At 40.9% G+C, this 144,179-nt stretch overlaps 1 protein-coding gene across 1 annotated transcript; it reads right to left on the reverse strand.

Moving 5' to 3' along the window:
• Nucleotides 1–775: 775 nt before the first annotated feature.
• LOC137667885 (pleckstrin homology domain-containing family G member 1-like) lies at nt 776–62,919 on the reverse strand. The gene is made up of 18 exons (XM_068409064.1): nt 62,843–62,919; nt 56,946–57,484; nt 34,101–34,201; nt 28,540–28,609; nt 20,195–20,241; nt 19,580–19,730; nt 18,482–18,613; nt 15,948–16,130; nt 15,764–15,859; nt 15,563–15,649; nt 13,271–13,304; nt 11,994–12,089; nt 10,718–10,756; nt 10,230–10,252; nt 9,168–9,386; nt 7,497–7,613; nt 4,992–6,666; nt 776–3,982 (listed from the first exon to the last, which is right to left on the reverse strand). The coding sequence occupies exons 2-18, from the start codon at nt 57,363–57,365 to the stop codon at nt 2,880–2,882; spliced, it is 4,593 nt and encodes a 1,530-aa protein (XP_068265165.1). The 5' UTR covers nt 57,366–57,484; nt 62,843–62,919; the 3' UTR covers nt 776–2,879.
• Between the last annotated feature and the right edge of the window lie 81,260 nt (nt 62,920–144,179).

Consider the following 144,179-nt stretch of genomic DNA (forward strand, 5'->3'; position numbering starts at 1 on the left):
GAAGCCAAAGACCCATTCAGGTCAGTGCAGGGGCAGACAAACTGCCCCAGCTGAGGCTGAAGGAGCGGGGTGGGGGCGGAACGAGGGACGACATACATGACACGTTTTTCAGGCAGACGTCCATGCGCTGCCGCACCTGAACCCCCGCCACATAAATGCCATAACACAAAAAGCCACGGCAAAAAAAAAAACGGCGGCTGCGGAGAGGGGGGACGGGACATTTTACCACGAGGTCGCCTCCCCTCCCCGCTGGGGCATCACACCCCAAAAAACAACCCGACGCACCCGCTAAGGAAACATCCTTCCCCCCGAAATCCCCTTTACTCCCCCTCCCTCCACACCGCCCCCCCCGCCCCGGGGTTGCATCAGCCGGTGCCGCTTCCCCACGTTGCGCCTCTTACCGCGCCGCCGCCGCCGCCGCGCCGCCTCCCCGCACCCCCACAGCGCGCGGCTCGGCGGCACCGCGGCTCGGAGCGCCGGGGCCAGGCAGTGCCGCGGTCCTCATCCCTCATCCCTCCGCCGGGATCCGAGAGCGGCAGCAGCTCCGGGGCCGGGGCGGGGAGCGGGGCGAGGGCGGTGCTCTCCGGGCTACTCTCCGAGCACCGCCCTCCCCCTCGCCCCGCTCCCCGCCCCGGACCCGGCGTCCAGCCCCGTTCGCTTCCGCTTGCCTGCAAGAACCCCCCGCCCACAAATCACCCCCAAACATCATCTACGGAACGACAGAAACCACCATCTCCCCTCCCCTTTCCCCACTCCCATGAACGGAACACGAAGCTTTTGCATACTCAACGTTTATTACAAATAGTATGAAATGGTCCCTGGGAGAAGTTACACGCTACTAGTAGAAGCCCCTTCTTCTGTTTCTGTGGGGTTCCTTTCCCCCCCACCCCCAACTCCACGGATTGCATGAGATGCGAGTTAAACAACATTCCCCTAGCCCTTCAAACACATCTAGAGTAAAGCACAGATTTAACTTCTATTCATATTTACAATACTTTACAAGCTATATTAAATAAATACGGGCTCTGCTACATCTCGCTGTCTTAAATATGTACAACATTATTTCTCGATTGGATTTTACTAGATAGATGCTGGTCCTATCACAGCAGATGTGCTGACTGTAACAAGTCTCCCTGTGGTACGAGCTAGTAAGTACCATGACCAACCAGCCCTCAAAACAACAATTCCTAGCCCATGCAAGATATGTGCAGTAAATAATTTAATCCGTTCTAACAAATTCAAGTCCTTAAATCTTAGTCTACAAGTAATTAGCTGTACACTGATAGCTTCAGGTTTTCCTCATGGTAACCAATGTAGTACAGAGTCGGCTGTTCTGGAAGTACAGTGCTCTGTAGCTGAGGGGAGCGATTAGTAAAAACAGTACTTCAATTAAACTCCTTTAGTGATATGTTTAACTCTGTACTGGCTTTATCCACATAATCTTAAGAATTTGAGCACCAAAAAAGAACAATCGTCACACAAGATGATCGGTGTAGACACATTTAGGCTTTCCTTTAGGTACAATGTTTCCAAGTAACAGAATCCAAAGCTGTGCAACAAAGATGACAAAGGGGAGTAAATGTGCACGGTATTGAAAAGCCTGTTCCTGTTGTAAATGGCAGCATTTATTGTACACGTTATTTGCAAAAGAATGGAATGTATTCTCATTTTTTAAGCTACTTTTATTGTACATAAATTGGATTAGAGTCAGCCCCGGCTGGCTCAGAAAATACATATTTTACCTCTCTGCCAGGAAGGGTCACTTCCTACTACGGAGACACATTCCCGGGGGAAGGCAGCTTGTCACTCAGCTGAAACACCCTCTGGGCCACACACGCCACACGACTGATATTTCACCCAAGCATCCAGCCAAGCCCCATTCTCTCTTGGCATTACTGACGTTGGGCCTTGAACAAATGCCCTGCTGGCCACTGAGCATAAAACACAGCTACTCAACAATTTCACACCCAGTGGCTTTCCGCTGCTGGGCTCTGAGCTACAAGACACTCAAATTTTGCCTGCCTGTCACAAACACCACCATTGCTGGAGGTACCAAACTCAGCCTAGCCATCCTCACAAGCAGCGGAGTTCCCCTGCTACTGCCCAAAACATCCTCCAGGCAAGGACTGTGTCACATCCACAGATTCACATAAAAAGCTGCCACTGCCCATCCTCTACCTACTGTGCAGTTACAGAAAGCAGAAAAGGCTTCAGACACAGAGCTGTCAGCCTGGCACCCCTCACAAGCACTAGGACTAGATGTTGTTTAAAACATAAGAAGCCTGTTCTAAAGTAATGTAGCGTACGCATTGGTCCCACACACTTGGAATAAGTCTGTCGAAAAGAAACGTGCAAAAAGTATGTGCAATTGCACACGTAGCGTGTTGGTGTATTTACCAGAACCCTGCTCAGAAATCTCACAGTCACAGGAGCAGCTGCTCAGCTAAATGCTCCCATATGCAACCAGAGTGATCACGTGGGTATTTTGGATGCAGAACACTGGTCACCAACTTGGAAGTCCAAACACTACAGTTTCCCCACGACAAAATGGTTTAAGAATCAAATGGCATCACACCTGGTTTGATGGTAAGAATCAAAGGGCATCTCACCTAACAAAGGAAGAGATGCAAAGGTTAAGGAGGAGATGGGAAGTCCACCTGCACTACAGAGTGAGACCCCAGACAGGGTGCACATGTGGCCTTTTTCACTTCCAGGATTCTAAACCATTTTAAAAAAGATACATTTTACATCTGTTTACAATATGACTGTGATACAATGCCTGATTGTGTAATATTATGGAAATACATGATGCCGGTACTGATTGTCCTAGTATATACTCTGTCACGATAGGGCAGTACAGCTAGAAATTACCGAAAGCATCAAGCAAAGCTACTCGAGCTGAGACACTGAAATTTTTCCCTTAAAGACTGGACAATATTTTGCTGATTAGGAGACGGTACTCTCCACAGGTAGTCGTTCAGTTTATCCGAGTCACTATATGCAGTCAGATAGGGAGTAAGCACGTGTTTGCTGCCGGCGGACTTTGCAGGAGTACAAGAGACAGTTTTGCCGCAGAGCGTTTCAGAAGGAGCGGCATCTGCGTTGCGCAGTTTGGGATCCGATTTCCTTGGTTGGTTCTGAGAGGTCTCCAAGTCAGATCCTTCATCTTCAGACTTTATTTCAACATAGTCATCATCATCCCCTTCTCCTTCTTCAGTATCTTTGAAATTAGAAAAATAGTTCTGAGTGGCCACCTGTGCTGTCAGAGGGGAGGCCCTGTTCACTCTCAGGACCTTTTGAGAGTCCTGCAGAATCATATCTGAAGAGTTTTCAGGGATCTGCTTTCTCGTATCAGGCCCCGTACATCCCGAAGCAATACCCGGCGTTTGATGGCTGTTGAATCCAAAGTTCCTATTCGAATGGAGCTTTTTCTTGTCCATTTCATTAGGATATATGATTGCTTCTCCAGACCTGTTGACCACAATTGAGGAAGACGACTGTGACCTGCTGTATGCCTGTGGTTTTACAGTGCTTACTCTTCTCCCAAGGGAGTTATAGATGTGATCTTGATGTAAATTTTCTTTGTTCGGTTGGCTTATGATGGCGCTCCACCTCTGCGCCGGGACATGCAAATGATTGGAAATCTGAAGGGAAGACACCGAGCCAGCTGATGGCAACTGCCTCGAATTGCTTTTTATACCAGCTTCTGTACACAAGCTCTTGGACTTTGGGTCTTGGGATTCATGCCACGGAGAGAAGTCGGCCAGCTCACCGTTACTGTACGTAGAATGCAAAAGCCAATCCTCTCCTCTTGAGCACTCACTGGCAGCCTGGGAACGGGGAGGAGATGCAGCCACGGGCGTGGAATACCTCCCGGCTGATGGCTCCTGAGGGGTGGCCCAGGCTTCCTTCTGGACCTTAGGTGAACTTTCTCTAAAGACGATTTGGTCATAAAGCTGGGAATATTCAGCTATTCTGGCACCTAGAAAGGAGAGAGAATTAACTTAGCAGAGGCAAGCAATCCATTAGAAAGAGTTGCGTGAAAATTTTAAAATCCCCAAACACATTGTGTTGGTCAAGAGAAAAGTTTACAGCTGCGTCAATATCTTCAGCCTCAACAAAGTAACATGAAACAACGGAGGCTGGAAGATCTGTGCATTGCATTGCATTTCAGCACATTGCATTGGAAAAAAGCAGCATAAAATGTCTTGCAACAGTGAATAGTCATACAGGATGCAATGTAGCACCGGTTCAAATAATACGATGCTTGTTTCATGTTAAAATGGAAAAGAACATTCTGAAAATGGCCTAGTAAATAAGATATTTAGGGACTTTTATAAATATCACAAGAAGGCAAGAATGACACTCTAGTGTGTGGAGTCCGCTGGCTCCATGTCTCCAATTTGTTTCAATTGACTGCGGACAAAAACAGTTCCAAAGCTGTTGCATATCCACAACTTTGCATATTCATTAGAAAGAGCAAGAAGACCAGCTCTTTCTTATCTGACCCCAATTCCTTATGCTTATAAGTGTGATACAGCAAACCTACATGACTTGTTAGAAGGTGAACATACCTGAAAATACACCTTTTTAGTCCAACTCTGAAGACCACGCTATTAAAGGAAATAACTGCTTTTCTATAAAGAGGCCAATAGCGCTTCAGGCATAAGCTCTATTTCCAGTCTAAGACGAATTGATCTTTCCTGACACTACCCCACTATTTATTCCCAATTTTATCAAGTAACAACAAGAATTTATTGTGATATAAAGGACTATTCATGTTAGAAGCAGTCACAGAAAACCCATTTCAGTGGTAACACAGAAAATGCAATACTGATACTCAACTAGTAAGGTGGGGAAAATTCATAATCTTCCAATTCAGTACACAAATTCATTGAAAGTTACTAAAGAAATATATCTGTATAGAAAGTTACTAATTTCATTGAAAGTTACTAAAGAAATATATCCGTATAGAAGTATTTTTGACATACCAATAGCAGGACCACCTTGTTTCTTCTCCTCCAGAATGGCAGCGAGATCTTTGTGTTTCAGTTTGTGTTGTCTGCTAGCTGGCTGTTCCTGCTCTGGACTTCTAACTTTCAAAAGCTGGTTAGCCTTCTTAATTTTTTGACTGTACTGCCTTGCCATCATAAAAACTCTGTTCTTTGTTTTATCCACAACAGCCAAGTCATTTTCCATGCCCTCTGTATGCGCACTGGACAGAACACTATTGGCAGATTCGTATGGGCTGTCTACAAAAGGCACCTCACTGGAGAAGGAAGATCTGTTCAGACTCATAAAAGAGTTCTCCTTGCACTGTGTAGTGTCTTCAAGCCTGAGATTAGCCTCGCTTAAGGTGGCAGCCCTGGGCTTCACAGTTTTAGGGAAAATAGGAGTTTCTGGCAGAGAGAGAGTAGACAGTGAGTACTCTACATCTTTACTCAGTTCAGGCGTACTCCCAGCATGCAACCTTTCCTGCATATCATCTTTAGAAACAGGAAAGGCTGCAAGGAGGCGGTCTCTTGTCTTCTCCTCATTCTTCTTGATGTAGTTCTCCAGGTCATTCCAAATCTCATCAACTTCCTCTGAGAGTTTATCTGCTGCAGACTTATGGGAGAGTGAATCCGAGTTGGAGGAGCTATCTACTAAGCTCAAATAGTCATTGTCAACAGGAACATGATGGTAAGGACTTTCATCTTCACTGAACTGGAGACTCTCTTCAGAGACAAACTGCTGTAGATTGTCACAACATATGAAGTCTTTTTCCAGGCCCAGAAAACTCCGCCTTTTAGAGCATTTTAAGGGGTCACATTTAAAATTCAATAGTGGTGTTTCTGGAAGCACTATGGTGTCATAGATGTTGTCTTCAACGATCCTGAGCTCATCCAAACTTGAAGTAGGTGCTTCTCTACTGAGTAGTATCTCATCCCTACTAGCACGAATGGAGGCCCTGTTTTGATTTGCTGTCCTCTTTTTGGAGGGTGAATCCAAGCTGCTTTTGTTTTCAGCCTCGTAGAGAGAGTCTCTAGCAGATCTCTGGGGACCACGGTCTGTGTCCTCCCTCCTTGTCAGACCCATCAGTTTTAAGTCTTCATAGCTTATATTATCATAAACGTGTTCAATATCATCGATGGTCAGCTCCTCTGAAGATTCGAGATACGCATTCATACTGCTCACCTCTGCTCTCTTCACTTCCCTGCGAGAACTGCGCTCCCCAATTTTATACCTTGCGCCAGCTGGACACGTCTTACTTTCACCAGCACTACTGGCCCGCCTAACAACTTTGTGACGAGTAGGGCTGGAAGTCTCGTTTTGATGCACTACCCCCAAGTGCCAGCTGCATGGACGCCCAGAAGAACCCCTCCTTTCTCCACCAACAGCTGAACTAGCATTGGACGTAGACATCGATGGTACAAACATCTGATAATCATCTTCATCGTCTTCATTCTCATAAGGTGGATGCCGGCTGGGAAACAATGCCTGCCTGATCTGATGGTCAGTCCAGATGTTTCTGACAGAGGTACTTCCCCCCAGGATATTCATGATAAGCGAGTTGCTCTGGGGTGTGCTGAATTGTCTAGGCAACTGTGGCTGTCTAGCTGCGCAGGAAAATGGAAGATCGGTATTTAGCTGGGCTGACTCTTCATCTGAAGGGTCCTTGGAGCTCTGTGGAGATTTGAAATATGCAGGTAGCATTAGCCTATCCCCTGCAATAATACAGCGATTCCCTCTGTTCACAGAACTGCCATAGCACCAGGGTGTCCTGCAGCACAGAGTCAGGTGGGGATGGGCAGGGTGAGCAGGCCCCTTGCTAGAGAGCCAGGGAGCCAAGGTGGCAGGGCCAGACTACTTTGCCTCCTAATCCTTACCATGGCTCAGAGGTCACTCTTGGCATTTAATAACATCTTACTTCAAATACAAGACACTGGCTCATGCTAATACATGAGTAATTAAAGGCAAATTTGTTTGGCAGGGGTTAGATTAAACCTTTTATGCTAACTCTGCAGTTTCACAATGGGATTAAGCTGATCTGACTCTGGGCTTGTGCCAAAAGTTTTGTTCTCCTCCCTTTCCCCTTTCCTACAACCCTAGCAGAAAGGTAAGTTATGCTCTCTAGCACATGCCACTGAAAATTTCATTGTCTTTTTGGAGTAACTTTTCATCCAGCTCAGCTAGCGGATCTAATTTACAGCAAGACCATATGCCTGCTAACGCTAACATGAAGGATGCTGTAGATGTTCCTGTCCAGAGGCTGGGAAAGAGAGGGGAAGATAATTCCTTTTGGCTTAAGTTAATGGTGATTGGTTTGGTTGGTTGTTTTTTTCTGCCTGCTCTCAAAAAAATATTTTTTCATCATACAGATGAATATTTCAATGATATGAATATTAATACATGACATAAACAGAAGATGACTTATCTGTCTGCCTAGGAAAAACACGATTTCTTTGACACATCTACGATGCATAGCAAAATAGAAGTAAAAAAAAATTATATACCTGTGTTTCACACTTGTTGAGATTAACACTTCTCCGTTTTTCAACGTTTTCAGCAGCTTGACTATTAAGTCTTTTTCTTCCCCCTTTCAATTTCTGCAGTGAGCTTTGCCGCACTCCCTGTAATTTAAAAGAAAAGAGCAAGGGAGGGGTAATAAAATCTACAGTTCTTTGTACAGCCTTGTTCAGAAGAATTACTAGCAGCTAGGACAGGCCAGGTATCCACACTGGGAGGACAAAACGCTCATGAGTAGTCAGAGCACTGCCACAAGAACGATTCAGAGCTCAGAAAACTTTCTTTACAATACCGAATTAAATGAAATCAATCCATACAGCTTGCCAAAAGGGGTTGAAAGCAGCATCTGTGTATAAAAACATAGATGTAAAAGAATACATAAAATTGGATGAGGGAAATGGCTTAAACTCACAGCCAAGTTGTAACAGAAGAAGGTGGTCGCACAAAAATTCAATTTTCAAAGGTTTTTTTTTGTTTTAAAATGGGGAGGCGACAGTCTTGCTGTCACTGGCAGTCTTGAAAAGCAGAAAGAGGTCTAAACAAAAATATGCTGTCATCCAACTTCCCAGAAAAAAAAAAGCAACAAACAAACAGAAGGCCAGAATGTTGTATGTTGAGCAGTATTCAAATTAACTCAGAGTGAAGGGCATGCATGGTGGGAATGGCGGGGGGGAAACTGAGAAGATATTGTTGCCACAACTAGGATTAAACAGTAAGCTCCTATTATACATTTTTATAGTGGTATTCTTTTGCACTTACTCATTCTTTTGTACTTACTCATGTCAGGAAGAGGGAGAATGACAAGACACTGCACTACACTGATATGAGATACTATTTTATCAAAGATTTACAAAGCAAATCCTGTAATTTCAAAAAGGAAACATACAGAAGGCTTCAAAAACAATTTCAATAATAGGTTTTGGATAATTCACCAAATAAATGGGCCACACAGTGATATGACCTCAGCACCAACTAAACCAAAGAAACGGAAAATCTACATTCTTTAATACAGTCACACTTCAAAACTGGGGTTTTAGTCTTTCAAAGTACTACGTAGGTATGGAAACATCACACAGAGTGGGGAAAACTACCACCTATCGAATGACTGTGCAATAGCAAGAGATGAAGATTCTCATCTTCAAAAGTCCTACTCACAACATCTCATATTAAAGCTCCCATGTTCCTATCTACTGCCAGCAGCTCGCAGGTCAAGAAACACCACATCACATGTGGCAGTGCCTGAATCTTAACTTAATACTCAAGTCCCTGCTTCGGGCACCTGAAAGGCACTCACTATCTCTGCACGTGGCCTAAAAAGGTTTTTGTCATGGCATCAGCTGGAGAAGCAAGGAAAGGTCAGTTGTGCACAACTGGTAAAAAACAGCTTTCTGTCAAAATTACGCTTGAGGACTGTAAAGAACTAAGTAAAATCTCTTGCAAGCAGTGGGGATTTAATCTTATGCATAGGGGCTAATTTTACATCATCTCTGTTAAAATGCAAGAGAGTGTTGTATGATGTCTAAATAAAAATATTTCTAAGGACAAAGAGTTACAAACACTCGTAAGACGTTCCTGCCTCCTTGCAGTTTTACAGATAATTTTAATCCCTTTTCCATCCTCCCCGGGAAAAAAGGATTTTTTTTCCCTCTTTTTCCTACCTGTTCAGACTCTTCTTCATCATCAGCATCAATCTGTTCCGTAGCAGAAGTCTGGAGATTTTCATCCTGATCACTGCTGTAGGCTGGCTCAATAGACTCTTGAAATTGGTTCTCCAGCCCACTGGGTTCCAAGGAAACCTTCTTCCTAGAATTCAGCAGGGCTTCATTTGATCCTAGTTTGGTGGCTTGAGATAATAGGGCTCCTTCAATACTGATCCGCTTAAAAAAAAAAAACCACCACAAAACTTTGTTTAGAAGTTTATAGAGATTTTATATTTTAGTAAGACACTGTTTTATATCAGCCTTACAGGCAATGTTTAAGCTACGTTCAGTTAGCTGCACTGAAATGAGATTTATAAAGAAATAAGTAAAACAATCAGTATTTTTCCATAGAATATTTAGAACTGAAAAAATATATGGAAAAACCCCCATCCCATTCACGGGCTTCAGTGACATGGCATCCCAGTGAAGTCATATCTAATGTACTCTGTAAATCTTCCACAGACTCACACTTTAAATTCCATCCCAAATAAAAGCCTAGGACCTGAAATTCAACATGAGACTTTCAAACTGCACTGGGAACTTCATTACAAATTCTTACAGAAAATGCAAAAATTAGAAATGCTCATTTCCATCTGCTTAAGCTGTACTGGCTCTGTTTGGTCATAGATCATGATTTAAATATATGATATATATACCAGAATAAGCTGAAACTTTACAGTCTTATTTAATAAATGCAAAGACATGCTCCAAAGAGTAAACACTATCTTTATACACAGAACTTCCGTGATTATAGTGGTATTTTTAAGTACCCTAGAGTATTATAAAGTACAACCAATATGTGGATCAGTCTTCTTTTCTTTATTAGATATTCCTGAAATAGTTATCTCTATTGCTATTGCTTTCATTCCAATAATCTTATTGGGAGACGCTAAACAACGTTTATGGTTTTCTTTCCGTTCTTAAAATCAACACAACCAGAGAAGATGCAGATTCTACAGTAAATACTGTGCTCCAAGTCATTTGAATGTGCTAAACCAAGAAACAGAAGAAATGGCTTACCTTCTGCATATCTGGACTCATATCTGAAAACAGAAATATATACTTCATCACAAGTGAATAACCAAACTGCTGTCAGCCTATGCCCATTTTACTGCTACACTAATATCTCAATCATGAATTCCCAAAAGGTGATTAAATGCAGCAGCAATTGAGCAAACTGACTATAGGGTCTCTGATAAAACAGAGACGGCACACGAGTGGCACTTGAGGTCCTGATTTTGCAACACTGATATGATATGGGCAACTACCCACAAAGGCCCAGACTCTGCGTGTTCAGTTACCAGTTGCCAGGATGTTTACAGGACCAGAACCCAAAATGCGCAAAAACAGACGTCAGATTTAAACAATAACATTTTGTTTTCTTTGCACACTTCCTCCCCCTCCCCCACAACGTGTTTAGGGAAAGTTATAGGAGGAAAGGATCCATCTTTACTTGTTCTACACAGTACAGAAGTACTGTGTCAATAAAAGTAGATGAAGTAGCTTACCATTTGACTTCAAAACTTTATGGACTCTAGATGAGGGTTCTGAAAAAGACAACAACATGTTTAAGCACTCCAGCATCCAAAAGAAAGTTACAGGCATCTTGGCCAACTTTTTATAACACAGACACCAAAATTTAAGCTTCTGAGCCCATGCAGGGAAGCCAGATTTTCATTTCTTAATCACCCAATTTCCTCGCAGAAAAGTATCTGTTGAAGTGTCAAGCCTACAGCTGTTACCAAAAAACATACATGGTTTCTTAATGCAATAACAGCTGCCCTTCATACAAGCAGCCACATGTAAATTTTCATCCCATGTTAAGATTCCTGCGTTCGAAAGACTTGGTCATCTCTGCTACTGCTCTAAGTTGCTGGAGGTTTCCTATCAGAAATATGTACGAAGTATCAACAGCTTAGTAGGGCTTTAAAAGTATAATTAGCTGAACATTACATAGCAAGCCATTTGATCAGTATTTTGTATTACTCCTTTTACAGGCAAAGCAGCACCAATGCAATCCTTCATCTCAGAAACAAAGGAAGATGCCTGAAAAGCAATTAAAACTTGATTGTTTTTCAGACACAAATGCTGCTGTGCAATAAATCACTACATCAATACTCTCACCGACCTTGTTTAAGTCATTCCCAATGCACAATGCTACACACTCCAAATTGGAAAGGTCTTTCAAGTAGCTGAAGAGGGGAACATGGTGACTGCGATATGAAGTCACCCCAATACACATTTGCAGTGGCTTCAAGAGGAAACTAACAGTAATCATAGATGTATGTTGGAGCTAGGAGAAAAAACCCACCCAAAAGTCACCATAACCACCTCTCAAATCTCTATTATCCATAACGATAAAGTTACACTAAGTAAAGACAGTAATCATGGTTTGAAATAACGAGCCTGTGAGAATCAGGATGGAACCACTTCTGAGACAGTAATTACTTGGGGTGGGGGGAAGAAATGTCAGATTTAAGTATTGTGACTGGCTTTCCTGCATATGCATTCTTTTATCCATTACAAAGTACCAACTGTTCTTTATGCATCCAACGTTAGGAATGTATATCCATGAAATTAAATGCAAACAGTGAATAAAAAAAAATTACACAAACAACAAATGGTTAATAAGATACTCCACCCATACCTGAGAGTTACTGTGCTGTGTTAAATCTGCGTGGAGTACAGGCTAAAGACCAAGTCCAAGTGCCCAGCCTCACCCAACCCTAAACAACCCTGTTTGTTTTCCCTCTTGTCATCTTGGTGTTAAAGGAGTTTATTCACCTGATTTCCTTCTCACTCTGTGAGGAGCACTGCCTTCTTTAGGCTGGTACGATGATTTCATTTCTCCCTCAGGACTATAGTGGAAGCCTGGGTGATCTGTGGAACAAGCAGAGTACAAGGAATAAGAGAGTGACAAGGGTGTCACTTCACATGCCTCCACAGCTCTCTTTGGCGGCAGTGCCATCATCCCTTTATGACTGACAAAAGTGGCACTTCTTCAGAGCCCGAAGCAACACAAGCAAGGTGGTGTGCTGCTGTAGGGTAGCTGTTAACCATCCAGCCATGGAAACTCTTTGCCCATTTAGTTGTGCCTTGCTCCAGATGGCTAACCCAGCAACATTTATGCACCATCATCTTGTTTAACTGTTTGCCAGTTTCACAGCCAGAGCCTTCCTGACCAATACAACTAAGTAAATAACAAGCCTGCTTTACTCCAAGACTTCCTCAGCATTTATATCTTAGGACTATTGTTCCCATTTCCCTACACTGCTAGGGATCGCTGGGAACACGAAGAGCTAACGCAGCTTGCACCAGCAAAGGCAGCCAGCAGAAGATGCAGCAGCAGGGACGGTGCAGATGGGACTGCACTCAGAGCGCAGACAGCAGCATCACACGAATTCTCTAGCCCTGGCTCCTGGGACGCACCCAGGTAAACTCTTGAGACACAAGCACAAGCCTGCTGGGTCCCAGCATCGAGTTTTCGTGGGGCTGCTCTGCGGGTGCAAGTTGCTTTCTACTGTAGCCAGGAGAGCAGCTGCTGTGCTAACAGGACTGCAGGGTGATGGGCTCCCTCGTTTCCCTTCCATGGAGGCTGTGCAAAGTGTGGTGAGCAGCTGGCAGCTTCCCTTGCTGTCCTGCAGCTGCAGGTTTGCCAGCACAAATAAGTCATAATGCTGCTACATATTTCAAGCTGCATTTGCTTATTGCTAGCCCTTCAGTGGGTCCTAGTCAGAAGGAGCTTATGCTACAAAATAGGAAAGATCATACGTTTAGTCAGCATGGAATAAGCAAAAAAGAGTGGCCAGAGTTTACAGAGGTCTAATCTGCCTCTTTCTTGCTCATCATGTGATGTAACTTGTTGGTTGCAGATCAGTCAGCCCAAGGCCTACAGAGCTCCACAGGATCTGCACCCAATTTTGTTTTTTACAGCAAGGTCATAATTCAAGGAACATAAGCCTGGCTTTCTTCCATCTCAGATGAAACCAACTGTTAAAGCCAAACTTCTGAATATGGTTTTATTGATTTTTAAAAATCAAAATGAAAAAGAACCAACTTACGTATGGCATCCATTTCTAGAATTGCCTGTTTGGCCTGAAAGAGAAAAAGTAACAAATGAAAAAGTTAAACTGCAAGTAGAAGGACAAAGTACATTGCATATTACAGATAGCAGTGAGTTTGTATGTAAACAAAAGCAAGTTTAATTTTTTAACTAATAAATATGGTTAGCAGCATTATTTTCTGTCTTTCTCTGTGTGCTGGACATGTTACATATGTGATGAAGAATTTTGCTGGCAGGAGCTTACCAGAGCTTATCTTCAGGGCTTCCCACAAAACCCTGTTGTTCACTGCACCCACAGCTCTGCCTTGCGTGCCCACCCGCCCTTCTGGCAGCGCAAGGGGAGGAGCGCGGACCTATGGCACCACCGGCGTGAGAGATTTCTGGAGGATGCAGCGATGGCACATCTGACCGCAAAAACTACTTTGGCTTCAAAGACAGGGGCTGTGCTGCGCTGAGATCGTGCTGCACATGCTGGGTCTCCTCCATGGGGACACAAACCTCCAGAGATCTCTCTACAAGTTCCAGAATTTAGAGCCATCGATACACCTCTCCATATTGCCGGGATTGGCACAAAACGGGCCCTAGTATCTGGGAATCACAAGTTGTTTTGTGATTCACAGAACATCTCCTCCCTAAAAAACAAACACTTTAACTCCTTAATTATGTTTCAATTCCGAAGTCGTTGGTGCAGAGAACACAATCAACCTTGCTTCCTTTAAGAGTTTCCTTGAGGAACAGCTATTAAAAAAATAAATCACCATTTGGTTTAAGTAAGATCGAACCAGGATAAAAAGCATCCGATGACTGCTTAAAATTTGTCATATTTTTTAAACAGGAAAAATAATCTGGATGTTTTATCAAGCATATCAGCTAATAACTACGACGATAAACTAAAATAAAATCTCCTGTGTAACCTGCTTGCCCTTCCACAGGTGCAGTTCGGTAATTTTCCACCAGGCGTCTCATGTGTACTACTAGTAAATCCTCCAAAATCTGGGCAGAGAGGTCTCATAACTAGCAACTACCGGTTTGTCAAAAAAAAAAAACCAAAAAATAAATGTGCAGACAACCCCAGAGATTTATTTGGTTAGACTTTTTCTTTCTCAAGTCAAATTATTTCTATGAGCAGAAAATGGCATTATATTTTTGGTTACACATTTTTGCCACCGATAAAAAAAAAAATCTAATAAGAAGTAAGAAAAGATCTTGATAAAAAAGCTGAGATCATGCTGTAGTATTTCTTTTTACAACCTAATAAACTGCAATGAGTATTTACATTGTAAGCATGGATACTAGCATAAACATTATACCTTTGATAAACTCTGTCAACAAAAAGATAAGAGGAGAATTAGTAATAGCAACTGCTAGGGTTTTTTTCTCCCATAATTCTCTTCTTGTTGAAAATGAGAGTTAGTACAGCGCTGTGTATGTCAGTTACAGGTAACATTTTTTAGCCTTTACAGCATAAAACTCGGTGAAAAAAAGAGTCAGGGAAACTGATCAGGGAAACTAATACTAAAAAAATAAAGCCGTAAAACTCAGTGGGGAAAAAAATCAGAAAAAAAACCCACTTCCACATGAGTCAGTGGCTGCTGTGTCATGGCAAGAGCAACTAGGGTTAACACCCTTTGCGAGGTGCAGTATGTTACACTGGGAAACATCACTTGGAGCTCTAAGACGGGATTTCATAAATAAAAGGACCAGTTGTCCCTACTCCTAGACATTACAGCTATGAATATCAGTGCCTCATTTTCTCTGGCACAAAGCTTGGTAGCGATCTCACCAAAACGGGCTCAGATGTCCCAGCTAGGGATGCAGGGTTCAGGACGGGTGTGTGTATTTGTAAAGTGAAGCGTGTGCTGCTAATGCTTCACTGCTACGATATCTAACCGAGACAGATTAAAACTAGCTTGGTAAATGTCTACACATGCTGCAGTTTGCGTTCCGCAGTGTTGTGCAGACAGGCAGGATCAAGCCAAGGTATGCTCTTACAGTGGAGCTTACTGACATTGCATCTCTGTTACTCATGTCTTAACGGGCAAATCCTAATGTGGACAGCAACGCTGCTAACGCAGTTAAATTCTTCTGCTCCTGCACCAAGCTCAGTAGCTGCTTTTAGTGGAACTTCCCCATTAATTTTGAGGAACTTTTAAAGACATAAGGACACAACATGTTAATTAATCTCCTGGAGTTTAAACTTACTGTAAATTGCCATGCACCTTGCAGCTAACAAGATTGCTTTAAGTTAAATGTATGTACAAGGAGGTAGTGGGGTTTTTTTGATTTGTACCTTGGCAGGAATTTTAGCAGGATGATTTTCTAGAATTAACCTCTTCAGGTGAAGAATCCAAAGGCGCTTTTCTTGCTGTGACTTTGCCTGATAAAAAAATTATAGCACCATGAGAAAACGCATTACTGCACTACGCAGGCTCAGGAACAGCATATGGTCATTAGTCACATTACCCAGTAGGCAGGAAGGCTTCTGTCATACCTGGACAGTATGCTGCATCTTGGGATTTTTGTAGTGGAAGACGCTAAAGCTAAGTGGTTCCTTTGGTATTACCTCAACGAGCATGAGATTCCCACACTGTAACAAGGAGAGGCAAGGATGTGAGTTACGGAGGAGTTTTGGGGAGACCCAGAGTCAGCACACGACCGCCTGCTCGCCAACATACCAGTATGTGAGCTTTGTATGCAAACATCTCATCTCTCTTTTTTGTAATTAGTAGCAGCTTGTCGAAGAGGAACAACGTGCGCTCATTTTTGGCTCGCTGAATGCGAAATGTTCCTTCTAACACCAGCTCCCCGTAACTCGTGAGGTCTGGCCCTTTCCAGTTAGTGAGCAAACTCTGTATCTCCTACAACAGATCAAAGAACAACCACCAACATTCATTTCAGAGATCTATCTTAAATAAAGACTCAAACAAAAACTGCTGAGGTCATTCCCGTTCTCCTATATGAAGTCCAGCATCCGACAGTGTAAAGTAACCGTACACCGGTACTGAGGTTGCTAGGTTATGTGCAACATTGCAGCCAGGTGCTTGGAGGCCTATTGCTAAGCTCAGACTAAAACATGGCCTCCTGAGTACTGGTTACTTCTGTGTGGACCCAGCAAAAAGCCCTGAGCTCCCCAGGGCAACGTGCGGTGAAAGAGCACAACCCCATCTCCCTGGGCTCGCAGAGATGGAGAACAGTCTGTAATTCAGTCATCAGTCTTTCTTGTGCCTGCTCCTCTCTCCCCTTTATGTCCCTAACCAATCTCTCTTAACATTTCTCTCTCACCCTGTGTATCCTCCTCAAGTTGTGTGGTCCCCCACTGGATGAATTATAACACCATCTCTATGTCCTGTAGGGCCATCATCGAAGACACCTCTGTGAGATGTCCAGATTGAAGAGGCGTTTCTCAGAAGACTAGAGGACCACGAGTGATTTGGTCAACTGATCATTACAAGATGCCAAGATTTAGTTGTATTTTTAATTACTTGTACACATACCATAGATATTTCTCACTTTATTTATTACCTAAGGAAAAAAAAGGCTGGAGAAACATCTAAGAACATCTTCACAAGTCTGTGTTGCTTAGCTATGGCTATTCGTGTTTCCTTCAGTTGCTTGTTTTTTCTGTCAGTGGCAATGACAGCACTTAAGAAGGGTACAGTAAATTGTAAGAGCAAACTAAACCTTAAGTAGGGAAATCTTTAAAAATGTTCATCGGACTTTAAAGCTAGCAGCATTAGCAAAGCAGGGACAGATTTCCTCATCCTAGGCTGGTCTCTCTAGGACATTACACTTTAATACAGCATTCAGCTAGAAAACAGTGCATTTGACGCACCAATGGAGCCTAGAGCATTCACAGGAAGAAAAAACCCAAAAGCAGCACACTGTGGACTATACACAAGACTGATATAAAATAAAAATTTAAACATAACAAATGAAAAAATTGCATTTTATCAGGTCTCTCTAGGAACTTGTAAATAAGTCAGGGTACAGCACAGGGATCACGTCCACCACTGTTGAGGAAGACTTTGCACAGGAACTGCTGCCGCAGTACTTGCTGCATTACAGACCGAATGGCCGTGTGATAGCCCACAGAAGACCTACTCTTATGGTTGCAGAAACAGATTTTACTTTTTAAACGGGTAAGTATGAACATAAACATTTTCCACAACCCCATACATTTGCCAGCTGAGCTCAATCAATTAATAAAAAATAAAATAAAAAAAAACACTTTTGCAAAAGCATTTAACCCTCTTTATTGCCAAATATTACTGGTTATCATTACTCAGATTTATAGCAGGCTGTTGGTAAGTCATCAGCACGCATTTCCAGTGGTGTGTGGCAAAGGTTACACTGCTGCAGGGCAAGACACTGTCAAATGTAACCCTATTCTCCCTACACAAACAACAAAAAACCCCACAAAAATTAGGGCCAGTAAGTACCATTTATGTTAAAAAGAAAAAAGGGACAAAGAATAACATTACATAGATTTCTGGAATGGTATAAGCCTACTACTCCCTTTCATAACCTGAAAAATCCCCCCGATTTTCTTAAAGCAGTATAAATACTGCTGATGAAAACAATGTAAAATCACGATTCACTGGGAAGTTTGAAAGAGAATGACTGTTCTGTAGAACGTCTACAAAATAGCTTGCTCTTGATGCCAAAAGTTACTCAGGGTGTAGCTTTTTTCTCCTCAAAAATTCTTAATTCAAAGGGAAGTTAACATTTTTCTAACTATCATATTTCTAGGTTTATACTTTTCAAAAAGCAACTGATAATGAGTCTTCAAAAGCCCAAGAGGAAAGTACTTAAACAAGAAGCAGCACAAGAAACGTCTCAAAACAAAATTAATCAGCTCAAAGGGGAGAAATCGGAAACCACAGGATTTCTGAACAAAGCCATGCCTTAGGGTTGTACAGCAGTGCTGTACAATTGAGGGAAAGGAAGAAAGAAAAGTTATCTTAAGTTCCATGTTACTGCAAAATAAATGCTTTACAGGATGCTGCTTGTAGGACAGAGATGTCTGAGATTTTCCTGCAGCAGCTATGACCATGGTCTCTAAGATCAAACACCCACAGGCATACTCAACAGGAGTCTAAATTATGACTTACAAAGATTAAAAGAAAAGATAAACTAAAAAAAGATAATGGCATATATATATTGACAAAAACAGCTCACAAACACCCATAAAATCTCTTTGGGAACTCACTTGGAGCCTGATGGCATGTTCATGTTTCCTCTTCATGTCATTTATATGCCACGCCACTCTCTGCATCGTATCTATGGCATCCAGCACCACATCATACCCCTCAGTGTCCTTGTCAAGGTGGTTTTCTATTTCCTGAAACAGGGAAAAAAAAAAAATATTTTCCCAGCCAGATGCAATACTATGTTTTCATCTGTACTATTTTGTCTTCGCACTGCAATCACCCAAATGCAACGTTCCCGCCTCTGTTACTATTGCACATTGTTATCAATTTGATTAACACAAGACGACTAACAAAGCCAAGCCTTTATGGTCAGTTTAGCAGCAACTATACTTGCAGCAGCTGACGTGAGCAGAGAGGCACAGAAAGAAAGCACAGCACGCTGACAGGAGACCTTTTCAGACAGTGCTTAATGGCTTTCTTAAAACACAGAACATATCTACACACTTACAAAACCCTGATGGAATTACACTAGGCGTTACTCTACAGTTGGAGAGCAGAAAAGCACCAGACATTTTAAATAAGGATCAGTGTCTTTACACTTCTCTAGAACATAACTCTCTAATAGGAAACATATGTGGGAAACGTTAACAATAAAGCAGAAATTTCCAAAACTTGCTTAACTCAATTCACTGAATATGGAAAGAGTTCCCGCTTCCTCAGTCATTCCTCTCCACAAAATTCTTACCAACTGGGGTGTTTATATGTATTTAGTCCTTCTTTCAACCACCCCCAGCATCGCAACATGTGGAAAAATGCTGCTTTTCATTGGAACAATAAATTTGTGTACAAAAGTGTTTAATCCTGACAAGAATCTTCCAAATAACTTCAGAATTACAGACCAGTTTAAAAAAAATAGCTAATTATTTGGATGCGCAACTGATTCAATGTGTCTAAAATAATTACCATAAATTTCCCACTCTAAATGTATGCATATGCTGTGAAATGATGAAGACAGAAAGAGTCTCCATATGTAGAAATCAAATACCCCCAAAAGAAAGAGCATCAAAAGAAACCCAGAACCTTTCTAACCATCAAGCTTTGTACCAGAGGCAGGAACTTTGATGACTAAACGAAATAAATTTCTAATGGGTGCTTACGTGTAAAAGCAGGTGGTACTTGAGGATGCGCTGGACAGGTTTCAAGAGATACGAGCCCAGGGGCAGAGAATGCTGCAGCGCTTCTTGCCGCTCTCTGAAGAACTTGGACAGCGTCTTGTTCCTCATGCACTCTGTCAACACAGCCACTGACCTGGAAACATCCATACATAGCTTTAAGACACATTGTCTCCATAAGTCAAGAATTGTTTCTTTCTTCCCTTGTAAAAGGGGGCAGCAGGTTCCTAATCCAATCACTACTGGGTTTTGGGCTTGCTTTTTTTTTTTTTTTTCCCCACGTTGCTAATTCAGTTATATTTTCCTTTGACATCCAACCATTCTCTCTTACTGGGAATCACGTATTTGGAGCAATGCAGAATAAGACCATCATCTTCTAAAGGATGATAATAGCAATGAAAGACAAGAAGAGTCAAAATAAAACTTCACATGAAGGGTTTTTAAAATTTATTTTAATGTCAGAAAAAAAGGCAAACTCTTCGATTCTTCCTCCAATTTGGAGGGGAGAAAGGACACAACTCTTTTTTTTATATAATGCAAGTTACAGTCTATATAAACAAGCGAAGGGACAAATGAAAAAAGGGAATCCAGTATTCCTACCTTGGGTAGTTGGTGCAGTACTGCGTATATATGTGGAAATCTTCACTCTGCATGGGGAGGAAAGGTTTACATATATTCAGATTTTGTCAAACTGGCAGCTAACACATGTGCAAGATAAAGATTATGACATTAAGACAACGCCTCCTCCAGTTCCTGATCAATGAATTCACTGTGATAGTACTAACACTACTATAAACCTATGCAGTGAATTTCCTTTTTTGGAGATTTTTCCTTTACTTGAAGGAAAAAACAAGAAAACCTACACAGAGATAAAGCAAGCAGCTTTGCAACAAAGCCTCCAAGGTTCTTTATGACAACCTATGCATCTTAAAAAAAAAACCACAACCAGCAAACAAAGACAAAAAACACCAACACACACACCCCCTTCAAACTTGCACATACCTAGTTTTGTGTGTGCTAAAGCACACACCTGCTTACTGGGAGAAGTAAGTTTTGCAGGTTATGTTCAGTGTGCGATTTTCAAACCACTACAAATACTTCCACATTTGAGTACAGTCTACGCGTGAAAATTAGAAGCCACAAAAGTTGTAACTAGATTTAGGTGGGTTTCCACACTTGACTGTCACAGTGAAATTACCCACACTTAATGCTGAAAAGCTTCTCTGAGGAAAAGCCTAAGTTTCATTTCTTTCCTTCTTGGGCTAAGATTTTTTCTTAATCATCATTATTTAATTCTATGCAAGAACAGGTTTCCAGAAACATTCCCACGTGCTTTAAATCCACATCTGCCTATCAACTTCTATCCCAAGTAATATGCCATTTCTGCAGCTTGCTGGAGTCCTAAAGACTAAGAAAGCACTGCAGAACTGCAAAGTGCTCCTAAAATAAATCACTTTTTCTTTCCTGAGCCCTAGACCAATAAAAAGCAATCCTCAAGGAGTAAATAAGACCCCAGTTTCCACTCAAAGCATCTTCAGAACATACTCCCACACTGTGCAGCACAATAGCTGTGCTCTGCGAGGGGCAGTCGCTGGTGAATGGCGAGACTGAATATCTGCCTTCACAGAAGGCAACAGTACTCTGAGGAGCAACACCACTTGGGGAGAGGGCTGACAGGCTGTGGCTTTTGTTCCTCGTTGTTGGGGTTTGGGTTTTTTTTTGGCTATTCACCAGAAAGAGCCAGCTCAGGCAGTACCCCTCCCCATTTCCAACAGCACTGCTCCCTTCCCCCTCTCACAGGGGTAAAGCAGATTGTGCCACTCATTTTTCCAGTGAGCAGTGATTCTAAGGACCCTGCATAAAGTAAGGTACCACTCACAGAATCACAGAATGTTAGGGATTGGAAGGGACCTCGAAAGATCATCTAGTCCAATCCCCCTACCGGAGCAGGATTGCCTAGATCATGTCACACAGGAACGCGTCCAGGCGGGTTTTGAATGTCTCCAGAGAAGGAGACTCCACAACCTCTCTGGGCAGCCTGTTCCAGTGTTCAGTCACCCTTACAGTAAAGAAGTTTTTCCTCAAATTTAAGTGGAACCTCCTGTGTTCCAGCTTGCACCCATTGCCCCTTGTCCTGTCAAGGGATGTCACTGAGAAGAGCCTGGCTCCATCCTCATGACACTTGCCCTTTACATATTTATAAACATTAATGAGGTCACCCCTCAGTCTCCTCCAAGCTAGAGACCCAGCTCCCTCAGCCTCTCCTCATAAGGGAGATGTTCCACTCCCTTAATCATCTTCGTGGCTCTGCGCTGGACTCTCTCTAGCAGTTCCCTGTCCTTCTTGAACTGAGGGGCCCAGAACTGGACACAATACTCCAGATGCGGCCTCACCAGGGCAGAGTAGAGGGGGAGGAGAACCTCTCTCGACCTGCTAACCACACCCCTTCTAATACAGCCCAGGATGCCATTGGCCTTCTTGGCCACAAGGGCACACTGCTGGCTCATGGTCATCCTGCTGTCCACTAGGACTCCCAGGTCCCTTTCCCCTACGCTGGTCTCCAACAGGTCTGTCCCCAACTTATACTGGTGCATGGGGTTGTTCTTGCCCAGATGCAGGACTCTACACTTGCCCTTGTTATATTTCATTAAATTTCTCCCCGCCCGACTCTCCAGCCTGTCCAGGTCTCTCTGAATGGCAGCACAGCCTTCCGGTGTGTCAGCCACTCCTCCCAGTTTGGTGTCATCAGCAAACTTGCTGACAGTGCACTCTATTCCATCATCCAAGTCAATGAATACACTGAATAGTACTGGTCCCAGTACTGACCCTTGAGGGACTTCACTAGATACAGGCCTCCAGCTAGACTCTGTCCCTCTGACCACCACTCTCTGGCTTCTTTCCTTCAGCCAGTTCACAATGCACCTCACTACCCGATCATCCAGACCACACTTCCTCAGTTTAGCTGCGAGGATGGTGTGTGAGACCGTGTCAAACGCTTTACTGAAACCAAGACAGACCACATCCACTGCTTTACCATCATCTATCTACCAGGTTATGGCCTCATACTCCACATGAGTACAAGTCACTGCAATTCATTTCAGTATTTCTTACTGGATTTCAATATTAACTGTTCTGAAAAAATAAATACCTCGAGCAAAATTCTAATAAATGTTTCTGTAGAGGACTGCAATCCCCATTTACTCACTAGTGGGCTGTAAGCTTATTCAACTGCTCTTCGCTTCAAAACCAACCAACCAACTAAACATAGTCTCGATACAAATGCCATTAAACGAGTTAGCTTGGTTTTTCACGCTCAGACTAATTTTGCTGTCACAGCTAGTTTTTATGGTTGCGTACACATGCCCCGTGTCCCCACCCAGAGACAGCAAGCTTGTGTCATAGCCTGTCCATGTTCATGCCTGGGACCTCCGGCCACAGCTCCAAACCCTCTCTGCTCAAATCGAAGAACTAACAGACCTCAGAGCATTGCTGACCTTACACTCTGTAATTTTCTACAGCAATCACCACCAAACTAGCTAGCACTCTTAACAAGTCAGGGTGCTTAAGAGAGAGCATAAGGATGAAATTCAGTATGACAAAAAAAGGTCATTTATTTTATATATGCATATATTAATACAAGGTTTTTGCTTAGGGGCTTTTGGTATAAATCATAATATATTCCCATGGTTACAATCACAGAATAATGCAATTTATAGAACTACTTCACAAGCAAAGTGCAGAACATTTTGTGCCAATTCATTTTTTATATATATATAATTCTGCTCATAAATACAGTCACATGATTGTTCTGCTTTTCAAACAAAAAGGAGAAAAATATCTGTTGTGAAATTTTAACAAACGAAAGCATTATCTGTAAAACAAACGAGGCCAAACACGTCAGGGTTTCAGAGTGGACTGAGTGCACATTCCCCACAAAATCAAAAGCAAGTCTGAAATCCCCAGGAGCCATTTCACACTCTCCCTCTGTATTTTGGTTTTTGGGTTTTTTTGTTTTGTTTTTTACACAAGGTCAAAACTACTTTCAATAGCATTGTTGGTTTTAAAAGAATTTTAGTCTAACTATTAAATGGAACAAACTTGTATTAAAAAAAAAGGTAGTTTCTCATGCCCTCCACACCTCTAAAAACTTTAAGAACGGCTTCACAATCATCCCTGCTTTCTAAACATACACAACACCAAATTTCACACTGCACTTACATGTCTACTCGGTTCATTGTGCCATAGCTCATTTCATCACACGAAACCATCAGAGAGCATTTACTTCTACTGAGAGCATTTGCTTTTACTGAGCTATGTGAGCATAATGCCAACAGAAAGTCAATTACATGTATTTTGCCTCCAGAATGAGATTGTTGATATGCATTCAATCTCACCAAGCTGGTGTGAATCAACATCACACACCTTGCCCAGGCACCAGCAGGATTCACGTGAACACACTGGGAGAGCAGCCAAGACAGCCGCTTCCAAAGAGGCTCTTCCTCAGCCTGAGGAAGCCGCACTGCTCAGGACGGTCGTTCCCCCGCTGCCAGCCTGGTTACCCAGCTCCTCTGCATGGTCAAAGAAGGGACTTTCAGTTCACATGCCCAACTGGTCTTCTCTGCTTCACTGCAGACTCCCCAGAGAGAGCACTGTGTCACTGGGAGCATGTCAGGGCACAAGCCGTGCAGGCTAAAGCCAGTGCTGTGAACTATGTTCAGAAGCAACAGAAAAACAAGGACCAAGATGGATTTAATATATCACCATCAATACTTTCACACTGGAAGTGAAACGCCAGCTATGCTCATCAGTATTTCTTTGGACATTCTTAAACTTACTCAGCTTGAAAGTTGTTTTGTTCACCTCAACTGTATCCAAACCAGATTAAAAATGATCTCTGCAGCTAGACTGGAATTGTTCCAGAGATCATTTTTAATCTGGAGGCCCAAAGCTGTTGTGGTAGAGGGTGCAAAAACCGAGACCCAAGCTGAGAGTTCATCCGCACTGCCTACAGGTCACCCTCAAGAGCAAAGCCAAGCACAAGCAGACCCCAGCTATACTTCGCTCATTCTCCACTCCTCAATCCATTCACTGTGCATCTCCTCCACACAAAGTAAGTGCCAAGCACGTGGCTACATCCCCGATCTTCTCTCAACTCTTGGTGCACTGTGCTTTTTTATAGCCATAAAAGGCACTTTAAAAGAAAATGGAGACTGAGAAAATGAGCTGAGTCAGACTGTAAGCTGAAGCCAATTGCCTGGATCTCCTCTTCATTAATGAGATGCTAGATTAGAGTAATTCTCCCTTTCCCCTTGGTTAAGCTGTTGGTGTGTCTTTCAGAAAACATATGTTCTGAATTTCTGGGGTGCTGAGTGAGAAGAGCGACGTGCCAGAATTAAGCTCTCCTTTACAACAACTCACTTAAACGTAAACGTGTAGTATACTGAAGTCAATCTTCTAATTAACATTGGCATCATTACTATGAAAATGAAAGACTGAGTTGGCAAGAAAACTTATAAACAATCTTTTATGTGAATAATTAAGCTACAGCTAAGCTTGCACTGGAACCCTTTTATCAGCCTCTGATTACAGTTACCAGCAAAATGTCTCCAGCATGTTTAACGTACTAGAGTTAATACAGTTCTTCTAGACAAAGAGGCAGGACCAGAGATGGAAGAAACTAAACTAGTACACCACTACCCTCAGTGGCAGATTATTTCTGTGCAGCAGCTGTCCCACACTGTTTAAACAAATACCCATCCACACCATCTGCATCTTGGGGCAGAAAGGTAAAGGCAGCAATTCACGATTGGACAGCAGGTTTTAAAAAAGCATGCTTTTCTGCATCTGTGTGTGTCTGCCGGTGAGTTATTAATGAATTGAAATATGTGGAAGCAGAGGGATTTAATACTATGTTGCAAGTTGTTATTAAATATTTATATTTATAAAAAGTCATAGCTTTACATGGTTATTTTATCTGTTAGTGAGTTTTATGATACTGGCTAGTTTACACTAAAGACATCTTGCTAAGTCCGTTAACAAATGAAAGCTGCCATTTTAGGAGCTATTTACGTTGGGGACTCAGCGCAACGAATGTTAAGATAAAGATTCAAATCCACAACTATGAGTTTTTGTTCAAAGTGCGCTAATGTGATTTAATAATCCTTACTGTATTTCCCTCAAAAGTTGCAAGGCTGTTTACTCCTCAAGCATGAAAGTTACACACAGGAAATACAGTGGTGTATGATTCCATGAGGCGAGTATAATATGCTAGACAATAAATTTTATTGAGCAAAACCAAATAACAAAGTCAAGTTCAAAGAAACAGTCTATCAAATATGGTCCAAAACTGGACCTTCAAAAAATAAGCTCCCTAGATGTTTTCATGAACATCAAACTTTTCAGTTCCAACAAGCTCCAAAGTTACTTTAACCATAACTGTTCTGTTATACATGCAAACCAACTTTGTGTCATTTCACATGAATCGTGACGAAAGAAACGGCTATTACTTTACGCAGCTACTGAGCTGCATGAAATGCAAAAAGTAAAACACAGTACCTACAGTGAAAACTTGGTTATAGTTTAAATTCCCAACAACTACAATATTCACAGCTGAACCAGTAGGGTGAAAAAAATGGCACTAGAGACAGAGCTCATGTAACCTAAGCATAGTTCCACTGGAAGCATTAAAGAAGCTCCAGCGGCGCTACATCCATTAGCTAAGGCTGTGAGCTATGACTTCAGCATGATATTATCCCCACGCTTAACTCGCAGTGAAGATCTAGCACACTCAAAGCAATCAAACAATAAATGGCCAAAGTCCCGAAAGACTTGAAGGACTGCACACTGCCAAAAAAGGCAGTTTTATTTCCACTGCTTAATGCTGGGAAGATACAAGCAACCAAGAATGGACAACTGGAGTCTGTTAAGACAGTCAGCAGTTGCTGTAATGACATCTTCACGGCCAAAACCAGAACTGTGGGGTATTTTGGTATTGTTTGATTTTGCTTTTAAGTGTTTGCACTTGTCTGGATGAAGCTAAAAAATGCTTGTTAGGACTGCAATCTCTAGCCATTTCTGAGCCATCAGGCAGTTGCCTGCCAATAATACAAATGCTAAAAGCATTTGATGGGAACAAAAAGCACAAGCAATGACATACAGATGGATTTTGGAACTAACAGCCTGAGAGTCTACCAGAAAACTCCTTTCAGCTGGCCAATATGAATGAAAGCGCAACTTTTTCCTGGACTTGCTATTATCACTTGCACCACCTCTGTTTCATGTCCCAGACAGGAGTAGTCCCAGCAGTCCCAGCTATAAGCAAGCAATACAGCAGAAAGATCTACCAGCTCCAGACTGTGGTATCTGTAAATATCCTGAAGACCTCACAACTGGCCTTCACTGCATGGGCACTCTGCTGACTTATGCTCAATTTCTTGTCCCCCAGGACCCCAGATCCCTTTTTGCTAATCTGTTTTTCCTACTCAGCTGGCATATGGGTTATGCCATTCCAGAAGCAAGACTTTGCGCTAGCCCTTATCCCATTCTCTCTCCTTCAATTCAATACAGGCTATTTGGAGCAATAACAACATGCCATAAACCCCATTGCAACGGGGCAAAAATACATCCTACCTTTGTAGCCGTGGTGCCAACACTAAGATCTCTCAGTGCTTACAAAAGTTCAATTACTAGGTAAACAACAGCTTTCTCAAACTGAATTCAAACAAGAGATCCGGTGAAACAGCAGCACTAAGCTGGTATCATCACTTCCCTTTATGATAAAATCCCTTGTGTCACAACACTGCCAAACAAATTACTGGACCACCATGAGAGGGTGATCCAGTTAATCCTAAATCCTTATGTTAGACCTATTACATTGAATGCTTGGTGCTGGCAATACTGAGCTCAGGACAGAGTATAAAACATGACAGGGTTTGGCTTTTTGGCTTTGTTGTGGTTTGTTTTTTTTTTTTTTGTGGTGGGTTTGTTTGGTAGGGTTTTTTTTAATGGAAAAAGGCAAACACACCTATAGAGAGATTATCCAAATTTAAACAACTACATGCCCCCTCTTCCACTACTCTTCCCCCAGAAATACCATGGAGATGGCATTATTTCTTAACGCATTTGGGCTCTACAGATTCAAGGCATATATAGGTTCTCTGGTGAAGTCTGCGATGAACTAGAGCCATCCATAGCCCAAATTACTTAATTTCTTGTTGTCCTACCCATTATAGCCATTCCCCTTCTCCTTGACTGGCTCTCCGGGTTTCCTGCAAGGAAGGACACCTACTTTGGTTCCCTGTATTTCTCCTGCACCTAACAACTTCTCCATATCTTTTGGCTTCAGAATTGCCCAACACAATAAACATGTCAGACCAATGTTCAGAAAATTCAAAGTATTTCAGAGAGAAGGAGATTTGAATCTTAAGCCTAGACTTTCAGCCATCCCCTTTAAAAAGAAAATTAAAGGTATGGCTGCTAGATTCAGGAAAAAATGCATCTCAGAAAACAATATGGCCACAAGTATGTCAAGGTTATTGCCTTTTCTAAAAATGCAGCCAAGTTGTATTCTCTGGTTGTTTTTAAGCTGACAAGGCATAACTGGAGTACCACTTGATCACCTATATTAAAAAAGGAGGAAAAAAAAAAGAATCCTCGTAGTACTGCACAAAAAAAAGATCTAAAAGTTAACTCTAGATCAACAGCTCTACCAGTTCAAATACACTTACTGAAGAAAATAACATCTTTTTCTTCATTTTTTAAAAATGCACATATCCCAGTCACTGACTAAGAGACACTCCTTCCCTTTCCATAGATTTGCTAACTTTTTTTGTTTGAAGTCACACAAGCTGCCAGAATTAGATCTCAAAAGCTAATATTTTAATCCTATTCCCCCATATCACTCTGCAACTGGTGGTGTGCTGCAGACTCCTGCAGTAGCCACTTACCTTGGAAACAAAACAGTCTGCTATAGCCACAGGATCATTTTCACAGTTTTCCAAATCTTGCAGAAGTTCACTAAAACAAAGAACAGGAAAAGGAAAGACAATTATTTATGGCACACCAGGGAAGACACACACCTGTATATTTGCAGCCAGACAGTGGTTCATCATTCATGGCAGTGATGCTCAGAGCACTTAACGACACAGGGAGTCCTAAAAAGGGAACAAGAACCCCTTTGATGCCCCTCTTTCCTCTAGATGTATAGCTGCTGGGGTTTTTTCTTTGGAGGCAGAGGAGCACTCTAAGGAAATGGTGTTCCCACATACTTAAAAATTCAAGTCATCACAATAATGATGGATTGCTGATCTCCTAAGCAAAGCTGAGCCCCTTCCTTCAGATTGACTGCTCTTCTACAATACTCATACTGGTGTAGTCAAACAGTTGTGTAGCCTGTATATCAACTAATACAATTTAAAACTAACAAAAGTTAAAAGATACTGAAGCACATGTCCTGTCCTATAAAGACTTCGTATGTTCTAGGAGCTTTACTTGACTGAAGGAGATGTGGAGCTGGTCTGAAAAACACAGATGAGAACCAGGGATGTATTACACATACAAGAAGAATGGTAATAAGCTCACTCAGAAAAATTTGTCTACCTTTAGTAGGTCCTTTCACAGAAGAAAAATGGTTAGCCTAGAAAAAGTTTTCTGGAAAGGAATATATAAATTCTACATGCATAAAAATAAAACCTTAGTGAGAGGATTTTAGAATTTTGACATGCCAAGTAGGAAATGAATTCATTGTAACAGGAGCAAAGCAATAAGGGAGCATGTTCACTGTTGTATGAAACCCAGTCCTCGAAAGCCAATTCAATGGAAGAAAGAGTTCAAGCAGAAGAAGAAAACCTCAAAGGTCTCTCCTTGATCCAAGCAGTCATTGGTCTTACCGAAAGACGTACTCAGAAAAAACAGAAGAAACTGAGTTTTCTGCCAAGTTGTTCTCAGATAGAACTTTTCTTCCCCCCCACCCCCTTCTCATCAGGTGATTTTCCATTTAGGGCTACTTTTCTCCCAGTTCACAGCTGGTTCCCTGAATGAGTTTTGCATAAGAGTTGCTAAGCCTGTATCTAGGGAACTACCCTTTTCCCCTCTAAGCAGACACAATTTCCCTCTGTAAGTAAGAAAAGGAGTAAAACGGAAAAGTTTCCTGACTTGTTCTTTGCTTCTCTAATTACTGGAGGAAGGAAGGGGAGAAATCAGCAATCAGTCACAAGGAACAAAGACAGACAGACCTTAGGTGCAGTGATCACTAAGCCACTCTGTACAGCAACAATTCAACCTCCACACCTCAATTTCTCCCTTCATCAAAATGGGAATGAAAATATGACCCTTGCTTGATCCCCTGCACTCATGAAGCTCCTTTACATCAGCAAAAGAAGCAAGCTGTAGCAATGGTGACCATAACCATTAGTTACAATGACTGTGTTCCACACATGAGTTTTGGAAAGAACATCAAACACACAGAACAGGCTCAGAGGATTCCTACTGTCCAGCAGGCAGACGTTCTCCTGATGGCTTAGAGTATGTAGCACCTCGATTGCCATTTTATTCCTACTGCTCTCCTACAATACTACATTATTTCTCCTACAGGATACAGTAATGCAACACTTAAAGATTTTATATATCCATGCAATGAATCCAAGTTTATGCAGTATACACGCTAGTGGCTTATGTCTTCAGCACAAGCCCATAGTGTAAGGGCTATGCTTTGAAAGATTTTGTTACCTATACTGCACTCTTTTCTGTCTCACCCGGCTGATAAGAATGGGATCGGTAAGAGCAGCCTGCCACTGTAAAAACAACAAATCTGTCATGCCCAGGAATCCTGAAAAACTTTAATAAATCCCTATAATACCAAGCTGACCTGTGAAAAAGCAGGGCTATTATTATAGGCTACATCTAAGTACCTGGCAGGAGGCAGAAGAAACAACAGAGGAAAGCATTAGTTCCCTTCACCTGAATATCCAAAGGTTTTACGTCATTCACAGATGGCACCACAGCTCTCGGCCTCTGCAGCTCGCTTGTGCCAACCACCCGGGCAGGAAGGAGCACGAAGGAGCACCGTTAGAGGAACTCCATGCTCTTGCAGCTGAATCACTAACAGATTGAAGACTCAGACTGAAGCATGCCACAAGTGCCAGTGCCGTTCAAGACCATGTACTGAGTTACACAACTTGGGTTATTATGGGCTGGAAAAATCTGAATCTGTGCAATCATCATCAATCGCTAATGCTAACTCCTTTGGCATGAGAGAAGTAAGCATAAAGAGACTGACAATTTTTCATGCAGTGCATTTGTTATCTTTTCAAGTCAAATGAATAAAAGTCATCACAATGTCTTTTTAGGATGCTTTAATTTTTTGGAGTAGGAATTATTTTCAAGACAATATACTTATCTTCCCACCATGGATGAAGGCGTTCAATAGGACAAAGTGCAGGTTAGTATCAAGCTGTTGACTACAGGAGGTCAAAAGAAGATAAACACATTTATATGTCTGCAAATAATCACCATATTTGCGCACACAATTCAGGTGAGGCACTTTTTAAATTTTATTCATTTTATATCATCACCACACCATTTTAAAACAAGACACAAGTATTTTTCTCCTCCATTGTGATCTGAATTGGAGCAAGAGTGAGATGGTAATGACAGGGACATCACACAGGCAATTTTGGTGGAATGTAAAGAACGGAAATACTCAGGAAGGAAACAGCATGGTTTGTCCTGAACCCATGACAAAAAAAAAAAAACCCAGTTGCACAGTCTAGCCATAAATGCTTAAGTAACAGCATCTCTGAAAAAATTCATTCTCTCAATGCCTGGCAGAGCACAGCACTCAAAACAAAAATGGACATAGCAGGCAAAATCTGGTCTCCGTGGTAGAATACTTCCACCATATAAAGTTCTGGAAAATTAATCTGAAAAGTTCAGACTTTCAGTAAAATGAAAAAAATAATGAAGAGAAATATAGCCTTGATACAACTTCACTGTCACAAAAATCCTGTAGCCAAGACTAATCTCTTTCCACTCAGAAAAAAAAAACCTTTTTCATGAAAGGTGAGCTCTTACAGGTTTTAGGAAGGCTCCGCCTGACAACAAGCCAGCCCTTACCACCATGAAGCTCTGAGTACAGGAACTGCTGAGCACGGCAGTTACAGAAAACAGCCCTGCACTGTATTTGTGTGCTTCAGTAGTCACCGATGGACAAGGGCCATGCAGGATCATCTGTGTCAGCAGCAGAGGTTTCAGCTTGGCCTCTCCTAAGATCATTTGAGTGTTGGTAGAAGTACTAAACTTGAGCACGTTTCTCTGCAGAGTTCCCATTTCAGAATCGAGTCGTGGTATTGGGTGGAGAATTTATACTGAACTGACACTGGAAAGAATCTCAATAGGGGAGGTCAGGGAAGAAAGGCAGCAAATGTTGACTTAGAGAACACTTTCCCCACTTGAACAAAGAAATTAATAGTGGGGGAGCTTCGCCCCAGAGATGGAGCAGGACCAGTGGGTCAGTATATAGTCAGTGATTCTGCTTTAAGAAATAGCTTTCCAAAAAGAGATCATAGTTACAGGACCAGCAGTTACCATCCTGACCGTCATTTCTGCCATTCAACGCAACACCTAAAAATCATATGTAGTTTAGCTGAGAGAAATTCCCATTTACTGAAATTAAATTTCTCAGGTCTATACAAAGTCCAAAAAAGCTCAAGACTAAAACCATTGATCATTGATTAATGGTCAAATTCAAAGTTGAGAAAAACAAGGTAATTCTGAAACTATAAAATCATGCTTACAAAAAGCATCTGAAACTACTAATACAGAATGGCCAAATGGGCCTTATTCAAAGGTAAAAATAAATAAAAAGGCTCTAGAGTATGTTTAGGACCAGAAGCTACATGCCTAGTTCCCTCCTGTGTGAAAATTAAACCTTGAAGTTATATTGGATCTACAATGAATGTTCAGACTTAAAAGCCCACGATTTTCATGTAGAATTTTAAATTAGAAGGCCTGAAATACATTAGTAATTTACTAGAGGCTTTGGACAACTTTCCAGGGGGTTTTAACCATTGTTACATATCTACCTCTAAAATCCCTCAAAACTGCTTTTTTTTTGCTTTTTTTTTTCTTTTTAACTTCTGCAAATCTTTTTTTGCAACTCAATTATTCTGTATAATGCTTGATCATACTTGAAGATATTTTTATTAGGTAATATTTGCAATTATGCTGGTACAAATGTGTCCTAGCTACTAAGTCTGCCATTTCTCTAACTTTTGAAGGATCAGAAAATATAATGGCCAGGACTGTGACTGCTGGGAAGCTGTAAGCTCACAATCATTGTCTCATGGCTCTAAAACACATGATCAGGCTACCACTATGTATTTTCCATCATGTTAGACATTCAAGCAAGTCAGTTGCTGTAGCTGAAGCAGGACACAGCAGCTTTCTAGTTAAGTGTATTTCCATTACACTGCAGTAGATGTTTTAAGTTGCAGAAAAAGATTTCAGGTTTCATCTTTGTCCATAAGTTCTCAATAGATCCATCCCCACTCTTCCCTTTGATACTGAACAGCAATCCCAGCAGCTGAAGCACTTTACAGTAGCTTCCCATGATGATGGAAAAACATTGAAGATGCTCTTTGACACTAGTCCTCCACATCAGAATCCTCTTTTTATTCAATCAAATCATCTGTTCTTCAAAGAACACAGTAGTTTGGTAGATGTTTTGTCAACTATAGCAAAGCTAAGAGAGCTTTTACAGGAGTAACGGGATATAAAAGACGTGAGAACTTTATGTCAACATATTTCTTGCATCGACTGAATATTCAGGTTTTCCTTAAATGCTGAATAAGATAATTATTTTTACAGTAACAGAGGATTCGGACAAAAGTAGCAGTAGCATGCTCCTAAAAGTGCAAATACTGCAGGTCCCACACAGTGTGGCAGTAGCTATACAACCAAGAAATTTTTCTTCAGGCTCCCAGTATACACTAGAATCCCATCAGCAGAGTTTTAGAGAAGGCTGTACAGATACTGAACAGAAGTCTTCAATAAATGGAAAGGTACTTAAACACAGTTTTGAGAAATTAAATCAGGGAGTCCCTAGTAGTATAAAACACTACAAAAGTCAGATCTGGGTGATATATATCGGTACGCAAAAGGACCCAATATATTAGGAATAAAACGACATCTCTTCAGTAAGGCAAGAATTTCATCCATAGTGGTCTTGCATTAGGTTCCGTTAGGGCATAGAGCAGGTTGGGCTTAAATTCATGGAAATACACAGCATGAAAACAAAAAAAGCAAATGGAGACCACATTTGATTCATAAAATAAACAGCTAAAAAAATCTGATCTCAGCAAACCAACCCTGCTGAGAATCAAAGATAGACCATTTCTCAATTTATATATCTTGGCTGTATTAAAGCAATAAAAGAGCATTTGCTTGGCTTGCTCCCTCCCTGTTAACACAGGCTATTGAACTGTTTTCATGTAGTTAAATATGAATTTACCTGTTGAAACGGTAGATATCCCGTATGTTTCCAAACAGGGCTGATCGCTCATCTGTCCCCAGGGGCAGTTTGGTCTGGTCAGTGATACAGTCGAGGTAATCCTACAAGAGAAATGAGAAGGGGCCTTCAGACATTTCCTCCTTTACTAGATCAGTAAAGGGAGCTATATTTTATTGTACAAGATGAGTCTCTTTGTATCAGTTTCACCTTATTATTACAGTAAAGCCTTCAGTAGCCCCTCTGTGAACAGTCTCTCTATTATGAAAGGTAACAGTACTTATCTGTTCATTGAAACCAAGAAAATAACAAAAGACTGAATGCTAAGTTATAGCCCTTAGACAGGACAGCCAACTTTTCTCCTGCTACTGATATACAAATGTATTCAGATTTCATTCACAATGACAGTTTAATGGATCATATAACTGGCTCAAAGACAAGAAAATGCAAAAATAAGAGATGAAGAATGTCAATTAATGTAGTCTTAGTAACAGAACACCTATATAGTGACAAGCAGAAAGCATACAAGCAGGACAGGCTCAGAAAAGCAACCACTGCAAAAAAAATATTTTTTTTTTAATTATAGTTGAGAAGACAATGTAGTTTGCAGAAGACAGATCTCAACATATATATGTGCATGCAATTTAACCACACATACAGTTACATTACAAATTACATTGCTATACACTCTAGCAAAGATTTCCTTTTGCATTTACAAGAGTGATCATGTCTCATCCAGAGAATGTAATTAAATAGGAACAAGACAGCTAGAAAAAGCTCAGATCAGCAGTGTTCTGGGAGAAAAACTTCCCCATCTCTTCCCTCACTCTGGTAAGAGCTCAGCTCCCGAAGTGTCACCTTTCATTCTGTTGCTGCTACAGTATTAAGATTTCTCAGAGAAGGGCAAACAAATCCAGCAGGCTATTTAACTAACTACTCATAAACCAAGAAACCCAATGTGCTGCCATATTAATGAAGAAATTCGTCTGGAGGATGGAAATAAAGTAAAAGTGAAAACAGCTGAAACAATGTGAAATAAAAATAAATAAAATCCTTTAGCCTGGGGCTAGACAGCGTGGTGTGGTAACCTCCCAAAAGCAACACAGCATTCCACAGTGCTGCAAGGAAGAAGCCCTGCAAAACATCAACGAGACCGTGAAAACTTCTAAGATACAACTGTGTTCCAGAGTTGTAAAGAAAAAAGTATTATAGAATACATACATTGGCCAAGATTCATTCTCTGTGTAAATCCTATGAAGACAAAGGGTTTGGATCAACCATGGATCCGACTTTTGGATTTTAGATGCCCTCATAAGGACGGTTAAGAATTGCAGTGCTTGAGCCTCCATCCCCATACCCTTCTCTCCAACTGAAATTGTGTCAGCAGAGTCACAGGTGTAACCGAGATTCAGGTTAGGTACCAGTAGGCTTTCCTGTCCCCTCCTCCTATCCTAATGCTCAATAATCCACACTCTTTCATCACTTCCAGTTAAAGGTACCCCTCATCACCCCCAAACTCAGTATTTTTTGCCAAGGGAAAGCAAGAAAGCTTATTCCAAGGCAACCTCAGTGTCTCTAAGAGCAGCAAAAACAGCAGTGGGCAGCCAAGCAGGCAGGTCCCAGGAGAGCCATCTCATCTCCTCTGTCATGGCACCTGGCCTGTACTCTACCTTCTCTCCTAGCTGACAGCAGCCTCATAGTCCAAGCCGGTCCTTGAAATATAATTGTGCATAGTGCAAGTCATTGAAATTGCATCCCTGGGACTCCCTCAACTTGTCCTTGGCTTTTTATTTATAGTCAGAAGAGTATACTGCAGAAGAGTATACTGCAGAAGAGTAAAAGGTTCAGGACAGTGAGGCAGACAGGACTGTAGCAAGCAATACGCTAGGTCAATGGCAGTAGTAGATGACAGATTCAGGGCTACTTCAGTGATGGCAGTAAATAACCTTTTCTGCCCACTAACACAAAACTGCATATAAAAGCAAAGAACAGAAAAGCTCCAGTGGAATTGTGATCCTCTGAAAACATTTTTATCACTGCAGGAACACTGCAGCACCCCAAGCTGGTATGACAGGGTAGGTTGCAGAGGAATGGAAATCTTACAATAAATAACTCCATACAGCGTATTTATTGAATAAAGAGAAGTTCCTTTCAAATTCCTTCATCTCAGCATAGCTGGAGCCTGGGTTTCTTCAAAATAACAACAGTCCACAGTTATTTCCAGTATTGTAGACAGTGTTCTGAGCATGACCTGGTTTGTGCTCCTTTTGTCCCCTTATCCCAGTTTTCCTCCACATATGCATACTCTTCTCAGTTTTTTACCAACCCTTAGTAAGAAAGAGGGAACCAAGTACTTTCTAATGCTCCTGCCAAGCAGCAGCCTGCAGGTGCTTTGGCAGTTCTCCAGCATTCCCGTAGCACATGCCAGTATCAGGTTATACCATGCACCCACAGCTTCTGCTCTCTTTTGCTAAAAGTTCTTTAAGACTATGCTTCAGCCCCCCTTCTCCTCCCAGCATCAGATCAGAAACAAACCAGAAACTAATGGCTGGGTTTGTGCTTACCTAGAGTAAAGGGAAACTGTTATTTGCTAAAAACGCTTGGGATTCAGAGGGACCTTGTATCTCACCTCATACTGTTAAGAAATCACACAGGATTTGGGGACTGCTTTCATGTTTTAGGCTATTTTTGTTAGTATTGCTGACTTGAGGCTTGTGCAAGTCTGACAGCTACAGACATGTTTACGTTGCTGTTACACATGTAAGTGGATACCTGAGCTAGGCACAAACTGCCTAATGTGGCACTGACAGTAGGGTAGTCACAGCAAAAAGCTTCAGATATTTGTGTTTATGTGAAAGAGGTGGACATTGGATGGTCTTGACACAGTGGTCTGTTGATGCCCAGGCACAGTGCAGCAGCACTGTGCTTGTGCTGACACAGCAAATGGGACCTTTCTGGTTATACTGCTTTATAGAGCATGTGTGCTCTCATAAAGGCTTCGTGAACTCATCCTGGAAATAGATGCAGTATTGACATATAGTGTCCTCTGCAAGGACAATAACACAGGCAGATCAAAGCTACCCAGCCATGGGGTTCTTCCCAATTATTTCTTAGCAAATGGTACTTTAGCCCCATGGTAGTCACTGCAACCTCCTGCAGCGTATCAACAGCTGTTATCATCTGAAGCCATAATGAAAGGTTTGGAGCTACAAGATAACAGGGCAGGCTGCAACCGTAATGCCACGGTGTGGAAATCAGTGAAATTTATCAGAACAGAGTACCGGCTTTATTCACTTTATTTGTCCCTTGTCAGCATCTATGGACCCTCTGTCGGCACCAAATGATTTGTTTATAACCTTTGCCTTCACTAGCCTTTTATTGCTTCTCTGCAGTTATGGCAAAAACATTTCGCTCACTTTACAGGAGAAAAAACTCCCACAAATGCCAGTCTCCTTACATTGATTTATGGAGCAAGGTTTGCACTAATGGTATTGCACAATTTTTCCATCCTAATTCCTGAAATTCTCCCAAAACTAGAAGAGTCTTGCCAGACTACCCTGCCTTCCTTGCTGGGTTTGACATTCTCCCCGTTTGTCTTTCATCACATGGCATCCATCTGAAGGAACGCTGTTAACATCTCCTCCTCCATAATCACACAAGAAAGATCTCTAGAGGAACAAAATGATGACAACACTAACCTCAGATGCTAAAAAAATAATTATATGAATTGGAAATGAGAGAAAACTGTAAAGAAAACGACAAAATGAGAAAAAATATCTTCACATATCGATCAAACTATTTTTTCCATGACTAAACTTAGGAAACTAAATGCAAGTTAGTGGGACATTTTTATCTAGCCACCCAGGTTTTCCTTTGAAAACAGACACACACGTAGCTTTAAAAACAGACTACAGGCTGAACAATAATAAATAATAAGTCAGACAGTAATGTGGCAATGTTAAAACTACACATTAAAATGAGTAATGTTAATGGTAATGTTAACATGGTAATGCTAAAAAAATGGGTAAAAGCCACATTGCCTCATAAAACAAGAATCAATTTTTATCCGGCCCTGCAAGAAACATATATACTATAGAAGTTCTTAGTAATCCCTTTACAGGACAGGACTGTGCATCTACGGGTATCACCAAAGATAAGCAAAACTGTTGAAACAGCAGCGTTGTTGCATAGGTACACCTTAACCAAGAGGCAGGCACACAAGACATTGAAAATTTGATTAAATATCAATACCAAGAAAAAAAGGAAGATTCTACCTACCACGAAATTTTGCTTTCCAATGCCTAAATAGAGGCTGCAGAACACAGCAAAGCTGCTGTATGTCTCTGGACTTCAGCAACACGCTCTTTGGCTCAAGAGCTAAGGACTTACATCAGGAAAACTCAGTCTCTGACCAAAAAAATGCTTAAAACCAGGCACTTATCAAAACTCCAATGACTTCTAGTGTTGCAGCCTGAGGAGGAATATATAATATTAAATCAAGCAGGACCTAATCCAGGCAGTGCCATAACATCACTCAGACCCCAGTTTTCTGTACGCCCTAGATCTGTGCTACTAGTAAGACAGCTTTTACTCCCAGATGCTTTTACTCCCAGATGCTACACCATACAATAGTTGGGCATATTTTTGCCCAACTGCTCCCTACCCAGCACAGAAGCACATGCGCCAAATCAGATGTCTGTGCAGAAGAGGCACCACTGAAATGGTTCAGCAGCCTTGACCACCTAAGCACTGCTCCCACATTACCTCCAGAAAAAGGCTGCAGGCCAGAAGGAAAACATGCCACAAACTGGATCCTGTTTGTAGCCTGCTAGCTAGAGCCATGCTGACCAAACTATCTACATACTTGTAACCAAAGAGAAAGCTGGGCAACAGTTGTACAACAGAATAACTGCTATAACACGTTCCCCACTGCTAATTCTGCCAATTGCATAGTTAATTATATGTACCAATTCCCCTTTTGACTGAATTTTTTTCTGTTCTTTTTTTCTTATTATTTATTTTATTTATGGATTTATCTGGCATGTACAGCAACATACTCTGAATGCCTTGTGGGTCAAAAAATAGCATACTATCCACAACAGGTGGCCAAGGATGCTGCATTCTGGTCAGAGCAGCTCACTGCAGCTCTTTTCAATTATTTAAAGTACAGCTGTACACTGCAAAGCGAAGGTGCAGTTGTAAACCAAACAGACTTTGCTTTCTTGCTCTGGTTCCTTTGGCTATATGAGTCCAAAGACTGATTGAGACTAAATCAAATCCATGTCCTTCCCATATCAAACTCTTTTGTAAGGATTTCTCCTTCAAACAATAAATTATCTTTGTTGTCATCACCTTCTGTGATGGAAGAAGACAAGCCTACTATTTTTGTGCAGGTCTCCTGTAATCTGCATAGTGGTTTACTTGGAGACACCTGTAGCAAAACATTTCATGCAGCCATACTTAAACTTAACTCATTTCTGACTGCCTTTCTCCCCTCATCTTCTGCCTTCTGTATTCTTCATCTTCGGTCTCTGTAACCAGTCAAAACTGGTCACCTATCTATAGGCAGCTTCATTTTGACTGAAACCATCCTTCCCTTCTGAGAGTCAAAATGCTTGCTTACTCTTAAAACCATTTCCCACCTCCCAGCCCATGTCAAAGCCCTTGCCATTTTCAGCCCTCCAGAGACAGCCTGGCGTGTTCCCACGTGGCAGGCAGAAATCCACGCCTGGCAAGATGATTAGCCCCCTTCACCTCCCGCTTCTGAAACCCCTCCGTAGAAGAAGCAGAAGTGGCAGCAGCTCTGCTTCAGTGTCTTACCTGTATTGATTCAACAGAGAGGGGAGGAACTTCACACTCTTTGCTGTGATGGTGAGAATTTGCTACCTAGCAGCAAGTATCTCCAGTTCCCACATGAGTAACACAACCACTAACCCAGGCTGCAGGTAACACAATCACATTGTCATACAGTAGGCTAATACAGCTAAATAGTTGTATTTAACTACTAGGCGTATTTTTAACTGCAGATGCAGTTTGAGTGCCATAAAAAGTCAGAATTTTATTTCTGCTACAGATGTTGCACCTTAAGGATGCCAGTAAATCAAACCTCAAAAAATGCTTTCACTGTCTACCATACAGCTTCTCAACATATAAACCCAGAAACTTAAACAAAGAAGGAAATCTCTGCGAGCATGTCTTTCCACTTTCTACTTGTAGTGGAAAATGGTGGGGGTGGGGAGTGGTATTTGGTGAGGTTTTTTTAAAGAGATCCAAAGCCAGAAAACCCTCACATGGGCCAAAGCACGGACAGGTCTGACAGATCAGCACTTGTCTGGGGCTACGCACAGCACAGCACGGCCCTGCCACCAACTGACAGGTTCAACAAGAACAAGTGCCAGGTCTTACACTTCGGCCACAACAACCCCATGCAGCGCTACAGGCTGGGGGAAGAGTGGTTAGAAAGCGGCCCAGTGGAAAGAGACCTGGGGGTGCTGATCGACAGCCCGCTAAACATGAGCCAGCAGTGTGCCCAGGTGGCCAAGAAGGCCAATGGCATCCTGGTCTCTATTAGGAATAGTGTAGCCAGCCGGTCTAGGGGAGTGATCGTCCCTCTGTACTCGGTCCTGGTGAGGCCGCATCTTGAGTACTGTGTCTAGTTCTGGGCCCCGCACTTCAAGAAAGATGTTGAGGTGTTGGAGCGAGTCCAGAGGAGGGTGACCAAGCTGGTGAAGGGTCTGGAGGGTCTGACCTATGAGGAGCGGCTGAGGGAGCTGGGGTTGTTTAGCCTGGAGAAGAGGAGGCTCAGAGCTGACCTTATTGCCGTCTACATCTACCTGAAGGGAGGTTGTAGTGGAGTGGGAGTCGGCCTCTTCTCCCAGGCAACTAGCGATAGGACAAGAGGACAGAGCCTCAAGCTTCGCCAGGGGAGGTTCAGGTTGGACATTAGGAAGAATTTCTTTTCAGAAAGGGTTATTAGACATTGGAATGGGCTGCCCAGGGAGGTGGTGGAGTCACCATCTCTGGATGTGTTTAAAAAAAGACTGGACACGGCACTTAGTGTCACGGTCTAGTTGACATGGTGGTGTCAGGGCAACGGTTGGACTCGATGATCCCTGAGTTCTCTTCCAACCTGGTTGATTCTGTGACAGCCAAAACCAGGGTCTTTCTGAGGACAACACAGACCTGGAGACGTGACCTCCTCTGCTCACTTCAGCAACAGGAGCTGAAAGCTCCTGGGCTCCGTGAGCTTCCTACCCCCTTTTTCCATTCGCTTTACGCCCCTCAGTAGCTTGTACATAAGACTGCCACTTGTCAGTGCTAGTGATACCAGACGGTTCAGTTCAGCAACGGCTTAGCAAGAGTAGGCCTCAGAGTAGGCTCTAAAAGCCTACTCTGTGTTACCTTTACACAGAATTAGCTTTCCTGTCAGTAATTTTCCTTTTAGCTAGAATAATAGAGAATAATAATATGTTCTGAGGCAAACTGCATGTTTTGTAGATAGAGTCTACTTATGGGACTGATAACAATGTTCTAGTAGTCAATGATTCATGCTGCTTACGCTTAGTCTTAGAAAAACGAAGGTCTCTGTTAAGTTCTTTGTTAATTATAAAAGGGCCAAAAGACAAAACAAGACTGTGAAGAACAACTTTGTGATATCTAAATTAACTTGATTCACAAACTCTGGTGCCAGAGGAGAGATAAGTCCAGTAAGAACCAGAACGATATCTTCTCCTTGAGGCCACCTGTACTTGTAAACAAGAAGGCCTCGACCATGCTTGCGCAGAAGCACAATTAGGGGGGATTGCGACCACCAGAGACCCCCAGAGACCACCCAAGACCCCTTCCCCAATTTAGTACGCATGCACAAAGACAATTACATAATGTATTAGCATATGCATAAGTTTCTTGGAATAGGTGGGCTTTTTCTGGAATTATATGAATATTCACTTTTCTGTAATGTATATAATGAGCAAGCTTTTGTTCCTAGGTGTGCATGCTAGGAGGAGAGATCCCCCATGCACCCAGCGCTGCAATACACCAGTGTCGGCTTTCTAAACTCTCATTTGGTTAGAGAGTTTTCTTGGTTACTATTTTCTGGTAACACTAGCAACGCTGTGCCCTTGTGGGAAACAGCTCTGTCAGGCCTCGCAGGTAGGCTCTGAAGCACCCACCCATGTGCTTGCAGACCACTGACCCCACCATCAAGAGAGAAGGGCGAGGACAATACCTCCCACCACTGATAGCCAGTGAGCCTCCAAATGGGAACGGACAGAGTAATCCGAACGCTTTATACAATCTGTTACTAGATGCGGTTTGTGACTGATTTCTTTCCTCTCCGATGTCCGTGCAGAAAAGCGGAGTCTCTGAACTGGCAGGAGGCCACCTCGCTGGCATCAGTCCTTTCCCCAGGTCCTGGATGGAGGTGGTGGAGGAAGCCACACCGCACTCACCCATGTTTATGACCAGGTTCCTCAGAACTACACAATTTACACGTGCAGTCAGCTCACACGCAGCCTGTGGATAACAGCAATAAAGCAGGCGTGATACAGTAAGACGATACTTCACTGACTGCATGTAGAAAGGGCAAAGATTGATGGTGAGAGCACTTGTGAGAACATGGTATGAAGAAAGATTAAAAATAGAAAAGCACATTTAAGTTTTCTTTCCACTGTGTAACATTGCAGAGTAATGTGATAGTGACAGACTTCTCCCTACACTTTCCACAGTTAGGGTTCTGCAAATAAGTTAAGTTAAAGTTAAACTTAACAGTATTAACTTCAATTTTACCTCCAGAAGAGGAGGGGAAGAAAAGTATTTTTTTTTTCTATGTAGCTATTCCTGAGTGACAGATTTTCTGTCATCAACGTGACTTCTTCAGCTATGTTATAGATGTTAAAACACTGCCCCATTTACAGATACTGAGGACTGGAAGCAGTGACCCCTAGTAGGTCCCCTTGGCTCCATCCACATGCATGGAAAGCCACAGGGGGAGTAAGTGTCAGCCAAAATGAGCAGTGAGGAATTCCTGAGTCCTAGCACTATGCCTTGCACCTCTAAAACGCATACTTTCTTTGGTTGAGGTTGCCTTTGAGCAGTTGTGCCCGTGTAGAACACAAGCACAGGCGGGGTCGTATACAAAGGCAGAAATTTCTAGGGCACGACAATGTCAACAACGTAACAGTCAGGAGATCTTGTCACAGGACTTTAGTTGTCAGAGCACAGCTAGTCCCAGGAACTGAACTGAAGCATTTGCCCTGGAAAACTTTGTCAGTGAGAGGTCCCTCAACACTCCCTAGGCGGTTGCACTGAGTTCATCCATAGGGTCCCCGGGCTAGGACAACAGCCTCGCCATTATGCATGGCTGGGAGGTAGCAGCATAGCTTTCCGCAGCTGTGGGTTCCCCCTCACCGCTTTAGAGCCTGAGCCTCTAAAGCAGGCTCTGCACACCCTCTCGCCCCTGCCCCTGTGTCAGAAGATGCTCACGTCAGCTTCCAGCACTGCCCCACAGCTCCCTCGGAAGACTGGAGTGGAAGGAGGCACATGTCCTACAATGCCCGCTCCACCAGTGTAGGGTTTTATGTCCTTTCTTTTTGCCCAATGCCTGCTTTCTTCTTGTGTTGTCTTTGTCCCATGAGCCATTTTAGAAGGAATGCTGGGTCTATGAAGCTCTCTGGAGGGTCAAACACTGCCACTAGCTTATCCAGCATTGAACTGCCAGCCTGCTTAGATGGACTGCTTTCATGGATTTTGCCTTCTTTGCTGAAGTGAATTTTTGCTCTAATAAAACACAAAGTTCAATGATATTCCCCTTTTCAACTGCAGGAATTTCATACTAAAATCTCCCGTCTTAAAAAGACACCTTGGAAGGCAGGCTGTCAATTAAATCAAACTGTAATTTAATAGAGATGCACTAAAAGCACTCAGAAGCTGAAACTGGGATTCATGGATTGCACACAGACAAGTCTCCTAAATTGTCCATCATCTGTAAAGATGATATAGGTAAATCACTGGGAACAGAAACTCACATGTAACCCCCGTTAGACACTTCAGCATACTCAATTATTGAAGTTGTAACCCACTGGATTAAAATCACATCCCACATTTATCTTCAGATATCAGCCAGCACCCACTGCTAAATCACAGCTACAGGAATTTTTCCCAGAAGCTGGCGCTCAGAATCGCTGCTCAGAGATGCAGTGAGAGGCAAGTTCCGAGAGTGGATGGAGATCATGGGACGATAACAAATGCCATCAGGAGTCTACTGACAATTCATTAAAGAGCTATGTGAGGCCCCCACCTCACCAACTTCCTAAAGTTAAGAAGAAACACAGAAGAAATAAGCTACAGTAACGAGGACAGCCAAATGAAAACATTAAACAGTAATCAGGATGTCAACTAGTTTGAGGTTGCTAGGCAGATGAAGTAAGTGCTCTACAGATTTCTAAATCTAAGGCTGCAACTGAGGCTTGACATCACCAGTGTCAGTCCTCCTCATCATCATTCAATAACCTAGACTTTTTTAAAAAAAGTACCAGCTGAAAATGTTTAATAATTATAAATAAGAAAAAAAAATCATCTCAAAATTCATCAGGACATGTATAAATTAATTCTCACAACACGGGCTAGTTGGTCTGATTATAACCTTGCTGAAGCACAGTCAAGCAAAGCACAGAGAATTATTAAGGCATATTTACCCTTTGAATGTGTGAATCACCCAGGAAAGCAACTTGAGTCTTGTGCTCTGGTAAATAAACTTTCCTCAATTTGTAAGGCAAATTAATGTTAACATTTCTTAAAGAAGATCTTGATATGCTTACAAGTCAAAGGAGACATTCCAGAAGAGAAACGTTTATTGTAAAACACAAGAAGGGAAACTGAAAGAGTCTGTTTCCCAAAGAATGAAAATGCAAACCCAGCATAATGGAGAAAAACTGCACACATCCTGAACACACATTTATCTTAACCTTAGTAACCACATGATTCCCAGAGACTTATGGATGGCTTTTATTATTAATATATGAACAGCAATGAAATGGAAGCTTATAGTAGTGGGTGGTTTGCAAGTGAAAACTTTTTTAAAGTGTTTTATTTGCAAAATGGTCTTCTCATGAAACCACAAGAACCAGCAGCTACCTCCACACCTTAATCCGTGGGAGTGGTGAGAGCAGAAAAGAGAGGAGGAGACTGCTGTGTGGTTTGTCAAAGGTCATGGATTACTAGAAGAACACTGTTCACTGACAAGTAATACTTAACAACAGTGATACAACAAATTTAAAACTGGTCAAATATTTCCATGGACAAAAATAGAAATGGCCATGAAAAGCAAATAAAATCCCAGAAACTACGGCCTGGTGGGAAACACAGACTTTGTTTGGCTTTAAGGTATCACTTCAAATTTTGAAACTTCTTTACAGAAGTCCCAATCATTCTGAAAAAAAACAGGTATCATTCTGCAAATAATGTTTCGTCTTAGTAAAATATTTAAATAGTTACCAACAATTTCGCAGCATAAGCCGCGCTTCCTCTCCCCTGCCTCTCAGCTCTCAGACCTGTTCCTCCTAGTTTTACTATCCACCCTCTATAAACCTGCTGCTGCTCTGCTCCATCGAGCTCCTCGTTCGCCGCCAGTGAGCAACAGCGAGCCGGAGGGCAGAGGTGAACAGACGATCTCTTTTGTGACTGTCTGAATTCCAGAAGGGCTCTATACATCGCACTCACCAGGGACACAACCTCCCGCTCCAGCCTCAGGACAGTCACAGGAGCCAAGTTTCACTCCAGGAGCCCCCTGCCCACCACCAGCACTCTTAAATGGCACACTCTGTATTTAACTACATCTTCCCCTTGCCTCCTCCCTCCCAAAAGAATAAAGCTTTCTGGAACAGAAGATTAACTTTCACCCTTTTATCTATATTCATGCACATTTAGAAAGCGGGTAGGAGGCTGCAAACAACACGGCTGAGTGATTTACGTCCTGTTGCAAGAAAAGGGAGGACAAAAGCAGTGGCAGACGGGCTTTTCGGCAATTCTGCGGCTCCCTCGAAGAGCAGCCGCCGTCCCTGCCGCATCTCTCCCACCCAGAGCTTGAGAAGGGCTCACCGTACACTTATAGACAGCTCATTTGTTACTGCAGTATACCTCACTCTTTTGTGCTGTCCAAACACAGAGCTGACCTTAAAACAAACACAAAGTTACGGCTATGTCTTTGTGCTGTCTTAATGTATGCAGTCCCAGCCATATGCTGAAGCTCGGCAATCACCTGACAAAGGCAGTCCCTGTCCCAACAAGTTTCTACAGTCTAGATAACTGGATGCAAAGCAGAGGTAGAGAAAACACAAGGCAGCGATGGCATTTTATTCAGTCTTTCAAATACTCAGGAACGTCCTGAAAGACATTTATGAATGCTACCAGCAGAAATAAGCCCGAGTACTCATGATGCAGATAAGAAAAAACATGCATCAGTATATTTAACCCTGGCTTCGTATATTTCCTATGAGGCTGGTTTACAAACAGCTCCCTGTTCATGTCACAACATAAGCAGTTGCCTTTACCACATAAGTGGTTTGTTAGGTCACTCCTGGTTGTTCAAAACACAATATATCCCTACTGTACAGCATCTACAGATGCTAGAAAACCTCTTTTTCCAAAGTCCAAAATCCTTCTCATATGCCCAGAAAAACAAGGTTTGGGTTTTGTTTCTCCTTTTGTTTTGGTTTCATTTAAGGGTGTAGATGATGAGAAGTTTAAAGCATACATAGCTGGCAAAATATTTTTGCTCAAGATCTTGGGAGTTTCAGAAATAACCTCATCTATTAAGACACAAACACCAGTTTATGTATACTTCCATCACTTGGTTGCTTTAGGATAACTGATACGGCTTACATCCAGGAAGCAAGAAGTCTGCAGGCAAAACCGAATAGTCCTATTGCCTCAGAAGAAAGAAGTCTGATTTACTTTAGGTATTTCTTTCAGGGTGACCAGACCAGCTGTTTACACCTGTTCAGTAACATACCTAGTGGTGTTACTAGATACCTCACCTCTCAACAGTCTCCAGTGTGGACTATGGTCCTGATTTTTAAACAGCAACTCCAGAAACAAAACAAAACACTAATATTCTCCAATACAGCTGCTTCCAAATTTATTACGGATTTTTTTAAGTGGAACATTTTTCTGCTCCAATTTATACTGATGTAACTCTGTTTAAACTTCACAGACTTCAAGAAGGCCTCTTAGATATGTGCTGAGATCCTCAAGCACAATTCCATTTCAGCTATCATATCTCAATATTACCAGAGAAAACGTTCCTTGCTTTTAAGCCATTCTTTCCCTGAGGAGGTCGATCAGAATTTGACGCAGCTCTTCCTTCATGGATCAAAAAACAAGCAGTGAGAAAGTTCATCAGCTCAAAAGTATACCAAATACTAATCACAGTTAAACTTATCACTGTCATGATCATAATACTTGTTTTGCAGGTAATTTAAATTGCTCATCCAGATTTCCTAAATGCGTAAGGATCAGTCCTTAGTCAGAAAGGACAGCATGTGGCTAACTTGCTTTTAACTGCTTTTTAATGTTGTAGCAAGACAAATCACAGAATCACAGAATCAACCAGGTTGGAAGAGAACTCAGGGATCATCGAGTCCAACCGTTGCCCTGACACCACCATGTCAACTAGACCGTGACACTAAGTGCCGTGTCCAGTCTTTTCTTAAACACATCCAGAGATGGTGACTCCACCACCTCCCTGGGCAGCCCATTCCAATGTCTAATGACCCTTTCTGAAAAGAAATTCTTCCTAATGTCCAACCTGAACCTCCCCTGGCGAAGCTTGAGGCTCTGTCCTCTTGTCCTATCGCTAGTTGCCTGGGAGAAGAGGCCGACTCCCACTCCACTACAACCTCCCTTCAGGTAGATGTAGACGGCAATAAGGTCAGCTCTGAGCCTCCTCTTCTCCAGGCTAAACAACCCCAGCTCCCTCAGCCGCTCCTCATAGGTCAGACCCTCCAGACCCTTCACCAGCTTGGTCACCCTCCTCTGGACTCGCTCCAACACCTCAACATCTTTCTTGAAGTGCGGGGCCCAGAACTAGACACAGTACTCAAGATGCGGCCTCACCAGGACCGAGTACAGAGGGACGATCACTCCCCTAGACCGGCTGGCTACACTATTCCTAATAGAGACCAGGATGCCATTGGCCTTCTTGGCCACCTGGGCACACTGCTGGCTCATGTTTAGCCGGCTGTCGATCAGCATCCCCAGGTCTCTTTCCGCCGGGCCGCCTTCTAACCACTCTTCCCCCAGCCTGTAGCGCTGCATGGGGTTGTTGTGGCCAAAGTGTAAGACCCGGCACTTGTTCTTGTTGAACCTCATGCCGTTGGTCTCGGCCCATCTATCTAACCCATCCAGATCCCTCTGTAGGGCCCTCCTACCCTCCAGCAGATCGACACTCCCACCCAGCTTGGTGTCATCGGCAAATTTGCTGAGGGTGCACTCAATCCCTACGTCTAGATCATCTATAAAGATATTGAACAGCACTGGCCCCAGAACTGAGCCCTGGGGAACACCGCTAGTGACCGGCCGCCAGTTGGACTTTGCCCCATTCACCACCACTCTCTGGGCTCGGCCATCCAGACAGTTTTTAACCCATTGAAGAGTCCACCCATCCAAGCCCCGGGCAGCTAGTTTGTCTAGGAGGATGCTGTGGGAGACAGTGTCGAATGCCTTACTGAAGTCTAGATAGACTACATCCACAGCCCTGCCCTCATCTACTAAGCGGGTCACTGGGTCATAGAAGGAGACCAGGTTGGTCAAGCAGGACCTGCCTTTCATGAATCCATGTTGGCTGGCCCCGACGCCCCGATTGTCCTGCATGTGCCGTGTAATGGCACTCAGGATGATCTGTTCCATCACCTTGCCTGGCACCGAGGTCAGGCTGACAGGCCTATAGTTCCCTGGATCATCCTTCCGGCCCTTCTTGTAGATGGGCGTTACATTTGCTAATTTCCAGTCAGCTGGAACTTCTCCAGTTAACCAGGACTGATGGTAGATAATAGAGAGTGGTTTGGCAAGTTCATCTGCCAGTTCCTTCATTACTCTGGGGTGAATCCCATCCGGGCCCATAGCCTTGTGGTTGTCCAACTGGCACAGCAGGTCACTAACCTTCTCCTCCTGGGTTACGGGAGGTTCACACAGCCCCCCGTCCCTAACTTCAGGCTCTGGGGGCCGAGTCTCCTGAGGACAACCGGTCTTGACATTAAAGACCGAGGCAAAGAAGGCACTGAGCACCTCTGTCTTTTCCTCATCCCCTGACACTACACTACCCTCCTCATTCAGCAAGTGGTGGAGGCTCTCCTTGACCCTCCTTTTGCTGTTAATGTATTTGTAGAAGCTTTTTTTGTTATCTTTGACCGTAGCAGCCAAATCAAGCTCTAATTGAGCTTTGGCCCTTCTAATCTTCTCCCTACACGACCTGGCAACATCCCTATAGACCTCCCAAGTTACCCGACCCTTCTTCCAGAGCAAGGAGGCTCTCTTTTTTTCCTTAAGTTCTAGCCTAAGTTCTCTGTTTAACCAGGCTGGTCTTTTTCCCTGACGGCTTGTCTTCCTACACACCGGGACAGCCTGCTCCTGAATATTTAGCAATTCCCTTTTTAAAGCACGTCCAGCCTTCCTGGACTCCTTTGCCCTTCAGGACTGACTCCCAAGGGACTCGGTCCACCAACCTCTTAAACTGGCTAAAGTCTGCCTGCCAGAAATCTAAGGCAGGAGTTCTGCTCTTGCCTCTCCTTACTTCCCCCACTATCGAAAACTCTAACATTTCATGGTCGCTATTCCCAAGACGGCCACCGACCCTCACATCTCCCACTAGTCCTTCTCTGTTCACAAACAACAGGTCAAGCAGGGCCCCTCCTCTAGTGGGCTCATTTACCACTTGCATGAGGAAGTTGTCCTCCACACATTCGAGGAACCTCCTAGATTGCTTCCTCTCTGCCATGTTGTATTTCCAGCAGACATCCGGCAAGTTGAAGTCGCCCATGAGTACAAGGGCCGGCGACCGGGCGGCTTCTGACAGAAATCTCAAAGAAGGAAGAATCTCACTCTGAATATCTCTACTTTACTTTAAATATAAACTAAACGTCTTTTCTCTCTGTATGGGACAGGCTCTGCAGCTGGCCCCAGAGAGGAAAGCCTGTTTCTAAAGCATCCCTCTGTTCATAAGGAAATTGAAAGTAAACTGCCTAAAAATCACGCACTCATCACCTGCTCTCTCTCTTTTGTGCTGAAGATTTAAGACAAATAAATGAAGTATATGTCAGCAATCTTTGTCAGACAGACTAGACTTGCAAACCTGCAGTGCCTCTACACGAAGCTGAGGTATTGCTCCATAGCTTTACAGCCACCGATAGGGTACACTAACTTCTGGCCTTAACGCACTGGAGAAAAATACTCATTTTGAGACCACACATCACTGCTCCCTATACTGCGTGAAATAAAAGCGATGAAAAACCTCAGAAGAATGCCATCATTACAGTCCGATGATTACAGCAGTGCCATAAAATTCAGGATGCTTATACAGGAGGGACTGGTACATCCTCTCACATCACAGTTATCTTCTCAATAACATTCAATAAGCTTTCCATTGAAGCACCCTGTGAAATTTCTCATCTACAAAATGCTCAGAGGGCAGCTCTGCTAATCAAACCATCGCTTTTGGGTGGGTGCCGGGATTCTGTACTGCAAAACAGAGGTACTCTTCCACAGTAACACCTTCACGTGCAACTTATGTCAGCAATCTAAAGGTACCTTCCTCAGGCATGTAGGTCAGCAGACATAGAAAAAGAGGCTGCAAATGGAAATCACGTATAATGTGGGAACAAACATTCTGGGATGCCTTAGCTATACTGGGATTCCCACCTTTTGAACCTAGGCAGAATTAACCTTCTCTTAGACTTACGCTATCCGAAAACCCAGTGCACAAGCAGCTATGCTTTTACTAACACACTGCAAGAAGTGACAATGCGCACAATCAGTCTTCAGAGTTGTCTTTTTAACTAATTGCCTAGAACGTAGAAAGAGACATCCTCTACCCACAGCACTGGGAGCAGCAAACTGGGAACAATAAAACTCCGACACTGACTTCCTTTCAGAAGGACTTCCCTTAATCATTGATGCCACAACACATACCTACTGCAAGCGTCCAGTATTTCCCCTTACAAGGCTTCTCCCCACGCCCCCGCCCCCAAGAGGTATATAACTTTGACAGACTTGCTCACCTTAGATGAAGCTTTCCATGCCAGAGAACTGCCCCCTTGGTGAGTTGTTTCAGGAGATGCCAGCAAAAGCATTCCCCCAGGCCTTTTTGAGAAACAAGGCCCTTTTTTTTTCCTTTGCTCATGTTGAAAAAATTTGGTGACCTTTTCCCCAAGAAGACAAGCACCCCCAGGCTGACTAGCGGGGACATGAACCATATCCTCACATCTCAAGGAGGGGCAGTAGCAGATCGGAGCATAATGGAGACTTTGTTTCCGAGAGTATGCTTGACCATTCTGAGGGAAGGGTAGGTGTGGAGGGGAGGGAAGGGGAAGAAACCCCTCAAATTCACATATCCCTGATAGGAACTTATAGCAATGATCCTTTGCATGTTTCAGCTCAGGCTTCACAAGGTCTTAACCCACAATTGCCATTCCTGGATGCTGCCAGTCACATCTGGTTCAGATCTGCTCCTCTGAAGCAAGAGGGAAAAGATTGTTCCTGTGTCTCAGTGACCCTCTGCAAACCTTCTGCAATGTGGAGAAGCATGCTGTGCAGTTCCAGGGCAGAGGAGACACAAAGGAGTCCTACAGAAAGACGGGAAGGACAAAACGGAAACAAAGCCTGATGGACACCAGAAGGTAGAGTCTGAATGTTAGCAGAACTTAAGAGGGAAGAAAAATCAGGAATAGTGATGAAAACATTGTCAGAAGAAAAGAAAGACTGAACAAAAAGCTGAGGTATAGAGGGAGAACTACAACAGACCTGGCAAAGAGACTGTGACAAGTTATTTAAGAGAGTGTCTTCAGACCCGCCAAGAGAACTATGGAGAGAGATCTGGAGTCAGCAGACTCTACAAACATGGGAAAGAGAAAGACAAAAAATTAATAAATCACATGAGGAAATGAGACAATATGGACTGACAGGGGATGAGGATGGGATTTACTGAGAGAAGACTCAGGACAGATGGGTGGGGAGACCGTAGGCAGAAGACTCTGCAGAGGAAAATGGGACTTTCTAGATAAAAAGGCTAGAATGAGGAGTCTTAAATATAAAAAAAAAAAGAGAGGCAGGGGACAAAAGATCTGGAAAGGAGATAAGAGAGAAACTTCAACTAGTCCAGTAGGGATGCTCTGAAAAAATGTCACATTTGGAGTAAAAGGGTAGAGGAACTCATTCACATAAAAGAAGTCTCCCAGATTTCAGGTGGAGTTCAAGAATCATGAAGTTCAACCTCCATTTGCATCAAATATATGTGCAATGCACTGACAACGCGTGCTTCGTTCCCCTCCAGTTACCGTATAGACGCCAATGACTTTTACTGGTATTATTTTGCTGATACAAGTTCTTACATCAAACAGCTGAGGTTTACGCAGTGGATCTAGATGTCCTCAACGGGCTGATATCACTGTGAGAGTGTATTTAATGTAACATGACAGATGCATGCACTAGAACAGTGCATTTGTGTTATTTCTTCATTTTGCAAAGGTAAAACACAAATGTGGATGTCTTTTTCTACAGTTACAAGCATTTGTACAAATTATGAACGTGGGCTTCTGACTCCTACAAACCGCAAGAGCAAACCACATTTTTATTATAAACTCAGGGACAACATTTTACTGAGGAAAAAAAAAGTTACTTAAGTTAGTTACTCTAATTGAAGTTGATGCCTATTCTAACTAAATTACTCCTTGAAAAAGTCAGGCTGAGTCCCAAAGAGGAGAAGGTCTGCAAGGTTCGCCCTGGTCAGTACACCTGTCAGCATGACACAAGCAGGAAGCAGAGGTATCCGATTTCTCATCACAAACTTGCCCAAAACACGCTTCAAGCTGTACTAATTCAAAATTTTAATTATACTTAACAGATCATCTGATAAAACATACCAAACAACGGAAAAGGTCACTCTATCTTTGTTACAATGCTTGCCTGTGCAAGAATCACAGCAGCGTGCCTCAAAATAATCATAATTCAACTGTTCTTTCAGGTCACAGACAAAATGGCTGTAACTGGCTGGAAAAGCAGTTGTTTTTAAAGCATATTCTGGGGCAAAGGGAGCCAGATAGTGCCTCTATGGCCTCCCTCTTGCTCATCCTAAGCTCATGAAACACTGCTTATCAGCAATTTACATGAAAGCTGGAGAACTGAGTGAGACAAGTGAGACACTGGAACAGGTTGCCCAGAGAAGCTGTGGATGCCCCCTCCCTGGCAGTGTTTAAGGCCAGGTTGGATGAGGCTTTGAGCAACCTGTCTAGAGGAAAGGTGTCCCTGCCTGTGGCAGGGGGGTTGGAACTAGAGGATCTTTAAGGTCCCTTCCAACTGAAACCATTCTATGATTCTATGGACTTCAGCAGGTCTACAGTATCGGTTAAAGATCACATTAACCATGTCCTATGAAGTCCACCTGTCTAGCATTTTGGTGCTGTTAAGAACAAAGACCACCCAGATACTCAAAAGCCAACAGAAGTTATGCCTTTTTAGTCTATTTTTATTTATTTACTTAGCAATGACCTAACAAGATTAGGTCAATAAAGGCATCAAAAAGGGTGAAATTCTATTTTCCCCCATTCACTCCATAGTCTTTTATGTCAAGCACGGTTACTCTACACGTTCTAAGGATTACATGGGCCGAAAGGACACTGCCCAAAATAGTACTTGGAAAGCCAGTAACTAGTGGCGTACCCCAAGGGTTAATACTGAGTCCAGTCCTGTTTAAGATATTCATTAATGATCTGGATGACAGGAAAGAGTATGGATGTATTAAAAAACAAAACAAACCAACTAAACAAAACCAACAGAAAAAGAACCCCAAAAAACAGAAACAAATTGACAAACTCCCCCCCAAAACAGCTTGACTGTGCATCACAGGCAAACATGCTTTGCTTTACACCAGAAATTTATACAGTGGATTCATAGATGTGAGTTTTGACACCCTCTCAGTTCTAGCACCAGAATCTGTTTCAAAGTGCTGGAAACAACAGTAAGAACATGTTCCTTTTAAGTATGTTTCTATTGTCTACAGAGAGGGTACCATCAGCAAATCCCCACTACCAGGGGACAAACAGCAACAGACTAGATCTGTATCGACAGTTCCCAGCTGGGGGTAGAGCGTGATTAAAATAGTACCTATTCATTTCTCCCTTCTTTTTCTTATGCCATCCTCAGTCTGACATCTCTTCAGCTTTTAGCTCTTTGCACCTGGGTTGCCCTGCTTCTCTTCTCCCTCCCTCCTCCTGCCAAAAAAACCCCACACCAAAACAAAAAAAAACCTTCTTACTATTTTTAGTCTGCGTACATAAGCTGGTGTATTGCAGTCAGCCATAAAACTCACTAGAAAGCTCCAGTTTCAACCCATTTCATACTCTCCTCAACTTTTCACTTCCTGGGTTTTCTCTCATTTCCTCATATTGTTTTCCATCTAACGATTTTCTCTCTCCATTTAGCACTCGTTCATCTGCTTATGCTTTCTTCCACCAGTTCCCACCTTCATGTAGCTCTTCAGTTCCCACACAATTCTTGGGCAGCAGTGGTCCTTTAACCCTTCCCCAGCTCCCCTCTTCCCATTCTCATCCTATTTCCTAACCAGCTGCCAAAATTTGACCCATGTTTATCTGGAAAATAAGAGAGATCAAGCTGCTTCCCTTCATCTTAAGTTTGGCTCAGCACCAGTCAGCTGCCTGCCAAATTAAATGGCCTCAAGTCACAGAGGCCCAGATAATTAAATACTGTAAGGCTGCAACACTCCTGCAGATGTCTGTGGCATCTTCCCACCCTTCTCACAACCACCACCCTTGGTTAGGGAAATCACAGCAGCATTGCTAAGGTAACTTGTGGAGAAAAGAATCCTGAGAAACATATAAAATGGGCTCCTCTGTAACATGCTTCCAGCCACATCTCCCTCCCCTAAGACCAAGCAAAGAACATGCACAGCCGGAGGAAGCTGGTTCCCCACTGTCCTCACCATTTGGGAAGGAGCTCCTTTGAAGCCCTCAGATCGTCAGCACCTACCTAAGAAAAGCCCCACTGCCAACCACTCCATCTCTCAAATAGACTGTCTAGTGCCACACAAAGCTTTCAATATTCATTATTTATTAGCTGCTGCAAGAAATACACTTGGGTATTTCACAAGTAAGTTCTTCCAGTTCTTTCATAACTTCAAGAGCATTTGCCACATTTAAACTACATATACTGTAGTGATGCTTAAAGTATTTCTAGCAAGCATTTGTTGGCCTTACTACTTGTAAATGGAAAATCTGTTTCAAGATTTTAATGATAGTTTCTAGTTTCTCAAGTTGTATAGTTCACTGCATAGGAGGATGAGTGAGAGCTAAGGTTTCCAAAACCACTGAGGTCATGCCTAGTGATCAGTGACTACGCACAGAAGCTGGCTTGCTTCTGCAGCATGTGACAACCTTAAACACTCCAAAATGAAACTTAGGCAACAGCTGAATCTAGAGAAACAGCAGCAGGTACAGAAACTAATAAAGTCTTGCAGAAAAAGCCTTCTTTGCGAGAACTCTGGGAGTGGGGGTGTTTAATCGTGACGTGCATTTCTGTCATCAAAGTCTTAGCATTTTTTCCCATTCATTGCTTGGGGGACCAAGCGGGTTGCAACTGCAGGTGGGAAGAGTGTCTCCAGCTGACTGGTATTTCCTTTTGCAGATGACCTCATACAGCTACCTAAAGCTATATATGTTCTATAAATAGCACATTAAACACGCACCTCCCAAGAAATCCTCCTTTGTGGGTAGTCATACACACATAGGTTAAGTACACAGACCACAAACAATAGCCAAGGGACTTAATTGTCATCTTCAAAAACACAAAAGAACATGACTCTGATGGCACAGTTACAAGTACATGGAGCGAGCAGAACAATCCACAGAAGGACTCATCCATATTTTTCCCTGTACTAGAAAGGGGAAATGAAACATACTGTTCACCTGGGGACTGGACAAAAACTTCACTGCTGCTAATTAATGCTACACCCATTTATTAGCACTACCCATTCAGAATTAGTATTAAAGAAAACATAATTCCTTCATATAACAGCCAAACAATGGGGTTTTCCAGCAAATACACAAGCCATATTCAATACTACAGGCCAAGGACATGGAGTAAACAGACTGCAGCTGTGAGCTGCATGAAAGGAAGAGAGAAAAAGGCAGGAAAGAACTTGCAGGACTAGGATTTGGTGGGGGGAAAAGAATCAATAAGTGAGACCCTTCAGATAAATCACTTAAATGGGCAAATAAGCTGTCTGCTGTTTGCTTCTTGCTATGCATTCTAGGAAACGGAGTGTTGTACTTTTTTTTTGTAAATAAACATTACTGAAAAGAGTTTACCACTCTTTGTTCACTACTGCTGTCAACAGTAGCATGTTTTTTTCTGTTATTTCTTCATTAACATGTAGTAACAGCTTAGATTTATCTAATCAAATGAAAACTAGAAATGCACAAGAACAATGATGTTACACCTAATTATAATTATATGGAACAGCAAATGCCAATTCCATTGTCTCGTCCATCTGTCCTGCTGAGCAATCAAACAATGTAAAAAATAGCATTATGGAACAGTTAACACCATCCTAACCAAGCCTCCTACCTTCACAATGCTTTTTAGATCCTGCACATACATCCTCTCTGTCTCCAGGATCTCTTGGACGACTCGGTCTACATAGAGGAGCTTGGGACTGGTGGGCTCTGTGACCAGGGACATTGCACAGTTTTTGCTCGCTCCTTTTGGTTCTGCTTTCCTTGGTATGCTTAGCCTTTTTTCAAAGCTTTCCTCAGGATCCTCTTGCTCTGCAGGGGAGTTTTTGCATGCCTTGTTGCTGGAAAATCTCCTGGCTGGGACCAGTTCTAGCTTGATGGCACCTGTTTCTTTATTGTGGTTGAACAAGCCCAAGTGGCTGTTTGAAACCAAGGTCATTCTGCTTCCAAAGGAGCAGTGGCTGTCCCTGGAGGAAGCAGAGGAAGAAGTGGAGCTAAAGCTGACGGGACGGTCACTGTCTGACAGGTCCATGGTTTTTTTTTCACAGTAGTGGAAAGGTCTGCTCTCCTTGTGCAAATCTTCCCCTTTAGTCTTGGAGTCAAGGGCCTCCGTCACAGCTGGTAAAACATCAAGAGGTAAGTGGAAATCATCTAAAAAAATAAACAGAAGAAGTGGGTTTACTGTTGCTGCTCCACATAACACAAAAGTTGACAACAGATACTGTTACAGCTTTGTGCATACAGTACTGCCACAACTCTATTTTAAGTGAAAGACAACCAGAACAACATGATTTGGGGGTCACTGTGGCTCTAATTCTTTTCAGGTAGTGGGGATCCCCCACTGGGGGCTACCACAGAGGCACCACATACCTCCTGCTCACTTATATGTCTCTGGCACACCCTTCATGTGCCAGTGTGCTGGGCTTGGTGCTAGCACATGCACTGCCCAGGCTCAGCACAGGAGAGAAATAAGACTCAAAGTTTTTCCCTAAGGTTAAAAAACCTCTGTCGAGAGCAGTCCCTGCTATCCTCCAAGCCAAGCACTGACCCTGGTTTGGAGGCTTTAGAAAACTCAAGAATCACACAGTCATACCAGGCAGTATCTTTCGTTTTGAATACTGTAAGGCCCACAGTCAAACAAAAACTAAAAGCAGTCACCAATTACCAGCTCTGTGGCTTGTACAAAAACCGGAATGATTTCCCAATGAAAATAATGTAGCTTCTGAAAAAAAGAGCTCCTGCAGGAAAGAGTGCTGCCAAATAATTCAGTTTTCTACTGGGAAAAGAAGTCATTCTAAAACTGCTCAGCTCAATCCAGAATATTACCCCCTGCTGAACTGACCCAAAGCTGTTTTTCAAATCAGTGCAACAACAAAATAAGATGTCTGTCTTCCTGTCAGCATTTCAATTCTACTTCCTTTTTATTGCCAAAATGCCCCGCAGGACACTGCCCACAATGCAATGCAGATTTCTCTCTGGCCAAGTTGTGTGTGATGCACCATGAGAATCTGCAAAAGCAGCTTCAGGTAAATTCAATACTTCAAGGTTTCGTTTCAGTAAGAAGTGTCCATCCAAAAAATCTTGCCTCAAACTCAAAGAATTTCAGAATGTCTGTCCTATGAAAAAGGGAAATTTGTGACAATTTAGGAAGAAAAGCAATGCTGAAGCTACCCACACAGTGGTAGTTTAGTCCTTATTTTACTCCAGCAACAACCTTTTACTCCAGTGACAACTTCATTTTTCAAAAACCATACCAGCAATTACAGCTCTATACAGCAGTTTCAGTAAAGAAACCATAAAGCCAGTCAACTGCAAATTAAACCCGCCCAACCTTTAAGGTGGCCCTTCTTAAACCAAGGCACACGTGCAATGCAATCACAAGCAGAAGCCTCCCAGACAGCGCTCCTGCTGCAGTTGGGCTGGGGGGGTGGTGGGTAGGAAGAGAGACTTTCATTCAAAGCAGAAAGCCACTCTTATTTTTCAAAATCAAACACTACTATTTATTTAAAAATAAAAAACCCCAATCCAAAGCAAACAAAACCAAAAAAAAAGCCCAGAGAAGAACGTTTGATTTATTTGGCCTATGTTGAATGCATAAGATTCTATTTGTACATGAGCAATTAATACTGTCTTTTTAGTGATGAAGGTATTAGCTTTCTGTTTAGGAGAAGTATTGCCCTCAAGGTAACGCATGGAATTAACACAGAGTAATTTGCTCATTACATGGGTCAGAAATTGGCCATTAGATTAAAAACCTAATTTGGCACCTCTGTACCCCTGGTTTTACCTTGAAATCTGAAAATCTATAGCCTTTCTTTGTGCCAGGTTCTTCTGGTTTTGCAGCATAGAAGTGTATTTCTCACCCTTCTTGAATAAACCACATAAAGTACAAACTCCAAAATAAAGTATAAAGCAGTAACCAGGAAAATATTTAAAACTGAAGAATGCAGTGAAGTTCTTTTGTTTCTAAATGGGCATGGACAAAGATGTTTGCCTTTCTATTGCTTGTTATAAGAATGTATGCATTTTTGATAAGGAAGAATGTATTTTTGTTATCAGCTTTGGATCATTTTTCATATTCATTTAGAAAGCACAATGTTGCTGTGCAGATGTAAACCCCCTTGAAAAATGCACAGGATAAACAAGATAACAGGGATACCCTTCTGCTAACTTACTCCAAGATATTTTACTAAAATTACATGACAAAGAAACATCTGATTAGCCACATTTAGGTGTGAAATAAAGGGTTCCTGTGACATTCCATTACTCCATGCTCTCTTCTTCCTGTTTCACTGATATGCGGTCTGCCTCTCAGATAACCTGAAGGCATTAATACGTAATATTTGCTTCACAGACATTGTCAGGCTTATTAATATAAAAACCAAACAAAACACAGTTCAGGTCAATGAAATTGGAGTCAGAATAAATGTTAAAAGTAGTTTTTCATAAGACATATTTGTAGCTAGAAGCATCGGGAGACCTTAACATGTCTTAGAAAAACAAAACCAACAAAACCCCTTATTTTCTTGTTTAATGACAATGTCATTGCTTATTAAAAGAACAACAAGGATTAGTTGTAATAGTTAAAATGGGCTTTCTCTTTAACAACTGTATTCCCACTGACCTTGGTGAACCCCAGGCACCTGCTAGGCATGGCTAATTAACTGCATGCAACACAGTTGACTCAAGTTTGTCCATTTTTTATACAAAGAACTATTCCTGTATGTTTCTACATAAATTACACCAGGCAAACTATTTGCTACTTGAAAATCTTGGTCTGTTTTGTCCTCAAAGCCTCATCCTGACTGCTAGCCTCAAAAATTACTTTTTACTTCATTCTTACTCCTTTCCCAGCCAGGTGAAAATTGGTTATTTGGCTTCTCTGTGGAGAGTTTTTGCTAAAATTTTGCCCATTATGTCTCCAACCAGCGAAACGCGTTTCTCGGGGTCCACGCAGATGGCCCCGAAGCCCAGCACTCCTGCAGAGTGGCAGCGAGGCACCCACACAGCTGGTGAACCCAGCGGAAAGGCAGGACACGGGGGACTGGGGATTTCAGCGTGGCACAAAGCCAGGAAACAGCTTTCTTTCCTCAGTTGGCAAGGCCTGTCACAAACACTTCACACCCTGCCCGTGGAAGTCAGGGCTTGGGGGAGACAAGCCCTGGTTCTGCCCAGCCCTCAGTTTCTGCCTCAGCTACAGGTAGCTCTTACAAACCCATAGCCCCTCCCAGTAACAAAGGATCTGTAAATCTTCCAAGGCTTCACAGGTTTATCTTCAGAAACCCCTCTGCGACTAGGCAGCGTTACCCCCACTGTTGACAGCAGGAACAGCTATTTCAGATGAATTCTGCAGTCATGAGCCCATCAGAAAAGGGAGCAGCTGAATCCAGGTCACTGCCACAGCCACATGCCCATCCTCTTTTCTCTTTTCAGGGTCTGCATTTGGCTTTTCAGAGCTCTAGTACAGTTTCACTCTGCAGTTCTACCGCAAAGTAACTTCACTCTTGCACCAGCTGCCTAAGGTCTGTACCAACTGCCCAGTGAAAAATTCACAAGGGAATTAATGAGAGTGAGGGGAGAGGGGAAACAGACTCCCCCAAGATTGCTCTATATGTAGCATAACTGACCTTGTGTCTTTGCAAACCCTGTAACCTCTTACAAAGGTCTGTCTTTGATACAAACTTACTATAAAAAGCAAGTTCATTTCTCCCATACCCTGTGGGGCTGATTTACAAGCCCCCTCCCCTCCAGCCACTAATTTCAGCAGCAGCACCCGCAGGTAGGTGCATTCACCAAAACTGTGGCTGCAAACAGCTCGTGTGATTGCAGGTTCCCCCAGACCCTCGCAGAAGCACATGCTTCGAGCAAGCCTTGTACACCCTGACCCACGCCTGGCCCCATTCACTGCTCCTTTTGTTACACATTCTTTTGTTTACTGAACCTTTTCAATGACGAACCAAAATAATATTGAGAACTTCCGTGAGTTGTGAATAACGGTATTTAACTCAGTCTGGGAAGGAAAAAAACCCGAAATCTTCAATTTGCATACTTTAATTAAGGAATAACAGTAATTACTTGTTAGTTCAGCACTGAAAGCAGGATAATTACTACTTGTCCCTACTCACACGGAAACACGCTCCCCGAACAAGGTCATTTCTTGTTTGTGCCTTTGCATGAATCCAGCCAGCCTCTCCCCCTGCCCAGACCCTGCAAACCTCCCTGCTCCCTCCTGCCCCCCGAGATACACACACGCTGCCACGGCACAACCCCAGAGCGCTCCCCAGCAAGAGCTACAACATGTCCCTCTCTACAGCAGTGCAAGGGCAAGAAACAGCCGTGTTTCACCCCCAATGGGCAACTGCAATATTAGTTACACCACTGAAGGCACATGCAAAGCAAATATCATGGTGTATCTGACATTTTCAGCATGCAGACACAAACAAGCTCTCACGGAAAATGCGTACACATCTATCAGTTACTTTTCTTTAACAAATACCTCCTTCCTGTAACTATATTCATGGTAACAATAAATGGTTTTCCATTATCTCTGCAGCTTTGGCTGCTCTAGAACATTAGCATACAATGAGAGATAAAGTGCTTTAAGTCAATTTTATATTTAAATACAAAGATCCCCAAGCCCTATCTAAATATAGGTGTTTATTCCTCCAAGTTGCTTACCGCACATGACATTTTGAGACATACTGCATGACTAAAAACTCACAAGTCAATTTATATTCATAATTAGTATTGTTGTTGCTTTTCTCCTGGCATGAAAAAGAGCACCTCAGATGTTATCTACAAAGTCAACATTACCAGAAATTACAGGCTTCACATCCCGTGGAAGTTTAGCTACATAAAAGTGATGAGACAACAAGAAATCTTTCCTGTATTTTTCTTGAGATATTTTCGTATTTCAAATAAAGCATTCATACTGTGGATACAATTAAGCAAGACTGTTTAGAACAATTTCTACATTCAGTATGAAATTCAAATGCAGCACTGAAATTGAGAAACATAAACGTTATAGAGCTGTCTGACCGAGAAAGATTAAAATACATTCACTACAAGAATTCCAACATGATCTTAAATACACTACCCATGTCCTCTGCTCTGAATATTGTCCAAGTGAAGGTCAGCAGATGTTTAATTACTAAATTTTGCATAAGAACACATATAATTTCTAAAACTAACACCCTCTGTGAACAAAATCACATTAGAGAGCTACAATATTTGAAAGATTAGATCTCTAGTCTGAACTGTCACAAACAACACGCTGCCAAGTACTTTAACTGAACTCTGAGCAACAGAAATCCCTTTTATTAGAAATCTTACAACGAGGGAAAAAAGTCACCAACTAATGTGCCTCCGTCTGTCAAATTACTGCCCCTCCATGCCCCCCCACCCCGCCCTGGCTGCAATATTTAAAGCAGAATAGCCTCTGTCACAACCAAGCACGCTCATGTCCGAGAACGTTATTGCAAGGGAAAACCCTCTGCGACAGTATCTCACCACTGAGGAATGTCTCTGGCTCCTCGTACCCAGGGCGAACAAGTCCTCTCTATTTTTCCAATCCTCTCCGAACAACCCACGACCTACCTGTGCGGCAGAGGAGAGGTGCGGGCTCTGCCTTCAGCTGTTCCTGAATTACCTCATTGGGCACTCAGGTAAAATGAGAAGCTCCTACTAGTCTGTACAGCTCCTTCGCCAGAAATATTGCATGAGTCAGCTTTTATCTATCAAAACCCTAAACACAAAGGCTTTACAGAAACCTGATTCACAACTTTCTCACCGCCTTTTTCCCAGTGCACCAACAGTCTTCGACATCGCTAAGAGCCTTAAATGAAACATGACATCATGCAATTCAGGGACAGGACAATGGGCATCACTGTGGGTAACTTTAAAATGCACACTTCACTGAGCAACACCCACTAACTTCCATTTTTCCAGGCACAACACTGCGAAATCATCAAATAGAGTCCCCACTTCGACAGCATTTATTACGCTTTGCTCCTTGATTTGCAGATAGTGTTGATAAGCATGTAAAGCAAATTAATCACCTGCTGGTATTGTGAAATTTCTGTGTTTATGTTAGAAACTCCCACAAACCTGCGATGCAATAGGACAATCCTCAGCAATAGGATCATTCTGGATCCTGTTCTGCCCAAACATAAACAGGAACAGGCTTTTGCAGGGTGCTTGCACGGCTTCAGTGTTTTTTTTAAAGAGAGAGAGGAAAGACTTTTAGAAGAAAATGTGAAAACTGAACCATCAGCTGCTCTGTGCTAAATCACAATGAAGCAAAGTAAAAGGAAAAAAAAGTTTTGTGAGGAAGCGGACAGTGAGAGGAGAAACAGGAGCAAAGATTAAGAAACAGAAAAAAGGAGAAAAATGGATATAGACTGGTGCTGACTGGTGGGAAAGCTGATGGCTCTCTTGGCCTGAGAAGGGGGTGATGGCATTTCTATCTTGGAGCTGGGAGGCAAAAGAAGTCAAAAGAGTTCCCTGCTGCTGGCACCACTTTCCAGGTGTGCTCTCACAGCTGCATGCTCAACCCTAGCCCACAGAGATACTCTGTCTTTAAAATCATACTTGAAATTCACTCCCTCTCTCCTTGTACATAACACAGCCTCGGCTTCATTCTGAGTTTTCCTAAAGAGTGTATGTAGTCCTTGAACAACGCCTTTCAGCAGGAAGCTGGAGGTAGAAAAAGGAAGTGAAGTCAGCCTTGAGACCATTCGCAAGGCTGTGAAACACTTTGATCTGAACATCGGGGCTGTTGGGGTGAAAGTCCCTTTTACCCAGGCTAAAAGATCAGGTGTTTACAACCCGTTGCCATGCTGCCACATGTGAGATTATTGAGACGAGCTCTCTCTCACATATGTTCTCATGTAGTTTTTGAGGGGTTAATACTTACATATTTACATTAAAAGATATACATACACGTGCACACTTTTTGCAAGATCTGTGCAATACTTCAGACAGAGTCGCCATGTGTCTGTAAGTCCTGGACACACTCATAGGCACAGCATGGCCAACACCGGTCCCACTGTCCTCAGTACATACACAGTGCAGCACCCAGGTACTCAATCAAATAACCTGAATGTGGCAAATTTACCGTACATTTGCTATGTTTCACATCTACGCATACTTCTGTCAGGAGCTAACGATTCACTCTTCTGGACCTCTGCTTCGTCACACCTTGTGCCCACCTTGCCTGCGGAGCTTTTCTCACCTCTGAGGGAAGTTTTAACTAAATCTTGGGCACATCTGTAGAGCATCAACCAGCCATAGGGCATTGCTTGGTCCTATGACATACAAACAATACCAGCACCTTCATCATTTAGCAATGACAAACCTCCTGAATTCTAAAGGCTCAAATCAAGCCCAGTGACTGACCCAGAGGCAGCTGGTGACAGAGAGGTTCCCATGTCTGCTCCAGCGGGTTAGGTACAAGCAAGGGTTGCGGCGATGCAGCATGGGCTTCAGCCTCTGGTCTGAACTGTCACAGCGAGCGCTCATGAGCATTACTAGGAGGCAGGGGAGAGGGGAACAACGCCAAGGTCCTTACTCTGCTCTGCCTTGCTCTTTCATCTCTGCACATCCACATTTGACCTTTGCTCTCCCGTACATCCCCACGAATAAGTCAGCAGAAGTTTACCCCATACATGAGGATTTCCCCCCATCACTTTAAACAAGCACAGCACTGACAGCTGTCAGTGCAGGAGACAAGAAACTCAGAAGCCTTCTATTTTACTGTCTAATGTGCATCACCAACAAAACAGTACACAGATGTGCCAGAAAAATAATGGTTTTGCCCCACTTCTCATTTTCTAGCATTTCATACCCTGTGAGTTTGGCTTTTGTTTACCTGCATTATCTTTTAGGAGCTGCATCGTTTTTCCTGCCCCATCTCCTGCTCCCTCCTGTTGTATGCGCAGTGCCATAAGACCACATTATTAATGCATCAGGATTAAGAATCGAAAAGGGTGACCTTGTTTTTTTTTGGAAAAAAGTCTTGATTTTTCTAAACTTGAACAATAAGTGGAGTTTATACAGGTTAGGAATGTTAGTCTATAATTCCCAATTGGCTAAGGATTTACTGAAGAAATAAGTTATCCTCAGCAATATTTAAAAAAACCCCATAACTCAACCACAGGGAACACTCAGGCTTAAGGACACACTGACATCTTCACTGGAAGTGCAATGTAATGTATTAATAACTCTCTGCAATGCAGTAGCTATTTAATCTGTATACAGTACTGCAGAGACACCTAACCAAAGGAACAAGCCATCACATGCTGCTGATGTACTGCAACACAAATAGAGCATATGGATACAATGCACCATTTATAGGCCTTTTAAAAGGATTATTTTCCATCTCCTTGTGAATTTTGAACACTTGCTTCTCTCCTCTTTCAAAAAAAAAGATGGCCGGGTTCTGTTCTGTTCTGTTCTATTCTATTGAAAATGAAAATTCAGTGAAGGCACGTAGATATAAATGCATATGGAGGAATAATATCCTAGCTAATAATGCAATCAAAGCTTTTACATTCTTTTCCTCTTTGACCATACTGGCATTTACTGAAGAAAAGTAAACAGTAAGTGTAAGTGTTAAAAAACGCTAACTGTCTCATAGCTAGCAATATAAAGTAGGCAAAAATAAACTTTAGAGAGGGATGCACAGTTTCAGTAGAAGGAAACACAGCATCTAGGAATCATTCTTAGTAGTTACAGTAAAAAATTTAATTGTGTGACCACAAAGAAGGCATCTTCGTACAACTCATCTCTTCCAATATAACAAGAACTCGTAACTATAATATCTAGCATGAACGGATTTAAACCATTTTAACAGTCTGTTGTTCACTTCTGCCACTGAATTTTCAAGAATCCTTAAATTCTACCCAGGTTGGAACTAAGACCTACTGGTGGTCTGGCTCCACCACAGATTGGCTCTGGCATTTCAAGTCATCAGTCATCTTCTTATGCCCACCCTGTTAAAAGGGAACAGTAGGTCTCATTTTTAAGGTGGTATTATAACAGTAAGCTAATAGCTCTTTCAAAACCCCAGTTCAATAGGAACATATTCAATGACAGTTAAAGGACTCAGGACTTAATAAATGACTGCAACAGATTTTTGCAGCATACAATAATTAGTATTTTGAAATCTCACAGCACTTTAAATGAAAATAAATAAAAAGAAACTAAGCAGGTGTTCAAGGTCAAAGGTGTGCAACATACTGCAGCTCTTCTCACTATGTTGCTTCTTTAGCTAAGTATGGTATTTTACATAAAAAAGGTCAAGAAGACTAACACTGCTAAACGGTGCAAAATAACTGGTCCTGGTCGCAGCAGAAAACCAAGGTGTCTTACTGCTGCCACACACAAGAGATCTGTAAAAACGCAGTCACCCCAAATCTTCATTTTTTATTTTCTACTGATGATGCTACCACATCCCCACTGCTGTTTACCCTAATTTGGTCATTCCCTACCCCTCCCTTTTCCCTTCCTTGTCATTAAGCTTTAAGGTATCTCTGTGTAAGCCACTCCAATAGAACCATGTTTGTGATGAAGTGGCTTCACAATGCTTTCAGAATTGCTTTAAGGCCATTCTGCAGTGCGTGCAATACTTCCTATTACTTTTCAGCCGTTATTTCATGAAGACAAGCCATTGAGAACAACAAAATTCTTGTCTCAAACAAGCAATATTTTCCTTAGAGCTTTTGTAGTATGCAAGAAGCAAAGCAGGAATTGAGATTATTTGAGATCACTGCAGTGTCAGTGTACAGAGCAGTGTAGCCTCTGCACCCATGTACAGATGGTGTTAATGCCTGCAACACTTATCGACATATCAGTATTCAAGATTAACAGTGCCAAGAGTCACACTTCAGAAGCTACAGGGCAAGAAGCAAACGGATTAGAGGCTTGGATTTGCTTACAGTGAACATTTGGTGCATAATTCACAGCGACAGACTTATTGAGTCATAAGCCTTATATATTAATAACATGCTTAATTTGAATCAGAAAGACAATCGTTTTATTAAAGCTATATATATTGCAGAGCCCCCATGCGTTCTTTACCGATAGCTACAGAAAAATAATCTATGGACTTATAAGTATTAAAATTATCTTACATTCTTATTCAGAGCTATTTTAATTGAATTAAATACATACACAACATCCTACAAAGAAAGTCAGTGAAAAGGGGTCTTCAGCTCTCTACTGATCATTGAAATGATTATGCAATTTTTTGTCAATCCAGAGGAAAAAACCTTGACAAATACAAACAAGAGACGGGCATAAAATCTCTTTCATATAAATGTACCACTACATGTTTTTCAGCAAGGTAGGAGAAATTCAGAGCATTCATGAAAGGACATCAGATAACAACTGTCTGCTACCATCCTGCTTCCCTGACTTGTACAGTCAGTACCATATTACTTCTCTTTTGCAGCCTTCAAACACTTCTACATTGGCCGGTTTTCAGACTGCCTGTTAACTACAATAAGCAACATCTAAATCCGTCCACATGGCCCAAACAGCCGCCAATACTCAGTAAACGATTCAGATGAGCTTTCTTAGTGTTTAGATCAGAGACAGGGAAAACAGAAACTCCCATCTAAATCCTCTCAGTTCAGCAAAAGGAGTTATTTTTCTCAGATTTCTCCTTCACGCTGTATCTTTCTTCCAGATAGGGACACTCAATCCCACCATTTTTCTTGTTGTTTGCGTTTTCCACTGGTTTGTTTTCTTTGAGAAAGGAGTAACAAATCCCTCATTATTTAGATATTAGAGCTGGGATCCAAGTCAAAATCCCAAATCCAAAACACACATCCCGGACTTGGAGAAACTTGGCCACAAAGGCAAATACTGTGATCTAAAATGAGTGAGGGTGGGGGGTGAGGAGGGGAGGATGTATTAACTCTGTGGTGGAACTGCAAGGTTTTCCCAACAAGCCATGCTAGAAAACAATTCCTTTTCTTGTTCCTGTTTTTATAGAGAACATCAAAGGTTTCTCAACTCTGTACCCTATGCACGTGGGAACTTACAAGGTAATTCAGTGCATAGTGTAGCATTCAAGAGCCTTTTTCATTACTTACCCAGAGTCTCGGTTTATTTTTAAAAAAACGTCAAACAGTAAAACATTTATTTTCTTCCAAAATCTGTGATCAAATTAAGAACATTAAGCTGTAAATCCTCAGTGAACTATCTTCTGTTAAGCCCGTGCTTTTCCTTAAATGCAAATGTCGCTTTCTAACTTCCCCCAGGGAAAGCTTTCCCTTAACATTCAACCATGAAAACTCATCAAACAAAGAGGCAAGGGGCAAAAATCCTTCCCCTCTCTCTTGTCTTCTCCCATAGGTAGACTGCTGAGCTGTAAGATCCCTGCAGGGGACTCACCACCTACAAGCATGAAGCTGGTATAGCAAAAGAGCAGGGAGGAACAGCTAACTGTCCCTAGGCTTCTTCTAGCCCTGTTACAAGGAGGCTACGAAGCTGAAAAAATCAGTTTCCCTCGGTCTGCCCCAACATCCCAACAGCTCCAAGACTTTTCACAGCCAAACAATGCTGTGCATTCACTATTGAGCTCTGAGGCGCAGAGACACACTGAGAGGCCACTACATTGGTATTATTCCACTACGTTCAGCCTGTTACCACAGCTATTAGCTGGCGTGCTCACTTTTCAAATCCCCATCTCTTTGGAAACACTGACTACCATTATTTTGTTACAAAAAGGCACAGGCTAAAAGAAGTTTAGCTGGGCTTTTTCCTACTCTCCCCCTTTGGCATCACCTATAATGTACTATTCACGTAGGCAGAATTTCAGGAAGCATCTCACTTTTACAGTTATTTAGAAATCCTGTAGCTATTGACAAGTTTTATTAACAAAGATTGTGGCAAAAGATTTGTGATATTTATGTAATTTAAATCAGTAACAGAATGCAAACATGATCAGCTGTAGCTATTTAGTAAGACACTTGAACTGAATCAGGGTTGGCAAATAATTTCATTAAGTTTATTCACCGAAACAGAAGGATGGCGGCTCTCCTTCATGTCATCAATTTCTATATACAGTCACAGATTAAATCAGTTATACTTATTTCTGCATTGAGAAGCATTTATCTCTGAATACAGTAAGCCATAAGAATGGCTATATTCTTCCCCAGGACAAGCAGCATGAGGAGAGTAAAACAGGTCCCTTTTGTAATTGATCAGCATCACTTAATAGAGTATCAAAAGATATTAAAATTTCCACTCCAATGATTTTTCACATGTTCTTTATAATCTACAACTAAAGGACTTGAAACATTTTAAACTTTTAAACTATGCACAGACCCTGCCAATTATAAATTCATTGCAAAATATTTTGAAGGTTAGAAAAACAATCTGGGAGAAACATTCCCCTCCCGATGAAATTAGAGCAAAGTTTTTTGAAAACAATGACAAAGGCATCTGGCGCTGACGGCCTGAACACTATATAGCAAGAAGTGTCAAACTGACTGGTCATATTGCTACCTTTTGCATGGCAATTGCTATAGCTGACCTTGACTCAGAAAAATGCAACATCAAAAACTGAAAGAGCTCCATGGCGAAACCATGACATTCACGTGTATGTTGATGGACAGAAGAGAAGCTGCCAATGAGTCACCAAGGGTAAGAGATCTTCGATGGCAAAATTACCAGAGATAGTGGAGTCACAGCCGTAAGGATAAAAGCACAGCACAGATCCACTGGAATTATCAAGAAGGGGCTTCAATATCAGTATACTCCTTTGCCCTTTAAGGTACAACAATATAAAGCGGTTTTTAGGACTTGATCAACAGCACTGACACAAACTGTGTTTCTAGAAGTAAGACATCTAGCTTACCAGAAGACTGCACAAACTCTAATCCAGTTTAATTACTACATTTAACGTATGTTGATTTTGTATGTGTTTTATTTAGAAGTTATTCATGCCTAGGGGAAGAAGGATTTCCTGTATTGGAAGAATACTCAAGAGAAAGTCCTGATGCTGTGGATAATTTGTTGTTAATACTTCTGCATCTGCCAATAACTCCATCTTGGAAGAATACTGCACGGGGAGGAATGTGGGAGGATGAATGCCTAGGAAAGCTAGAATGGAAGTCCTACCCACTTAATACTCTTAATGAGTCACCACTGCCAATTTATAGGATTTTGAGTTGTGGTCTTCCATTTTATCGATTTTCTTAGTGGTCACATGCTAACATTCACATACAGGGATGGGAGCAAAACAAATATCATAGGGATTTGCCAGATTTCTTATTGGAGGGACCATGGGGATTTTTTGTTATCAGATTCCATACATCCTGAAAACGACAGTTCAAACTCCAAGTCCCGCTATGTCAGCACTCTGTCTCTCGCATCCACAGGTGGCAAGAAGCATATTTAAGATAAAAGACCTGATAATCACCATTAGCAAACAGGAAAACAATTATGGAGTATGCACTGAGTGTGTTACACTGGAGCCCAGCATTTCCCCCCTGTATTGACATTCCTTTCTCTTATGTTTGCTTTTCTCTTTTCAAACTAACATAGTTGGTTTAGGAACATTATCGCTAATACTGGTGGTTCTGCTTTGAGCCTGTAATATTACTCTTCACATAGTGATGTAGCTAGGAATTCCTCCTTAGCACTCCCACTTGCCCCTTCCATTTATCCCCTTTGTTAGAGAGATGAATGAGCGTGGGAAGTGACAGCTTATACTGCTAGTTTAAATAAAGGTAATTCACTAGGCAACTCCACATTCTCATTTGAAATAGATTCATTTTAAGGAAAAGAAAAAAAAAAAAAAAAAGAAAAAAAAATCTTCAGACTTGCCAAAGTGGAACAGAAGGGATACGAATGCAGCACATTGGGGTCTTCAGATTTCCAAAGTGCTTACCACAGACTCTTCCCATATGACTTTTAAGGAAACATTTATTGTACTTACATCAGAAACTAGAATAGCCATCATACTAATATTAAAAAAAATAATCATACTTCTCATTACTAACCATGTACCAGTAGCCCAAGAGAATAATTTTTTACCCACTTAAAAGACAAGCTGTTCTTTGTCACTGGGATGTAGCGCATCAATCACATGCTAGGCCACCTAAAAGGTTCAGTTGATATCCCATTACTATTTACATCTAAAGCTTTAAAATTAAATAAACAGTTTCTGAAAAAGGAGTTCTATTCTAAGCTGCCATAAAAGTTAAATTGCTTTGGCACATTTTCTTCATGTATGTAAGTCCTGAGCCCTTAATGTGAATGACCTATCCTTTCCCATCCTCAGAACAAGTGAGTTGATGCAAGAGGAGTGTAAAGCCTCATGCTACAGCTGATACCCTGGGATCCATCTTGTGAGTTTGGTTAGATGAAAAACAACCCACAGTGAAGAAAAAAAAAAAAAAAAATCAGTTGTGCTTCCCTGGACTATCTGATGCCACAACTTACATGTGCTCTTGACTAGAAAACTTACATTGATTGATGGCAGCCATATAGCTCATCAGAAATTCCCACTTGAAAAGGAAGTCATTTAGTATAATTTTAAGAAATAGGAATAAACCATCACAGTGAAGGCAGAGATTACACATAATGAAATTTTAGCACTGCAGTTAGTCTGGTAACTTTGATGTTCCTCTCATGTAAAGCTCTATGTCACAGCAAGGGAATTAGGCCCCAGTTTTCAGAACAGCCCTTTGCTGAGGGTTTCCGAATTTGATGTCCCTTGTCAATGCTAAGCACTCAGGGCTTCAGGCAAGGGGAAGCTGAAGGAGTACGGTAACTTTAGAAAACAGGCCCTGGAGCTAGATATTTAGCTTGTGAAAACAACCATAACTCATTGACTTTAATAGCCAACAGAAAACTTTAAATGGCTGCCCAGTGCAGAGAGCAGTTTCCATCTGCCATAGGTCTTCATCTGCCACATTAAGAACAACACTAGGTGTAAGCTTTGCTAGGCAGAAGCCTAAAGAGGCCATGATCCACTTTGCTATCACAAAAGAAAGCTCCACTATAGGAGATTAGCTTCTTTCCCTACACTGTTGGTACAAGTCTGTCTACTTGACATGCCAAACGCATTTAGATGGACGGCTGTTCTCAACCTTCTGATTCGAGCAGTCACTCCATCACCACAGCCCAGGGGTGACACTGCAGCTTCTGCCAGTGCTCCCAAGCTAGGGCATGGCCAGCTCTCCTCCAGCACAGTGGGCCGCTAGCAACAGAGGCCTCAGCTAGTGAGTCCATAGGGTCAGGAACAGGATTATGCCCATTCAGATACTTTTAATGCAGTAGCTAGACCCTTACCTGTTCCTAACTTTAGTGTAGAAGCTCTCTCACATGTTTACATGACAGGTAATCACTGTGGTGTCCTCTGGCATTGCAACATACTCAGACACATTTTTTTTATGACATAAGGAGAGAGAAAAAAATAAAATCTTTCAGGTTTATGTATATACTTGTGCATATATTAACAACACATTCTGTTGCTGGATGATACAACTTAACTTTGAGGGAGAAGGGAAAAGGACAAAAACTTAACCTGTTGTCACACCACGCTATTACAAACCTCCACTTTTACTGGGAAAATATGGGAAAGGTTAAGTAGTTTTGCTATAATGTTATGCTTTCCGAGTGTGATAAAAGTAGAATTGGTGTTAAGTTGCTGAAGCCTAAAGATTTGATGGATACAATACCCCGAGTCAGAAGACAGATAAAACTACTTATTTCTTCACCACCTACACGCACCAGTGACTTGGGACTCTCCTGAGCTTGCGGTCAGAGTCAGCGTGCCATCGGAAAACACTTAGTGTGCAGATCCTGTAAACAGATTCCTCTCTGAATGCTTTAAAATCCTGCCTTTCCCTGCTTATTACAATGGATCTTGACACGGAGATCAGTGGTCGTGACTTTTCAGACCTGCCTCACTTGCTGCCATGAACAGAAGGAAAGGGTAGTCTCAACTTTGCTGAGCCTGCTTTTATAGTGAAGAATCAGCAGTTTAACTAATTGCAAGTCTATTTTACAGTCATATGTCTAGGATATGTGAATAAAACTTTTAAATAACCTTTTATCACAGCGCATCAAAATTCAACAGGCAATCGTGTGAAGGAAGAAGACGGTCTCTCTTTTAGGGCTTTTTTGTGTGTGTAAAAATCTTTTATGTAAGCATACTACCCCCTCATTGCATTAGGCTCAGTTTACACTCTGATCATAACAAAAGATGTTTTCTTCTGTAGTTGTTACTCTATACTTCAATCCTCCACCAAAAACAGACAGGCTTGTAAAAACAGACATGTCAAAAGGTTAAGAAATGAACAAATAGATTTTCTCCAGCTGTAGAAAAGTAGCTGACAAACTCAACCCTCCAGATAACAGGAGAGAGGCATTACTAAACCGAATGTCTGGTATTGATTTAAAATTGAAATAAAGGAGTGGATTAAATTAATCTAGCAAAAAAGTAAGCAAATGCATGAAGGCATACTTCCAATTTGAGAAAACTGGATGATCTCTAAGTAGGAAGAAAAGCATCTTAACAGATACATGATTTAGTATATACATTATGAATACAAAGCAAAATCCATTATAATAAATACCCAGTTGAAGTAAGCATTATTGAAATAGTAAATAGAGTCTTAGAAATAATCATGTATCAGGATAAAGATTGTTCAGCAGGGACTACAAACATTTTATAAACCTGACATACTCATTTATTACAGAGGTTGTATCAAATTTGTAATGGTCCTAAATATTTGATACTTTGCTTTCAACATTTAAATTTTACGAAGGATGCAAAATGATCTGTGCTTTTCCCTCTGCTTGTACCCTTTAAACCCAAACAAGACTTACAAGGAAAGTTACCTTCTTTGGCAGGGTGGGGAAAGGGATTTCCTAAAGCCTTTCTTTTCTCCTCTTTCCTCCCCACCCTCCAGTAAACGAAGTTAAAGGTCAGCAAGTATTCAGTGCAGTGGAAAGCCCCAGGCTACAAAAATAAATGAATTATAAAAGCTGTCCAAGATTATAATAACTGGCCATGTACTCTCTAGACCATTCTTAAAACCCAGACACGGCTGTGGAAATACACTAGGTATCCTGACATTGCTAGCAAACATTATTCAAGTATATTTATAAGCATTGTGAAAAAACATATCATACACAGGCAAAATATATCTCCCCAAATATTTGCTCTTGCCATTCAAGAGATTAATCCCTGAAGTAAACGATCATATAATGCATTTTCCATCTGCTGTTTTTCTCCCTCTACTCTAAAGGCAGAGGAAAAACATATCTTTAAAAACAGAAATTATTTTTTGAAATATTCTTTAAATATTTTCTTACTTCTTTTAATAGGCTGTAATAAAAGAGTTATCTATTTTATATGCTAGTCAAAATCCTTGCAAGAGGTTTAAATGCTAGTATGAGGATATCACAGAAAGTAGGCAAAATATATTTAGGTTATTAATTTTCAGACCAGTTCAGTCTCAGGGCACTGTTTCAAAGTCACTTCAAATATCTGTTAAGCCCACCTGTGGGCTTGCCTCTCTCCTCTCCCTCTGGAGCACATCTCTCAAGCCCCATTAGTGCTCACAACAGCAGTAATGGTCCTGTGGCCACCCAGCTCAGTTTTCACCTGCATCGGCCTTCTGCTCAAATTGGGCAGCTGCATGAAGGTTCATGCCAGAGGGAGGGAGCAGCAGAAGTACACTGCCCAGCGGCTACAGGGAGTAGAGGGCTGTCCCCTTTGTCACTGCACCAAAGTGTTTGGAAACCTCTGGGAGAGTGAAGGTACCATCTGCACTCTGGAACTGCGCAAACCATCAGGCACAGCTGTCCCCAAGACTGGATGCCTGGCTTTTGCAGGTTCAACTGGAATACGTGCCTGTTCCCTTACCTAGCAAAGAACATTTGTTGTGGGTTATTAAGGCGTTGTGGGTTATTAAAAAGCATGAGAAAAGAATTTGATGAAAGACAGACAGACTGACAGATCATATCCTCTTTTTATCCTCATTTAAATATAGGCTTAGCTTCAGGCTTGCAGTCCTATTGCTTTAGCTGGAATCACGAAATCTAACCACACACATTGCGTAAGTGCACACACAACACCTTAGTTTCTGGATAGACATCACCTCCTATCAGCTGATTCAAACAAAACCAAGTTGCAGTAAACCACTGGTTTCAGAGATACAGTCTGGGGATTTGTATCTCCTGTTAGAGCTAGTTCCTTCGGGCAGTGCTAAATGCATCCTCTTCCTTTCTTCCCACTTTCTCCCACAACAAGAACTGTAACTTCACTTCAGTCCATCTTCTGTAGAGCACTTACATGGAGGCCAGGACGCACAAGTGACTTACTTTGAGCTATAGAAAGGTAAAGTATTGAACTTTGTTTTCCCTGAAAGCCAGCAACTTAAAGGAAGAATGCTCCTGCAAAGGTTTTGGTAAAATTAATCAATACCTTTTTTTTTCCTATAGCTAGCAATTTTTAGAGAGAGCAAATCTTCCAATCCCAAAATGAAACTAGAGTGGTATTTGAGACCATGATCTGCTTGATCTTTGACTAAACAAGATAACTCTTCATGCTTTCACACGCCCCTCTGCAACACTTCCACAAATCAATCACTAGAGATAAAACAACGTTAACATGACAGGAATAAGGTATTATACTGACACAAAAATAAAAAAATACTTCACATTTCTATGGTTTCTGTAAAAATTCAGCATAAAACATGCCTGAAACACTCAAACTCTGCAGTTTCTCTCTGTATCTTCTTTTCCCCCCCATCTCAAAGAGAATTGGCAAATGAAATAACCAGGAATAACGTAGTGTTGTAACACAGCTCATTCTTACACAGCTACATCAACCCACACAAAACGCAATTATGACTGCAATCAAAAACAGCCCCACAGCATTTAATATTTGCCACTCAGGTAGTGAATTAAAGACATTTGGGTACATCACTGAGATGACAGAACACATGCGCACTGGGATGGAACAAGCTGCAATGGCCAAAGGGAATGGTCATCCCAGCTATGCTAGTCTCAACAACCAATTCAGGAAAAACCCTCCTCAGAAAATTTTTAGCATGAAAATACAGGCTATCAGTATTTGTTGTTTTTCTTGCTACTTCATTCTTGAAAATTAAGTTGCCTTAGAAATTAAATAAAGTATCACAGGCAACTTCCTACTTTAAATTACTCAACAGTCACTATGTACTGTATTACATTATATAGCTGGCCGACGACAAAAAATGACAAGCCAAAAAAATGTCATATATACTTTTACAGAACAGTATTACCAGTTTGGTTTTTTTTTATAAAAGATTCCCTGTTTTTAGAGTCTTAGAGGAACTCCCAATATTGGTAAGAACTTTTAGAGGAAGCAGGCAAAAGTGAGAAAGATGGAAAAGGTAAAAGAAAAGGAGAGGCTTACCCCAAAAACTTGTCCTGCAGCAAATGCAGATTCATTTTCACTGGAGGCATAACTCTATATACACCATACTTCCCATTTAGACCAACAAATAACAGATAATTAGCTACTGCTGTTTTCAAACATTCTAGAAATGTTATTATCCAGAAACATGCCTGCAGAGTAAGTCCCCCCACGCCCACCCCGTGATTCCTTGTGCACTTGTGAAGCCGTGTAACTGGTTACTCTCTTGGAGACATTCAGCACAGGATTAAAGAGTAGCTAAGAGCCATCCTCTCATTCCAATTTTAAAACCGCAGTTTTGATACCACAGCTGGACACCTGCCATCACTGCAGGCCTCAAAGAGGAACACAGCTTAAAAAAAAAAAAGAAAAGAAAAAGAAAAAAAAATAAAAGCATCTTTCGGGAAAATTCTCCTTCCCCGTCTGCTGCTCTGCAGCATCTTCAGCCTCCTTGGGGAGTAAGTTTATTCCACCACCAGTTTTGCATTCCAGTTCCAGAGAGCTGCAGGCACACCAAGCAGTATCTTTCAATTATTTAAGTTTGGGAATCCTCCAGTTTTCCATAAGCTGTCCGGGAAATGCTGCTTGGCAAATTTGCATTATGGCTAGGACTCAAACTCCCTGTACAGACTACATAAAGGACTGATGGAAAAGACTTTCTTAAAATAGTAACATCCCCACCACCACACACACTGCATCACTAACCTGCACTGACATAATCTGGCAAGTAAAATGGGAATAAAAATTCTATTTTTTGCCAACAAAAAAGGAAAGGAATTAGTTGGATATTAAATAAACTAAGAATTTAAGAACAAAAAAAACCTCCTCTCAAACTTCTTAAAAGCACATATTTACATGTACAGCATCTCTTTATTCTCTCTTCTAGACACATGGTCAAGTTACTGAAGTTACCAAGTTGCATCAAAGCCACAGAAGCCACATACATGGACATCTCTTTAGTAAAAACAGAGCAAAATATACCATCTTAACTTCTTTCTCCAAGGTATGTATGAATACTATATTTTCTTTTTTTCAAACACAGTTGTAAAGGGACAGAGAGTTGTTTTCTGGTTCGGGTTTTTTTTAAAAAAAAAATTATTTTTAAAGTATTATTTTTCCTAATCCAAAACTGAAAGCTTGCAAATCTTTAGAAAGATCAGAAACGAGAGGAAAAGAAAGAAAACGTTACTGCTGTGCAGCTACATAAGCAAGAAAGAGTCTGTTTTTTCTAAGATTATTTTGAACAAAAGCATCCTTTTGACCAGAAGCAACACTTAAATATCAGCCTCAATCTGGAGCAAAGAGTTAACTCTGTAATAAAAGTGAGATCTAAATTAACTGAGGAAATCCCAATGGTTGACAGTACTCCTTGCTAGGAAAGACAAACTCATGCTTATGGCAATAGGACAGTTCCACACATACATAATATGTTAGTCGATCAGCTAAGGGTAGGGAGCCATGCATAAGAAGGAAGCAGCCACTTACGTCTGCTGAACATATGGTAATAATAAACACTAACCTTTCTATTAAACAGAATTTAAAACTTTAAAGAGTAAAAGTGTTTCGGTCCTAGAAGCTAAATTGACTATGCAATGGGCAAGGCACCCCAGACGATGCAATCACCACATATTCTAAAACTCCTCGTATTGCTCACTATCACTAGTCGTATTCACTATGTCTTGTATTATTGGTAGTACAATGCATACCTGAGTAAAGTGTTCATAAAGAGTCAAAATATGACTTGAAATCATCCTAGCATTAAAAGATAAGTTCTAGCTGTATTGGAGGGCAATGCATATACCGCCTAAGCACTAAGCTGAATTACAGCTACAATTTATTGCTCCATCAATATTTGTCAAACAGCAGCTATGTCATTCCATGCATGCCAAACAGCAAATTCAAAAGAAAGCTCCTGGAAAATACAGTGAACTAACTTCAGCGGTTACGAACATCACCAGCTACATACTTCCCTGCATTTATTAAAATACACCCCACAAACCTAAGCAAAGTACTTCACATGTGGGGGGCCAGCACCCTGTTCATTTGAGCTTCAAGGAAACTATCCATCCCTCCTTTCATACGTTCTGACCAAAGTCTGCAACAAGGAAGCTGCAAATGGCAACAGGCTAATTAATGTAGGTTTTTCATTAACTCTTTTTAAACTTCAAAGCTATGTGAATTAAAGATAACGTAAGTTTACTCCCTAGAAATCATATTAAAGTATGAAGTGAGTTAGGGCCCCTAGAGAGATAATGGAAATCATGTCTTCAGATAGGCTTTACAAAGCTCAATTTTAAATTGAAAAACCTGTCAATTCCTGAGGTTTAATTAGTCCTGGCAGGCCTGGACCACTGGCAACATTTCCATAATTTCAATCATCAAAGTAATTATTGAACGTTTTAAAGTTGGATGGTGGGGAAAAGAGATGGAATAGCAAAGCGGAAGGAGCAAAGGAGGCAGCTTGTTTCTCACAGCCAGCATAGCAATTTTTAACTTCTCAGTTCTGCACCTAACTTTGATCAAAAAAGGAAAATAAACTTGACCCAGTGATAACACTGGAAGCCTCTGTACAAACAAACAGAAAACTAACTTAATAATCTTCCAGCTCCCTCCCTCAGGCAGCACTAAGCAAATGAGCTACATCTTCCCGAACAAAAATTCACAAGTAAATACAAGGTTTGTGTTTTCAGCTCCTTCCTGTGCGAACAGGAACAGATTTGTTCCTTTCATTACTGTAATCTGCATCCAAGAATTTGGGGATTTTATATCATACTTGTTCAAAAATGAGTTATTTGACATATTTCATGCACCTTCCTAATACACCTGAAGAATTTGGAGGAAGCAGGGTCTGAATTTCAGCTGCGCTTATCAAAAAGGAAACAACCTCTGTCAGGTAATACCTGACCTAGTTCCAAGTTTCACCTATTTTTAACAGCCTTGGATTTGGCCACCACAGGTTCAAATATCGATAATGGCCCCAATTCAGCAAACAGCAATGCATACTTTTATCTTTATCACACATGCTTAACTTTGTTCTTGTGAGCAAAGAATGAAGGTTAGAGCAATCTTGCTTTTCTTCTTAAGCACAGCTCCTCACTTAAATATTAAACATATCCTACATGAGTTGACTTAGAAGTTATATGTCCATTAATTCACTAGCACCACTTCTACTCTTTTCGTTTGTTTTTTTTTTTAAAAATCTTCCATCACATTACACAGCTTGCCTAGACTGCAACGATATCACAGCTCTATTGTGGACTGTTATTCTACAGAGACATTTTATTTGGTTTTGGTTTTTTTTTTTTAAGTATGCATTTTTACAGAGTAATGTTACAGAGTAAAAATACAAAAGGGATTCCCCAAAACAAACAGGAAGGCCAGAGATCGATGTTGAGGAAAAGACAGACATGGTGACATGACAACCTTAGCTATTGATTTCTGAGCAGGTAGTTACAACGTACAGGTGCAAATGTAGCAGCAGAAGGGCTACCAGCTCCCTTAATATTGCTCAGCTTACAGGAGCAGCCGCCACAGGACCACCAAGTCCCCACCATTGTTATTGGACTATATTTAATGCAATTTAAGCGTATACTATCAATATAGTCTAGATATAATATATAAACATACAATCTAGATTCATACTATTAAGGCAGCAAAGAATAAGTCTTTTACAAAAACTAGGATCAAATGCTAAACAAGGCTTTGCATTTTTAGTCTACTTGCTATATTGATTAGAGATACCTCATGTCACCTCACAAGTTATTCTTAACACAGATCTAGCAAGTATAAATACATGAAAAATAGTCTGTGTTGTATAGAGACTGCAAATACACTCATTATTACATTATATCAGGCTAACGTGCAGAGAAGCTCAACGATTTTGTAAAGAAATAGGCAAGTCCTGGATTTTAAGCATTTACAACATTTTCAATGTTCTTCAAGTTAAGCACTTATCTATCACTGTTTGCCTTATACAACCTAGAGGAGTGGAAACAAATAGAAACTGCAGTAGATAAATCCTTGTAAACGATGTCTTTGTAATTTCAGATTAAGAACTAGTTCAGACTAATAACAGTAACATGAAATAAAACATATCCCCTGACTTCCTCATAGCTTTTCTCTGCCAAAAGCAATAAGAGTACTGCACGCTTGGGGAGTGATGAGGAAGGGAGGGAATGCTTTATGAGGTTATGACTCTTTCTCTGATGAAAAAACAAAGATCTTCGACTCCATTCCACAAGAGACTGGATACCAAAAACTATTACACTTCCGATTTTCCCCTGGAATCAGTTCATTCTTCCAAAGTCTTACAGCAGAATCAGCATTACATTCAGATCTGTGGATTGTTACATTTTTAAAAAAATAAAAAAAAAGCTGATCTCTCAAAATCTGAGTGAGTCTTGTGGTTGCCTTCCCTCTTTGATCTGAACAAGTCAACCCTGAATTCTGAGTTACATGCCTCTCAAACCATATCAGAATTTATCTTCTTCTTGTCGGCAAGGCATACACCATGATCTAATCTGAAATGGCAAACTACCTGGTTCTTAGGGAAGAAAAAAAAAAAGAATAGGGAGGCATCTTTTCCAGGTATGACGCCTTCAAGCCTCTTTTACCATACAGGGTATAGCTAAGCCCAAATTATGATTTCTTTACTTCTGGCTGATTCAACTTCCCATCACTACTACTTTTAAAAAGTGTCAGACTGGACATTTTCTCTCAATATGGGAAAGAAGCAAGCAGTAACTTCTGCCATACTCCTTGTTTTCCTCCTACGACGGAATACTCTCAATTAACCAGTTGTCAGTGCAATCATATACTATTATAAAACCAGAAACCCAAGAAATGGAATACAATGGTTTTGCAGATTTTCTTTTCAGCTTCCTCTATCAGGATTCTCTAGGATTACCTTTAATCCTGTAATCAGCAAGAGCATTTCACAATGGGGCTAAGAATTTACCAAAACCAAACTAAAACGATACCTTTTTACGCCAAGGGAGTAAAGTTGAGTTAGTGCCATCATCGTAAAATGGAAATAGGCTACTGTTTTGTTCATGCTGAATTGGAGAATGCGCTGTGATCTCAGCTTGCTTTAGAGGAAAAAATCTACCTGCCCACTAGGATTTCACATTGAGATTGCTATCGCAAAATAGCTATTGTGGTTTAACAATTCCCCTCTTTTGAGCACTGAAAACATAGCCTTGGACATTTGATTAACAAATTCAGTCCTCCCATGCATAAACACAAGAAAAGATTCCTTTGTAAAATGGTACAACAAAAGGTAACGAACCATATCACTGCTGGCACTCTTTCTGCAATTAATCACAGGCATCCAACCTGCCACCTGTGAGAAGAAACTTATATTCATCTACATTATTAATTTGCTTACCTGCAACCTCACTGTTTACCTGACAGTCTGTTCACTTCCCATTTATACCAGGACAGGTTACAAAAAGGCATTTCAAGGGAAATTCCAAAGCTCAACATAAATAAAGGATTGGTTGGTGGATACTACTTTCAAGATAAGGAGGTATATACCAGCAGTAAAGGCACCTGAGCTAATTAAGCCCTTTTAACCACAGAATGTTTACTCTCTATAAAAATTGGCTTCAAATGCTTTCAATGTGACTGCTAGCTACAGAACAGCCAACAAAAGTACTACCTGTTTGCACAAAGTAAAATGGAAATGCAATGACAAAAAAAACCCTTGTCTGGGTTTGAAACTCGAACTTGTTTGATTTCAGCATTAAGTTACTCAGTTATGAATGAGGGATGAAACAATGGTAGCCAGACAGAACATGCTCGAGTAAGCAAAAAAAACCTTTTAAACAGGATTATACTAACCACCGAGCAAATATTGTTAAAAAAATTAAAATCCACCAAGAATACACCTTAAAATCAGAGCTCCTGTTTGCTCTGCTTCAGACAGAACAGAGTACAGATTTGGAAAACACAGATCATAATCACAGGTTTTATTTAATTATCATCGCACAAAGAATAAGCTAGCCTGGGCACTGTATTCTAAATACAACCAAATGATTATACCAAATCATTGGTAAATACAATCCCAGAACTTTGAAAAGTAGCTGTCACGGTTTAAAGCTGGGCCAGCTATTAACCAGGTGGCAGATGCTCTCTGTTAACCCTCTCCCCCCCACCTAAGGGAAAGGGAAAGGGAAAAGGGAGAGAGACTTATGGGTTGGAAAGTTAAAACAGTTTTAATAAACTATAGTAATGAAAAAGAATATAATAACAATAATAATAGAAATAACCAAATATATACAAATATGTACAAAACCAAGATCAAGAGCTTGGAAATCCTCCTCAGGCAGAATTGCTCCCCCCAGTACAGGCAGAGGGGAAAAGGCAGTAGCTCCCCCCAGCACGGGCAGAGGGCAAAATGCAAAAGCTCCACTGCCATCACACCTGCAGGCTTTTAACTGGAGATTTGGCAAAGCTGGTACCAATCAGTGGGAGACAGGAGGGCCCCTCCCTCCTGGGCCCCACCTCCAGGAGGCAGTGGGTTAGTGATAAACAGGAAAGTGAGAATGACATGTATGGGATGGAATACCTTGCTGGTCAATCCTGGGTCACCTGCCCCGTCCACTACTCCCTGCAGGTACAACCCCCTTCGGCTCTTTACTCGTAAGCAGTGACCTTGGGTTCTCTAAGACTATTTGGCCTGGTTTGAGCCAAACCAGGACAGTAGCACTTACTTCTGGAAAGCCCACACATTTGTGGTGTATTTTACAGGCAAATACATTTCTCTACGCCATTTCCCAATCCTTAAAGTAAGGGCAGGGTCTCCTTTCTTCCACCCTTTATAGATGCAGTTTCAGAGGAAACTCCCAGAGACTTTTGTTTTATTCCTCCTTGGTGTGTATTTGCACATTGACTGCTCCAAACTGGGACAGTTTAATCTGCAAATAAAATGACACCTGTCTTTCTCCTGCTAATGATACTGAGATTTTTTTTTTTTTTAAACAGTATGTTCCATGCTTTTTGTTTTAGATTGTAATCTGCAGTACAGCATTTCCTCCTGAGTGCAACATCGTTCTAGTACCATGATGCTACTTCCTTTTAATTCAAGTGAAAGAGACCTGTGATAGGTTGAGAGCTGCAGTATCCAACTATTGTTGTAAAAATGTTTTTAAGATTCTATTTGTATATTAAGACCATCGTTTGTAAATCCATAATCAAAAAGTATGTCAACTATCATTGTAATTAAATCTCCCATCCAAAACTGCCAACATTTTGACAAACTCATTGAGTTACAGTGCGGGACAAGCTTCACGTGAAAAAATAGCCAGCCACCAAGCCTCAAAAAAGAACCAGCCACCAAGCCTCAGTTTTCTGTCCTAGTCAGAACTTACCTCGTTCCAGCTGCAACCAACCATCTCCTATAACAATAGGAGCAGTAGCCATTAAAGAGCCTTACGACAGTGTATTTTCACTACTTTGCAAAGATATGATTGGCAGCAGCTTCTTTTTTGCCTCTGGGATGATGGGAACAGAGAAGGGTGGTGGGCAGAGTGAAACACCATTAAGTATTAACTGTGGAGGAGAAAAAGAAAAGAGGCAATTCCCTGAGATGACATGTTAAAATTCTTCCCTACGAGTTGCCCACAATACAGCAAGTTCCTATCAGGTTCCTTAGGCAAGTCAGGAACGTGTTGAAGTATCACAAGCAAGTAAATAAACAGATCCAGATTTCAAAGCCTCGCCCCGGAGCCAATGAAAACCCCACTTTCCCTCTGCAAGCTGTGCCTGTTGCTCTGTGTAAAGCTATCATTTACATCCTTTTCCAACTTGGTATTAAAAGTATTGCATTGGCCTGGCTAGAAGAGAAACATCCCCTCATTTACTTCAGAGGCAAAGTATGGTTTTATTGCTTGAGTCCATAAGCTCCATTATTTCATTAGCACAGAGTTAACACCATGGAGGAGAGAAAATGAGCTACACTCACTTCTTCAGCATGCATGGAGCAGAACAGCTTACTAAGTGATAAATTAATCTTGACTTCAGCCTTCACATTGCATAAAGTTGGACAAATCCACTCCAGAAAGTACTATTTGCCCTGTAAAATATTTATAGCCAACACGCATGATTAGCAGCAAAGCTCCACAGTAAGTTGGCTCAGGGGTAGCTAAACAGTTCAGAGGAAAAAAACAAACAAACCAACAACAACAACAAAAAAAAAAAAGCAAAAAAATTACTTTCCTGCTGGTCTTGCTCCTGAAACATCATGGTTTGCATGCTGGGTGAGAGCAAGCAGAGGTAGGTAAATACATAACCTTATGGTACTAGCGATACACCTGCTTAGCTGTATCATGAAATCATAGGTCATTTCCTGCAAGGTGGGAATTGTAACAGAAGCACTTAACCATGAGCATGTCAGCCTCTCTAAATCTACAATTCCTTCATTCATTTAAAGTTAATCACTTGCTTAAATGCCTTGTTCTAAGAACTTTGTCGTACTGAGTCCAAACATGCTGATTTCTGTTGCAATAAGCACTTTATATTTTCTCTGTGCTAACACTAGAATTGTTGTTATTGGCAGCACAACTTACAGCAGGTGTTTCAAAACTTACTTTTTTTGTTATTTTAAGCAGAAGAATGGCATCTATAGACATAAAAGTTTTCTGGACATTCCATTCCCACATCTTATTTACATACAAAATATTGCTGTTAACATCTTGACATGAAGATCTCAAAAGTATCTTAAAACACACTGAATAAACTTCAGAAGACTATTCTGTGATATCAGTCACAATTATACTGTAGCTACAAGGACACAGCACAGTGATATTAAGCGGTGTGCCAAGGTCACCCAAGAAGGCGGCAGCATTCGCGTGCCCAAAGCAGCGCATGAGCCTCCTGAGTGCCAGGGTTGTGACTCAGCACTAGCTCAGATGTCTCCTCGCCCATGACAGCACCTCTGCAAACTCCAGCTGTGCTACCGGGGCCTGCTACTGAATACAGGAGGAGGAAAATACAGTATGTAATCATGCAAGGGCTATATATGACTTTAAGCAGGCCCCCAACCTTAAGCAGGTGCACATAGCAGAACCTTCCTTGCTCCACACAAAGCACCTTCAGAGTCCTCTACATAATCTTTGAAAATCACCTAAATAAGACTGGAAATAGAATAGGATCTATATACGCATATGTAGATGACCATTTTGCTTAACCATCCTGTGGCTAATTAAGACAAAAGGCTAAGTTTCGAATGATTAATTTGGACGTTAGGCCTTGGGTAAGGAGTCAGTGAGTTCAGAAACGCTGGCCACAGGGACTTGGACTGACTGTAGGCCAACCGAGTGTGACCCAAAATAGACACCAAATAGATTTTTTGTGTGTGTATTTGCTTCAGGACGCAGTTTCTCCAGGAGTTTTTTCATTGTTCTCCACTGCTCAGCCTAAATTACTCAACTTCCAGTGCAATATATTAGTCCTTTGAAAGGGACATATTTTAAGCAGAAAATTAGAGTTAAACGCAGTGTCCTTAGAACTTTTAACCAAAACCTGTGTATGTATTTACCACAGTGGCAAATAAAGTCAGTGAATCGCTATATATTTCAACATTTAGTGCATCAGACTGTTTAACACTATACTGTTTTCAGTATTCAATATTGATAAAGAGGAATCTTGGCATTTTAGCAAGAATAATCTCTTGGGAGAATCTGAAGAGATGACAAGGGATCTTTCAGTAACAGAAGTCATAATTAGGACTAAGCCAACAAGCAAATTTATGGGCTATTATTTTAACATATTATCTTGATCACTAAGTTACATGCACAAAGTTAATAGACATAATATGCAAAAACACACTCGAGTAATTCGAAGAAGCAGATAATACTATGTGTACATATACAGATAACTAAGCAACTATTCAACATTACAGAAGTGGTAGGGATTTTTGTGTCTCTGAAAACAGTGTTCTCTTGTATGACTTTCAGGAATTCCTCCACTGATGACTTTAAGCCTAACTTTCAAAATGCCACTTAGTTTTAGACAAACCCATTTCACTTTTGAATGAGCTTCATAAGGTTCTCATGCTAGGGGGAAAAAAAAAAAAACCACACACACACAAAAACCCCAGAATTCAGGGCTATATTACACACAGGAACTAAACACATATTTCCCATTTGTTCAGTAAGTAGGCCACAGATTTTTTTCTTCTGAAACCACTCCAACTTAAAAATCTGAACTCTTATTCAAGCTTTGTTTGATGTTTAGATTTCAGTGGCATGTATACAAAACCACCCAAGAGCCCTCCCTTGTGTTGTTATTAATATTTGCAATACAACATATATGAAGAAAGAAAGGTAGGCATCTAGTCAAAGGAGAGCGACCAGCCTCCCAGTCTACTTAAGCAACACGTCTCAGCCAGGAAGCACTTCTTTGGTGGAGAGCTACAAAAAGTAAGGCAGAAACACTGAATCCTTCTTTCCTTCTAACTCTCAGCCGATCTGATTATCAGGGTTTTCAAGTACTGTGCCAAGGTACTGAGAAAAGATCACAGGATAAAGTCTAACAGCTACAACTGTGTGATTTAAGAACGAAAGTGACTTTAAGTCATTAGGTTCAGTACGGTTTCCTCTAATTACTGGATCATTTCCTATCTGGACATTTATAGTTTTGATTATACAGCTGCTAAAATACTTGTGATCACAGCAGATGACTGCTATATTCAACAGTATCCAAAGTTCAAGGTAACAAAGTGAGCTCAAAGTAGCTTTTATCTTCCTTTCCCCTTAACCCTTCAAATACCCTGAGATAGCTATTATATAGTAATGTAAGATACTATTTGTCTGAAAACTGCCAAAAGGTGGGAGAGGGGGAGGAAACTCTACAAAAAAAACCCTCTGAATTTAAACACTATCTGTAAAAATGGTTCTGTTATTTAGTAGTTTAGCATAGTTTTCCTCTGTAATCTGCATTCCGTTCAAAACCTTTAGAATCACTTTGGACCAGCTCAGATTTAAACCAGGGATTGTTCCCTTTTTCCTACCTAAGAGAAAAAAGAAAAGAAAGAAAGAAAAAAAAAAGAAAAAAGAATGTGCATTAATTGCAAGGTATTGACTGACCTGGATTAGCCTTTATTCCACATCAGCAGAAAAGAATTCCTGACATCTGCATCAATTACAAGGACAGAATAGGCTGTTCCAAGTGAATTTCTTGTGAGAAATAAAGAAAATGAACTTTTGGCTTATTTGGGTGCCTAAGTGCAACACTGTATAATCTACTAATGAGATAGTATCTTTCTTATAAAGCCTTCCAAGTTATTTTAGGAATACAGTAATATTTAAATTCATCAAGTTTCTGCCCATGCTGTTTAATTCTACATTGTTGGGAGGCCAGTTTTCCCTTATTTACAAATAATCCTAAGCATTTTAATCAAGTGGCAATAGGGAAACGATGCCTTCTTCTAGATAAATAAGAAGAGGTGCAGGATTTGAATACAGTCAAGTCCTAGCACTTACATTTCAAAAAGAACACCAAAAAATTGTAAAGACTGCAAAATAAGGCATGGGAATCATTTACTATCAGAAACCCTACATATATTGACAGACAAAAGCAGCTTGATCTGTTCATCTTACACAGTCCATAAGTACCTGTCTGAGGGTGACAACCATTTCTTCAATCAAACAAAAGTTTAATGTTGGAAGCTAAACACCCAGACATGTTCAGTCTAGAAACAGGACTGAACTGATGGCATAATTAGGGATAAAATCTCTTTGTCATGGTTGATTCTCCAATTCTTGCTTTAAAGACTAAATCTCTTTCTAAAAAGTATAATATATATCAGAAACAAAACCTTTGCAATTCAGGTCTTCAGCTTCCAAAGACCCCGTTATGCAGATGACAGGCTTGAACACCTACTTGCAGTCCTTCCAGGCTTTAGAATCTTCTAGTAACCTCTCCAATAGGCACAGATTTAGCATTTACTTTTTCTGCCAGGAAGTCCACATATTTTCCTCAGCTCAAGCAGAACTCACGTAAAACCAAAAATCCCCACTTTTCTTCCCATGCACCAAATCCTTGTATTGGCAAGCAGAATTACTGCTGTGGACACTGCAATCTAGCACTGGCTTTGGAAGAAAGACCAATTAACGTTTACAATCAAAACCATATAGTTTTGATTAGTTTTACTTTCATCATTTTAAATTTTAGCTTTATACAAATTACAAAAGTGTCAGAAGTCTTCAAATAATACCGTTCAAATACAGAATGTCTCATATGTAATGATTTTGCAGTTCTTCATAAAATCAAAGTTAAGACAACAAGGATGTCACCTCTGTGGGGACAGACTGTGCCTTGAAGTCAGATTAAACACTTCAAATCCTAGACTTGGAAGATGTTGTTAATTTGAAAAAAGGTAGAAAAAAGGTGACAACCTTTTCTTAGCGACTTACCAAATGTTACTATACATCGTTGAGTAGAAAAAGCACATATTCTGTAAAGCTTCATGTGTTATGAAGTGTTTCAGATGAAATATATAGTAGCAGAATTTGACTTTTAAGTGGAAAATCTACTTCCAGATACATAACGACGTACTGTAAGAAAAAATATTTCCGATGTATAAAGTGAAGTACCAATTACTTGTGCTTCTTGACAGATTGTAAAAACAACTATAGGCCAAAATGTTTGAACTGGGATTTCCATACATCTTTACTTAGTAACAAACTAAGTCTGCCAAATACAGTACTTGAATACATCCAGACTTGAGGAAACTTGCCAGAATGTCTAACTTGGCAGAAAAAGATTAAGCAGGATCTAGTCTGGTCAACAGGCAGTATTTTCAACTCTGCAAGATTCAGGGGTTTTTGAGGTTTTTTTTAATTCGCATTCAATTCTAGAAGAACTATGAAGGCTCAAACATGGAACCAAGGAGTCTCCTTGTATATCAGTGCTTACAGACACGTTTGTTGGCTTATGTCAAAGGCAATCCATGTTACATCATTTTTCTTTAAACTCAAAAGAAAAAAAAAAGGCATAGAAGTAAAACCAATATTTTTTCCCTCCGTACATTATCTTCGGTATGATTTCTCCCGCCCCTCAAGCTTCCCTCCCTCCTCCCCCCATGTTCTCTGTATTTTACATTAAAGATTTCCTGGTATGACATTATCAGTGTGGCCTTTCCAGCTCTTTTATTCACATGCATAGAAGGGTGTGGGTAACTTATAAAAGTAGCTGTAAAGTCAATATGCCTATAAACTTTGACAATTTTATAAAAGGCAGTTATTTGTCTGCATTCAGAAGTGACAACAATATAGTAACATTTTCCCACCATAGATAAATGCAAACCTGGTTTTGGGTATCATATACTTCAGTCACAGCAGCAATCCCACGGCTTTTAAATTCATGAACTTTAAAGGCTTATGCACTGATTTTTATTCTCCACAAAACTTTGATTTCCCCACCTATCAAGGAAGGGACCCACAGAAGCCAACTTACAGTTATCTTCCAAAAACGTAAAAATCTAAATACAGGCTCAGCATCACCAAAGAGGAAGAGAAGTGAAAAATACCAAGGAAAAAAGCACAAGAAACCAAAAAACAGTTTTTCATTTAAAAAAATACATTCTCAAACACCAAAAGAATGTAAAAAGCTGAGTCAGATCCTCCCCAGCAGGGCTCATGAAGGAGAGCACAGGCAGGAAGAATTTATCTGCTTTCCAACAAAGTCTCAACCACCATCTTCAGTCTGTTCACAAAAAGAGGGCTCAGCACTTAAAAATGAGTGGTAATTCTGGTGGTTTTGGCTCACTCTCCCTCACCCAGGCTACACAACCCCAGCTGGGGCCAAAGCTGGCTCCCATAGGGTTGTAGCATTCCTCTCCCTGGCCAGGGGAGCTCAGCGTAGCACAAGGCATAGGAACACACTGGTACGGTTGGATTTAGAGCCCAAAATTACTCCAAAGGCAAGATCTGAACCATATCCACATTTCTCCATCTGTTTGAAAGATGTGTGGCAAAATGTACTGGAGCTGCTGTATTAATAATGTGGATTCCAGCCAGGCCTGAAGCGATGAGCAAGTTGCTGTCTGTGATAAATGCACAGGGCATTCATATATATGATAAAACTTTAGGTCATGGCAAAAGATTGCAGAGGCGCAGCTGTATTTAGACACAATTGTTCACAGTGAAAAGGTTGGACTCAACATACAAGTTTCTGGAAGGGGTGTAGAGAGTGTTTTCCCGAGAAGCACATGGCACTGTGAAGGATGCACGGTCAGTTCCCATTGCTGCTCCTCCAAATCCAATGAAGCTTGTCACATCATCGTGAGCCCCTTAGCTTTGGGTATAGGCCAAAAAAATCAGTATTCTCAGTACACTTCCAAACTGGCAACCTTGCATAGCAGACAAGCTCTATTGTTAGAAAACGTTAGGCATAAACGTAAGACCTGTTCAAAAGCCATCAGTCCCTGCTATCCTAGCTACAACCAGGTCTGGCAGTAAGAGTTGCAAGAACTGTAACAAAGACAAGAACTCAAGTTCTCAACAGCATTGGACTTCTTAGCCATATAAAACGCAGGCATTACTTTCCTTCAGCAGTTCTCTTATGAAACACTTTGCTTAAAAATATTTCTGAGCACTTCATTAAATGCACAATGTTAATAAGAAATATGCAACTAGCCAAATAATTATATTTGTAGCGTCCAAAATTATCATTTCAAGATGCAAGCTAAAACCTCAGTCCTGCAACACAACTCAACCATATAGCTCCTTGCACCTCCATTACTCCATAAATTGCAAGAATCCACCTCCTTCCAGGCTGGCAGTGCAGTGCTCTGTTAACACTGAAGTCTGGAGAAGTGGGTCTAGGTATATACGATGTGGGTGTGAGGTTTTTTTTCTTTCAAGAGGTGAAAAAGAGAGGGAATGGCAAACAGCAGAATTAAACAATTACCTTTATTGTTTAAAGGTAAATTATAAAGTTAATTGGTTTTATGATAAAATTAGGACATTCTTCATAAATATTTCTGAGGAGAGAAATAAGCAACAAGTTTATGGCAGACTTCACACTCAAGAAAATCTTCTTTCTGTCACGTGGAAGGATTTTCTAGCTAGCAGCTGTCAGTGGAATAAGTCTTTAAATACTTTGCCTGTTTTAGCAGGTCAAAAAATACTTGTGTGGTCAGGTTGAGGAAGGCAACTTTGGGGCACCTTCAATTTCATATCCAAGTGCCAGGTGCTATAAGAGTAGACCAGTGCCTCTAGTTAATACTGCCATTTCTTTGAAAGTGGAAAGCCTATGATTTCCAAAAACTTTTTTTTTATTTTACTACTACTAAATTGCAAAAAAAAAATATTACTAAAGACATGAGAGAAAAAATTCCATTCATACATATCTATACTTACATCCCTAACAAGGCTCTCTCTGTGTTTCATTTTGAATGATTACAGAGGTCCTAGGTCTGGGATCTAATACGAAGACTGTTTCACTGGGTAGGGATCCTAATCAGAGACAAACCTTGAAATGCAGACATTTTCTTTCTGGGAGAGTTGTAGCAGAGTCGTATCTTCCTAAAGGATTTCCTGTTGTCTATGAACTGTATATTTAATTAAAAAAAAATTCAAGACAGGACATCCCATCTTTAGAAATGCTGGCTTTCTTTGGACATGACCAGACAGAACCATCTCCTGGCCAGACATCAGGTAAAATTCCCTAATGATTAGCCTCATACATAATTTGGTTCTTCAAGTATTGCTTTCCATTGTGAAAGATATACCCTCTCATGAGATAAGATTTAACCATCAACATGAAATTTTTATACAGTGAAAAGTACAAATATATAAACTGATAACCTCCCTTCTTACAGACATAGATGTTGAGAGGAAGCTTGTGGTTCCTAACTATCTGGACAGAAACTAGACATAACAGAACGCAAATAACTTGGATTGCTTGGCTTTCTTGAACCAGGACAGTCCACACTTGCTAGGAGAGAGGTTATATTCAAACTCTTACCATCTTAAACAATTTCTTAGTCCTTCCATCATCTGAAGCACAGACTACATTGTGTGCATATGGGAAGAAAATTGTGTATTGCACCTGGAAGTTGTGTCCATTTTTAATTATTCTATAAAATGTATGTTACGGGAACCACTGCCAAGATGTGTGTAATGGAATTTATATTAAGCCCTGTTCCACAAAACCCACAACTAAGAACAGCTACCATTTTCAAAGGATTTGGTAACTTTTAATGTCTTGAACTGCACGATTGGTTTTACAGCATGTTCTGACCAAAGAGGCTACCAGAACATAATGTGGCTTTAATTTAAAGAATAAAAGCCTCCTGTGTGCGAAATCCAACCTCTCCCAGGCTCTTTTGCTTGCACCGCTAATGGACCTGGATACAGCGCAACAGAAGCAGCCCCCCACCTCTCCCCCTCTTCACCTCCTGCTCTTTTCAGCTTGCTGACTCTTCAAGAAGCTGACTTCAGTAGTTTGACATATTGCTCCAAAACACGTAGAAAGCTTCTATTAATATTTTATCGCTCATAAAACATCAAAGCTAACTCCCCTTCTGGTTTATCAGCAAGCAGCAACTTCCCCCTTTTTAAGCTAAATTAAACTACAGGGAGCCAATTAAAAAAGCAAAACCTAACAACTAAGCTTTCCTCTGTATTAATCCCTCTGAATTTAGGCTATATCAAGGCCTCTCAGCCTTGATCACTCCTAATGTCAGTGGCATAGTTTGAAATTAATGATAGACATATAATTAGGTGACTAAAAGTCAAAAAAAACCCACTACAACTCTTAAGTGATAATTAACATTAGCAGGCTTGAATTTGCTAACTACATAGTACCTGTCAAAGTTCTTCAGTCAAGTGGTAAATAATTGGGACATACCTGTGCTGCTGCACACCTTGGCAACTCAAAGGGCAAAAAGTCTTTATATCTTTATTTTTACCACTTTGGATCTCTTGGTTTTAAGGCTGCGGTCAGTCCAAGATGAAAGAATGTAACCTTGACAATCTAATTTATCTTAAGAGTTGTAGCTTACTTTAACTGGTAGTAGGTAATCAATTTTTGCCTCTTATCCTTCGATGTCTTTTAAGTTGCTTTGGAAGAAATATGGCTGGGGAGGAGGGGAAATCAATGAATCTGAAAACAGATTTCTGGCATGTCACTTGAATAAAGCAGCAAGATAAAATATGGAGGAAATTTCAAAAGGAGGAAAAAGCATGGTTTTTGGGATGAAAGCTGATTTACATTTAAGAAACTGTTGACTTTACAGTACTTAAATGTATTTTACAGCCTATTAGTCTAAGTAAAATGCAATATTAACTTTAAAGGAAAGATTAACTGTTACTATTGCTCATTTTCTGTATTTTAACCCTGTGCGGTTGGCAGCAGTCTGAAGTTCTTGCCATTGTTGTATTTCCACACAACAAAATGGGGAGCAGTAAAACCCTGAAAACCAAAAAAAAAAAAAACAAAAAAAAAACCCCAAAAAAAACCATCTCCCAAACCCATGATAAAACTGGCAAAGGAAACTACTTTAAATCATGATTTCTAACGTAATAATTTTCATGATAACTGCATCTTTTTAGGATGTTCTAAGTACTGCAGAACAGTAATTTAATACATAGTAGTTGCTTTAACAAAAGTAACTGTTCTGTTTGGTGACAAAGTCTTGCCATAAAAAAATCTCAAGAGAAGCAATGGCTATCATTCCTGACCTGGAAAGAGCAGACGTAAAGTATACTGCTAACATATGTAATCACAGAAAAGCACTTCTATATTTTCACTCCAGGTCACGCACAGCTAAGACTGCAGTATTACAGAGATATCAGAGTGTACCCTCTGTCCTGGGTCTTCTCTGAGAACTATTATGGTACTCAAATTATTTTTAAACAGGAAAAGATAATTTAAACCTGCAACAGCTTCTTTAGGATCAACAGCACATTTCCAAGATGGTAAGCAAGACAGATGCCAAGCATGACACAAAAATAAAAAATGCTATTTATGAAGGAGTATTCAATCAATCATTTTCTTTAATGTATTTTATATACATAGCTAAGATCAAAGTCATGAATAAATTTAATAATCAGACACTGTTTAGCATTCCTGGTAGACATCCACCAGGAACGGAAATGTTCCCCCCTTCGATCCCACCCAGGAGCACCAATGGTGAGCCATCATCAGAAGAATGCTGGGGCAGGAGCTGGAGAGGGGAGGAGGGCCGGGTGCTCCCTGCCTTGCTTCACCACGCAGGTCCCATCGCTTGGGCCCCGTCGCAGCTGCCCTCTGCCTCAACTGGCAATTTCGAGCAATGCAAACAGACCACTAAAATTTTCGTTCCAATCAGAAAGGCAGACGCTGGGAACTCATTTATGGCATCACTGTGTTTTACTTTCAGGCTTTGTTTGTGGAGCAGTTTGGGGGTGGAGTTGTTTCTTACGTAAATATGATAAAGTTGAGAATCATATCGTTAAAAATTCCACTGGCAATATTTTACTCTGGGTAAGCAAACTCAGCTTTAAGTCAGGCTGGTGGTCAAGTTACAGTTTGCAGCTTAATTGTGAACAATTTTTAAAAAAGCTCACAGTTAGGAGAGGGCCATCTTCAACCAGTTTTAAATAGCACCCAACTGAAAGGAATATTTACACTAGAATATACAGAAAATTAGTACACCACTTGTTTCTTTGCTTTAACAAGGAACCTTTGCTCCTCCAGGAATGTTTGAATTGTTTTAGATTTCCCTCAACTTGGAACATTAGACCATTAGCATTCAGAAGTGCTTTAAAGAAACTAGCTGTTTTTCATCAAGACACATCATATTTGATTGCTTCATGCAAGCCACGTTTAGTCTCCCTATGTTGTACTATTCATAGTTGGTTATTTAATATGTGCACATTATTTATAAATCATGATACACATAATTTTGTATCATGTACAATTTATTTACACAAAAGCAAAAAAGTGCATCAAACTCAAGTGCTACACTTCTTAATTGCTTGAGAACTAAGAATTAATTACCATGGAGACAGAAAAGCAAAAGTAATTCTTTAAAAACAGGATCATCAACTTAAAAAAAATGCATAGTTTTCCAAATCTCAAGTTTAAGCAGTTCAGGCCACATAAGCTTTCTATAACTTGCGGATGACCGGAACCCTGATCTCTGGTGCGATACCAGCCAGCCAGGACACCAGGGAAAGTGCTTGCTATTTGAAGAACAAGTTATTCTACCTGTTAATAGCCCCACCTTTGTACTCAGTGACTTAACAACTCCTATGTTACAGCAGCTGCATCTTCACTTCTGATGAGAAGAAGCCTTTGCTGTACTCAAACATTTCACAATGTCCAGAACAGTCTACCTTTCACAGCCCCTCACGGCCCTAGATCAAGGGAGCCACCACCACCACTACCTCATCCTCTTCACTCCACTGAGCTGGGGAAGTTTAAAAGCCCTTCCAGTTAACAGCCTGTTGGCAACTGAGAAAGAAAGTGGGACCCAACCAGCGTGGCCCAGTGACTAAGGCAGTTCATCAAAATGCTTTCAGGAAAAAGCAAATTGATTCAATGTTGTGGTTTAATGCATCATAATACTATCAGAGAACAAGAGCCGCACTGCGGAGCACAAGGGCTGCAGTCTGGTTGCAGCAAAGCAGCAGCTGCTTAGGCTGTTGCTAACACTCAGCTTCATTGGGCTGGAGCTAGCCCAAATTTCTCAAGAGAGTTATGACAAGAGTCATTATGCGTTATGACAACAGTCTATAACCAGTGTTTCAAAGAAAGACGTGCCAGACTCTCACAGAGCGCAGAGAGAGGCCAACAAGTTAGCGAGGAGGCAGAAACAGACTATCCAATTTCATCATCCTTCCACTTTGCTTTTCTCACATTTCCAATCAGATTTCAGATTTCAAATCTGCTTTGGCTCCACCACCTCCTTTATAAGCGCTAGGGTTAAGAATTTCAGATACTGTCTTTATACAGACACTTCCTCCTCCTTCAGGATAGGATTTGGGGGGGATTAAAAGCTACTACAGAACGAGAATACAAATAGTAAGCAAGGAAAAATAACCTGGCACAGGAAGATTACATTACTGGGGACAGTGAGAACGTAGCAAGCATGTACTATATTTTCCCCCAGCATTCTTCTAACTTCCAACCACTTTCAGCTAAAGGGATTTCCTTGGTTTGCAGTGGCTCATTTATTTGAAGTTGTCTTCCAGAGACTTTTCTGGTCTCCCCTTCCACTCACATGAATTTTTTACATTCACATTATCCTTTGGCAGGGAAGTTCACAGTGTCTCCCACCTTCTGCATAAATAGACAAGACCTTTTATGTTGAACCTCACCCATCTAGTGTCATCTAATAGCCGCAAGTTCGTGTCCACAAAACAGCACAGTTGGTATACACCTTTTATTCCAGACATCTCTTCCCTTCAGTTAGGTAGCAAGAAGCTGCAGGAGACAGAGAATGGAGCAAGGAATGATAAAGAAACTAGTTCCAAAGTACAGGAGCAGGTAGACAAAGTATACAATCACCATCCCTCAGCACACAGATGTTTCTGTGCCCATCTCAGCCCAGTGATATACTATTAAGCCTACAAGCGCATTATTACCGTAGTTATCTGTGACTTCATGCACACCCAAGATCTGAAAAAACTTTAGAAAAGATGCTTCATTTTCCCATCTACTTTTGTATTTCTTTAAAAGGGGTGTAGTAATAATAAAGTATAACAACAACTTTCTCCATAAACATGGCAAAAGACAGTACATTGCTACGTGCCTGCTGAAAAGCCCCCACCGCGCTGCGCAGAAGGCAGCATATGCAGTGTTTACTAACCTGAATGACCATACCCTGGCAGTCCTGCCGTGAAAGAATCAGTCTTAGCAAAATTTGGAGGTAGAAATACTGATGCTGTTTCCTTCACTGCATTTGAAGGGTATGATCCATTGGCAGTCTACAGATTTACATGGCTGTGCTTGCATGTTTTTCCTGTGCAATGTGCTCCATATTACAGCAGAGACAGCACGCAAACATAAGTCGGAGGAGCTATAAAACTAAATGAGTCTTACCATGAACAACAACAGTAAACAGCTGGTAGGCTCCCACTAGTGCCATCACGTACACAATGCAAGGAAAACCACCACTGTTACCACAGGATATTTTACAATGACACAAGCTTGTTGTCTACTGGGATTTGTCAGTTGCTCTTTATAAAACCCAGGTGTAACATTCATTTCCTTCAGGATGCTAGCGTGAAGCACAAAGTCAGTAAGGGAGGATCCAGCTGGAGGAAGTCATGGCTCTTGCTTAATGAAGGAAGATGGAGGGGAAAGGGGGGGGGGCGCAAAAGGAAGAAGAGTTTGGGGGAGTTTAACTTCATCACACCTTTCTCTTCCAAGATTTCTACTTCTTAAGGCACAGAAAAACAACCAGTCAAGCTGACTGGAGAAACCTAATAAAGGTTCCCACATGCATATACCTTTTCTAAGTGTTTTGCATATAGCTACTGCTAAGGTAGCACTTGGCTGATAGCCCAAAAACTTTGAGCGTGGGAGCCTTTCAAATGGATACTAAGGTAAACATCATCTGGTTTCTTTCAACCAAGCCTAGTTATGTTATGAACAGTTGTTCAAAGGTATCACAACAAAAAAAATTAATCAGCAATCCACAGGATGAAGCACTTGGGTTTTATGAAAACCATCCTGTATCATCAAAATTTTGTTAAGTTATCAAAAAAATTTGTTTTAATCCTGTAAGAGAGATAATTCATACTGAAAAATATCTACAATCATTTCCCTAAATTTTTGCAAGTAAGCAATTGCCCAGCTCCAGATACCATCATGAGCAGTTGCTGTGAACCACAGCAGCCTCTCTGCAAGTGAGAGGAGGAATTTGTGCAGTGGGTGGGGTACTCCTATCACAGCCCCATTTCCAATGGTTAACTATGCTAGAAGTTTAAGAGTGACTTTTCAGCACACAGGAGCAGAACAAATGCTAATTCCTTTGCAAGCTAGAACAGAAATACACTCAATCCACTTCCTGGTATTGACACAGTACATTGTTCTAAATGCATCCATTGTAAATAGTATATAATGGCCTTGCCGTAGGAAAACAGTTAAGAAACAGTTATACATGGATCATGGTAGGGGTTTTTTGTTTTAATTTGTTTGCCCACCACTCCTTGATAGCTACACAAGCTTCTTGAAAAATATTTTTCACATGTGATATACACGCACTTCCATCTTCGCAACAACTGAATCTCCAGGCCCCGGGTTTTTCCCCCTATAGCACAAAGCAATCAGTGACATTTATAAATGTAACTGTTGACTCAAAAGGGTTTGATAGAAGAGGTGGCAGAAAAGCAAATAGTCTGGGGACCCTTGAGTCAAGGACTAAGTTACAGTAACTTAATTACAGGAAACTCATTTCTCAATTGTCTGCTTCTGTGTGCTCCATGGCTTAACTTGAGTATATGGAGCAGTGGGTCAGTGGATGAGGGGCACTGCTAGGTTAAAGCAACACTGACTTTTTAAAAGTTTCCAGATAATCAGTTATCTTGACAACACTTTGCTCAACCCAGCTTGACCCTTGCAAACGTGAAAGGTTAAGTGTTAGAAGTTTGTAACAACAAATACACCTTTTTTAAAAAAAATAATGATATCAAGAATATTTCTTTGGAAAAAAAAACAAGCAGCAATAAGATGTCTGGAACTAATTAAGAAAGTTCACATAAATGTTTATGCACATAAGTAGCAGTGATATTTTAAACATGAGAAATTAAACACTCACTTCTTAATTCTGACTCAGTCATACCAGTGAAACATTTCTACATACTAGTAAACTGTATAAACACTAAGTAAATAGAGAGGCATATGATCAAAGACTATGGAGGTTTATCTTAGAAGTCAGTCCTAGAGCAGCCACTGGCATATGCCTGGCAATTCTTTTCAGTAAACACTATCATAACATTCTTTGAAAGTAAGAGTATTTGTGAGAATAAAACAACAAAACCTCTCAAAGTTCTAACTTCCAGCACTAGGGATTTAGTATCATTAGAAGACACTAGTATCATGTTTTGTCTTTAGTAGAACATTTTCATCAAGATGTAAGAACAGACCTCTAAGTGAAGATCCATTTTTATTTATTATTTCATCTTTTTTTAACATCTAAAAAATCATTTCAGAAGTGATTAAAAACAAAGCATCCAGATTAAACCAAGTTTAGTTTTACTAAACATTATATCTGTTAAAGCACATTTTCACACAATCTGCTTGAAGAACTTCATAAACTGTTATTGCAACAGAATACAATGATAACTGCCTCAGCATTATCTCATCATTTTAATTAGCTATATATTATTGTATGAATTTCTTATTTCGCCAGCATCAGTGGTAATCCATCTAAGCACCTAAGGATGTGTTACTAATGCTAGTGGTTTATAAAACACAGAGCATCACGAAAACCAACGCACTGCAGCAAGCTTCACTGAAATTGACTGTTGCACCTCAAAACCTACAGAGCTCATTTCCATAGGCAAGAAGTTTATCTGTTTTTCAGGTTCCCCATACCTGGGTCAAAAACCTTAGGTATTAGGCTAGGGAGGGAGGGAAAGTCAATATTACCTGGAAACAAAAATAATGTGGAGCAGTTAGAGTATTTCCGAAGACTAAGCACGCAGGTTAAAGTGCAGCGTGCCAGAGAAGGCCCTGCTGTGTCCACGCCCACTGCCTCAGAAACCATGAAGTTGTACATCCCAGGAGGCCGGCACTCACCATGTCACCCATGGGAACAGCTCCCATAGGATCTCATGACTTAAGACTAACTATATATATGCGTGCATACATACATTTCTATATATATATACACATGTGTATATTGTATGCATGAGAGGATACATAAACAGTCACACAGCCTTATATGCACAACTTCTTAATGATTCAGACAATCATTTTTCATGTGTCTTCTGTGTATATTGGAGATTTCAAGTCACAGTAATCCTGTACTAATTCCCTCAAAACGTACAACGAAGCATACATGGAGAAGATGTTTATTTGTGGTATCCCTGAACACTGTAGTTGAATTTGGTGTCTGAAAGCTTTCCAGTTCTAGCTTTCCTTGATAATGTGCAGAACACTATATTATGCGTCTGCTTGATTAGACAGACATCAGAAGCTACTGAAAAACACAAAAAACTTGAAGGTACTGAACAAGATCCTCAGGGCAGTTTCTAGATCCCTGCTTAACTGCAAAAATGTTTCTGGAATGTTTTTTACCTGTTGGTAGTTCTGGTGAAATGAGACCATGTTTACAGAAACAAAGAGACACTAAAGTCTTCATGAGAATCTCCCAAAAATTCAATGAAACAAGCAGCTCCCTGCCTCCCTGTCCTGTACTGAGCCATGAACAATCCTGTGTTCAGTATCAGCTGTCTAATTTGGGGATGAAGTTAGCAGGAAAATGATTGGAAACTGGTATCTGGGATGTCCTCACCTTAAAGACTGTTGTCTTTTCAGTGTCCTACAGATGCACACGCTAGCTCTCAGTCCTCTCCCATCCCTCTTTACAGGCATCAACCTCCAATTGCCAGCATACGGAGGAGAATCAATCTGTGTTTGACAGCCATGTGATGCTGTTGATGACTCCACCATTAACAATGCTCTGCAAGATTCTTTCCATTCCCTCCCCTTCCTTCCCCCCAGACCCATGCTCCCAGCCCATCTATAGCTCTATGCTATCACAAGTCCTACCCTCTTTAACTCCTCGTGTAAAGCTAAAGCAAACCTTACAACTTACTGGAAGTTGCTTATGTGGTAAATTCAAATGCAATAAGAGAAAATAAAGCTACCTTTCACAGACAGAGTGAGTTTTCCCCAGATTTGATCTGAAAGTTTTACATCATCCCTATGTCTCACTTAATTTACTAGAACTCCTCTTGGAGGCTGGATTGCTGAAACATGGCAATATCTGCCACCGTTCCACAGACAGAAAAGAAATTCAATATATAACATATATAATCAGTGTAATTTTAACACATTTAGGCTTCATTAATACCTAGGAAAGCCACAGATGCGATCACATAGGCTGCTTTTAGGGAAGCAACCAGCAAGGTACAGGACAATTTGTTTCACATCCTAACACATGACACAAGTGTAGGCTTTGGTTCTAACTGGACTTCACCGCAGTACTTTTAGCATAAGGATTTATTTATAAGGGGGGCACACAACACATGAATCAGAGAGCTCAGTCTTTGAAAGAGTAGCTGTAATTTTTTCTCCTCTTGTGTCAAGAGTTCTCATAGTAACGTGTTAAGCTTTGCAGTAAATTTAAAAAAGAAATTAACAGAAAGGCCTTTTGCAGTTAAGCATAGCTTAATACTGTTTACATGGAAAGAAATTTGTTTCTCTGCTGTTATTGATGCGCTTTTTGAAATAATTATTGCAGCATGTTCCTTGATGCCTTTCAAATGTCAAAATTGAGGTTCAAATGCAACAAAACCATTTAAAACTAAATTTTGACATGTGTATCTTTTAGGCTTACAGAGAAAGCAGTATAAACCAGCCTGAGATGCAAGCTTTATTCAAAATAAAACACACATTTGAATGAATACAGCACTTGTGTGAGGACAGCAATGATCTAGAAAGCAAGTGTATACAAGAACTACTACAAGTTTTGTCACAAAACTGTCTGAAACACATCTTAAACTTCACACGAAATAGCAAATTCTTATAAAATACTTTAATGAAAGATTCAGCAGTGACTCTGAGGAAGGACTGAAATTTTCCCTGAAACCAAGTAACAAACTTCCAGATGTGGGAATTTAAAGTTAATGGACCTTGAGAAGAAAAAAACGGTCTGATTTTCAGAATAATTTCAGGATTCCACTGATTTTAGTGGAAATCATGCATATTCAATTCCTCCTTGTATCAATCATCCCACATCTTAAACGTCAGCTTTGGTTCTATAGACTTAAGTATCCCATATGAAAAACTGGCCTCAGTCAACCAGATCTCTGTATCGAAAGGGAACAGAACATCTTCTCCAAAGCTGAAATGCTAGCAGCCCACTGGTCCTTCCACCTCACTATATGTTTTAGTACTATCATGGATGATGGGCTAGGGAGGGAGGGAAAGGTTACACAAAAACACGTGAAAAATTCCTGCTATTCAGATAAACATGCACATATAAAATTAATTCAGCTGTCCCTTAAGTTTAAGGCCAGTAAGGGAAACTCACTTTTTGACTTGAAAAATTCTTCACAAAACCACAGTGCTTCTTTTCTCCAATAATTAGTCAGAACCATGAAAGAATCATTTGGTTGATGAGGGCTGGGTCAGGGACCAATTAAGCAACCTGGACGTCCATAAATCCATGGGCCCTGATGGGATGCACCCGCGGGTGCTGAGGGAGCTGGCGGAAGTCATTGCTAGGCCACTCTCCATCATCTTTGCTAAGTCGTGGGGAACGGGAGAGGTGCCTGAGGACTGGAGGAAAGCGAATGTCACTCCAGTCTTCAAAAAGGGCAAGAAGGAGGACCCGGGGAACTATAGACCGGTCAGCCTCACCTCCATCCCCGGAAAGGTGATGGAGCAACTTGTTCTTGGTGCTGTCTCTAGGCACATCAAGGATAGGGGGATCATTAGGGGCACTCAGCATGGCTTCACCAACGGGAAGTCATGCTCAACCAACTTGATAGCCTTTTATGAGGATGTTACCCGGTGGATAGATGATGGTAAAGCTGTGGATGTGGTCTATCTCGATTTCAGTAAAGCGTTTGACACGGTCTCCCACAGCATCCTCGCAGCTAAACTGGGGAAGTGTGGTCTGGATGATCGGGTAGTGAGGTGCATTGTGAACTGGCTGAAGGAAAGAAGCCAGAGAGTAGTGGTCAGTGGGACAGAGTCCAGTTGGAGGTCTGTGTCTAGTGGAGTCCCGCAAGGGTCGGTTCTGGGACCAGTTCTATTCAATATATTCATTAATGACTTGGATGAGGGATTAGAGTGCACTGTCAGCAAGTTCGCTGATGACACCAAACTGGGAGGAGTGGCTGACACAACGGAAGGCTGCGCAGCCATTCAGAGAGATCTGGACAGGCTGGAGAGTTGGGCGGGGAGAAATTTAATGAAATATAACAAGAGCAAGTGTAGAGTCCTGCATCTGGGCAAGAACAACCCCATGTACCAGTACAAGTTGGGGACAGAGCTGTTGGAGAGCAGCATCGGGGAAAGGGACCTGGGGGTCCTAGTGGACAGCAGGATGACCATGAGCCAGCAATGTGCCCTTGTGGCCAAGAAGGCCAATGGCATCCTGGGGAGTATTAGAAGGGGTGTGGTTAGTAGGTCGAGAGAGGTTCTCCTCCCCCTCTACTCTGCCCTGGTGAGACCGCATCTGGAGTATTGTGTCCAGTTCTGGGCCCCTCAGTTCAAGAAGGACAGGGAACTGCTAGAGAGAGTCCAGCGCAAGGCCACGAAGATGATTAAGGGAGTGGAACATCTCCCTTATGAGGAGAGGCTGAGGGAGCTGGGTCTCTTCTGCTTGGAGAAGAGGAGACTGAGGGGTGACCTCATGAATGTTCATAAATATGTAAAGGGCAAGTGTCAAGAGGATGGAGCCAGGCTCTTCTCAGTGACATCCCTTGACAGGACAAGGGGCAATGGGTGCAAGCTGGAACACAGGAGGTTCCACTTAAATTTGAGGAAAAACTTCTTTACGGTGAGGGTGACTGAACACTGGAACAGGCTGCCCAGAGAGGTTGTGGAGTCTCCTTCTCTGGAGACATTCAAAACCCGCCTGGACGCGTTCCTGTGTGATATGGTCTAGGCAATCCTGCCCCAGCAGGGGGATTGGACTAGATGATCTTTCGAGGTCCCTTCCAATCCCTAACATTCTGTGATTCTGTGATTCTGTGAAAGAAAACTACTAACCGTCACTCCTGGGGACAGGTTCTGCACCACCTGGTGTTTTATCTGGCATCTCTGCAGACACAGGCTTAGTAAAACCTAGTGGACACACAGCAAAGAAAGAGTTCTCTATCAAAATCAGTACATTTCGGTAGGACACTCCCCTGCCCCATGACCCCCGCAAAGGATGGATTTTCAGCTTTCACCATTTCTGTGTTTGTATGTAAGATATGTAAACAAGCAAAACTCCCTAAAGGTTAACTGCAACACCGTTCGGTAGACTGTCACCTGGACATACTGCCAGGTAGGTGGGCACAAAAGGACCCTCTAATAAATTGTGGTGGTAGACTGAAAGCACTAATTACATCTGGTGAACTTCTGCCTTTGAGTTTGGATTTCCTCCCCCCCCCCCAGTGAATTTCTAGCGAGAGGCCTATGAACTGAGGTGGAAGAGCTGCTTACACTCACGTACTGCTGAAGTTAATGAAAGAGTGGCAACACAAAGGGTCATGTCAGCCTGCATTAAACATAAAATCCCATTAACATAAAACTTTACTACATTGTAGAGCACCAGTATTTCTTCCATCCCAGCAGTGGGCAGAGAAGAAAAGGCTTTTCAGGAAGGCAGTGAGCCTGTCTTCTCTAACAGCAATGTTATGTGCCCTCTGTGGTACAATGGTCAACATGTGGGCAACACATACTGACTGGGATTTTGTATCCTCCTTTTTAGCACCTTTGAATATTTTCCCATCACCAGCTGGACTGACACTCCATATTACATAAGGAAAGACTCAAGATCAGACAGGATGCATTAAGAAAAGGCAATTCAAAAAGAGCAGGATTCTCTGCCCGAAGGAGACCGTGCGCCAAGTAGGGCAGGGACCACACCTCAGCTGACAATTCACGTAGCACAGTGCTGTGTACAGCACTATACAGAGTGCACGGCATTGGAAGTATTAGCAGTACAGCCTTCATTCCTAATGAAGTCATTGAATCGTCTTGTTTCTAACAATGCTGAGGCAACAGAACTGATCTGGCGTGCAGATTTCAGATGATCACCAGATCCCAACTTACGGGAGACCTCCCTGGCTCACACTGCAGAAGAACTGAGAATGAACACAAATGAATGGCCTTTCTTTTTTTTCCCCTTCTTAAATTATTTTGCTCTCAAATTCATATGGCTTGCTTTGAATCTTATCACCAGACCCAGAACGAAAACATTTCTGCCTTAGCATCCAATAAAAGGCTTGGGTTTACCTTAAAACTAAACTATACAAAATACGTAGGATTTCTTAAGCAATTTAAGTCACAAAAATTATTTCAGGTGTGCTATCCAGGGCAAGTATATTTGTCATATTTAATTCACATGTATGTAAGAAGCTTAGAAACATCAGACACATAGGCTACAATCCACTAGCACATCCCAGGGTACAAACTAATTCTTATTCAGCTGATGGAAACTCTACTACATAGGATTTTCTACATCAGCTAATTCATCTCTACTCAATATAAAATCTACCAGGTCTTACTCAGTAATTATTTTGCCCTTAACATAGATGTTTCATTCACACAACATTACACATACTGAAGATTTGGAACTGACCAAAAATCTTCTCTCAACTCCCTCAAATTAATCGTGATAACGCTTATCCACCTGAAGGTCTGTGCACATGAGCTCATAAACCACAGCTGGACGATGTCACAAACTGAATAAACAAGTGTGCTCTCAACAGAGGATTTAAACAACCGTAAACACCTAACGGTCTCCAAAATCCTGTATAAATTTGCTGTAAAACAGAAACCTACTCTCCAGAAGACATTTAAAAAAAAATTATTCTTCAAACAGATAACTCAGATTTAATTATCTATGCTTATCATCACAAAACAGTTGGCTAGAATAAATACAATGACTAATTCTAAAACTTGGCAAGCTTACGTCCAACCCTCTGCATTCAATGATGCACTGCATACTGTCTGTGAACATTGCACCAGTTTATAAATCAAATTCCAGTTATCCAGTGATTTACTAGTAAAGCTGATAGGAACTAGTTAATCACATAGGGCATTTGAACCAGGAAATCACATCAATAAATACAGTGTTGCTTCTTTGATTAATTTCAAAATCCAAGAAAATGTCTTCTGTAAATTCTACACTTTAAATAAATCATTTCATATCACAAATTCAGGGAGCTACACGTTTAATATAATATGGATATCCATGTATTTGTTTTCTGGTTTTGTTTGGTTGGAGTAGCACAGAATTGAAATAAATACATAAGCAAACTTCACCATGAAAATGCTCACGGAGTAACTCACTGACATGTTAATGACATAAAATTGCTAGTCTCAGAAATAATTTTGTTTTTTTTTATTCACATTTTGTAGAGGTGCTAAATACAAGCACAAAAAAAAAAAAGCCTTTTTTTTCCTGGCCTCTTCTGCCCAAATTTTTATTTATTCAAGTCCAGTTTTGCTTGTCTAAAGTAGGCCAACACTTCTTTCTACCTGACCTTCTAAAAGAAGTGGTAAGCTCACTTTTGTGTCATCAAAACTCAGTGCCAGGAAGCACTACACTTAAAGGAAGGCACCTACCAACAGTCACTTCTCCGGAATTTAATGGAGTGCCTGTGATTTGCCAGCACAAAACCAAGCGAGATTCAAACGGGTGTTGAATGACCTTGGCATTTTTAATAATGGAATGGTAAATTGAAAGCTGGAACATTCAACTACTGCACACAAACCAGGGTATTTATTGAACAGGTTCAGGCTTCCCACAGATACAATAGCTCTTGTTTCAAGAGCTCATTTGGATAATCCAAGGCCATTTAAAAACTGCTGTCCCAGTAAAGGTTTTGCACAGATTTACTAATTTAGCAGCTCTGCATTAAAATAAATGATAGCAAGGGAGCCCTAACATAGTTATAACAGGTTGAAGAAACAGCTTTTCAGCCACTGTGCCTAGAAAAGCACATCTTCAGAACACTGTCTAGAAACACTTGCTGCTCTCTGTAACGGTTTGCAGCAATGGAACAGTTTGTGAGATGTGTTGCTGTTTCCCAGCTTTTTCTAAATTGCGTGGGAGATTAATAGTACCAGAACAGTTCAACCAGGTGCAAACATAACAGGACCTGTACAGAGCCTTCAACGTTTTCCCATAGCATTGTCAATTTTAAAAATTACACCTAAAAATTGAGGGCCAGTTACATGGCACAGAACAGTATTTTAAATGACTTCTTTAAAAAGCATGGAAATTCATATATTTTAAAATCTAAAAAGTATGCTTTCCCCCCCTTCTCTCTCATTAATGCAAACCGGTTTCACACTGTTGCTAGAAATTGCAGAACATACTAAACAACTTTATCAAAAAATGTGGATTTTTTTTAAAAAGGCCTATTTCATCAGTCCTAGTCATATCACCAAACAATCAATGTAAACCCAAATAAACTTAATTCTTGTAAGATTTATTTTGCTTTTCTTTTCTTCTCTGAGAGGTATAACAAAGCTAGTGGAAGGAAGAAAGATTTAAAGAAAAGAAATATAGAACTCCACTCTTGTTTTCTGTAACATACAAAGTTTTGAATTACTCAAAAACCAAAATTCAAAGTTTAGCATTCATTCATTTGTTTATAGTTCCTAGTTTTAATCTACGAAGGAAATCTCTGACAAATACTATTCATCAGACTTGGAAAGTAAACCTCTCTCTCTGCAGTAAGGCCAAGCAGGACTCATGTAAAATCCAGCAGAGAAGCAGCATTTGGGATATAAGCTTGCTAGTAAGATGTAAAAGTAAGTAATTCTTGCTCACTTTCTACACAAATAATCTCCACTTACCCAAACAATCTTATTGCAGTTTTTGGGATACTACTACTACTGATTTCAAGATTAATCATATAAAGTACCTTACAAAAACAGTCCTGTTAGACCCTTCTAAATACTCTTGCAATATAATTATTGATATAGCTTTAATTGTCTCTGCATCTTAGGCTCAGCTATACTAATGGTTCATCAGGTACTTGGTATTTCTGAATTTGTCATTCAAAGCTGCTACCTACTGCTTACTCCTCCAAGCACTTTTTCAGAGAACACCCCGGTAAGAGAACTTGAAATACACATGCACTCATAATTTATGAATAAACACAGCCATACTGTTTACACTTCTTAATTAGCAAAACTCTTTAACAGTAACCAAAAACATTCAGATGTATGACCATGCATTTTCACAGGCCATAATCAGCCAGGGCCACCCAAACGGGCATACTGGGAGGTCCTCACTCAAGAAATTTGTTGTTCCTTCTAGTTTGCCTTTAAAATCCTGAGCTGCTAAAAATTGCAGATCAGCTTTAATGTTATGAAAAAATAAGATCTTGGTTCCTTTAAACACAGGGTCTACTCAATAGCATGCTATAGCTGAATTAATGGAAAAAAAAACATTCAAACGTAGAGCACATCAGTGACTAAAAAATACTTTTAAAAAAAGCATGCTCAGAAAAAATATGGATTGCCTGCATTTCACAGACAAATATAGTCCTTGTCTCCTAAATTAACTGTACTTTGCTAAAAAAAATATTAAGGGTTTCCAATTATTCAAAATAGCCATTAATTGAAGTATTGCAATTTTCAATTTTAATGTTTCATGGAGAAATTTTCATTGAAGAGAATACTTCTGTTCCATTTTTGTTCTCTCAGCAACTTATCGCTGTACTCTAAAAAAGCATCAAGCATCTTGAAAGAAACTATTGTTCATCATAGGACTGTTTGCAGTTGTAACTATGGAGTCCAACTATGTATTTATGTTGAACAATGATCACCACTAACCAAAATCTAACCTGAACCTCCTCCTTTGTGTCAAATCCCTGGTCCCCAGTCTGCATCTGTTCCAAATAGCTGGCAGTGATCCTGCTTAAGGAAGTTGGTTGGACTTCTTCAGAAACTTTTCAAATACAGTGCCTTAGACACTGCATTTCTTTCCTGTCTTCCAGAGGCACAACCAGCATTAATATTAAGATTCTGCTGTGGCCACTTTATTAACAATCAACATAAGTGTTCCTTTAAAATACTGTATTACATTTTTAAATGCAACCTTTTACAGATTAAACAGTCAGTTCTTTATGAATACAGATAAATACATGTAAAACAACAGAAGGCCTGAAGCTCCACGTTACACACTGTGCTGTTAAGAGTAAAGCCATCTGCTGGTTTATTTTTACACAGTATTTGGATGAGTTCTTCCTACTGTAATTAAAAAAAAAAAAGTGTAAGAGTGGGTGGGGAGAAAATGGATATTATTCGGTTTTTTGACATGAAATATTTTGTAAACAAACAAGGAACACTTAGATGCCCACACACAGCCTGGCCAGATTGCAGCACTTCTCAGGTGAATGGTATCAGATGTTGTGTTTCTGAAAGCAGAACCACTCACAAATTCCCAAAACCAGCACTCAGAAAGTCTCAGGTTGCAGGATGAACTCCAGACTCCAAGGAAGGCCATTGCAAAATTCTCATCCACACTAACATGACCGGAACTTGACATTGGGCTGTTAAATACTGCACATATCTTTGTTAGAGAGTAAGGACATCCATCCCAGATCGAGTTTTTGCTATTTGTTTGCTCCTTTCTGGAGCACATGCATTGCTGCTCTGAACCCCACGAGAATAGCTTTGATCCCAAGTCGCATAAACCATAAAAGCAAGTTTATATGCTAACACTAACACAATTCTTTCACATGAACCAAGAAGCAACACTGAAAGAAACTCTAAATAACATGTACAGAAAGGACAGAAGTTATGAGAACACAACCCACTATATGCCATCAAGCCTCATTGCTGCTCCTATTCACCACCACCCCATAGCAGTACCTGTTTAAGATTAAAGTGTTATTTCAAGTTAATATTTATTCCTTCAAAATTGCACAGAATTCTAATGGCTCCTTTCATTCCCTTCCAGTAGAACTCTGGATGTGGGTGTGAGTTACAGCTTCCCTTCTGCAACAGTCCTCTCCTTCAAAGTCCCACAAAAAACTTCCACCCTTTTTTCTCCTGCACTTCAACACATATCGAAACATTCCAAGTTTGGGTGGGTTTTTTTGTTGGGTTTGTTTGGGTTTTGTGGTTTTTTTTTTTTTTGTAAGATGCTACACATTTTGCTGATTTTCCCAAACCAGGTCACCCTTACACATTCTTTTCCATAGACAGGCTGGTAACAGCAGCACTTAAGACAACTGCACCAAGAGATGAGCTGGTCCAAACAAGACCATTTGATCCATGTCAGCAAGAAGTAGCAAAACCTCCTTTGCACATTGTTTGCCCAATCAATGAAAGTCATAGTAATATCACTCTCTCTCCTGCCTCCTTCTTCAAAACAACATAAATCTACAGCATCCTCTGCCTAGTTTCTGGAGCTAATTATCCATATTGCAGCTGCAATCCAAAAAAACCTTTTTCCCATCTGGCAAAGACCAAATCACAGAATCCCTTTGTCACTTTCATTCTGGTTTACTGTAATTCACTGCGTTTGAATGTGAAAAACATCACAAATGTTCCAGTATAAGGAATGAGCTGTCTGGCTCCTCTGTGGTTTAACTGCTATGCATACATCTTCTCCCTCCTCCAGTCTCTCCGATAGTTCTGAATCCATTCCCAGTGCTATCCCAAGGCTTTGGTCATGATTTTCCAAACCCACCAAAACATCAAGTCCAGCAGCTAATCACTGTGTTTCAGTCTGCAAGTCAAGACAGCATTATTTTTTACAAAGTAACACAGGATGTGAGGTCTAGGAGGGAACACCACACAGTATCTTCTCCTTCAAACTTTGTATAGAATGAACTTCTTGAAAAGATGAGACGAACTCAACATTTGGTCGGTGTCCAACCACGTTGCAAGACTCCTTAGTTAACAGCATATGCTGCTACTATGCCAAGTGAAACAAAGAGGAAACCTTCCCCACAGGGTCTTCTGGGAGGAGGAAGAGGGATTAAAACCTTGACTGACACTCCACAAATACCCTTGTGAAGCGTAAATTCAAAGCCCAGTTTTGATTGGTGAAATGCATGTATTTACTTCTGATGCATTAACTCTGTGTTGATCACAGCAGTTTAGCACCTCAGCAGAAGAAATAGCTTTCAAGCTCAAGTCATTTCAGTGCAGGTTGTATGAAATTACTTAGTATAATTAACCACTGTTATTTTTCTTTCTGTAAAAATTAACTGTTAATGAGTATTTTTGAAAATATCCTCTTTTATACATGCAACTTTGCTCAAGATCAGCCCTACACTGCATATAAAACAACCCAACGCCTCTCCTGTGGTGCTAGGAAATCCTGACAGCACTTTCCCATGATGATGCATCTCTGAACTCCCGAGTCACCTGTTCCAGCAGAGCTCCCGCAGGTGGCACCAGCTGCTCCCGGCAATGCCACACAGGGCTCAATCTGCAGACAAAACCAAACACTTGTAGCAGAAACTGCCTCTCCCTTCTGGTCAGCATGCCAAGCAAGGGCTACATACCCTTCTAACCTTCAGGTATCTCAATAGTCCTCCTTAGCGCTCAACCCTGGATTTGGGTTTAGATAGCCTGATAGCTAAGCCACCACACCACCTTTTGCTTATTTCAAAACTTTCTATCATCAGACTAAACCACACTTCTTTTCTAAAGCACTGGGCATTTTTCAAAATACATACACATATACTGCTTCTCTCACTCCTTTGTACAGTGCAGTTAATCTCAGCAGCCCTCCCAGGTCTTCACAAAAGTTAAAAAAGCCCACACAAACAAACAAACAAACAAATCCATCAAAACATCATGTTTCACTTACACACAGTAGGTCTGTCACTTTGGACACTTTGTTTTGAATCTAAGCTTAAGAAAATAGGCAGACTTGGGTAAGGTGGCTCAGCATAGGACACACCTGACAGACACACAAGGAGGAGAAGGAAAAAGGTCGGTTCCAAGATTTGTAGGGGCTTACGGGCAAGTCCGAGCACAGACTATATGAGTACAGCAGTAGCAAGTCATAGCTGCCGAGTACAGCTATCGTATCATAAAATACTGCTGTCATCTACTCAAAGAAATCTGCTACTCAACAAGCAAGCAACGTAAGCAACGTATTCTACACAAACCATTTTCTGAGTGATTTAAGCAATAACACCATGTAATGTATTACACCTAGTTATTCTGCAAAAAACAACCAACAGCATAGTTTTCATTATTGAAATTTACAAAAATGGAGATTAAATATTTTAATGCAGCTACCATTACATTGTTTCCTGATTTCATTTTTTAGATAATACTAGTTCTACTGTTAAGTGCTAATTAGGGCCACACAAAGAAAACTGAATTTGAAACAAACCCATTTAAAAAGGAAACTAAATGCCTCAGCACAGATAGGAGCACACAGTTCAACATCTTCTTTACTGAAAGAGTTTATTTCCAGTACCATTAAATTGTGACTCTTCAGTAATGCACATACCAGGTGCTGAAATAGCACAAAAAGGCATTATGCACACACATCAGCTACAGCAGTAAAGAGACTAAGGGATTTTAGGGTACAAGTCTTCACCTTGCAAGAACAGTCAAATCCATATCCAGAACCACGACAGATGTCAGAAGAGACTACATCACTTTTTCCTTGACAAATTTTCCAATACTGTAAGAATTTACACAGTCACTTTATCACATCACTTGAGGGAGTTACTGCCAAACACAGTCTCTAGCCCTTAGCTCTACAACTGCACTTCTGCCTTGCCCACGATTTACCTCTCTAACATACAGACTCCAGGTAGGTGTCTTGACTTGGTTTTTAAAAAAAAAAAAAAAATAAAAAAAAAAATTTTTTTTTTTTTTTTTGATCTACATTTGGTATTTTCACTGGTCACTAGCATCCCCTCTTTTTACTAGGTGTTTTTCTTGAAACTTTTCTCATGAGAAAATACAATTTCAGATGCATTAGGTCTCAGTTTCCAATTCCAGTGAGGTGCACAGCATAAATCTCACTACTGGGACAAAAATTCTGGTTTAATAAATTAAAAAAAAAACCAAAACATTCCACAGCTGGATATGAACCTGTCAAACTTCAGCAATAACGAAAGTTGCTCTATAGTGTACACAGTTAAGGAAAGGAAACTGAAGAGGAAAGAATTTCAGCAGTGTTGATCTCAGAATTACTCAAATTCCTTTCCAAAGCTCTGAACTTTGCTACAATTAGGAGAGATGCTGATTTGGCTAATAAACAATCACGCAGATGCACACACGCAAGGTTTCTCTCTTTAGTCTTTTCCATATTCAAGTCTCTGGTGCTCAGCAGCTGGAGCTTTAGATTCCTGATTAAGGGCAAGGGCTGCTGCTGCTCCATGCCCCTCTCAAAACACTAGTAAACCAACAAAAATCCAACAACAATTAAAAAAAAAAAAAAAAAACAAGCAAGCAAACAAGGGCAATAACCCAGCTAGCATCCTAACAGTCAGTTTGTAACCCCACTTCTCTGTTAGACAGGAAAGAACAAACAAAATCAAAAACCTCCAGACTTCTGTGCCTGGCATACCTAGTAAAAAGCCTCTGATACCTGCTTTCACAGGCTTTAAGTCTCCTCCAAATTGCTTTTCTATTACAGATGTTGTGTGGTAGCACTTAAAGAGATACTTCTCTTTCTGCTTGATGCCTGTGCTTAGGATATCACTACACACTGTCTTGGAAAAGACCACTGTTGTGCAAATTCATCGTTTTATCACATGCTCAAATACTGGAGGAAATAAAATCAAAACAGGCTGAGAGGAAGCAAAGCTGTTGTTGAAGAACAAGGAATTCAGTCACAGCAAACAAGTCAAATAACAGGGAACGTAAATTGTAATATGCAAAGCCCTAAATGAACTTGAATCCAGTCCTATGTGCTGAGTAAATATTACAGTGACTGGTAACATACCAAAGGATTCCACTGTATCTGAAGAATTTTGTTACTACAGGAGAAACATACCTACCGTGTCTGCATGCATTTCACCTTCTGACACTTCCTTTTTAGCATTTCCATTTCTGTTACGGGAAATTTCTTGACACCCAGCTAAAGTTCACTGACAAAGTCACACTTACTTTATAGAAAAAGGGAAACAGCCTTGCCATGCACTTAGTAAGGACATCAGGCTGCGTACATTAGGCAGGGTAGTCTCTCCTGAGATCACAGGACCATGATAATAACGAAGGTTTTTCTGGGGTTTGTTTTGTTTTAAATGAAAGCTTTATAGTGCTCTTACAGAGAAACTCTTGGTGTTTTAAGGTCAGTAGAAAAGCTAATATCTATGGGACAAACAAAATTCGTATGTATTTTAAGTAGGGGAAGAGTCAAGGCACTGAGATAGGGAATGACATCTTCTTAAACTCCCATAACCAGTACATAATGCAAACCTTGAAAACGCATTCACAGACAACTTGACAAATAGATAAGGTGCATCCAAAAGTAAATACTCAAAGACTGCAGAACTTAGAAGTTCTTAAAAGAATCTTAAAAGACTAAAGAACTTAAAGAGCCTGATGCTTTTTAAGAGTATAAATACAGACAAGTCCATTTCAAAGTCAGCTGTTTTAGGGGTATCTCTTCTCTCCACTTAAGTACATGTTTCTGAAAGCTCCCCAAAAAGAAAAGAAAAAAGAAAAGAAAAAGAAAAACGCAAAACGCTGCTCTGCACCAAATCAAAATCACAAGTTTATTCTCTCACGAGCGTATTTTTCAAGGCACGGCTATTCTTCTTCCAATTTCTCTAACAACAGAGCAATTGGTATGCATCTACTCCAATTAAGCTGTTTTACCTCTTCTATAAAATGCTTATAAAATGTTTGGCTTCACTATATATTTTCAAAGAAATAACTTCAGACCTCATTACAGAAAAAAACCCACAGAACTTCCAAAAGAAGATTATACTGATCAAAGACAAAAATGTCAGCACTGTCCAGAAGGTCCATTTACTTTGTTAAAAATTTTCCTAAACAACATTAATCCCAAGTAAACGAGAGAGACAGATATTTTTCCCCCTCAACTCTAAACTCTTCTGAAGAGAAAAAAAAAGATACAAAGGAATGTTTCCTTTGGCAATGCTGACACTTGTTCACAAAAGGGAAGCCTACTTAAAACCAGGATAACGCATAATTACCACTTTACACATGGATCCTTCACTACCTTCTTTTCTCTCCTTAGCAAATGGGGACTCCATCACATTTTGCAAGGAAAGGAAGGGGCACAGTTTGACAGATTCATCATGAGGAAAAGGGCTCCTACAAAGCTGGTTTGTGTGTTTCCTGCAATTCCCTGAGCACGGTATTACTGCTGAAATGAGAGGTTTAGACATGGGCTTTATAATTATTAGACAAGTAATACTCAATTGGCTTTTCCCGAAACTATTTGAACAGTTAGCTAAAGTACAGCCGTGTATAACAGTTCTTTACATATACCCTGCGAAACACATTTTTTCCCAATACCCATCAGAAAAAGCCTATCTAACTTTTTGACTACAGTAAAGTGTGATTAATGAAAATTTCTGGGGTTTTCTTTTCATCACAGAGTGTATATAACATCAGGCAACCAACATAGCAAACAGCTTAAAAGAGTCAACAGTTAAAGCTTTCCGAGCCCTGACATATGTTCCAGTTGCCCAAACACCGAGCCTGGCTGCCCCCCAGGTCTGGCCCTGGCAGCTGACTGCAGGACCACTTCACGCTCCTCCAACTTTTCCTCCTCTCTGCTTTGAGGATATGTACATCTGTGTGTACATATATATTTATATACACACTGCACACACATGGAAAAAAAAGAGGAAATTAGTAACAGACAAACAAACAGTGCTGTGCACATTCACTTGCAGCTTGTCTGAATGAATGGCCTCATAACTCCGATTGGGACATTTCCTATAAAAACACTCCCTTATTTATCAGGCCACTCCAGAGTGTAACTGTTGAAGTGTGGCTTGCAAACAACATCTTTTCTAGAGCCAAAGTTTGCAGTTATCTACAGAACGCTCTGACTAGTTGTGATGGAGAAGCCAGGGCCCTCTCGCTGTGTATTAGCTTTGAATAACGTGTCGCCAGTTCAGTGGAGTTCTGTAACTGCAAGCTCAGTCCTATTTGCTTTTGTGGCATTGAAATGCATGTGCATACTGCTGAGCATAGAGAAACTATATCGTTTCAAATAACGTTCATGCTTAATCTCTGGCAAACCACAGGTTTTGTATATACATACATAAATAGATGCATATATATATATTCAGTATAAAGAATATGGAATATTACATTAAATATGACTAGAAAGAGAAAGGAAATTATTTGACTCACCTACGTTCAACACAAGTAGAGAGTCTAGGAGACTAAAACTGGTAAAAGGGAAACCACACACAGTAACAATCTTTAATCTGCCACAATTTCCAAAGGAATTTGAATGACCATTTTGATGGAGGCAGCTCACAAACTGCTGAATAAACGTTTCTTTTGAGTTAAAATACAATATTCTCTAGACAGGAAAACTCCTTCTGTAATGCCATAAACGTACAAAGCTTCTTATCTCCAACATGCTTTCTTAGAAAAGTTGGATTTATTACTAAACATCGCATCGCCAAATGCAGACCTTTACCGGCCCCATGTGAGAACACTAGTTCCATTCAGAAAAAAAACACATGGAGAAAAAAATAACATGGCTTACCAATGTTATAGTTGGAAAGGTGATTTCCTTCAGCTAAATGTTTTTCTCCTTTCTACATCAGTCTAAGAGACATAGTTTGAACAAATCAGTTGTTTGTAAGTAATTCCCAACAACTGCATGGAGTCTGAGCCGTTGTGGATTTTGACAGGACTTTCATCCACTTCTCAGAAAATAAAACAAATAAATAACTTAGACTTAGCTTTCAAACACAGAAATAAATACATATCTATTTTGTACTAAAATAATAGTCATCTGACATTACCTCATGGACAGCTTATAAAAGAGTATGCAATTGTTCAGTCTTTCAGAGATTTGTAAGATTCCTGAAACAACTATTCACAGCTCGTGCTAAGAGAGATCTTTTTTTGGTGAACTGCATGTTGTTTTGTAGCTTTCAATAAGATAGGAGAAAAATCACGCCAAATCCTTTAGTGCTTTTAGATCGAAAGTTATTTCAAGGATAGTGATCATTAGGAAACATCATGTTTGAGTACAGGCTATTAAGGGGTAGTCGATAAAGGGTTTCCATTAACTTTACCTTATCGTTTTAGGAGGTGTTAAAGATTACAAAGCTTTTTTAATTTCTAAACTAATACACACTTTTCACCTAGAAAAGGAGTCCAATTCTCCTCTCTTCACCTTCTCCACCTTCTTGCAACAGTGATGAAGGTCACCTTTCTTACCTTTCCATTTTAACCACACTGAACAATGAAGCTTTTTCTCCTTCTATATAATTAGTAGAGAATCAGAAACAAATTATGCATTCAGCAGATGGCTTTCCCTGCTCTACCTTGGAATGCCAGAATTACTGATAAAGGGATGTCTCTCTTCCTATCTATTCCCATCAAGCAAATTTTTACTAGAGTGAAAGATGATCACATGTTCTTCCACAACACTAGAAGAAGGCATAAAGGGTAATAAAGTATTTCATTTCCATCCTGAAAAGGAGAAAGTTATGAAAAAGAGCAAACAGCTACATAAAGGAATTCAGTTCTCCTTAATTAAGACAGTTAAAACCAGTATCATTCCCAAAGTTATTGAAATAAGTTTCAAAAGACATGTAAATATTGTGCACTGTACCAGAAGTGTGAAGGGATATAAATAAGTTAACTTCACAAATCACTGTACATGCAATAGAGATGGGTATGTTTTTCCAGTTACTGCAATTTACGTAAACACAGAACATAAAATCAGGCCCCAGGAATACAACTGACAACTCCTGAAGAACCTATTTTTAAGAGGCAAAGCTTTGTAGTTCATTGGTCATTTGAGCTAGTACTGGAAATCAATGAAAATAAGGACAGGGTGGAAGGGGGATCTCTAAATAGGCTTGACTGCAGTAAATATTCAAGGGGATGTTACTCAAGTCAGTACCAAGAGCTTCAGCCAGTTTCCAAAGCCTTTTGAATTCTCAGAGCTAAGCCCAGTGAATTCAGATGAAAGTTCCTTTTCTTCCACTTTTAAGGGAAGAAATAACTTAAGAGAACCTTCTGCAAAACAGCCTCTCAAGTTTAGTAATTGGGGAACAAATCTAGAGCACCGCCAAGACACACAACTATGCATTTATAAACCTTAATGGTTTATTCAAATATTAAGCACTGATGTACTGAACCAAAAAACACAAAGGTATTCCAATAATGCTGTTTCCAGTTATGCAATCCCATCGTTGGCACACAAAAATCCCAGTTCCTCCGTTCTTGCTGCCTAGCCCACATTTTGTACCCTGAGGAACACAGGCACACGGGGCGCATACTAACAACACCAAGTTTCCGCTGAATGCGGCGAGAGGCATGGCGAGGCGAGGACACCACCTGGTCCTGCCTCGGCTCCGAGATGATGTCAGCCTATTCAGCAGGGCAACAGAAACAAAAAAGTCCCTGCTGTATTTCAAACACACACAAGGGGCCATGTATATTACCACAAAAAGCAGGAAACCACTCTCTATCATCAGCAAATGATATTCTGCAGCCCTCTGAGCCTTACTGCAGCATTTAGGCAATAGGAATAAGTGGAGGAAGAAGCATTTATTCTTTCAATCTGATGACAGTTACCCCATCTCTCTCCTACCCCGTCACTGTCCCCACAGCCTATGCAGTATTCCCAGGGGTATTACCAAGCCGCTATCACTTCTTACCCAACGGTCACCACTATGTGCTGACCCACCAAGGCATGTCAATTTAGCAAGTGACATGCCAGTTTAAAATTCTTCCATTTCTTTATAAAATTTTTATTATCCTCATTCCCTAGCTCCCCAATTTTTCCCTACCAAAAAAAAAAATCCAGAAATTCACTTTTAAAATAAATAATAGCAACACTGTAGAGCAGGCTTAGTCCATGCCAGGGACTAAAAAGTCTGCACAACAGTGAAACGCTGACTGAGGAGGAGATGCGCTCACATCAAATAAAATGTGAACCTTGGTTTTCCCCACAGTGAAGACATTCACAGGATTGCTGCACCAACCCACAGGTTCTCTGATGCTGAATAAAGGCTGAGCTCACATCACAGAGTTTCATCACTGGAAACACAACGGCTATACTTAAATTAATGCACTAAATGCCCCCAAAAAGCACAAGCTGAGACAGAACAGCCCACATCAGTGCTAATGAATGATCTTAAGTCTCCAAAACAGGGTGCATAAAAACCATCTCTTGAAGTGATGACTGAACTGAACTAGGGACTGAGCCATGCCTGGAAACTGTCTGGGGAGAAGGCTAGCCATAATTGCCCAACATCATACCAGCAAACATGACCATCATAGACCATCTTCTTCCAGGCCTGGCAACATTCTTAGGCCCATCTGAATTTAACACAGGTGTAACCTTATAGGACTTCTCTCTGAGACCACCTATGCTCACAAACTTTGCTGAAATGTAGTTTCAAGCATTTTTCTCTTAATTGAATTTAGTTACAAACTCCAAAGATTTAAAGAACTCTGAATGAGCTAGACACACACACACACAGACGCATAAAAACCAGAACAGGCATGGAAAAAAAAGACAATCATACTCTCTGGAGAGCAGAAATCATAATTACATTCAACTGAACTACTCTTCCCTTATGCATATGCCACTGGCAGTGGCAGGGCTCACTTCTACCTTTCAGTCCTGACCTTTAAAAAGGATCAGACACAAACCTTTCAAAAAGAAACATCAATTTCTGTCTCTGTACCTGTGGACACCTTTCTCTGCAACATCTCAGCTCCTGTGTAGCCCAACAACTGGTGGCTGCTTCCTTCAGCTGTGACAGAGCGAGAGGTGCCCCACAAGGAGAGTTCAGAGGTGGCTGCCCAGCTCTCCTGCAGCAAGAAAAGTCCTCTTACGGCTGTTCCAGACACAAGTCTGAAGTTTGGGCATCCCCATGACACTAGCAGGCTAATGCCAGCATGAAACTTAAAGCAGACCCTTAATGGAGGGGAGCTTTTTGTGGTTTGGGGGCTTTTTAGGGGTTTGGGGTTTTCTTTTTAAATCCAACTCCAGTACAGTTTAAGCAAAAGCCATTAAAGTTTGGGAAGAAGCTGCAATGAATCATAATTTCTACAAAAAAAAAAGGCCAAATTTTTCAAAACTGGTTAGTCATTTTAGCATCTACCCTAATTTGTGGAAAATAGGAACCCAGCATACTTAACAAAAATAACTACAGTGTTGGTTGAAGTAACTACCAAACTTCAAAATTATCTGTTATTTTTGAAAGTTTTGAGTCTTACACCTAAACATAAGAAAAGTTTCATCTATTTTAAAACACATATCCACATGGTGCTTCTTCCAAATCATTCTTATTATTTGGCTTTATTTGCAAAATAGATATGGGGGGAAAAAAAAAACAAAACCAAACAAAAACAAGGAACAAGGTTCGGATCACATAAGCCCCAGAGGATTGAATTAAAATAACTTTTATAGTGTGCCTAGAATTATTTTGTCTTTTTCCAAATTATCTGTCAGCAAAATTTACACACAAAGTGAACTATTTGATTAATTTGTTATAAAAATTACTAGTTAAAACAGATCACCTGTAACAACCAGCCTCAAATCTCTGAAGCTGAAAATCCAGCATATTTCTCTAAGGAAGTGAACTGCTCCACTTTTCAGAGAAGTAATTACAAAACTATAAATTTCCTTTTCCAATTTAAGCATGTATTTAAACTAAAATAGACAATAAAGTCCATTTCAACCACATACATGGTGTGGGGGCTTTTATTGCAGTTTTGTTCTTTTTCCTGCCCTTTAACTGATACAGGAGAGTGCTTATTTGGCAAGATTATAAGAAGATACCAAGTGAAATAAAGGTTTTTAACCTTTTAACTGAAATAAATAAATAAATAAAAAAGATATATCAGGAAGAACACTAAAACACCCTATAGATTCAGAACTGGAAGAAGATGGCATGTGGGTTCCCTAGTGCCGAATTACTGGGCAGTGTTTTACATGCCACTTCTCTCTGGTGCCAGGAGGGCTGCGCTCCGCTTATTCCTAAGTGTGAGCCTGGTATTGCAGACCGCAGTGAAAACCCTATACCCAAACAGCACGAATTAAGCACTAACACTTTGTATAGAGTATGAAATACACTTCGGAAATCTTCCACCCTTTAGTTCATCCTGTCATATCAAAACACCGTGGATACTGGCATCTTCAAGACACTTACCATGAACAGCATCTTTGGAAGCACAGGCTTCCTAGATGAACATATAAGAATCATCAAGGCAAAATGATTTGTTTACTTTTAGTGATAAAGATCAACGGCAGGAAATACAATACTATAGAGATATTAAAATGTTTGTATTATGCCCATTTATAAATAAATGTATGTTTACATTACGCTTCCCACATACACAGAATGAAGTCTGCATTCTTCTATCAGTACTGCCAATTCATTTTAAGGAAAAGCCCCAGCTACTAATCTCATTTCCAGCAAGCACGCAGCAGGCTTGTGTCACTCACTTTGAAGACCAATATGCAAGCAAGCAAGGAAGGAAATTGCTCATGCAGGGGAATTTCATGCCTCCCTCATTTATACAGTTATTTACACTGCAGAATTTACTCAAGTACCTATATCCTCACATCTGATAAGGGTACAGATAAGACAAAATATGATTTGACAATATCAAGAAACATACACTACTCTCAGTGTTGAAAGTCTGCAAAATGGCTTTATAAGAATTACTGTTTCAGGCATTTAAACTACATCTAGGGTTGCAACCTAGGTATGTGGAACGAGTAGCGACAGGGACAAAGAGCTGAGGACTCCTCTGATTATCACACATGCCCTGTTGCACCACGGCAGATGAAGCACAACGACACTTGTGTGGGGCTCCTCCAGTCCCCAGAGTGAAAAGCATTTGGGTTTTTTGCCTCTCATCTCTCCTGGGGTGCAGGAGGATCAAACCAAGCTGTTCTCAGGAATTGAGAATAACCGGGAAACAGAAAATAGCACTGAATGGTAAATTTGGTTGGTAAGGATTTTTTTTTTTTTTCCCCCCCGCTGAGTACTCCCACTCCACTGGACGAGCACTAATATTCCACCCCTGGCAGACAGTCCTCTCACACACACACAAAAAAAAAAGTGAATTTTATAGTTGTATCCAGCTTTTATTTCCTTGTTCTATGCATAGTAACAACACAGATATTAAGGTTAGCGCAAGCATGTTACCACAGGCGTCACTGCGTCTCTTGAAGTCTGCTGGACATTAACAATCCAGCAGATGGTCATTACTTCAAACTCCCCACCCTCCATGATCATTAATTCAGGAGCAAACTCATTTCACTGGGCTAGCCCCAATTCATAAAGAACTCATTGTCCTGGCCAAATTAATAGGTTTAGATCTTGCATTACCAGATGTGCTTCAGAGAGACAATAATATTTTAAATTATAATGTGCTGTTTAAAGTCCACTTCAATGTCATTTCTCATAAACATTGGTGTATGAGGCAAACTTTAAAACTATGAACCTATTCCCAAAATAAACACAGAAAACTGTATTTTTGGTTTAGATTCTAGACAGATTGGGCAAAAGCGTCCTCAATTATTCTGCAAGCCACTTGATCAAAAGCTCTCTACTCTGAGACTAAAAGTGGCACACCGTCTTTTGAAAGGCTTCACTTCACCCTGAAGATTAATAAACCCTCCACACCGGCGCATCCAACAGAGATAGGCAGTTATGCTGTTGCATAAGCAACACAAATTAGACCAATAATAAATAGGACAAATCGAATCTGTAAAAATTTGGAGTAGGTCTTAACTTCATTGGTAAGTCATCAGTAAGAGTTTTAACACATGTCAAATGGGGAACAAAAAGGACTAGAGGGAATCATTTGTCATGACTTGAGTCACATCGCGTCTGACATTTGTCAGACTGTTCGTATTAAAACAACGGAAGAATCTTTTCCATAGGAACAATTTGCAGCAATGAACATTAGTACACTAGAAGCAACTAGCAAGCTATCTTTCCGACTTACAGAAAAATAAAAAGTATAATTTTGAAAATATCCATGTTCTTTGTGAGGAAGAGGTAGAGACCGTCGAAGGACTGTAATCCAAATAAAATAATAATTAAAAAAAGAGACAAAACTTTCCAGAGAGACGGTATTCACTTCAGTTTTAAATTATATTGTTATTTTTCCATGGAACTGAACCACATTTTCTTACAATCTGGTATCTCAAAAACTTCTCTTGCTGATAGTTTTGTCAAAAACTGTCTGTGTGAAATGTTCTGTTTTCAATAAATTGCGATTTTCCAACAAAATATTTTTGGCTGAAAAATTCCTATCTGGCTTCACTTTTAAAATCATTTCTCAAGTGTAACATTTCATAAAGTCCAATGCCTTTCCTTACACAAAAGGCTACATTGTGTATTTTAAAAGATATCCACTCACTCTCACACGGGCACAAAACAAGCAACATTAGTGTTTAAACCTGTATGTATGGAGGGTATTTTTCCTGAGTAATCTACTTCCACATGGAAGAAACAAATATAACAATTATGATTTTAAGGTCTTTTCTATTCTATCTTGAAAACAGGATTAGAAGATACATCTTCAATAATGTATAACCTCCATTTAATCACAGAAGACTGCGATACCCAAATACAAAATATACAACTATCTCTACTAAGTAACTTCACACATCTAAATTACGTAGTAAACAAATATAATCCAGGCTGGATTTACCCTTGAAGTACAATTTACAGCCATAGCTGAAGGAAAGAAGTTAGAGCTGAAATGTCTGTGGGGGTGACAAACACACTCTTGGGAGATGACAAGGGAGTGAGGGAAAAAGAGGAATATTTTCTTTTAAAAAGGAAAACCATAGTTATGTCTCCTGTCAAATTCCATACTGGTATAATTTTTAATTACAAAAGAAACTCATGAATTGAGAACAAAACAGCATTTCATGTACTGTACTCATGAAACTGAAGCTAAATTTGCAGAGTGGGGTGTTTTTTTCATGTATTAAGTATTTTTTCAAATTCCTACATAATGTAACTAATAAAAATATTTACTTTCACAAAGGGTCAAGTGGACAGAACATAATTCTCCCAGAAGGAAACCAGATGTTTAGTATCTTCAAAGCGATGTCCATGCTGATAAAAGCAGTAGCTAGTCTTTGTTTTAGAGGTTGAAGTTCTTGCTGAAGTTTCTTTTACTGAACAGCTATGTATCATGCTTTAATGAATATCTGCCTCAACAGAACAAGTATTTTTACATTTTTAATAGGATTTTGGTTTGTGTGTATAGTCATCAATGCATCAATACTCAAAGAGCTGTCTTTGGAAATTTTGTAAACAATCTATAGTCCTGCTCTAAGTCACATATTGCATCTTTAGCTCATGATGAAAGAAGTCACATCTGTTCCCAAAACCAGGATTCCCTAATAAAAACACTTTAGCAAACATCTGTATAGCAATTTGACATTAAGTCACACAAATATTCAAGTGTTTCTTATCAGTCATGCAAGAGGTAAAAAATAATCAGTGGAGTGCTTCGAATTGCAAAATTCTCAAATTAACAATTTACTGTCTTTCTTAAAACTTACCATAACGCATTAAGAGATCCATAAAATGGAATTTACGAAGACTTAAGCAAATAAACTTCAGCTGATTCTGTGGGTTTTCCCTGTATTACTTGGCTGGTGCCATGACTAATATTTAGCTACAACATAATGCCTGCCAACAGATGCAAGATAAGTCTGAAATCCTATGGGGACAGGCTAAATGTTTAAAAGGCTTCGGAGGCATGAACAGGGTCTCTGTGTATCTCACTCAGAAAGAAAAAATTATTTAGTTGCTTAAATTACCCTTAGACAAGCCTACCAAAAAAAAAAAAAAAAAAGACCAGCTTTATCACTAGAAAGAAGAGAAAAAACCTACCCAATTTAAAATTGGTTTTATGCACCTGTTTTTCCATTTTCTGAAGTTTGATCTGATCAGGAAAAAGCAGCGATGACAGAAGTTTAACCTTATTTATGCTGGATAATTACGTAGTTGATTACTTCACATTGTCTGCAAATTTAGACTGTGGGTGGAAATCAGACCAAAGGAAGGGTCACAGTTTTGACGCCCATTTTGCCAACACCATAAGGGCATGTGTATCACTGGGGCGTTACTTGATTACTTGCAGCATCATTCATTTATGGTATCATGAATTTTGTATTCAGCCATGTTGATGTTCACCTACAGCACAGTATGTTCTTGCTCACTTTTCCCATCTCTAGTGACCACGTGCATCTGTTATTTGAAAAATATGTTTAGCTTAAGGAAGGCTGGAAGCTTCCAGCTAAACGGCATCGTATAGATGCAGAGTTGTACATCTCAACACCTCCTTTGTTAAGTGATGGAGATCTTAAGAGGGCAGAGGCAGAGCAGCTTTGGGGATAGTGACAAGAAAGGGCTGAAAACAAATGCAATTTTATTCAACACCCATTAGAAAACCCCAAGAAAGAGGGCAGCCCTATCTAGTGTGCTAACTTTAGTTAACCAGCTTCATCCAAGCTCAACGTAAGCACTATCAGTTTAAGTACCAAAATACTTAGTCTGTGCAAAAGCAGAGTACTGGCGCCTTCCTTACAAGAAATGCTGCAGTTAAATGCGATACATGCAAAAGGAAGAAACAAAGGATAACAAAGTAAGTGCTAAGGATTCAGTTTTACACAGCTCTTTCAATTAACAGTTTTTCAAGCACTTTGTATTCCAACAGAGAACAAAAAGGTTCCATGTAGGCACTTTCAAGGTTTGCACAGAGAGCATCCCACTTTCACTCGCTTCTTTGTAATACGCAAATCAGAAAGAAAAAAAATTGTGTAAAAATTGTGGCTGGTGGGAGGCAAAGGACAACCTGTGATACACTTCACTACCATCCTGTAGCTATTTCACTCAGCTGCTTTACTGGCCTCCCTCAACCATTTCTCCAGACCTCTGCCTTCCTCACCTTCAACCTTCAAAGTCCCCTTCTGCTCTCAGGCCAGACCCTTTCCTATACTTCATCATACACCTGTCCCCAAAACTTCCCTCTCTGCAGTCTGTAAAGCCAGGTAAGGAGTTTGCCCTGGCTCCATTCCCAGCCCCTCTCCAGGAGGTCTGGAGGGCAGAAGCCCCTCCACAGAGCTCCCCAGTGAGTTCCCCAGTGCTCCCCAGAGTTACGCTGCAACACCTCCAGCAAAAGATGATGCCACAGACTTAGAAACTGCACTCTAGAAATTGTAGTGAAAGCAGTGCAAATATTTCAGCTTTCAGGTCCTTGGTGTGAGTGCTATTTTGTTTCTCTCCTTCCCCAGAGAAAGCCATATTCAGCATGATTTTGGAGTGTTTACACCTACAATGCAGTGACTGTACTATGAAGACAGGACTCATTACCTATACCATGCAATCAAAACACAGTACATCCCTGAAGTCTTTCAAGATTTTTTTTTTTTATTTTTTTTTTTTTTTGTAAAATACACTTATTTGGAAAAGAGAAACAAGTCGTTCTGTTCCAGCATGCGATTTGTTTTTCTGCTCTGGCTACACCTGTAGCAAAGGAACAATACTGTCACATGTCACCCATACCCCCTCCATTAACTAATCCTGAACAGGAATAAAAAAAAACTTAGTCTTCAAGACAGTTTCACTGCTGTACAGGATGCTCACCAGAAAACAACAGATGTGTTATAATCACTACTGCCCATTCATTTCCTTTCTGTCAGAAAGCAAGCAGCAGTCATCAATTAAGAACCCCTATCTACCGGACACAAAAGGAAGTATACACTTTTCCTTGGTCATTTGACCGTAACAATAGGAGATGGCAGCGGGAAAGGACGGACCGCTCTGAGCAAGCATGCGGTGAAGACAGGAGTGAGTGAGCTTGTCTTTTTTGGATTTTTTTTTTTAAATAAAGATAAGATTTTTTTATTCAACATCTTAATATAAAAATGTTTAAAAAATAAATCACTTTATCTATAGATTATACAAAAACCTAATTATATTATTGCTGAATTAGTCCACACAATTCATTTAATCTTTTACACAGTAGAAAATCCCAAACACGTGAACTGACAAAGAGAATTAAGCAGCATCTGGAAAAGATGTTTTACTAACTAACAAAGCCTTTTTTTTAAATAGCTATCACTATATCTATAAAACTGTTAGTCTAAATGTACTAAGTGTTTAGACTTTCAATATGTCACTGGCATAAGTTATTTGGATTAATATTTTTAAGAAGTCTAGTCAGACTTGTGGATCCTTCTGTTAAAGACTGCATTCACTTGTCAGCTTCATCATTCTGAAGTAGAATGGCAGCTTTCATAAAATTGCCAACAACAGAAAACCCTAGAGACACATTTTATATTATGTCTGTTTCAGCCTGGCTACAATCAGCCACAAAGGGTTTGGGGGAAACTTATTAAAAATTGTGAGATTTAATTAAGGTATTAGGCCCTAATCTAGCATGCTGAATTAAACCCCGAATATTCCCATGGATACAAATGCAACTGCTCCAAGAACCTGGTAGGAGCTTCCCGCAATAGGAAAGCTTTTACAGGCCTCCACATCACAAGTGAACCCTTACTTTTGCCCTGTACCTCTGCTCCATCGCATACCAAAAATAGAACTAACTTACAGAAAAGCTCACACATGGGCATGCATCATTCCTCACCACCCCCACACAGATTTGCAAGCCCTCATACCATTAAAGACATGGCCTAAACAAAGCATTCAGTGATGCACAGATGCTCGAGGAATTTTTTTGTGTAGTGCCTTTTAGCATAAACACACTGCGTATTAAAACTCATCCTGAATTGTTAGAACAAAGTACATTGAGCTGATGCTTCCTTCTCTGCTACAACAGATGTCACGATTTTAAGAGCTGCTAAAGCCCATTTTCATTCTTTCCAAATATTAGCATATTCCAAACACCAACTTATTGAAACAATTAAAAACACACAATATCGTTATATAAATCAAATTAATAACAGCAAAATATAAACAAATTTCATAAAATGTCTCCCCCACCACCCCCAAAAATTTTTCAGAATGAAAGTATTCTTAAAGCCTCCAGATTTAAGTTAGGCACATGAAGTAAATTTTGCAAAACTACTGGTGATTATGTGGTACAGAGTTAACATCTGTCCCTCAAAGCTGTGTCTGCCCAAACCATTAAGACATTCTTTCTACAGAACAGCACTCCTCATATTTTAGGTTTCTTCCTTTTTCCCATGAAATTAATTCTTTACTAAATGTATTTCATCTAGTCCTTGAATGCCTTATCCCACTAGTTGATACATTCCCACACACTCCAGTTTTGTTGATACAACAATTTTCTGAAGCACTTCACAGTGAATGTTTGTCTGCCATGGATCCCAGAGAATCTTAGGAAATCCTCTGCCTCTTAGGACACATGCACAAGCCATGTTATCTCAGCTTTCAGAAAAGAGGTTATTCGAGTCCGACGGTCTGGTTTAGCTTTTCTGTTCATCATGAAAACACATTAAAATCACCGCAACTCAAAACTAAGGCCAAGCAGCACACTTGAAATGAAATGGAAATCAGGAAGAGGGGGGAAATTTGTGGAAGTAATTCACTTTCTAAAGTCACTAGGCAAATACTTCACATGCATTTGGATATGCACAAATTTCAAGCCAAATAAATAAAATGATTTGCTGTGTGGAACCTGGGAACAGGGTACAGCCCCTCCACATTTGTGGACAAAAAAATATGCCAGTAATTAACTATCAGCAAATAACACAGGCAACTAGTGTACTGAATCTAGGTCATGCCATTTATTTTTCTCTAATGTATGTTAAAACATGCAACCTTATTCTAATCTTGCTATTTTTAGAAAATACTGAAGAAGAATTTCTGGTCTTTCCTCTCTCAGCCTCTGCAAAACTTACAGAGACTGTTCTCCCTTGGATCCAAAGGAAAGTAAGATCTTGCTAATGTTTGCCAGATGTAAGCTTCAACTGAATACTATGCAATCCTGCTAGTGTCTATCTATTAAAGCTATGCAACCTCAAAGCATCGGATCCAACACAAAGTTGCCACTTTCCTAAAATTCTATAAACATTTGAACACAATTGGATCATTAATACATACTACAAAATTATATTACAAGTCCCACTATCAGTAGGGTAAAATAATAAATACTATTAATTAATGGTCTAATATAGCATATTAGTATTTTCTCCACAGGTCACAGAAGCCAGAATGGCAATTAACATAGCGTACTTTTTTTCTTTTTCATTTTAAGCTAATTCATGCTACACTGGTTTCAGTCTTAGATACTCCATCTGGAAGGAGTGAAGTACGTTACTTGTAAGTCATTGAGTTTTCCAAATACCAGTGTCCGTCCTGTTATCCACAAAGCCCATCACTGAATGTCTGCTTTCTTCAGAGAGAAGAAGAAACTCCTTTGAGTTGGCACCAGGACTGAGGAGGAAAGGACGGAGAAAGAGACCTTGCGTAAAGCCATCTTCTCATTTAATATTTTCTGTGGAGTCTCCTGCCAACCCTATCGTGAGGATCTCTGGCATGTCAATTTGTTTCAGATAATCAAATGAGTGAAATCGGTTATTACAATCAAGTTACATTTCCACGGCATCTAAATCTGCTTTTGCTATGCTCTCAAGTTCTCCAGGTCCCCCAAAACTTTCAGGTAGTAAGACTACATAAACAAAATCAACCCCTTAAAAAAATAAACTATGGAAGATCAGTTTCTTCTCAAAATGACATACAGTAACATCAGAAATCTCAGGAGAACATAGAAGTCCCAGATATCCCCAGCCCCATTGTTTCTCCATGAAAGTGGCCTTTCTATCTCCAAAAGGAAGGAATCAAGCAACCAAATAAAATTTCAGCTACAGACCTTCAGCAAAATTTCAGTTACAGAAACAAGTGCTAAAACTGAAGACTTAACCTCCCCTAACTGCTTAGGTGCCCCAAAATTTTAATTTTAATTAGCACAAAACCCCACTAGCATGCACATCAAGAAAACCCGTGGTCTCGGCTAACCAACACTGCAGGCCTATACAGTAGAGAGGCCTATTGAGGATTTGCACACTAAGCAGTCTCATGGTTAACTTGAGGTATGTCCACTGAATGGCAACAGTAACCATCTCAGCCAGAGGCACAACAAACATAATCTCTTATTTTAAAGAAAAAATAAAAATTAAAATAATAATTTTTAAAAATTTACCTAGTAGAGCACTCACCAAGGAAGTCACCTTCAGATTAGGCAAAGCAGAGTCACTTTTCCTCTCCTCTGTTGAATCTCTGGCATTCTGCAAAAATAAGGGTAAAAATTACAGAATTAGAGGGAAGGGAGCACAACCCTGCAGCTCAGTGGGGGCCCGTGCTCACCCCGGTTGATGCCCTCTACGCCACGCTTGCTGTACTGCCTGCCCAGTCTGCCTTAAAGAGTAGCTGAATAAAACATAGCACGGGCTGAATCCGGTTCAGACAGGCTAAAGGGTCAGATTTTGAATAGGAATTAGACACTAATGTGATTCCGAAAATCCCATTAAGAGCCTTACCACCTCGACAGTGCCTACCTACGTATCTTTAAAAATCTAGATCAGACAGTTTGTCTGTGGTTGCGTTGTAAGTCCATGGCAGAGCAGGGAAGTGCTGTTGGGCTTCCAAGCTCTAAAACATGAAAGCTCCTTCTGGAAACTGCTAGCGCTGATTTTAACCTTAATTCTCTTCAATGCCTGGAAACCTCTACCCAAGTGAACCCTTGCTTTCCTGGTGAGCAACAGAAAGGACACATCTCTAGCCATTAAAGCAAATCAGAGCCATCGGTCACTTTCTGAGATCTGTCTGGTACCTGCATCTGATCTAGATATTTTCACAAGGTCAACAAAAAGTGACAAACATCCAAATGAAAATATTGTTTCTTCTACCAGTTCACAAAAAAGCAACTATTTAGATACAATTGTGGTGCAGCTTTTTTCTAGCAAAATTTATTAACCTACCTTGAAGCCTAAAAAACACAGGATTTTTGATTTAACGAGGGAAATAACTGATTTCCTTTGCTAAATTTGTAACCCCTCCCAGTGTCAGAACATCGATTGGAACATCAACCAGGAACTGAACAAGGATACCTTTTTTATTATTTTCATTTCTCTAAGCCATTGCTTTACATTTGCCTGTTCTAGAGGACCCCAAGAGTAGTGTACCTTTCCTTCTTAGCTATTTCTGTGCCATGGACTTAGCCATAGGTGACAGTGAAGAATCCACAGAAACCGAACATCGAATGTTCTTGCTCTGAACTTCCAAGAAACTATTGAATGTAAGACTGGATTTTTTTTCCTTTTTTTTTATATCACCATAAGGCCTGTTTATATACTTGGAGTGGAAACAGTGCACATTCAGCTGCAATTGATTTCCTGTATGGCAAAATACCTCAGGCATTCAGCTGGCTGGGAACACTGCAGAGGCCTCTTACCATCACCAGTTTTTTGAGACCAAGAAGCTCTGCCCCATGCTTGTTCTTACGCCAGAATAAACAGAGTCCCTGCTGAGCATCCAAGTTAATTTGGTCGAGGGGAACCAAACCATAAACAGGCAAGATTTTATATTTCAAAAATCTATTTAAAAATATTGGTCTACTTTCAACTTCAACAGTAATACAATCAATTCAATCTTCCTAATATGGCATAATGTTCACCTACAGATGTTTTTTAAATACAAAAACACTACTCCATCTGAGAGATGGCTTTTTTTTTAAAATGAAATATCAATGCATTTTCCCTCATCCATATTGCTATATTTACAGCAATAAATCAACGCTGCAAAGCACTTTCACAGATTAAAAGAGTATATTTTTTTTCCCTTTTGGTATCACTGAGCGACAATTATAACAACAATTTTATTTCCTGCATTTTTTTTTTTCTGTTCATAACTGAATACATAGAATAGCCTCCACTAACATTTCTATGAATCTGAAGAAGGAAATACGTGAGCAGTCTTACTGGGTTGCTGTGATTAGACTGTAACAGTTGTAACATTCAAATGCCCAACCACTTGACTCTACCTCAGCTTCTAAATTAAGCGCAATGAAAATACAAAGTGAGCTGTAATTACTATCCTACTTTCCATTTAGTCCGTGCAAGTTTCCTTAGTCTCAAATCCTCAGAGGCAAAGGACTCCATTTCAACTGCTAGAGAAAGTCGCTTCTTTAAGAACCCTACAAAGACCCAGACTGGCCACACAACCACAACCATTTAAACATACAGACATACATGCGTATATACGCATGTATACATATAAAAATAATGTGTGTGTGTATACAAATAAATGAAAATCAGGAAACCAGACAATCTTGAAGAAGCCTACACTTTTTAATGGGGCACTCTTGTTTGATAGAAGTTTCATGAACAACAGCTTCTTAGTGCCAGAGTAAAATTATTGGCCTAAAGCCAAGAGATATTCTCCAACTCCCAGAGCACCCAACAGCCTTTCAAAGCCTTTGGATCGATGACTTCAGACAGAGTCCTACAGACATATCCAAATCAACTAAAGCACAAGCTATTGAATGCTACAGAGTGTTCTTCTATCAACCTCCTTTAACTTTTTCAAGAAAGTTTTCTACAAATCTTGCTATTACCATACTATACAACAGAACAATCCGTAAGGAAAATGAATTTTTCATCCTGTGACTTTTTTGACCAATTCAGCTGAATAGACAGTTTATTTCTCAAACATTAATGTAAGAATACTGCATACTTTTGCACTAGAAACACTATCACAAAGAAAACACATGCATGTCCACTTAAAAGAAATTGATTAACCAATATACTGCCATTTGTCCTACAATTTGTATTTCATCTTTAAAAAGTTTGCATGTTTTAAAATAGCCTTAGTTATTCTAGAAATATATCACAATTATTAATAAAAAAGCTTTGCATTCTTAGTCACTTTTAGAAAATACGTAAGATTAATGCATCAACCAAGCAGCAGTGTAAGAAGCAAAAACCCCAAAGAAACCTACATTCAGATATCTAAGTTGACTTGAACCATAATGACCGGCTGTCCTATGAAAAACATTCTGACACCTGGAGATTTCACTGTAATGTTGAATGAAAAGCCCAGAAACTTGAAAAGTATCTTTCAAAACTCAGTAAAATCAAGGTTCTCTTTCTGGGAGGCAACCAAAATAATTTTCAGTAACAGGATGAGTGGTTTATGTTACTCTCTCAGGAGCCTTTGAGATTATCTTCACCTCAGTTTTCCTAAAAAGTGTAAGTGACACACAACTCTTCCATGATACACGCTAACGGTACTGGTCCGAGGTGCTCAGTGAAAGGCTAACATTATCACTTTACTCCAATAAACTGATTCCCTCAAACCATGGGTTTGAGTTTTAAAATCTCTGCTTTTTAAGAATTCCCCTACCCTGTTTCTGCTAGGGGAAAAGACCAAAATAAGCCAAAGTCACCCAACTACGTATAATTGTGTTCCACAAACTTAAAAGTGGGAATCTGCTTAAACTACAAGTAGGGTATCAAGACATTCATTCCATTCACTGTCACCCCTGATCTTATCTGGTCCCCAACCATACTAAATCACATCTCACATCCAGAAAACTCCATCCTTACAACTTAGATCATATTGTGTATTCAATATAATAAATGGTGTCAACACGCACTGCAGTATTTTAAAACAAATACTCTTGCCAAACAATTCCACATACTGATTCTCTAAGAAAAGCTGAGAATAAAGTTCTCAGTAGAAGTTCACATATGTTAGATGGCAAACCACTGTGCAGGTTTAATCACCAGAGACAACGACTAAAGTAAGAATTTATCTGACATGATTCTTACTGAGTTATGTGCCAGCACTTAAAGCCCAACTTTTCTGGCCAAGGAAAGCAGCTTGCCTATTACAGCATCAAGGGAAGGCCACATACTGTAGCACCTTCTAATTGCATAATGTAACTGTGATGAACAGACAGAAGATGTGCTGCGTCCCAAGGAAACAGATTTATTCCACGTGCAATCAGCTGAGCGCTTTCTGAGACATATTAAGCTAATTCCACAAGCTAAGTACATGCAGCTCCTAGAGTTTCCTTCACTCTACCCACTCAACAGTGAACAACACAAAGGCTAAGTTACGTGAGGTCAACAGCCTAGAGTGAATCTTTGCCAGAACTCCTCCAGATCATCCCCAGTATGACCTCAAACTGTCCCCAGGAAAGAAGTCAGTGCTAGGCAAGTACGGGCATAGACGAGTAACTCTGACCCAGGTACCAGAACTAATCACCTGATGATATGACTCAATGTTTATAATTAACAAATAAGAGAAACCAACCCAGTACATTTTTCTGAACTTGTCAGAAGACAGGCATCACCGATCCTCTATTAAAACCAAAAAGGAGTCTACGTGCAGCACAGGCATTGATTTAAAGAAGAGCAAAAGGAAAAAAAGAACCATATAGTGGGCAGACTCCTCACCACTATAATAGAGTGGCAATGAAGAGGCATTCAGATGGCCCTGGCACCCCTACCCCTCTGGAAGCCTGAATAGCTGCAAAATGCACACAGCCAGGGTGGGCAGATGAATCTATTGGGTATGTATGGAAGCACTGTCCCCTAGAGATGAGAGAGACTAGAAAGCAACAGGTCTTCAGTGACAAAGGCTGATGACCAGCTTTTCTTCTGAAGACAGCAAACCAGATAGTTGTGGTTTTGTTTTTCCAGAATTCTTCCTTGAAAAGCAGACACAGCTCCTATCCTATCCACACAGCACACGGCGACGTGTGGAAGAAACCCCTTTTCCTCCATACCCCACCTGTGCATATCTTAGGTCCCATCATGTCAAAGGTTCACCAACGAAGGGCAGAAGAAAAATGCCTCTTCTGCTTTGCTTTGACCTTGCAGGAATCTGAGTCAGTGCCTGTGCTGCACTTTGGAAGAACAAACTGCTTTGGAGGGGTCTGAGGAGTGCAAGAGCCAAATCAGTTGGGTGCGTTTGAGAACATGGGTGGTTTATTGGCAGGACTCTCTGCTGCAGAGCTGCAGGAAGAACCTCTTCAATGTGGTTTCTTTTGGATCTGCACTGTGCATGAGGGCAGCAGGATGGCTTAACTGTCAGGCTGAAGAACTCAAGGGACATTGTCGGCATGTACAGCCATGACCGAGGAAGCACGCCTGTGTTGGTAACAGGCCATGCTACCGGAAGGGAGTGACACTGCAGATAAAGTGGCAAAGTGCAAGCTGCAGTAATGGTGATGACTAGGCTGAGTCACCATGCAGGAAACCAGCTCTAAACTCTGCTCAGTATGGCTCATGCCTTGGCAAACCACTCTGTCCTTCACACAGAAAGAAAGATGGGGTTTTCTTGATGCTTTATTCTGCATTTCCTCAGTGGCAGGCTTTATGAAAGAGGAAAGTGACTCCTGAAGGGAAGGTCCGCAGAAAGTCTGGCCCTTTTCAAGTGAAAAATTTGCCTAGCACTCACTCTCCTAGCATACAGACATCTCTGATAACAGTTTAGGAACAATGTCATCTAAAGCAATGGAGGAACAGAAACATGCCAAGATACTGCCCTACAAATCAGAAAGAAACCTTGGAGATGAAATGGTTATCGATGCCCTCAGGAATTACTTATTATCTTTCACTTAATAACCGATCACAAAATCCTCAGTGGCTTACCAAAAAGCCTACGCTGTGCTTGATACTGGGTGCTGCAGGTAGATGTTCAGAAGAGAATTAATGGCTTTACCCTGGAAATCTGAGAAAAACTCACAACGTTAAATGAGTTCAAGCTCAGGAGAAGGAGATACTGGAGCTGACACCCTCCTACCACAAGACAGAAGAGACTTCACAGCATAACCAATCTGATAAGGCAAGGATTGTAAAAGGCTTCATCCAGTGAGGTATGTGGCAAGTTAGCCTGTCTGCCTGCAGGACAGAGACAGCAACCTCCTCAGGCAGCAGGAGCACAAAATGACCAAGGAAGATCAAACCAGAGATTTATGACTTCAGACTCATCTAACATTAGCGAGACTGACAAGTATCAGAGAAGACTGACGGAAAAGAGAGATTACAAACTTTGTATGCTGGTAGTGTACGAGGGAAGGCAAGCTCTCCAAAGTCTCTCCAAATTCAACAATGATTCATTGTTAAATACATCTTTGTCTACCATTCAAATAGGCTAAGACCGCTGATCAGAGAAATTATGTTTCTGCAATGGCCTGAAGTCTATGATGACATCACTCACACACAAAGGTATGACAGCTCTCTGAGCAACCACACAAGGTATGTTATCAGGATAATGAGAAGGAATTGGAAAGTAAACAGTGACAAAGCTTCACAAACACTTGAGTGTGAAGCATGCTAATCTCGGCAGCACCAAACCTGCTTGCAAGCTAAAATTATATTTCTGCTGATATTAACTTGGTTGCAGTTTAAACAGCAAGTGGAAAGCTTTGTGCATACTGAAGTGATAAAGATTACACACTTGCATAATAAGTAGTTCTTAATTTCACCCATCTATTTTAAGTTCTTTACAAAGAAGGAACTATAATTTTTCCTTCACATCAGGTATCAAGGACACAAAGCATGATGTTACTTTAGACTGAAGGACCACGGATCAGTGGTAGCAGCAGAAAGCAAGTAGTTCTGCCACTGTATTTCTGAAACGCATTGGGACCTCAACTATGAACCTGAACCCACTGGGACAGGCAACACAAATCACAGAATCACAGAATGTTAGGGATTGGAAGGGACCTCGAAAGATCATCTAGTCCAATCCCCCTGCCGGAGCAGGATTGCCTAGACCATATCCCACAGGAACGCGTCCAGCCGGGTTTTGAATGTCTCCAGAGAAGGAGACTCCACAACCTCTCTGGGCAGCCTCTTCCAGTGTTCGGTCACCCTCACCGTAAAGAAGTTTTTCCTCAAATTTAAGTGGAACCTCCTGTGTTCCAGCTTGCACCCATTGCCCCTTGTCCTGTCAATGGATGTCACTGAGAAGAGCCTGGCTCCATCCTCATGACACTTGCCCTTTACATATTTAGAAACATTCATGAGGTCACCCCTCAGTCTCCTCTTCTCTAAGCTAAAGAGACCCAGCTCCCTCAGCCTCTCCTCATAAGGGAGATGTTCCACTCCCTTAATCATCTTCGTGGCTCTGCGCTGGACTCTCTCTAGCAGTTCCCTGTCCTTCTTGAACTGAGGGGCCCAGAACTGGACACAATACTCCAGATGCGGCCTCACCAGGGCAGAGTAGAGGGGGAGGAGAACCTCTCTCGACCTGCTAACCACACCCCTTCTAATACAGCCCAGGATGCCATTGGCCTTCTTGGCCACAAGGGCACACTGCTGGCTCATGGTCATCCTGCTGTCCACTAGGACCCCCAGGTCCCTTTCCCCTACGCTGCTCTCCAACAGCTCTGCCCCCAACTTGTACTGGTACATGGGGTTGTTCTTGCCCAGATGCAGGACTCTACACTTGCTCTTGTTATATTTCATTAAATTTCTCCCCGCCCAACTCTCCAGCCTGTCCAGGTCTCTCTGAATGGCTGCGCAGCCTTCCGGCATCTCAGCCACTCCTCCCAGTTTGGTGTCATCAGCGAACTTGCTGACAGTGCACTCTATTCCCTCATCCAAGTCATTAATGAATATATTGAATAGTACTGGTCCCAGTACCGACCCTTGAAGGACTCCGCTAGACACAGGTCTCTGACTGGACTCTGTCCCATTGACCACCACTCTCTGGCTTCTTTCCTTCAGCCAGTTCACAATCCACCTCACTACTCGATCATCCAGACCACACTTCCTCAGTTTAGCTGCGAGGATGCTGTGGGAGACCGTGTCAAACGCTTTACTGAAATCAAGATAGACCACATCCACAGCTTTACCATCATCTATCCACCGGGTTATGTCCTCATAAAAGGCTATCAAGTTGGTTGAGCATGACTTCCCGTTGGTGAAGCCATGCTGAGTGCCCCTAATGATCCCCCTATCCTTGATGTGCCTAGAGACAGCACCAAGCACAAGTTGTTCCATCACCTTTCCGGGGATGGAGGTGAGGCTGACCGGTCTATAGTTACCCGGGTCCTCCTTCTTGCCCTTTTTGAAGACTGGAGTGACATTCACTTTCTCCAGTCCTCAGGCACCTCTCCCGTTGCCCACGACTTAGCAAAGATGATGGAGAGTGGCCTAGCAATGATTTCCGCCAGCTCCCTCAGCACCCGCGGGTGCATCCCATCAGGGCCCATGGATTTATGGACGTCCAGATTGCTTAATTGGTCCCTGACCCAGCCCTCATCTACCAAGACAGATTCCTCCTCTATCCTGACTTCTTCTGGGGCCTCAGGGGTCCGGGGCTCCTCAGGACAGCCTCCAGCAGTATAGACAGAGGCAAAGAAGGCATTCAGTAACTCCGCCTTCTTTTTATCCTCTGTCTCCAGGGCCCCCACCTCATTCATCAGTGGGCCTACATTGCCTCTAGTGGTGGCTATACCTGCAATGTATTTGAAGAAGCCCTTTCTGTTGTCCTTGACCTCTCTTGCAAGGTTTAATTCCAAGGAGGCCTTAGCTTTCCTAGTTGCCTCCCTACATCCTCTGACAACAGACTTATATTCCTCCCAAGTGGCCAGCCCCTCCTTCCATGATCTGTACACCCTCTTCTTCCACTTGAGTTTGCCCAGCAGTTCCCTGTTTAACCATGCAGGTCTCCTGGTACCCTTCCTTGACTTCCTACCTGCTGGGATGCTCTGATCTTGAGCTCGGAAGAAGCAGTCCTTGAATGCTAACCAACTATCTTGGGCCCCCTTACCTTCTAGTACCCTGTCCCATGGGATTTCCCCTAGCAATTGCTTGAAAAGGCCAAAGTTGGCCCTCCTGAAGTCCAGGGTTGTGATTCTGCTAGCTATTCTGCTCCTGCCACATGAGATCCTGAACTCTACCATCTCATGGTCACTACAACCAAGGCTACCCTCAACCTTCACCTCTTCAACCACACCCTCCTTGTTAGTAAGGATAAGATCCAGCAGCGCTCCTCTCCTAGTGGCTCATCCACCATTTGCATCAGAAAGTTATCATCAATGCACTGGAGGAACCTCCTGGACTGAGGATGGCTGGCTGAGTAGGCCTCCCAGCAAATACCAGGGTAGTTGAAATCCCCCACGACAACCAGGCCCTGTAATTGCGAGACTGCTCTCAGCTGCCTGTAGAAGGCCTCATCACCGTCCTCATCCTGATCCGGTGGCCTGTAATAGACACCCACAACAGTATCACCCCTGCCAGCCTGCCCCTTCATTCGCACCCACAAACTCTCAACTCGCTCCTGATCCGCCCCTGGATAGAACTCAATACATTCTAGCTGCTCACTCACATAAAGAGCAACTCCACCACCTCTCCTTAGTGGCCTGTCTTTCCTGAACAAGACATAGCCATCCATGACCACATTCCAGTCACGCGAGGTGTCCCACCAAGTCTCTGTAATTGCCACTAAATCATAGCCCCCCGACCGAACACGGATTTCCAACTCCTCCTGTTTATTCCCCATGCTGCGTGCATTGGTGTACAGGCATTTCAGGGAGCGAGCTGAGCACGCCGATTTCACCCCAGGGGGATGGGAGGCCTCCTGGTCTACCTCAACACTAGAGCGTTGCCCCAGTGGTGCAAGCCCAGCTACTACCCCATCCCCCTTCGAATCTAGTTTAAAGCTCTCCGAATGAGCCCTGCTAATTCCTGTCCCAGAACCCTTTTGCCCCTACGACATAAACCTTTCCCATGTATTACCGTCACGCCTGGTGTCTTATAAAACCAGCCATTATCAAAGAACCCAAAGCCCTGCCTGTAGCACCAGTCTCGTAGCCAGGCATTAATAGAGAGAATCCTACTATTCCATCCCATGTCATCACCTGAAAATGGAAGGAGGGAGGAGAAAACAACTTGTGCCCCAGACTCTTTCACCAACCGTCCTAGGGCCAAATACAGAAAAACAAAACAAAAAAAAATGAAGGAAAAAAAAAGAAAACCATCAAGTTGATACTGGTATGTAGAAATCACAACAAAGCTGCAGCAGACACTGTATGTAAGGGGACATACAGGGGGGTAAACATTGGCAAATAAAGAAGAGTTTACATGAGGTTAGCAAGGAAAACTTGCCTGTGTTTACAGATAACTCCACCTAACACAAGTGGAAGTATAGGAGAAAGTACAAGCGCTGTAGCCTATGCGCTAAATCTAGGAGATAGAAACTGCTCATGTGGGCTGATTAAAGTCAGAAGCTGACCTTCAAGCCCACACCGAGATGACAATGCTGAAAGATGTCAGCCATGACCATGAAAGGAAGCTGGCTGTTACGCTGTCCCTGACAGTGCTCCTTAGGTCAGTCCAAACAGCCTTCTCTCTCCTGAGTTAGGTATCAAGGTTTTATCTACAACAGCTCTGAGTAAGCAATGGGGCAGGTGATTCAATCACTGTTCCCATGACACCCTTTCTACCTCTGCTCAGTACTTCCCGTGAGAGGACGCATGCATCCTATCAGCAAAAAACATTGCTGCATGATACTAAGGCCTGGGGCATGATCCAGAAATGTCTGAATGGATATGAATGTTCAAATAGTTTAATGTTAACATCCATTAAGTTAGGTTTTAAAACATCTGGGCAGGGCTCACATGCAAGTTTCTACAGAACGCATGCTTACAGGGAGAGGTTTGGCACCACTCGTACTCTGAAACTCAATGACAGAGCAGGCAAGCAAGACTTAAAGGATTCAAAGATAATTAGCACTGCTTCAGAGTCACAAGTTTGCATGGGAAACAGCTGCCAGCCCAAGATATACCTGTTCACTACACTTTCAAAACACACATGCAACTTCCACTGGCATAACAACCCATGGTCCCATAGAGGACTAGGAAGCAGGACTAGTGGAGCTCATGCTGTGGAAGGAAGGAAGGAAGAAAACAAGTTCTATGCATCAAGCATCTCTTCTAGATAAATTTTTAAACCAACACCTTGCTCTGTGTTTTCACAACAATGCTCCACATCATGATTAGCAAGAACACAGGCAGTGACCACCCTCACATTCAGGTCCTTCAGAAGGCACCCCAGTCAGCAGCTGACTGGTTTCAGGCAGCTTGTAACTTTGCTTGGACAGCTGCTTCTTTCAGGCCTCCTCGATAAGTATCAGTAGCTTTTCCCTCCATTTTCTTCCCCAGTCCACCCTGACTGGGCCCCTTTCTTTTCCTGCACTTGTAATCAAATTTGCCGTCAAACCTATTTTAGGCCAAGTTCATATAAACTCAACTTGGTGAATCGGACTAGAGAGATCTATTTGATAAAACAACCACAACTAAAAAAACTATTTATATCCTTAAAGTGACTTGAGAAACTTTTAACACTATGAGGCAGTTTGTCACACACACACACTCCCCTGGAAATTGAATCGACACGAACAGCCTTTGCTGAAACTTTAAGTTATTATTTAATGAGCTCACGTTCATCTCCTGTATTCTTAACCATGTACACAAAAGGCTCCCATACTTCAAATCATAACTGTTGCCCCTGTACTGCTGATGTGCCTAAGACTGACTTTACCTCTTCACTCGCTCTGCTCCTGTTCCCTCCTCGGTTTTGTGGTTCCACCCACTCACTCTGATGTGTGATGTTTTTCTAAAGCCCCAAGTCTTGGAGCCATGACATCTCATGGGAATCTCAGCTGTTCTTTCAAAAAAGAAGTTTCTGTGCATTACAGTTACAGCAAAAGAACTGGAAAATATTACTTTAATAGGCTTAAAACCCAAAAGGAACTGAAAAATATTACAAGATTAATGGTTAATAAACCAAACACACAAGTTTGGGAAGTCTGAGCCATGACTGGGGTGGGAAGGACACTGTTTAGGATTGGTGATGCAGCACAACTCTTTAAGTGGTTTTGGTTAGACTCCCAGAATGAGAGGCCTAATCAACTATTAAATGAGCAGCTATCAGAAATGCTTTGAAAAGCATCTTTAAAAAACAGGGGAAAAAACTCTAGGTTCTACGTCCTCTGCATTCTCAGTTTATGCGTAACGCTTTCTTCCACTTTTTTCCTCATTGCCAGTCCTACAAACTCTTTCTGTGTAACCACAGTAATGCAGGTTCTTAAAACAAAGCATTCAGCAACACCTCTTCAAGTCTTTCTGCCACTCCAGACTTTGCTGAGGGCTGCAGTAATTCTTTTTTTCCCCCCCTTTTAACACTACAAAAGGAAAATGCTGTTTAGAGTAAGCAGTGGTAAGACATCTTCATTGTTCCCACAAGCAAAAATTCCAGCTCATTGTAAGAGGACCACCATATATAATCACAACTACTCAAAATGTCTTCAGTAGACGTTACATTACTAACTTGTGTTTTTTCATGTGCCATTATTCTATCTTCTATTGTATATTCTAGCTAAATATCTGTGCACTACACTTGGCCTCTAAGAAATTTATGGCAAAGTAACTTATAGCGATAACTAATTTATCGTGTCAATAAAATGTGTTTCTTTAACACAGCAATCATCCTTCTCAACACATGACTGAATACAAAAGGGAATGCACATCAGATTAATTCCTTTGTACTAACTTTAACTGCCACAGCTTTATAGATGTCTAATCTGAGAAACTCTTCTAATCAGAGTCCTGCAAATGGCTCCTTTATCATCAGATTGGATGTTTCAATTATTTCCTGACCCAGCACATCTGACCCTATGGAATTGGGGTGCATGACAGGGCCACACTGAGCATCATCTCCAACTGCCACCCAGCAACATGGCGCCTCTCCTCTTCACAACCCCATGCTCCAAAGGCCAAGAATTGCAGCTCTGGCTTGGCTGGGGAGAGACTTAGTGGTGCCCAGCAATTGCTGGAGTGGCAACCAAGCATGAGAGAAATAAAAATAAATAAAAATCAACAGTTGAATGAGACTTTGGCATACTTTAATAAACATGCTAAATATCTGTTAAAAGATTATTATTTGGGACTTCTTTAAAAAAAAAATAAAGAGATAAAACCAAAAAACTTCTCCATTCCAAGTTCACAGACTTTGTAGTATCCTTCCCTAGGAATTGTTTCGGTTTGGGGTTGGTCTTTTTTTAAATACAAAGGGCACACTTTAATTTTAGAGATAATACCTCTGTACAAAAACTTTTTTTTTTTTTTAATAGCAGCATCTCAGGCTAATCTGTGGAAGTATTCTTCAAAATTACTAACAGCAGATTTTGTAACTCTGTTCTTGTTAGCCCTGTCTTTGGGTTGATCTCAGAAATACTCACCAGAGTCTACAAGTTGTATGGGTGATGCTATCACAGAGCTTTGGCTATCTCTGTTACCAATAATCTTTTCAGTAAGGTAAAACAACAGAAGCCGCTATCACAATTAGAGTTCTGTTAGTGTTACATAGTTACAGAAAACAGATCAGCTTTGCACTGCAGAGTTAGCATTCTA

The sequence above is a fragment of the Nyctibius grandis genome, chromosome 1 (assembly GCF_013368605.1).
Source record: "Nyctibius grandis isolate bNycGra1 chromosome 1, bNycGra1.pri, whole genome shotgun sequence".
Taxonomy (NCBI): Eukaryota; Metazoa; Chordata; class Aves; order Nyctibiiformes; family Nyctibiidae; genus Nyctibius; species Nyctibius grandis.

Excerpts from the sequence above, each read along its gene's own strand:
- LOC137667885 (XM_068409064.1), bottom strand. The coding sequence starts at position 57,365 with ATGGACCTGTCAGACAGTGACCGTCCCGTCAGCTTTAGCTCCACTTCT. Across the intron at positions 28,610-34,100 it reads GATATCTACCGTTTCAACAG|TGAACTTCTGCAAGATTTGG; the intron begins GTAAATTCATAT and ends TCTTTGTTTTAG. Across the intron at positions 20,242-28,539 it reads CAGACTGTTTTGTTTCCAAG|AGTGAAGATTTCCACATATA; the intron begins GTAAGTGGCTAC and ends CTCCCCATGCAG.